A 123,725-nucleotide genomic window follows, 5' to 3' on the forward strand; every position below is an offset into this window, starting at 1 on the left:
TGTTCTACATCCTGGCGACAAACTCATGTCGAGCATCCACGGATCTAAAAAATAACTATAAATAAAATCTCATCTGCTCTTGAATTAAATTCTTAACATTATATAGAACGACCAGCAAAGTCTATATCGGTGTTTTTCATTTTAACGTATAACAACATGCAACAAAGAGATTTGTGTTACTAATATACGGTACGAAATATTTTAGGTTAAAAATACTTACCTTTGTACAGCTATTTATGTCAATTAGAAACCGTATGTTGTTCGAATTACGCGCGTCTATTTCGAGGCGGAGTCATTTCAGCTTCTATCGTACACACTTATCAGATTTACCAATCATAAGGAAGTAAGATGATAAAGGTTAATTACAATGATATGTTCTTATACGATGCTACATTTGAGTAACAGATATTTGACATAGAAATGTACATTTGAGTTCGTCTTCCATGTTACGTCAATTGCGTGGTGTTGATGGGAGGAAAATGGTAGGTGTAACTCTGCTAGTGCAGCAGGTCTGCATGTTTGTTGCTATTTGACAACAGTTCGCTTGTGATCTTAGCGTACAGTAGATTTATAGTGCACAACAGTTTCTGCACATCGAACGTTCGTGGTGCATTTCATTTGATGTTTAGTATTATTTATGTCATCTAGGTTATGTTCCCGAGTTTGGCGATAGAGAAAATTGTTTTACTATTCCTTCACACAGAACAGCTAGTTTTCCCGTTTTACCGATTTAAATAGAGTTTTAGTATTGCCTCGTAGGCCGAGACGGTCGCTCTAGTGTTATGTGTGTCACCGGTACTGGACGTCTCTTCTTTCAAGGTTGTAAACGAAAAAAAAGAAACAAATGCATATCATTTATCACGTGCTGTTATACAATTTAGTACATTATTTTTGGTAGTGTTATTGATGATTTTGTCACCTTTCAGAAACCAGAACACAAAGTTAAAACCAGATATGTTCAAGGTGCGTACAAAGGACACTGGAAATCATATTCATGCTTTGAACCGTACATTAAGTTGTAGAACAAGTAACTTGAATGACATTTGAATATCTTGCAGAACCAAAATTGTCAACAAAGTAATTATTGTAGTAGCTGGAAAATATTTAAAATCACTCCAGTAGGCTTTTTAATGTTACTGTCAACAACTTCTCTTCCCCTCCCTCTCGTATATAAGGCGTCCTCATATGAATGTTTAGAATAATAAAAACTGTAGTATCAGCAGAATTGACGTTTCATAATGTGTGCCAAAACAAAATGATATGGAATATGTCATTGACTATTTCTGCAGTTCACTGTTGATATAGCTGCAATGATTAATTGTGGATAATTAAGATTTCAAAGCAGCAGTTGATTCTCAATATTCAGTGATGTTGAGATGTTATCAAGTGCTTTTTGTCACAGGAATAAATAAGGATAAGTTTTTAATGGAAAGTTTTAGGAGTCCATGTGGGAATAAACCCTATTTTGTGTAAATAAATCTATTACCATCAGACCTACATAGACCTTGGGCAATACAACAGTTCATCACGACCCAAACTATGTATTATCTATCAGACATCAATAACTTTTACAACATTTACAAGTAAATGCAGAAGTATTACATACTCATATAAAAAATTTCAAGAGCAGGTGAATGAAGGGGTGTTCTCAGGATACAAAAGATTTCTGTTTTTTTTTTTTTCCCCCCACACATAGGTGATGTCTGGTTAAGAGCTTGTTGGCTACTCAATTACCATCCTCCCATTGGCTACCTCCAACTGCAAACTATGATGCAGCTGTTCTTTAGGACAAATACAGACTTCAAGAAGATAGCAGGAGCGAGAAGAAACAGGTTTTGGATTGCCTAACTGGTCAGCAGGAAAAGTTCATCTCCAGCACTAATTATGTTGAGTATCAATGAACAAAATAGAAGAGCATTGTACCATACACTTTAGATAGGCCTAGGCATTTGCCGAGTGGAGTTGTGAGGGATGCAAAAGACGTGCTGTGGTTAGACAGCTGTCTTAGGAAACTGCTACAAAAGCAAAGAGACCTTCACTGAAAACTCAAACATAGCCAGAGTCTCACAGACAAACAAAACCAGAATTAATATAAGGATGGCCATGTGTGAAGAGTTCACCAAATTTGAAAGTAAAATTCTCTGTGACAGAAAACCCTAAGAATTTTGTTTATTTGTTAAATGACTAAATGGATTGAATCCATCTATTCAGGCCTCTGTGACCATGATGGAATTGAAATGCAAGACAATACAAAAAAGGTTGAAATACTAAACATTTTTTCAGCACTGTTTCACAGAGGAAGATCATGCTATAGCGACTCCTTTAAACAAATGACAAAATGGCTGCTATCAAAATAAGTGACAACTGCTTAGAAAATCAACTGAAATAGCTCAACAGGAAAGGCCACTGGACCTGATGGGATACCAGTATGATTCTGCATAAGATATGCAAAATAATTTGTCTCAGAGGAGTGAAGTGTTCCTGATGATTAGAAAAAAAAGCACAGGTCATTTCCGTTTTCAAGAAGGTTCGCAGATGTACAAAATTGTAGGTCTGTATCACGTGACATTGGTCAGTGTTAGAATTTTGGAACATGTTTTGTGTTTGCGTATTATGGCATTTCTGGAGGCCAAAGGAACCACAATGGGTTCCAAAATCAACAATCGCATGAACTTCAGCTTGCTCTGTTCAATCTTAATACCCAGTAATCAGTAGATACAGGTTCCCAATTAGATTTCATGTACCTTGATTTATCGAATGCCTTCAATACACTTGCACATGGTGCCTAATGAACAAAATACAAGGTTATGGGAATATCTGCCCAGTTGTGTGACTGGATTGAACAGTTTCTAGCAACCATTACCCAGCATGTCATTCTGAATGGAGATATGTCTTCAGAAGTAAAGGTAGCTTTGGGTATGCTCCAGGGGCGTCATAGTGGACCATTCCTTTTCACAACATGCATGAGATCTAGTAGATAATGTCAGAAGTTCCATGAAGCTTTCCGCAGATGAGGCTGTTACATACAGAGTAGACACAGTGCTAGAAAATTGTTTTAAAATGCAGGAAGATCTGCAGGGAGTGACAGTTGACCCCCAACGTAAAGCAAATGTAATGTATTGCATATATGTAGGCAGAAAGATGCAATTTTATTTATGATTACAAAATTAAAGAACAATCACTAGAAGCAGTTACTTCCATAAAATATGTAGGAGTAGATGCCTACAGATTTGGTGTGGAACGATTACATAAAAATAATCACAAATTAATTGTAAGAATCCTCATGGAGTATAGCCCGTCAACAGGGGAAGTAGCTTACAAAACATTCGCTCTACAAATACTTGAATATTGCTTGTCAGTATTTTATCCGATAGAACTGATAGAGGGAAATTCAAAGAAGAACAGCACATTTTGTTACAGGTTCTTTTAGTAAATACAAAAGCATCATAGAGCTGAATCAACTAACACCAGTCCCAGAAGCTGCAAGAGAGGCATTCTGCATCACAGTGTGGTTTATTGTTAAAAGTTCTAAGCATGTATGTTCGTAGAAGAGTCAAAAGCTATATTCCTTCCTCCTATGCATATCTTATGAAAAGGCTATGAAGGTAAAATTAGAGGGATTCGACCTCACACACAGGCTTACTGGCAATCATTCTTCCGCAAATTGTCAGAGACTGCAACAGGAAATGGAGGAAGTGCTGTGGTACACAAAGTACCCTTTGCCACACACTGCGAGGTAGCTTGTGGATCGTAGATAAAGATACACAGATTGTGAATACCACACAGTAAACTTTTACCTATCTTGTACTCCACCCTTGCTCCCTCATTGGAACTACTGCTGCCCCTGCCCCTCCCTCCTCCCCCCCCCCCCCCTCCTTCCCTCCTCCCCTCCTCCCAACATCCTTCCTGACGACCTTCAAGTGTGCCTCTGCGTTCAGCTTTGTGGCATACCCAGCTTTTTGTGGATAACATGTCTAAACTGCATACAGATTCAGCATGAAATCCTGGCAGCATATGGTCCAAATACAATGTCATGTCCAGTTATAGTGTAATTATACCAACAGTTTGACCAAGGATACACAGATAAGGCTAATGCTAACTGAGAAGGAATGAGGATATTGCCCCATACAATTTCCATATTTTCAGCAAGCTGAAGGAACATCTGGGATGAATGATTTTGCAGTGATGAGGACATTCACACAGCAGCTCACGAATGTCTTCGTGACCAAGGAGTGGATTTCTAGTGTCGAAGAATTGAGTGATTGGTAGAACATTCCAACTGATGTTTAAAGAAACTTGGTGACTTGAAAAACGGTGTATGGCTTTGAAGTGTAGTGCAGAATTCAGTAAAATTTACTTGGCATAGTGTAATAATCTGTAACTCACTTTTTGAAGTCACCTCATAGAAATATGTTGTTTATATATCAATGTTCCGCGTGTTGTGATGCATTGCCCCCATCTGTTATCTCCTTGTTGCAGCCAACCAGCCCAGTGCAGCTTTCTCCTGTGGAGGAGCAGGAGAAGCTGCTGGATGAGGCCCTTGGTGTGGTCAAGGTGCAGGCCTTCCAGATGAAGCGCTGCCTAGATAAGAACAAGCTCATGGATGGGCTAAAGCATGCATCCACTATGCTCGGTGAACTGAGAACGTCGTTGCTGTCACCTAAGAGCTATTATGAACTTTGTATCCTTTACTTATATTATATATCTATACTGTAGTGTGTGTTCAGTATTGTAATGCCAGAATATCAATTACTATGTGAACTTCACTCTAGCCTTCTCTTATTATGTAGAAAAATCAGAGAAGCCAAGTTTATTGTGTGTGGATGTTACAAGAGTTTTTCCTTGGGCAAATAACCTGTGTGCCTCCCTTGGGCCAATATTAATTTCTACACACATTACAAACTTTAGCTTAGCTCTACACTCCCAAGCATGCCTCGCCTGTTTGCTGCCCTCACCCGTCTCTTAAGCCTTGAATGTATACAAAGGTTGCCCAAAAGAAACTGAACTTATTTTTTTGTTATTAACTTATTTATTCACATTTGGAGCATAAACCATCAATCCCTTCAAAGTACTCTCCACTTCCAATAATACATGTGTCTAATCTTTTATTCCATGTTTTAAAATATTGTTTACATTCATCTTTTGTGATGCTTGTCAGGGTCTCCATCGTTCCTTTCTTCACCTCAGCAACATCGTCAAATAACTTTACTTCCATGTCTCTCTTTGTTCAAGGACACAAAGAAAAAACTGCAAGGTCTGGTGAGTATGGGTGGGGGGAGGAACAGGGGTCATACCATTTTTGGTCAAGAATGTCATGTAGATATGGCTGTGTGAGCAGGGGCATTGTGATGGAAAAACCAGTCGCCCAACTGCCACAAATAAAGGTGCTTCCGCTGCACACTGTTGCACAGTCTTTTCAAAACTTCCATGTAGAGAGAGCCTGGTTTACTGTATGATCCTGCGGAACAAACTCTGAATGGATGACTCCTCAGATTGAAAAAATAAATCAGTATTGCTTAATGTTAGGTTTCACCTGACACTCTTTCTAGGGGTGAGGTGAACTTCTTCCACCGACTTTATTGTTGCTTTGATTCAGGATTGTAAGTATAGCAGCAAGTTTCATGACCTGTTATAATTTTTGAAAAAATGTTTGGATGATTTCAGGCCTCTTCTTTCAAAGCATAGCATGCTTTCATGCAACTCTGTTTTTGTTCAGCAGTCACAGCTTGAATTAAACAGCCGTCCTTTTTGTTCCTGAATATTCTTTTGCAATTCGCTGCACTAAACTCAGTCATTCCCAACAGCTCCACAATTTCTTCAGTGGTCCATTGTCAACCTCTGTTGATGATTGCATGAATGTTTTCAACATTTTCATGTGTTTGGGCAGGGCAAGGACGACCATAATGAGGTTTGTCATCAGTTAACATTTCACTATTTTTTAAATGGGAAAACCACTCAGACACTTGAGTTTTTCCCATAGCATCGTCATTGTATGCCACTTTTAACGTTTCAAGAGTTTCTGTTCCATTTTTTTCCAAAGCAGAAAACAGAATTTCACCACCTGATGCTGTTTACCAAAATCAGCTATTGCAAAAATGACAATTGCACAAAAAACTTGCCGCTATAAACTCTGCCAAAACTAGTCCTGACCTACTTGCGTACAGACTCTTGAATGTTCACTCTGCAAAATGTGGTATTACAGAAGCTCTTCCCACCATAGAATTAGTTCAGTTTCTTCTGGGTACCCCCACATAATGTGCTGATGTTGGATATTTCTCTGTTTAAATAGTTCGGCTTTCCTGATGTTATCATGTTTTAGTTATTTATAAAGGAAAGAACATAAAATAAGCATCTTGGCCTATGCTGCAAATAAGTCTGCTACAGAAACTTTTAACTTGTATTTGCACATGTTGGCTTTGCCAACTCATAACCAGTTTGTTACTTTCCAATTTAACCACCAAGTGAGACACCACAGTGGTAAGACAGTGGACTCCAATCTGGGAGAGGTTCAAATCTCTGCCTGGACACCCAGATTTATGTTTTTCTTTGTTTCTCGAAATGACTAATGCTGTAATGGTGGCACTGAAAGGACTCGACCAATTTCCTTCTCCTCCTACACCAATCCAACCTTTGCTTCATACTAGTGGTCTTATCATATAAACTCATTTTCACAGTTGATGTGCAGTATATAGCTCATAAAATGCGCTAATTTGTCTAGTTATGCAATAAAAACTTTTCTGAATTTATCTTCTGTTTTTTTATAACAAAAATTCCATTAACTAATGGAGCTAACGTGTCCTGGTTACACCGTAGATCAATCTGTTACCACAGCCTGTAGTTCATAGTCACATTACATGCCTTCACACATGTTCACAACCAAAGGGATATGCTCCAAGCTAATGTAGATTTTGGGCCATGCTACAGATTAGTCTGTTACCAGGGAGGGGAAACTGCCAGCATGCTCTGACAGGAGAATTCCATTTCAGGTTCATGTGGGTCTGTTAGGTGTTGAGCCCTGCCCTAGCAAGCGCTTTTGACTTGTTACAGCTGTTTATGCAGGTAGTTCATTTGTACACACCTTGACAACGAATGTGTAGATATGTCAATCACAGATGAATTACGTCACCTAGAGCTCTACCTCCTGGATGAGTTTCAAAAGGGTCGAAAAGTTGCAGATCTCTATGAACTGGTGCAGTATGCAGGCAATATTGTTCCTAGGTTGTAAGTATCTATTTGTAATACTTTTTTCAACTACCTCTAACAATTGTTTTTAATGGTGGGCGAAAAAAAGAGCTGGTAATGGTGAAATTTGTTTTCCTCAAATCAGTAGTAGTTTTAAAAGTTGGACATAACGACCACAGACATGTTTCATGTGATTAAGATTAAGTTTGTTTTTCTGTAGCAGTAGTGAAATGTTTACACTGGAGACGAGGGAGGAGAGGAACAGGTTGAAAATTAGGTTTTGCAGTTTAAATTTTGATAATCTAATCGTTAAACAGTTTCCTATTGCAACATTTCATGACTTTCCAATTTGTTGTCTGAATGAGGATTTTTGTTATGGACATGGCATTCTTTTGTCCCTTTTTTGTTTGCTGTATACGGGAAACAAGTGTTGCTATAATTCTTCAAGAATATTTAGATACATAGTGAACTTACATTTATAAATAGCATGGAGTAATACCAAAGCAATATGTTTAATGTCAGACATAATCATTATACTTTATATTTGCTGATTAAATGAACCTGTGTCACTGTTTGCTGCTAATAAAGACATTGAGTATGTACGCGCTGTGACAACGAGTCTGACAAGTTGTCTACCAAGTTACCACTTACTTTGTTGCACTAACTTTGTAAAATTTCTTATTCCACCATCACTAATACTGAATTTTCATTATGCTTCCAGCTCCCCTATTATTGACTAAATCTTGCAATGGACTTAAATATGTTAATAACTTGTGACTTTCCTCCTGGCATGCCTGTAACTTAAAGCTGATTTGATTTGATCAGGAGATCTAAAACAGCTTAGGTCTAACCCACCACTGCCCGCACCGAAACTAGGTTTATTGTGTGGTATCGCTCCCTGTATATCTAGTGAAGCCAACCAGTGCCCTTAAATAGTGCAAGGAGACCCTCTAGCAGTTTTTGTTAGACACAGTTTCTTCAGGTCTAGTTGTCCCGAAGATTCTGTATCTTTTACTCTCCAATGCCATGCATTCAAAGATTAGGTGTGATGCAGTTTCTTCACCCTCATCACAGATCCTACATTTAGAGTCCTCTTCCATTATACCCAAGTGAGTAGGTGTTTTTTGAAGTTCCCATGGCCGGTCATCAGTCCAGTCATGAGTTTGATCTCTTTCCTGTTCAATCCCAGGATTACAGAGCTTCTTTTAAAACGTGGCTTGGGCATCATTACCTTACCATGTTTTTGTTTATGGACCTTGGTCCAATATGCTACGTGCTGTTTCCTAAGCCAGTTCCGTAGTTCTAATTTGATCATAGCCTTGGTGATTGTCAAGACAGGTTCCGGTCCAATAAATGGAGTTGTTGCCCCCATACTGGCCAATCTATTGGCTTAATCATTGCCACAGATCCCTGAGTGGCCAGGGACCCACACTAGGTACACCCTATTGCTTCTCCCTAGCTCCACCAGAGCCCTGTGGCAATCTGCAACAATCTTAGAGCTTGTTGCAGGAGCTGCCAATGATTTCAGGGCTGCCTGGCTGTCTGAATAGATGTAGATGCTATGATCATTGTAGCACCTACTCCTACTCCTCCACACATGCCCTGATTGCAGTAATTTCAGCTTGGAATACAGAGGCCAGTTTCCCTAGAGAGATGCTGCTCTCCAGTCTTGGCTGAACCCCGTAAAACCCTGCCCCAACCCCTTGATCTGTTTTCAACACATCGGTGAACCAAACGATGTCCCCTGTACAGTGTCGAACTGTTTTCTCCCACTGCTCCCTACTTCCAATTATTATATTGTAAGGCTTGTCAAAGCAGTTAAGAGCTATTATATAATCAGCGGGCATTTCCCCACCCATACCTATATTTACCTCACTCACTATGTTAGTGTGTGATTCTGGATATCCAAATGAGACCCAGTTTTGGCCAGTTTTAAGTCTGTATGCCCCAGCTGCTGCCTCCATCTTAACCCAAAGGTGAAGTGGAGGCATGTCCAGCATGGCTTCCATTCCAGAGGTTGGTGTGCTGCTAATTCCGCCTTTTATGGCTAAGCAGGCCAATCTCTGCACCTTAGCAAGCTCTTTAGCAGCAACCTGCTGTTCTAGCTTCTTCCACCACACTACGGCCTCATAGGATATCTTAGCTCTAACCACTGTGGTGTATATCCAGTGCATACCCCTGGGGCTTAAGCCCCAGTTTTTGCCACAAGCCCTCCTAGTACCCACTAAAGTGCTTTTTGCCTTGGAGCAGATACTCTTAATATGAGGGGTCCAAGTTAGCTTCTCATCCAAGGTTACCCCTAGATATTTCAGAGTTTCATCGAAGAGCTTTAGATTCCAACTTGCACGCTGAATACGTCTCTTCGTAAATGGCACCACGACAGTCTTCTTACGATTAACTCTCAGATCCTGTTTAATGCACCATTTTTGCACAATGTCCAACCCTCCTTGTGCCATATTCCTAACTGTGTCAGTGAATTTGCCAAGTATTACCATGACAAGGTCATCTGCGTATCCTTGGCAGAAGCACTGTCTGGAATTTAGTTCCTCAGTGAATTCGTTCACCACTAGATTCCACAATAGAGGGGACAAAACTCCTCCTTGTGGGCAGCCTCTAGTGGTCTTAATACCATCTTTTCATTCAACATGGTAGCCTCTACCTTCCTTCCACTAAGCATGGCTCTGGTCCACCTCCATATAGTGGTCCCCAGATCATGCACCTCTGCTGCCCTTACCATGGAATCGAAGGTCGTGTTGCGAAAGACCTCCCCTCTATCTCCAGGAAGATGCAGAGGGCTATTTCTTGGAAGTGAAGTGCTTTTTCCACCTTCCCGACGAGTTGGTGGAGAGCTGTTTCACATGATTTACCTGGTTGGTATGCATGTTGGTTCAGGTGTAGAGGGACCCTACATAGCCTCCTCTCCCCAACATATACATTAACCAGTTTTTCCAGTGATTTGAGAATGGAGGAGGACAGACTGATTGGTCTCATATCCTTGGCCTTGATATGATCAATTCTCCCTGGCTTTGGAATGAAGACAACCTTCACTGCCCTCCAAACATTGGGAATGATTCCTACTGCTAAGCTAAATAGCCTGCATAGGATTCTTACAAACTTTCCTCCTGCCTGTTGCAGGAGAGCTGGAATGTTCCCACTGCCCACTGGATTTTGTTGAAGTTCACACACTCCTTGGCCGATTCCCAGTCCTCTCTTCGAATGTGTGAGAACTGTTGTCTCTCTGGGGTCACATACTGGTCTGTGTTAGCCGGCAGAGCATATTGAGGAAAGTGAGTTTTGAGGAGCAATTCCAGTGTCTCATGTGCTGTCTCTCCATCCTCCTTCCTCAACGTACCTCCTGGGTTAGTTGGTACTCTAGTGAGAATCTTGTGAAGTCTGGCTTGTGCAGCCGTGCCTTCCACTTCCTCACAGAATGCCTTCCAGGATCCCTCCTTTGCTTGTCTTATTGCAAGGTTGTACCTGACAATGGCCTCACGATATTTAGCCCATTGTACTTTGCGTCTCGCAATATTAAACAGTCTCTGTACCTGTTTTCTTTGCGTTTCCAATTTGTTATTCCACCAAGGAACATTCCTATTTGTGCACTTCCTGGTGATTGTGCAGTTATCCTGATATGAGGCCACTGTGGCAGAGGTAACAGCCTCATTACTTCCTTAAATTCTATTGGCTTCCTTATCGTGGTTTTAATTTCCGATAAGCCTAAGTCAAGGTCTCTCCTGTATGTCTCCCAGTCTGTTTTCCTGGGATTTCTATAAGTCATGGTCTGTCTGATTCCCATTTCAACCTTGAATTTAATGTACATGTGGTCCGATGAGGATGGCTCCAACACCACATGCCATTGTTTGGCATAGCTACCCATCGTCATGGAACCAAATGTTATGTCACTTACTTCTTCCCTTCTGCTATTCCTAAATGTAGATTCATTGCCTCTATTCAGGACCTCTAACTTAATAGCTTTCCATCGGTTCAGTCCCCGATGTTTGGGTATCTGAGGTCTCAATGTGCCCCTCAGTTTCTTTTTCCGTAATCGTGTCCATGTCGGTCCCACGAGATTTGGGGATCTAGAAGGTCCACACCACGAGTACCCCACGCGGAGTAAGCCTAATTACTCAGGGAGGTCACACGGTATCCCTGAGGCTCCGTTTGCGACACATCTTCCTATGTGCCACGCACCCCTCGGCACGGGTCGCATAACACCTTGGGTTGGGTCAGGGAATAGGGTAGGACTAGGAGTGGATAGGGAAGAAGGGATGTTGTGGGACACTCTTCGTCTGATCCATCGGCTGAGGCCTTTCCGGCAGTAGGTCCTCTACTTTCGGCATAGACCTCAGCATCCCGCGGATATGCAAGCCTCTCCACCCGCATGGACAGTGCTTCGTCAAGGTGGTGTCTCCCAGAGAGGAACTCAAAGCTAATGGTGTGCTTAGGGTGACAGTTCTTCTGTAAAGGCCTCTTCCTAGTAGCTAGTTTTTCAATCAGTATAGAAATGTTACTTCTGGCCTCTCATTTGCACTGCTGTTCCTAAGCCTATCCAGAGCTTCCCCAGTTATGACAGAAGAGCTCATTCAAGAAAAGTCTTTGATAACTTCTCTTACACACACCCAGTCATAATTTTATATAACTTTGTGAGCAGCACATTTGGACATTCATGTAATTTATTCTGGTAGATCTGTTTTAGAGAGAGTCTTAAATAGGAAGTTATGAGATTTTGTGACAGGAAATAACAATGAGATATAGATGGCTAAGTGGAAGAATCTGAGTTACTTGCATTTTCAAATGTCTTAATAAGAGATAGTATTGTGTTAATTGACATTTAAAAAGAAAAGAGGTCACATTTACAGCCCAGCTTTAGGAATGTGTCAACAATTGTGACTATATCTGATGTATTTTTTGCAGTAGAGAGTATTAATAAAAGCTGCTATCATTTGGAATCTTTTTTATGATTTTATTATTGTGTACTATAATAATTACACCGTTAAGGAACTAGGGAAAAATCTTGCTGTTGGTTTCAGTCGTATGTAATCAAAATGGAGCAGAAAGGTCTGTTTCATTATAGTGTGACAGGCAGCGAGTTTATATTGATTTCAGCCCTGTAAATTTCTATTCTTTATTCACATTTTTCATTTACACAGGGTTTGTCTTAAAGTAATATATCACTCCCCCCCCCCCCCCCCCCCCTCCAGATGTGTTAAACAACTTCAAATTCTTTGAAGTGTGGTGTGATTCTTCTGCAGCAAAATATTTTTGCCAGCATGATTTCCATGTGTTGTAAGCTTTCTGGAACTCCTCAACTGGGGTGTGCTCAGAGTAGCTTACACGTTATATACCAACTTGAGAGGCTTTCTTTTGATATTCCTTTTCAGCCAACAAAAAAAAAGTCTGTCGGGGACAGGTTGGGTCTGTAGGGCTGCTGTAGCATGATTGTCACATTAATCCTGGTCAAGTAGGCTTTGCTTGAGTCTTCTTTAAGCATTCCAAACTTTCCTGCAGTGCCTTGTTGAGCTTCTCGTTAAGCTTTATTGCATGATTATTAAGTCATCTCCTATCATCATGAGCTGCACTAAAAATGTTTTATTTGCCAAAACCAGTTTTTGGATTTATAACCCATCATCAGTTGCATATTATGCACTTGTCTAGCAGTCTACACAAACTGTGTACAATGTTATAGGGCATATTTCAGATCCTGTTGAATTAACTGACAAGCATGTCACTGGTATAGAAGTGCATAATATGCCACTGACGATGCGTTATAAACCTGAAAACTAGTTTTTATATAAAACATTTCTAGTGCAGTTCATGTGGTGTGTAGAAGATATATTGTAATAAATATCTGAAAGCTGTGGAGCACCAAGAATTCAAGATTTTTATCGCCTAGAAGAGCTCTGAAGTTTTCTACATCGTGAGTTGATGTGACCACTCCATGGAGGCTGACAGAAGAAGCATGGAGGCAATTAAGTGACCTACTGCTGGAAAGCTAAGGGTCGCCCCAACCCCCATCTCACGCTCCCCAACCAGTCTGACTGCTCTGTAGCATATAGTGGAATCACAAAAAGAAAAAAAAAAGAAAAACATTGCTTTCTGGACACACCCTGAATATGGTTTCACATCTCTTTTTGCGAATACATGTGTGGCAAGTGTGGGGCCCCGAGTCATTGCAGTATTTTACCTCTTCCTGTGTGACAGTATTATTCTCTGATTATTTTTTTCCCCTTCAACTTAACCTCCACAGGATGCTCTGTTCGATGTCGACTCGGCCCTACCTCCAGTGCTTGCTTTCAGCTAGCTTTGCCATTTTGTTGAATCCTGTACCCCTTTCAGTTAATTTACAAATGGCTCCTCCATTACAAGGTTTGACCTCTTAGTAGTGTGGGCCACATGTGGGAGGTCACCCATGTCCAGGACGGTAACCAGTGGTCTGCATTTTTGGTGATCCACACTGTGGTAGTCTCATGATTACCAGGAAACACACCATCGGTGCCTGAGCTGATATGTCACTGTGAATTTGCAGGAGTGTGTGTTGTATGTTGTTTGGGACCTGGGACAATGACCTCCTTGTCAGGTGACCATTGCCTGGGTGGGGTGGCAATCTAGGGGGAAGGTTCGTGATCAAATTGGGTGGCACCATGGCAAATGAATCCCAGTAGAAAGTATTGAGCTAAACCCTGTTAGTGATCATATGGGCCCAGCAATATCATCAGATCAGTCAACTTACTTTAACATGGAAGAATATAAGCCCAGTACATCTCCTTAATTAGCTACAAATAGAGAGAAAAACAACTGTCAGCTCCACGTGGGAAAAATATATTAAAAACACAGATTCCATGACTTACCAAACGGGAAAGCGCTGGTAGATAGACACAATAAAAAACACATACACAAAATTTCGAGCTTTCATAACTCCCGGTTGCTTCGTCAGGGAAGAGGGAAGGAGAGGGAAAGACGAAAGGATGTGGGTTTTAAGGGAGAGGGTAAGGAGTCATTCCAATCCCGGGAGCGGAAAGTCTTACCTTAGGGGGAAAAAAGGACAGGTATACACTCGCACACACAAACGTATCCATCCACACATATACAGACACAAGTATATATATGTGTGGATGGATATGTGTGTGTGTGCGCGCGAGTGTATACGTTTTCCTAAGTCACAGACCGGGCGCTAATGATCGTAACAGTTTTGCACCCTAAAACCATAACAAAAAGAAACTCTGCCTCCCTCTTAAGGAATAGATTTCATACTGTGAGATCATAGAGTTGATCTCCCTGCTACACCCCCACTCCCTTTTACTGGGTGACTGTAATGCCACTAACAATTCATGGTGCAACTCTAAACTTGACCTTTAAATACTGAGTAATTTCTTCCCCACTCATTTCAGTTCGGAACTTCGATAATTTTTTAGCCATTGACCTCAAGGTCTGCAGCCCTAGTGTTTAAACTTTTTATATACCATTTTCCTCAAGAGGCCCATGAGACCAGTGCTGTGATGGACACAGGCAATCATGTTGGTTATTAAACACCACAGGATGACTCTTGAATAGTATGAGGCCACAGATGTTTTTCTGGAGGGCTCCAAAACTATGGAAATCAGACAGGGGCCGATTGGGAGTGTATGGAAGATGTGTAAGGACCTCCCACTGAAACTTCAGCAGTGTAGTCAAAACAACCTTGACGACATGTGGCCTGCCCTAATATTGTTTAGAGTGCACTGCAGAAGCTGAAAAGCTCTTACACATCCTCCATACAGTCTCAATCTCTCCCCATGCGACCGAGCGAGGTGCCGCAGTGGTTAGCACACTGGACTCGCATTCGGGAGGACGACGGTTCAATCCCGTCTCCAGCCATCCTGATTTAGGTTTTCCGTGATTTCCCTAAATCGTTTCAGGCAAATGCCGGGATGGTTCCTTTGAAAGGGCACGGCCGATTTCCTTCCCAATCCTTCCCTAACCCGAGCTTGCGCTCCGTCTCTAATGACCTCGTTGTCGACGGGACGTTAAACACTAACCACCACCACCATCTCCCCATGCGATTTCCAAATTTTTAGAGGCCTGAAAAGGTGAGCACCTGCATACAGTCTGGATTCTGTGGGCAACTACAAACATTTTTCCATGCAGACACTGATCATCTTGTCTCACAATTGGATAAACGTATTAACAGTTTTGGCAATTACTCTTGAAACAATAAATAGTTTACTTACTCTTTTTGTCTGTCTCATTTTCATTTGACTGTGTCGTAGATTATACAACATAGGTTTTTAGCAGCAATAGCATTGACATCAGTGTAGATATTTATCTGTCAAAGAAAGAATAGTTATAGTGATTGTATTATTTATTTACTGTAGTGTATAAAAGTTGTAACTGGCTTGCAGGTATAATATTATTGCCAGTGATGAAACCCTGAAATGGAAATACTGTTTCAGGTATCTGCTGATTACTGTAGGTCTTGTTTACATAAAGACTGGCACATGCCGCAAGCGTGATTTATTGCGTGATTTGGTGGAGATGTGCCGCGGGGTGCAGCATCCCCTACGTGGTCTCTTCCTTCGCAACTATCTTTTGCAGTGTACACGTAATGTGCTGCCCGATGTTGCAGACGTAGATGATGAAGCTGAGGGAACGGTAAGAGTGAGAACACACACACACACACACACACACACACACACACACACACACACACACACACACACACACACTCTTTCTCCTGACAGTTAAAGACTTATGTAAATAAATGTTTGTTTTCTGTGACTCTGTTGCTAATTAGCTCATTCTGAAGACAAGTAAATTTCTACTTCCTATTTATATGAACTGTGTAATATTTAGTGACATGAAATTGTGATGCATTTATAGGTGCGAGATTCAATTGATTTTGTATTAATGAACTTTGCTGAGATGAATAAACTGTGGGTGCGTATGCAACATCAAGGACATTCAAGGGATAGAGAGAGGCGAGAAAAGGAACGTGAGGAGTTAAGAATTTTGGTTGGGACAAACCTTGTGCGTCTTTCACAACTGGAGACAGTCAACCTTGATAAGTACCGCAAGGTAAGGCATCACTGTGAGAACATCTTATTAACAAAATTTATAAGAACTAGTTTATAATGCACAAAGTCCCAGAAAATATTTATAAATTATCAGGGTTGCCATAAAGTTTTACTCATCTGAAATCAGTCAATATGAAATGTGGTAATGCTTTAATCCTTTCCTACACATTCACCCTTAATTTCAATACATTTTTCCGAATGGTGGATGGCTTGGTGGAGACCTTGTTTATAGAAGTTTTGGTTTGGCCTGTTCAGGAAATGTTCCACCTAAAAAACCACCTGTCATGATTTTGAAAATGCCTGCCACTCAGTGGTTTCTTTATCTGACAAAAGAGGAAGTAGTCAAAAATTAAAAAAAACCTGAACCACTGAAACATGTCACTTCATAGTCACTACATATGCACCGTGGGTTGGCAGTATGGTTGACAAACAGATGAGAAACGTGAGGCACTGTGTCTTCTGAACCAATTACAGCCCAGCTACAGAATCTGGTTCTGGCATCAACACTACCATGTTGCCAGCTTCTGTGTAAACATTGTGCGTTAGTGTGCAACTGCCTGCTTCTATATAGTCGTGTTATGTTACCACTTCAACTACTGTTTGTTTATTACCATTTGTGGCATTAGTCATGCTTGGGAATTTCTATGAAGGATGCAGGAGTTTTACGAGCAAGAAAAAGAATATTTATTTTCAGGGCCGTGTATCAGTTGCTGCTGATAAAGGTTTAGAGCATACCTCAAAAACTCTAGGACTCAATCAAAGAACTAAAAAGTGTGAGCAGTCGCTTAAAATAATTAGCTGGACAGAAACTTTTGCTCAAAAAAGCTTGTGTTAGTGCGGCTTGTAGTATTTCCGTACATAAAATTGTTGGGAAGGGTATACATGCAGTTAGATGAAACCTGCGCCCAAGCTGGAGAAGCAGTTGATAAGTGCTGGATAGGTGATTCTCTGAATAGCAGTGGTCATCAGCTAATGCGAAGAGGAGCCACATAAGTTGTGGCCCATGCAGGTTCTTCAAATGGTTTTATGCGTGAAGCCCTTTTAGACTTTCGATCGAGAAAAACCTGTAACTACCAGGAAGATATGGACCATCCACTATTTCTCCAGTGTTTCTTAATGTTACAGCAATGGTTGTAATAGATAATGCACTTTATCATTCTGTGATATTAGACAAAACTCCAACAACTTGTGACAACAAGGAAACTATGCTGCCGTGGTTGCAGGCGAGAGACATTGCTGCCGACATGAACATGACAAAGCTGCTGTTATTTTCACTTGTAAAACAAAATAAGCCTGTGATATGTGTATATGAAATTGCAAGGAAAGGAGGTCATATTGTAATTCGTCTACCACCTTATCACTCCCATTTCAACCCAATTGAATTGGAGTGATGTTAAGACTTAAATTAGAAATAATAACAAGTCTATTACCATAACGGAAGTAGAAAGGCTATTACATCAGGTTTTGCTTCCGTAGGCACCACCTCATGGGCAAAAATGTAGACTTTGTTAGTAAACTTATTAGAAAAGCACAGACCATAGGTAGAATTCTGAATTAGAATGAACAGTTAATGATTTCTCTTGATGAATAACCACAATGGTAGTGTTGGTGCTGTTTCCAATGATAACTTTTGTTTATTTATTTACAACGTGCTCCATTACAGTATTTGTAAAACTAGGGGTGTGGGGGGAGGGGGGGGGGGGTGTACTACTGTTTTGTGTTCGATGATGATGTGAGGGAAGGGAGAGGGCGGAACCCTGTGCCTGCACATTGCCTCCTACCCCTCGCAAATAGCACAAGGGGGTCCACCATGCTGCACATCTCCATCCGACTGACAGATCACTATCAGCAGTGTCAGATGCTCTCACTTTGAGGCACACTGTGGAGAGGTTTGGTATTTAAACCAGGAAATTGGCAGGAAGTCTTTTGATCAGGAACTTCAGGCCACTGCCTCTCCTCCCCTTGCCAGCCAAATACTGGCAGTGAAAAATTCAGTTGGTGGTGGAAGAGAACCGGATGAGCCATTGACTTGGTAAACTGGTGAGTGTAAATGTATACAGAATTAAGTCTGTCTCTCTCTGCAACCAAGAATGCTGTACATCTTTTTCTTTATTTCATTCTACAATTGTGAATAGAGTAGTCTTTCGTATGCTTAGGTTTACATTGCTATACAACATTTCATGTGCAGCTATTATGGTTACAATTTGGAACGATGTCTCAGACATTGTTATTAACTTTGGGTGTTGTTTATTTCCTAGTTTTGTGTACTGTCAAATGCTTTCTCTGTAGTCGTTCTCTCCATTGTTGGAAAAATATTCTTTGTTGTCATTGTGTATACATACATTATGAAAATGAGGCTGATTATGAAAATGACAATTGTATACATACATTATTATGTGATGGCTTATATATATGTTGATTGTAACCTACATTTACAAAACATGCTTCAGAGCTGTCAGCCATGGGCATGTGCGGTGGCAGCTATTGCAATTTCGCGATCACAGTATAATCCACTACATGCGAGCTGTCAAATGATATATTTCAGCGGAACAGGTATAGGTGCCATGTCAAGAAAATAAAGGGTTGAGGCAAAAGCTTAGAGCCCAAATATGCAGCATATGTGACTGCCCTGCGCAGAATGAGGGGTGGGGTATTATCTTGGAGCAAAAACGCCCCTTGGACAGCTGCCTGTGACAAATCATCTTAACATCCTACGGAACCATGACAGTCCCAGGAAACGTTCAGCAACACCTTACCCAATTATGGTTGGGTCTTTGCCTCACATGCTTCTGCTGTTGGCTCTCTGCAGAGTCGTATTGACACCCCCAACATGTGCTTTAGTAATTAGGTAACTGCTGCCTAAGTTTGGCAGGTGTTTTGAGCAGGTCCGGACAGGTTTAGAACCAAGGGGGTAACGATCTTTGTTGTGTTCAAAATATTGTGCAAAATACTAATCTATGACTGATTTTCACTTTTCCCACTATCGCTTTAATGCAATAAGCCAATCTTGAAGTACCAGGACCATCATTGTGATTACTGGTTCATCATCATTCAGATTTAATTGACCATAATGGAAGCATCTGCATCACATAACCACTGTGTCATATGGTGAAGCATGATTTCTGTGCACTTCAGCCAACTCAGCGTGGACTTACTCTTTCATATGCAAAAAATGAATTATTGATTTATGTATTGATGCGCTGTATCATTTCGTTTTTGCCCCTCTAATGACGCCTGTGGTGTGGTGATTTTAATGTGTACCAAGGCTACAGACATGTACCTGTTAACAAACAAAAAATTAATAAAACAACTTTCATTTCTTAAGATAGTGGTTAAAAGTTTGCCTACCCTTCGTAATGTTTGCAAGGATTTGAGATTGTGTGCAAGATTGTTATGTCTCTAGTTTTGTGATATTTCAGGTAAGTGAATATTGCCTTTGCCTGAGCTTCTTCAGAGTGCAGTTATTGGTTTGTGTTTGTACATTTCAGCACACATTTCGTTACTTGGAGAACCTGTGAATTCTATCATGTGTACCAGCATTTCTTTGCTGAAAATTGGTGTTTTTTCCCCTGTGATTATCTGTACAGTTTGTTTATTCCTATAAAGGATTGCTGTGAGTAGTTACAGTGAAACTGTTGGTATGTTTACACAGCTTAGTTTCTCTTACTTATTTAGTACAAAACTACTATAAAATATTACCTCAAGTGAGTAACGGGGAAAATTAGGCTCTCGTGCATTGTGGGGTACAGCACAAACTTGTAGCTAGTGGTTTCATCAGAATGACTGTAACAGGTTGGCTAATGAGCGCCTTGTGGAGACATCTCCAATAGTTGAAACGTATTTAATAGTCATCACTGGTTTAGAAGCAAGAATACAGACTCTGTGCCTTTCAGGCATAAAGGAAGGTGATACAGTTGGATGCTGTGGGGAAAGTTTGGAAAGGAGTGCAAATGCAAATGTGAAAAGGTCCACTCGCAAGAGAATACATGGCGATACCTCTATGTGGAACATTAACAGTTTGTTTAGCAAGTTGCGAGAGTCCATTGGAGTAGAGCCTCCAAGAATTGAAACAGTAAGAATGCAGCAGATTTTAACATTATTAGGGAACATTATTCAAATCCAGATTTATTCCAGGAAACAAGTGGTGTGGAACAGGGCAGAGCATTGTCGCCTCTCCTCTTCATTGTGTTCTTAGATGATATAATGAATAAGGTTTCAGAAAAAAAAGAAAAAAAAAAACTGGAGAAAACAAGACTAAAGCAGTGTTTTGTGGATGATTTGATCTGAGAAAACTAGTGGTGGTGGTGGTGGTGGTGGTGGTGGTGGTGGTGGTTGTTGTTGTTGTTGTTGTTGTTGTTGTTGTTAAGTTTCAGGAACAGTTGGATACTTGGGAAGATACTGAGAGACAGTATGGAATGAAATTTAATATAAACAAAGTTAAGATCCTGATTACAGTGCGAAAGAAAGATAAACCAACTAGCAGAATAAGGATTGGAGATAAACAAACGTGTGATACAGGTCTATGGAAGAAATGAGAGAGAAATCAGTGAACATGGCAGACAGGCAGAAGCATTTCTGCAAAGTTTCAGGAGTCTGGTTTGGAACAAAAACATCCCACTAAAAAAGAAAGGAAGTAATACATAAAAGTTGCTACGACCCAACACTTGACCTACACATCTGAAAGATGATTAGTGAAGAGAGAGATCTAAGCAGATTGCAGGAATATGAAATGAGATTCCTTCGAAGTTGGAAAGGAGTAACAAGAAGAGAGAGGATGAGGAATGAAAGGGTAAGAGAAACCGTGAAAGAGGAACCTCTGCAGAGCAGGATAGAAACACCAAGGCCAAGATGGTATGGGCACTTATAGAGAATGGAAAACAAGAGGATTCCGAAGAAGATATATGAAATGGAGATGAAGCAAATGGCCAAGAGGAGGACCAAGGTTATAGATGACTGAAAGGTTTGGAGACTCTCATCAGTAATGTTCACTTAGTGCACTTATTCAGGCAGCATGTTCAGTCCCAAATTGACACAGCTGTAATGCAAGTTAGTATGGGGAATACAATGTTCTGAAGACTGTTGACAAACTGTATATTTTGTTGGTCACTGTTAGCTTAAACCCACACCAGCTTGTACTAAATTTCCTGTATACTTAAATACAAAGGGAATGGGTTGGTAGATTAAGCTTAAAGTTATATTGTAATGAATGAATCAGTTCATGATAAATTCTAAAAGGATTAGACTTCATCCTAGATAAAGTTACTTGATAGATATCCCTGCTTGAAGGAGATTCTCTTAATAGCAGAAACTAGTTCAATAAATAGGGAATGTACAATGGAAGACCAAATGAGCTTACGTCAAAATGTGAGGGGGAAAGGGTGGGGGTTGGGAGAGGAGGATAGTAGTTCAGTTACTTCTACACTGAAGCACCAAAGAAACTGGTATAGGCATGCATATTCAAATGCAGAGATATGTAAACAGGAAGACCATGGCACAGCGATCGGCAACACCTTTATAACACAAGTGTCTGGCGCAAATGTCAGATCGGTTACCGCTGCTACAGTGGCAGGTTATCAAGATTTAAGTAAGTTGGCATACCAATATAAAAAGTTAAGCAATGATTGCAGCAGAGGTGGTATAGGATGTGACACCCTCCATCCAACAGTTTCTGGCCTCCCTGTCCTCTGTCCTGTCACCTCCCACAATTTGCTGCCTCCCCTCGCCCTCATTGAGTGCTGCTCACTGCCAGTGCACCCATGCTCTGCCAGGCAGCTCCGATTCCTCTCCCTTCACCTGTTCCCTGCTATCCCTCCCACTTCTCTGCCCCACTCCAGATTATCACTCCTATTTTATGCATATCAGATGCATTCTGGCCGAGGCGGCTGGAGATAGTGGTCATGTTTGTAAGAGATGTGCTTGCTTGTGTGTGTGTGTGTGTGTGTGTGTGTGTGTGTGTGTGTTTTTCTTTTCTGAAGAAGGCTTTGGGCCGATAGTTTATTTGTAACAGTTTTATCATTGTGCCTGTCTGCAACTCAGCATATCATCTTTATGGCGAGTAGCAGTCTGTCTTTTCATAATATTGTTGATATTCCACTGTAACCTAGACATCAAGCTTCACTGCAAATCAGTATATATATGTTTTTTTTTCCTCCCCCTAATCAACAAAGAAATTCGAAAATCGGTAACCAACCTTAAAATTTATAATAACCAGATCAGTAAAAGTTATTCTGGCACTCTCCATATCAAAAACAAATGTAATAAATTTGCACCTTCTGCTGAAAGAAATAATTAGATTCAGCAATTCTCATTGGTTATTGTATCCAATCATCCAATTGACGACGACCAACATTAACAAATAACCAACATCAGCATGTGACATGAGAGCTGCAAACACTAAGTGCACAGTAGTCAAAATCCCTGTAGTTAACACGACAGTATCATAAGAGTGGAAAGCATTTTATCCATTCCACAATATCAAAAGCCTTCTGCAAATATACAAATACTTTTTTTTTAATTATCAACTATTATTAATTGTCATGCTAAAATTAACTAGATTGCCCCTAGTTCTAAAAGCAAAGGCGGCGGCGGGGATGGTGGTGGTGGTAATAGCATTAGCAGTAAACATAATTTTTCTTCTTCTTTGTGCAAAATACCCTGTACCTATCACTCTGCAGTAAAATACTACATTTGTATAAATTCTTGACTTCACTCTTCCTTTTTAAATGAAGGTATCATTGTTATGTTTATTACTCATACCTTTTTAAACTTATATCACTGTATATAAATAACACTTCCATGTAGAAATGCTTGATATTTGTGTTTTCCTGTTTCAGCTTGTGCTACCAGGAATTCTCGAGCAAGTTGTTAGTTGTAGGGATGCAATTGCTCAGGAATACCTGATGGAATGCATCATACAGGTAAGATTGAACACTTAAATCTACAGGACCAGATGGGAAAGTTAATTTTGGTAATTGTGAAGATCTCTACTGTTCGTAATAGTATATTAATGCTTCTGATAAAAATTTAATAACCAATTGTAACTTTCAACATGTTAATATAATAGGGGGAAACATTCCACGTGGGAAAAATATATCTAAAAACAAAGATGATGTGACTTACCAAAGAAAAGCGCTGGCAGGTTGATAGACACACAAACATACACACAAAATTCAATCTTTCGCAACCAACGGTTGCTTCATCAGGAAAGAGGGAAGGAGAGGGAAATACGAAAGGATGTGGGTTTTAAGGGAGAGGGTAAGGAGTCATTCCAATCCCAGGAGCGGAAAGACTTACCTTAGGGGGGAAAAAAGGACAGGTATACACTCGCGCGCGCACACATATCCATCCACACATACACAGACACAACCAGACATTTGTTAAGGCAAAGTGTTTCAGCCTGAACTCTTTGCCTTTACAAATGTCTGGTTGTGTCTGTGTATGTGCGGTTGGATATGGGTGTGTGTGTGTGCGCGAGTGTATACCTGTCCTTTTTTCCCCCTAAGGTAAGTCTTTCCGCTCCTGGGATTGGAATGACTCCTTCCCTCTCCCTTAAAACCCACATCCTTTCGTCTTTCCCTCTCCTTCCCTCTTTCCTGATGAAGCAACCGTTGGTTGTGAAAGCTTGAATTTTGTGTATATGTTTGTGTTTGTTTGTGTGTCTATCAACCTGCCAGTGCTTTCGTTTGGTAAGTCACATCATCTTTGTTTTTAGATATATTTTGACATGTTAAAGTGTATGTCAGTACAGTCACCAATTTATTATGCTTTGGGTAACAATAATAGTTTTTTTAGAGCTTTACTATGGAACATAACACTTCTGTGTAAGTTACCATTGCTGTGGTGAATCCAATAGCTGTAACTAAGCTTTAAAATCTCTGCCATATAGGGCTTCCACAATAGCTCCTTGGTGATCATCCTGTGACATTAAAATCTTTAGTTGTAAATAATGCCTTGTATAGAGAGAATTAACTGTGTACAGAAGAGATAATGCAGATGTCTGCTCTGCTTTTGGAACATTAAATCTCCATATTACCTTGACCTTTGAGATTAGATAGCCAGAGAAGAACTGGAGTGTAGATTAAGGTTTTTGTTGGTAGTGATTCATAATTTATTATGAACACTTGTATATATGCAGACACCAAATATTGGAATGCTTTATGTATAATTGTTGACCTCATTTATTAGTGGATGTCTTTCCCCACTGTGGTGCTCGCCCTTTGCCAGTATTATCTTTCTCATGGTGTTAACAAATAGTTTTGCATAAAATACTATATTTAAGACTGAGAATAGTTAGTTGTTTCAGCCACATATCATTTACATATGTTATTCTTAATACAAAGGGAGAGAGACTTAAAAAGTTAATTCGAACATGCTGTGGTCTTCAGTCCAAAGTCTAGTTTGATGCAACTCTCTACATGCTATCTATCCTGTGCAAACCTCTTCACATTTGCACAACTGCTGTAGCCTACCTCTTTTTGAACTTTCTTGGTGTATTCAGGCCTTGGTCTCCCTCTACAATATTTAATCTGGACACTTCCCACCATTACCAAATTGGCTATTTCTTGATCCCTCAAGATGTGTTCCATCAACTTATCCCTTTTTTTGTCAAGCTGTGCCGCAGATTTCTTTCTTCCCCAATTTGATTCCATACTATCTCATTTGTTATTCATTCTACCCATTTAATCATCATTCTTCATATTTCACAAGCTTCTATTCTCTTGTCTGAACTGCCTCTTGTCTACATTTCACTTCCATAGAAGGCTGCATTCCAGACAGGTGCTTTCTAGCACTTAAATTTGTATCCAGTGTTAACAAATTTCTCTTCTTTAGAAACACTTTTCTTGTCATTGCCAACCTACATTGCACCATATATTGTGTCTACTTCAGCCACCATCAGTTTTTTACTGACCAAATATCAAAACTCATCTACTAGTTTTAGTGTCTCATTTCCTAATGTCTCTCAGCTTCATCCGATTTAATTCAGCTATATTCCACTGCCCTTGTTTTGTATGTTTTGGTCTCTTATTGCTCATTTAATTCATTGTCATAACTCAAAAACAGTCATTTTTAAGAAAGAGCATTTGAAAGTTTATCAAGGGCTGTCATTTCAAGACATATATATGCAAGTACCAAGTTTGACTATTTGACAATATAAACTATTGCTGTAATAATGAGTATTGAATTTATGAAGTAGCCCACATGCACACTTTTGTCATTGTTGTTACAAAAATTTTGCTTAATGTACAACCCAAATCGAAATGTGGCATTCTTGTCACAAATTAATGTTGGTGATAGTTGTCACCAATGTCCATGTCTCCTTACGCAAACAAAATAAAATAAGGGAAAGGCCACGATGAAATGTTACGCAGTGAAATAGTACCATCAAGTGCAACAAAACATAAGCATCAGCTGTATACCGTTGTTGTTGTTGTGGTCTTCAGTCCAGAGACTGGTTTGATGCAGCTCTCCATGCTACTCTATCCTGTGCAAGCTTCTTCATCTCCCAGTACCTACTGCAACCTACATCCTTCTGAACCTGTTTAGTGTGTTCATCTCTTGGTCTCCCTCTACGATTTTTACCCTCCACGCTGCCCTCCAATACTAAATTGGGTGATTCCTTGATGCCTCAGAATGTGCCCTACCAACCGATCCCTTCTTCTAGTCAAGTTGTGCCACGTATTTTTCTTCTCTCCTGTTGTATTCAATACCTCCTCATTAGTTATGTGATCTACCCATCTTATCTTCAGCATTCTTCTGTAACACCACATTTCAAAAGCTTCTCTTCTCTTCTTGTCCAAACTATTTATCGTCCATGTTTCACTTCCATACATGGCTACACTCCATACAAATACTTTCAGAAATGACCATCATCAGTAATTTGAAGATGATTTCATTGCTTGTTAACATATCACTTTTTTTATGAAGACATCTAAAAGTGTGTGTAAGTCTTTGAGATAAATTTCTTTGCCAATAAATCCTGAAGGCATTCTTTCTTCATAGAAACTAAGTCTTTCTTTTCACAACACAGTTACTGCTTGTAAATATTTGCTGTAAGAATTCTTAAAAAAAAACACAAAGTGAACAATTTGTGGTAACTCTGATAACTTTCACATCTGTCACTTTCAAATATTTCAGCTTAAGAGAACTGACCACAGAAGCAACGTGTTTCACATCATAAAAAATTCTTGTTACATAATTTGTACACATAAAAGATTTGCCCTGTTTCTTAGCAGCTCAAATAGCAGCTATAAACCATTCAGTGGTGTGGTATAGATGGTCCAGCTCTCAATTGGCGCTTCACTTGTCTCAGTCAAAGAGCAAGATGAGCCTCCTTCATTCTGCGTGTCAACTTTTATAAGATCTTTGTGGGTTATGGATTTTATTCCAAGAAAAAGAACTGCATAACAATACAGCTTTCTATCATTCACTCCACAATGACTATTGGGCTCATACCGAACACAGCAGTCATATGCATTGTCTTGAGCTCACAAATAAAATGCAGAAACGTCTCCCTTTGGCAACTATGCAGCAGTCTGGATGTCATATACTGCCCCTGTACCACGGAAGTTTTCTTTATCATTTTTCTATTTTGCTGTGGACAAACTATTCTCATCCAAACATCCATCATAGTTCACTTTCAGCAGTTTCTTTCCTTGATAATCAGACTTCTCGTAGGCAATGTGCACGTTACACATAGAGCCTACGTAGACACAAAAAGAGACAAATTATAATCTTACATAAAAGTATGTGATGAAACACTGCATAACATCAATATGGCTCCATTTTTGCTTCTCAGATTGCAATATAATCTCAGTGAATATCAGCAAGTAACCTACTTCCATCTATAAAATGCCTTGAAGTATTAACTCAGGTGTATTGGCTTTTAATTTTAGGAATAGCTTCAAAATGCTACAGTTTACTTGTGTACATACCTGGATACAGTGTTTTCTGTTTGCCATGTTTTCCTCTGATCCAGCTTAAAAAGTCTCCACAACATTATTATGTTCCTCCAAAACTGTTTGGGACTGACTGACCATTGATATCTTAAGTGTCTAAAGAAAAACACACACACATTTTACAAACACAAACATGGTCAATATTCAGGGAAAAATAAAATGCCATACTAAGTTTTTGTGAAGTTCCGTTGCCTACAAAATGAGTATAGCAAAATCTAGGAACAATATGCTCCATTGAACTGGCAATGAATTGCCTCTGGAGTTCTTTATCACCTAATGACCAGTATGCCAAAGACAGTTGCAGTTTGCACTCATTACTGCACTTTGATGAGTACTGAAGCTTGCAATTTTCTTTACATCCTGCTTTAATGTCCCTCTGGGGTCACACCTTTACTTTGTGCGAGTGTTTTGTATGCCTGTCCAACATTTCTTCCTTTTTTTCAAAAGGCTTCTCTTACAAAGATTTCCAGCCACATCAGTAGCAATGTCAGAACCATCATCACTATTATTTCCACACTCATCTTTGGGAGAATACATTTTGTCACAAAGCAAGTTGTTGCAATCTTCAGAATACAAAAAACTAGAAGATGAAGTTCTGTTGTTTCTCTTAATTTAATATCAGTAAGGGCTAGCTGAATCAGCACTCTATCATGAGATGATGATGTTTTACAGAGATCGAAAAATAAATAATCTTGACCTATCCCAGCACTGGATGCAACCAATTGTAGCAACAATGTCGTAATTAAAAATAATCCAATGACATTTAACAAGACTTCTTTGTCACTAAAGCAGCATAATAGTAGTAAGTATTAAATTTATACCTAAAATTATTTCTCTAATTTGTAGGAATAATGTCAAAAGTTGAAATAGTACAAATAAAATATGTTTCCTGGGGGCAAGAATGTCATATTTTGTATAATAAGGGCAGACTTACAGTCCATATTGCACTGTGTCTAAATAATGTGTTATGCATGCAAAATTCTATGACATAACATACTTACCTACCTCATAACAATGGTGTCATGGCTCGAAATAGGTCACTCTTTATTAACCACACTAGCACATATTCCACACAGTGCCAAGGCCAAAAACTCAAGTGGTATGCAAAGAAAGGAAGGGTAAAAACCACACAGCTGTCCTCTGTGGCTACATTCTTGAATTACGGGTTATGACATTCTACCAGTTAAAAGTGCATGGAAGGCCTATTACACTGGTATTTATAACTCAAAACAGGCTGTTTTTGAATTACGATGTTGTATTTAATGAACATTATATCTTCCTTGTAAGACAGTCTCCATTCCATTCAGCTGCTATTCAGTCCTTTGCTCTCTCTTTGACAGAATGACAATGTCATTGGGAAAAAGCTTTTATTTCTTCTCCCTTAACCTTAATCAAATTTTTCTATGGTTTCCTTTACTACTTGCTCAACATATGGGTTGAATAACACTGGCCCCCTTCTCAGCCACTGCTTCCATTTCCTGTTCAGCTCTCATAACTGCTGTCTGGTTTCTGTACGAACTGTAAGTAACCTGTTGTTCCCTATATATTACCCCTGGTGCCTTTAAAATTCCAAAGAGTGTACTCCAATCAAAATTCTCAAAACTTTCTCTATGTTTATACTATAGGTTTGTCTTTTTGTAACTTGTCTTCTAGGTGCAGCCATATTACTACAGATAAGTTTAGCTGACAAAGTATTTAAATGTTGTGCACATTTATTTATATATATTTTTTGTGTATACACATTTATAAGCACATTAACCAATTTATAAATGCGCGCGCACACACACACACACACACACACACACACACACACACACACACACACGTACGTACGTACGTACGTTTGACTGACGTCAATACCATAACACTTATACCTTTTTAACATGTTTCCATGTTACCCCGTCACCTGGTATCAAAATCTGAGTCAGCATCCTTGTGCAAGCACTAATTCATCGCTTTGTATTTATTAGGTGTTTCCAGACGAGTTTCACCTTCAAACTCTGCACCCGTTCCTCAAATCTTGTGCAGAACTCCAGCCAGGTGTTAATGTAAAGAATATTATAATATCACTGATTGACAGATTATCAACGTTCTCACAACGTGCGAGTGAAGGAGAGGCTGCATTGCCCAATGATGTGCAGCTATTTGATGTGTTCTCTGATCAGGTTGCAACTATCATACAGGTCAGTATTGTGTATTGAAACATACTTAAATGTCACAAAGAGATTATTTTAGTTTGCTGTTTTAAATCATATCTGCAATAAGAAGTAGCCTACAACTGAAAATTTTAGAGGTATTTTGTGTAAATGATAATTTGTCAAAAAAAAAAAAATAGAATTAGCTGCTAATTACAGTATATTCCCTTTAGGTCAATGTGTTTCCCTTATCTTGCTATGTACTAGGTGCTAATGTTAAGCTGCATGGGTGAGCTGGAAATTTCTCTGTCTAGCACAGAGAAGGTGTTGACCTGAATGGAATTTTGTTTCCATTGTGTTAGTACATGTTTTGCAATAACGTAAGTCAAGTCTCAACTTGATCGGCAGAATTGTTCCATTCATACAACTTAATAAAATAGTTGTATTCTGTGTGTTTCGTTTAAAAGGATGAACTAAAATACTGTAATGCATCATCGTAGAATTTTTTGTTTTGGACACTTGATTGCCAATGTAAATTCATTCACAAGCTGTGTAAACAGCCCACTCCTTGTATTTAATCACTTCCAAAATGTACATTTGAATTCAACATGGATATTTCTTTATTTTTTTTTCTTTTCTTTTTTTTTATTTTTTTTCTTTTTTTTCTTTTTTTTTTCCTTCTTCTTCTTCTTCTTCTTCTTCTTCTTCTTCTTCTTCTTCTTCTTCTTCTTAAAAATGATCTGTGTGAAGGATGTCCCTGAACTGTCACAATAAATAAAAACATTGAGAAATGCACAATATGGCATTGGGCAGCTGGTGATAAGAGGTGTTTGAAATAGGTGACACTCTAGGATATCAGGAGCAGCACTGCACATTTACATGTGTAATTAGTTGTGTGGTAACCTCATACAAAATGAGTCCCAAAATTGTTAAATACACCAAAAAGTTTATGGCCATCATTTCCTGGGGTGCAAAAAGTTTGTTGCATTGATTACCTTGCAAAGAATTAAACAGTTAGTGGCAGATACTACAAAAAAGTCTAGACAAATGATATGAATACACACATTTAAAGGGGACTAAGTTACAAAAGAAAGGGGAAAAATTCATATTTTATCAAGACAATAAAATGCACTTCAACAATGGATATACTGACTGTTTGAAATTGGAACATCAACATTATTCATCAGATTTTGCGCCTTTTACTTTCTACCTTTTTCTACGTGTAAAGAAATTTATAGATGGACAAATATTGAATTCAGTGAAAAGACTATAGCAGTCAGAGATGCATATTTTGCAGACTTTTCAGAATCACTCCAGGAATAGAATGTACTAACTCGAAAATGGACGAATACCTAAACCTTAAAGAGAGCTACATTATGCACATTCAGGTATGGCAGACTGTCATATGTTCCTCTCTTATGTCTTTGTTGTCCTCTGGAAGCCTGGTCTTCACAAAAGTTCAACCATTTTGACGTATATATCTGGAGGTATGTGATATATGGTGGTAGCTGAAATGTATTCATAAAATGGAGGAGGGGAGCAAGACTTCATTCTGCATCAGAAATTATCCACAAACATGTGAGACATCACAGTCCTTTTTCTTCTTATTTTTTGTTTTAACTTTCAGGTAGTAGTGTGTTTGTCGAACTGCAGTGTTTTTGTAGAACCCTTGTACATATCTTTCTTATTTACTGTTAGTGTTACATACATTTCATAAAATATTTTTCATGTATTGTCTATTGACCTTTCAAATATAATGAAGCTAATGAGCTGAAATACGTTTCTTGTCGTTGGGTATTTCACCACAGTTGCACTTTCAGGAGTCTATGTCCACATTATTACACACACAGTCAGTACAGTGCACATCTACATCCATTCTCTGGCAGAGAGCCCTTCCTGTTGTACCAGTTATTAAAGCAGCTTCCCATTCCATACATGTATGAAGCGTAGGAAGAAAGATTGTTTAAATGTATGTGTCGACGTTGTAATGAGTATAACCTTTAGAAGTGTTATAGTTCATAATCAACAGCAAACCTTGGTTTTTAAAATCATGGGTCAAAAAGCAAAACGGTAGATTTTTCCAAACTGGTTTTTATGACTGGGTTCAATGATGGCACAAATGTGTACACTATGATTTGTACTAATTCTGCTTTTATAGGTTCATTATTTAACTTTTTATGACACAGAAGGCATTACTTCTTGATCCATCACTCTTATATGTAGTATGAAGCAATATATTGGTTGCCTCTTCCAGGAATGTACATTCTTCAGATTTAAGCAGTGATACACAGTGTGTTACACAATGTCTCTCTTGTAATGTCTGCCATTTAAATTGGACGAACATTTACATTATGCTTTCATCACTATTAGAAAGGAAGAGCTATTTAAAAACTTACACCACAACACACACAGGCCTTCTCTGTGCAACTTGTCGATCATTCCTCTGCTACCTTTTCCCCCAACATTTCAGCCTATGACTGCATTTATTACTGTTAGCAGTTGGTAAGTATTACAGTAAGGTATTTTTTGGTAAAATGTTACTGGTCTGTAATCTTGTCATTGAAGTGTGCAACACTCAACACATTTTGAAACATTACAGTTTTACATAGCCTTAACCTTTTTATGTAAGTGTTTTAATCTGAAATTGATATACTCATGTTTTACATTAGGGACTGAAAACCAATAAAGACAAGATTGCATATGAAATCATGTTTATTTAGTCAATTTAGTCATCTTCAGACCATAAAACAGTCATTATTAGTGTTCATGCCCATTACAGATTCACACCATGTTAAAATGTTTCTTACAATGTTAACAATGGTACATGACAGTTAAAAATAGCTTTTCATGATTTGTGGCCAGTACAATTGAACAGTGGTCATATAACAATGGCATTATGCCATTTAAACTTAGTAACCGACACAAAGAAATATTGGTTGTGTCAGTTACCAAGTTTTAACGCCATACTATCTTTGTTTTATGACAGTTGTTCAGCTACACAGGCTTGAAATGATGAAAACTGTTTTTAACTAAGTTGTGTATAAATGTGTATAAACTTCCTCCAGTATTTACTGAAAGACCTCTGACTCATCCCCAATGATTGCATTGTCCAGGAAATTGGGATCATCTTCACAGAGCTGCACGGGTTCTTCACACACCTCCATTTGGTATTGCTTTGCATCAGTCAAAACTCTGGGCACAAATTTTGCGCAAAACTTCCACATGGCCAAGTCATCTGATACAATCTCATGAACAACCATTTTCGGCAAGTCAAAATAATTTCAACATCAAACGAACACTCATTCACTCTGAAGTCAGTAACCGTTGCATGGGAGTCAAATGATGTTGACGGGTGCCCTGGACAGAAATTGTCAACGACCTCATGCTGGCCGCCTCTAAACATCTGGGCAACCTGTAGCTATTTTTGATCCTCCTGCAAAACTTGTCTCATAGTGTTGCTTTAAAGCTTTCGTGATCTTAAGTTCAACATGTAGAAGTTCTCGGAAGAAGCCATCCTAACCCTCCAAGAGCACAGAGGCAATTTAGTGGCTTACTGCTGGAAAGTTAAGGGTCCTCCTTACCCTCCTGAACCAGCCCAAGCACTCTACGGCGTATAATAGTGTCCCAAAAAAATCAGACACATTGCTTTCTGGGCACACCCTGTGTTTGAATTTTTTACTAGTTATGTTGAAAGGGGATGTGGTAAAAGTATGTTTGAGCTTATAGTAGCTAATAACAGTGAATTTTTACATGAAGCAGGAGGGGAAAAGTCTCATTTGGCTGTAGATCATGGAAGCATGCAGCAGGCTTCTAGTAAAAATACTGTGTGTAGGTTGGTACCAAAGAGAGCAGGAAGAAGAGAGTGTTGTTGATAGGTAGTAGCCATGACAAGGATGTAGGCCAGATGGAACAGGGTACCAGGTCACAAGTATTGTGAAGCTATGTGCTATCTTAGCCAGGTAACAGAGGACATAAGGAAACTGCTTAAATGCTTTGACAAAGAGGATCAGCTTATAATAGTAGGTGGAGCAGGGAAAATAATGAAGAATGCACGGAAAAGTAAGGTTAGCTTATTTCATCACCATAAAAGAGGATTGAGTAATAAGGTATAAGAGTTTCTTATCTGTTTGGGAAATTTAGAGAGTTATGAAACAATGACCTCCTATGCCTATTGACTGCCACATAAGCACAGAGTTGAGAAGTTAAATAAAATGTTTACATTTCAGGATCATACGTAGAATTAATATGGGAAGGGAGGAGTTTTTACTTACACAAAGACAGAACACAAGCTCAAAAACATTGAAACAGGTAGATCTTGTAGTTTCAGCACAGACAAGTGTATGCTTTTGTATTAATTACTGTAAAATATTTCACTTTTGTTACTAAGTATTTTTTCAGCTGTTGAAGATGCATAACGATTTCTTACTAACCTATCAGTCAAACTGCAGCATGCAATTAATGGTCTGTGGTGATTTCAATATAAGTTTTTTATGGTATTCAGATAGGAGAAACTATCTAGAAACCTTATTTGGATAACATTTAATCTCATTAATTAGGTTTGCAATGCAGGTGGATGAAGGTAATAGGATCCTAATTGATAATGTTTCCAGGGATGAAGCCCAGAGTAGGAAAATAACTGTATACTGTTTAACAATACTATCTCTGATCATGATGCAAAGTTAGTTAGGTTAAATAAGCTACTGCATTATGGGTATTGACACTCCTCAGTGGAAATCTACTATAATAAATGATTTTAAGAATAGTTTACAAGAGATGACCTGGGATGAAATTTATAATGAACCAAAGGATGACATAAAATTTGATCTGTTCAATGATAAATTCATATCATTGTTTAAAATTGGCTTTCTGCATAAGCTAATCAGAAGGGGCATTAAAAAGCCATGTACAAAACCATGGATCACTTGAGGGTTTAAAGTATCTTGTGAAAGGAAAAGGGAAATCTGTCTGTTGACAAGAATGAGTAGAGACCTTGCAGTAGCTTCACACTACAAAAACTACTAAAAAGCAATAAAAAAAGTTATTTAAAAAAGAAGGAACATGCACATTATATCAGAAATCCCTGACTCCAAGAACAAACTTTGTCTAGAAGGAATGCAGTAAAATGAGACAGAATGGAAGATCACAGTACAGAATTTCGTCACTATTTATTTAGATGGATGGACTAAAAATAATTACACACAGGTAGCAGATATGTTTAATAAGCATTTATTAAACGTAGTAGAAAATGTGGGGACAAACTGTTAAAGAGAAAAATCAAAGCAATATGTTGAACAGCATACCTCATAAAATTCAGTCATATGAATGTGTCACAAATTCCTCCTCCTGAAAATAATATACACACACTCTCAAAAATAAAAGCTCATCTTGTATTGATAATATTACAAACACAGTACTAAAGATTTGTTCCCATATAACAAGTCCTGTCTTAAATGTAATATCTAATGCTATGCCAGAGAGATGGAAGTATGCCACTGTTAAAGCCCTCTACAAGAAAGGTGATAGGGGAGATGTCAAAAACTACCAACCTATTTCACTACTGACAATATTTTCCAAAATTTTTGAGAGGGCTATGTATTCTAGAATAGAATCCTACCTGGGCAACAATGATTTCCTCAGTAAATCAAAATTTGGATTTCAGAAGCGTTGCCCAACTGAAAATGCCATTTGCGCATTGATTCCTCAATATCTATGAGCACTAAATAACAAAATAGGAATGGTTGGTATTTTCTGTGACCTATGTAAGACATCTCACTCCCTGAATCACAATATTCTTGTAGATAAACTAATGTGTTACGCCATTTATGGTATAGGCAACCAAAGGATAATGCCAGACATAACTAAAAGAATGCAATAAGTTGAACTTAATAATTCAACAATGTAATGTATAGCTGGGGAGATTCTTGTGACAGGAGAGAAATCACTTACTGAGCTCCAGAAGGCTAAGTCTTAAGTCCCGTATTGTGTCCCATATATGTAAGTGACCTTTCGTCCAATACACAAATGCAGAATTAGTTAATCATTCCAAACATACATAAATCAACAGAAGAAATGGTAAACAATGTTGTTAAGAGTATCTGGTTTCTGCGAATGGTCTCTCGCTCTGTTTTAAAAACACACATGTTCTCTCTGAACATCTAGAGGCACTACACCAAACTAACTACCTACTTAGGATTTGTCATTAATTACTATGAAAATAAATAGCTAGAAGTGATTTAGGAAAATCTTAATCTGGATTGCCAAGCAGAGCAAACTCCATCCTCCCGAATATGAGCTCATGACATGACAACTGCGCTGCCTCATTTGATTGGTCCCTGTTGCCCAATGTTGTTTGATTTACACACAGTTTGTTCCAGATAACTGTAATATTAAACATATTTTTGCTATTTATCACTGCACATAATAACAACACACGATGATGCCTCCTGTGCCACGAACATGCTGCTCTGCACCTAGAACTAACTCCAGTGTGCTTGTAAAATTAACTCCAAGTCCACAAACATGCAACTGTGCCCCTTGCATGTCTCTTTGTCCTCCCCTCTGTCATCCTGAGAACTTAAGTCAGCATCCCCATGCAAAAAATTAGATGTTTAACTTGGGAAGATTTACAAGACATTCTATCGTGCACTATAGTTCTTCGCACATGATTTTCTTATTTGCTCACCTCAAATAATTGTCATTGAAAAGTTATTTTCCTAGAAAAATGGAGGTTTTGACAAAAAAGCTTCTTGTTCAGAGCAGTTTGTGATTGACATAAGACGTTTGTATGATTCTTGTTGTTTGTAAGTTTTATATGTGTGTCCTAAGTGTTCAGATAGTCCTGAAGCATATATTGTATTTACAGTGCCGCCAGGACATGCCAGCAGCTGACATAATATCCTTGCAAGTATCACTTGTGAACCTGGCTCACAAGTGCTACCCTGACAGGGTGGACTATGTAGACAAGGTGCTGCTCACTACTGTACAAATATTCCAGAGGCTTGGTATTGATAGGTGAGTAATGGTGCAAAGGCAGCATATGGTGTCATGTAGGTTTCGTATTCCATTGTTTAATAAGATGCTTAATTGTGAAGTAAAGAGTGATAACAAATTATTTAATACTTTCATATCATTATATCTCAGTCAAGACTAATAGTAAAAATATCAGCTTAATACACAACAAAGATTCAAATTTTGAAATTATTAGACTGGTTTGCACCAAAAGACAGTCTCAATTGTAATGCAACCGATGTGCAGCCAGTGATTCTGTTTGTACAAGGCACACCTAAATAGTTATGTTTGGATGTTTTTGCTAGCTGTTCTGATTTGCTTCCTCAGCCTTGACAAAGGCACTGGATGTGGTAGCTATTCTGATTTGTTTCCTGAGCCCTGACAAAGTTAATGGATGTTGAGGGATGCAAATTCTGTCTTCATAAAAATTCAACGTAAAGTTACCACACACTAAGAGATCTCACAAATGGAAAGGCGTTGTGGTGGTGCTGGTTGCAATTAAAGTATGACCATTCTATCATTCGGATTTAGTGAAGCATTATCTTTTCGGAGAATGAACTGAACTGCTGTCCCTTCTCCCTTGGCCCCCTGCGGGTGCGAGCTTAGGATAGGCTCGAGGTATTCTTGCTTGCCGCAAGAGGTGACTAAAAGGAGTCTCCCATTTTTTGGCCTAATCAGTTATGGCCTCCCTTTTAAGGTTTGATCTACACACCTTTCAAAGTTATCCGAAGTGCGGGTCATTTGTGGAAGGATGCCTTACTTGGGGCACCATATATCCAGTGTGCAATTAGACCTTCTGCACCTGATATTGTCCTGGATTTGCAATTCTGTCTTCAATCCAGTTATCCGGGCAAGGGTGCCTTACAGCATACATAATCTACTTTCATCGTCCGCTGATCTTTCACCCCCATGACAATATTGGATGTCTCGGCACTTAATATCCAGCTGCAGCCAGTCCGTCGTTGTGGGGCCATCATGTACCCATTAGGTGGTAGCCCCCTGGCAACACAATTATTACATTGCTGATGCCTGAGCTGCATACTCCCCATGTATGCCTAGGAGTAGATACTAATCTTCTTGGGGCACCAGAACTCCCAGCAATGGCTATCACGCCAGATGGCCTTTGCTGTGGCTGAGTGGCTCCTGTGGGGAGAGCCCCTGATTGGAATGGGTGGTATCAGGACAGATGACCCACAATGAAGTGGATTAAGTTATCTTTTACTGGGGACCAAATGTGTCTAAAAAAGGGAAAGTCGAATTTAATACTGAGAAATGACCTCAAACCGTTCCCCTCCCTAGCCACGCCATGGGAGCAACGTAGAACTATGGAAGAGAGCGAGCCTTATTTGCCAAGGTATTCAGTCTGCAGCAGAAAGGATGAGGACTCCTTTCCAGCTACAAAGCCACTCTTTTTGTCAAACACCTGGAGGATGAGTTTGGGGAAGTGGCTGCGCTGTTGAAAAAGAGAAATGAGGCAGTCCTCGTTCAGACAGCATTTCCAGCCCACTACTGGGCATTGCTCGCCTGTGACCAGCTGGATGGTATTCCTGTGTCTGTCACCCCCATAAAAGCTTTTAACATGATCCAGGGGATTATTTTCCATTGCAACCTTCTCTTGCAGTCTGACAACAAGCACTGTGCCAATTTAGAACGGCAGGGTGTTTACTTCATCTGGCACGTCTATAGAGACCTGAAGACAATAGGGTTGCTACATGCGCCTTCATCTTGGCCTTTCACACTGAAAAGGCCAAGGTGCTGCTATACCGATGTGAAGTAAAAGCGTACGCTCCTCTTCCTGTATGGTGCTTCAAGGGCTGGAAATTCAGGCACGTCTTCCTACTGCAATTCCAGCACCACATGTAGAGACTGCGGACGTCCACTACATCCAAATACTCCATGTGCACCTCCTCCCACTTGTGTCAACTGTGGAGAGCACCACCCCCCTGCTCACTAGACTACACAGTACTCCATAAGGAGCGGAAAATTATGGAGAAAAAGACCCTGGACCGGCTGACTTACCAAGAGACTAAACGTAAATTTGAATGGTTGCACACCATTCGCTTGACATCTATGTATGCTGCAACTACGCTGACTTCACCCTCACTTGCGGTGGTAGTTCTTACATATCTGTCTTGCACAGTGGGCCCTCTGGGCTGCCCAAATACAACCGTCCCCTTGGTTGTTGGAGGCACCTCTTCTTCCATTGTCCCCAAAGCACCAGCTTCGGGAACAATAACCCCCGAAGTGCCAGAGAGGCCACAGCCTCCACCAGCTACTCTCACATGGAAGAGGTACCAAGGTCTCCACTAATGCCAAAGAGGACACTCGCCAGTAGCTGAAGGAGCCATGAGCTGCTGGACGAAAGGCGTCTTCCTCTGTACCTGAAGCTACTTCGGAGAAACCCTCCCAGCAAGCTTCTAACAAGAAGTGAGAGAGCAAGCAGATGAAATAGTAGTCTGCTAAGAAACAGGACCCTCCGGTGGCCCCAACACCACCACTCCATACCAGTTCTGCGTCTGAGGATGAGGTGGAGATTTTACGATCGCCTGAGAACCTGGATCTCGCTGATGCCTCATCCACAATGGAAATGGATACAAATACTCAGCCGATGGCAGCAGGTGATGCTAAGGCATAAACTGTTTCCTTTGTCACTTGATGCTCTCCCCAGCTACAGAAAGTGTCATCCTCCAGTGGAACTGCAGCAGTTTTTTCTCCCACCTGGCTGAATTAACTACAACTCTTAAGCGTTACACCTGCATTGTCCTTCAGAAAACCTGGTTTCCCGCAATGTGGACCCCACCCTTCGTGGCTATTGGGAGTAGTCTGTCTAGAAAACCTGTGTGCCCCTTCAAACACCTTTAGAAGATGTGGCTGTCAGGGTGAGGATGACGCAGGAAATAACCATCTGTAACATCTACCGCCCTCCAGATGGTGAAGTGCCCTCCCATGTATTAGCTACAGTAATTTCCCAACTCCCCCCCACCTTCGCTACATCTTTGTGATTTTAACACCCATAGCCCTTTGTGGGGGTGGGGAACCAAGGTTACTGGCCATGATAAAGGTGTCGAGCACCTACTAACTCAGCTCGACCTTTGCCTCCTAAGTGTAGGTGCTCTCACACATTTCAGTGTTGCACATGGCACATACTCAGCCATTGATCTCTTGGTTTGCAGACCTGGTATTCTCCCATCTATCCACTGGAGATCTCACGATGACTTGTGTGGTAGTGACCACTTTCAACTCTTCCTGTCCGTATCCCAGTGTCACTCATCTGGATGCTTGCCCAGATGGGCTTTTCCCAAGGCTGAGTGGGGCGCTTTCACCTCCACTACCACCATCCACCATTGAATCTCCTTTGCATGGCAACATCGATGAAGCGATCCACACCATCACTACCACAATTGTTGCCACAGCTGAATTGGCAATACCTTGTTTCTCAGGTTGCCCCCCTCCACCTGCGGGAGTCGGTGCCTTGGTGGCCGCCGGAAATCACTGCGGCCATTAGAGACTGTAGGCAGGCCCTGCAATGTCATAAGGGCCACCCGTCGGTGGAGAACCTCATTGCCTACAAACAAGTCTGCACCTAGGTTGGCCTACTCATCAAACAGTGGAAGCAGGAGTGTTGGGAACGATACATCTCCACCATTGGCACACGAACCTCTCCTTCCCAGGTTTGGACCAAGCTCCAATGCCTTTACGGCTATCAGACCCCTGCAGTTGTACCTGGAATTTTCATACCTGGAGCTGTATCAGCCAATCCAGACGTAATCGCAAAGTGTTTTGCTGAACATAAAGCTTCCATCTCTGTGTCTGAGAATCGCTGCTCCACCTTTTGTCTCCTCAAACAGCGGGTGGAACTAAAACACCTCTCTTACGCTACACACCACCCTGGGCCATATAATGCTCCCTTCAGTGAGTGGTAATTTCTCAGTGCCCTTGTTGATTGTCTAGACTCATGCCCTGGCCCAGACCACAACCATTACCAAGTGATTAAACATCTGTCAGCAGATTACCAACACCACCTCCTTGCCATCTTCAGCCACATCTGGAGTGATGGTGAATTCCCATCGCAATGGCGGGAATGTATTGCAGTGCTAAAGCCTGGTAAGGACACACTAGATGTGGTTAGCTATCGTCCTATCAGCCTCATCAACATTTTGTGCAAGCTGCTTGAACGAATGGCGAGCCAGCAGTTGTGTTGGCTCCTTGAGTCTCAGAGCCTCCTGGCTCCATCCCAGTGCAGTTTTCGACAAGGGTTCTCCACCACCGACAACTTGGTCCACCTGGAGTCTGCCAATGCAGGCCATCTGCTATATTTTTTCGGTATCTTTCAGTACTTTTTCCTTTCTGTTAGCTGCTGTCATTTTGTCTTTCAGTGTGATTTGAAGTTAGTTTTATGCCTTTAACTTTCCATGACTTCTTTTGGGACTGGTTTTTAACTTGAGACCTATTTTAATGAGGAAAAACAGACTGATGACTCCATAGTTTGGTCCCTTTACTCCCCAAACCAACCAACCAACCAACCAACCCTTCTCCTCTGTCATGTGTCATGCTATGAGGCCAACGTTTCTTTTTATTGTCATAGTTCTCTCGGCAAAAATGAATCTCGCTCCGCAAACAGAAACGGCAGAAACCTTTACCTGACAGTGCATGATTTCTCAGAGACATATATTTGAGCATTGAGTATGTTGCCTCCCCATATGTAGATGTAAAATGGCTCTGCATGACTAATATAATTTGTTATGGCAAACTGCACTGTATTAAAAAATGGCCATAAAATTTCAAATAATGTTTCCTTCTTTATTGGATCATTAGTTGTATGCTTGTGCACGAATTGCCATGTGTAGCGTCCCCAATAAATGGTTGCATATAATTTTCCTGGATGTTGAGATTGGTGAATGAATGCAACAGTTGACGAGTCATGGAATTGCCATAAAAAAACTTTCCTGTCTCTTGTTGATACTGCCTGCAGTTATGTTTGTTCCCAGGTCATAAATTATGTTGATGAGCAAATTTTTTGTATCGCTGCCAAACTGATGTAGCAGGAGTGGCATAAAGTTCAAACTGCCATCTTAATGACCATCAGATGCACTTTCTCTTTGCATTTAATCAGCGCACATGAACTGTGATCAGTTAGTAATATCATAAAGTTCAACAATAACAGTAATGTAAATGTTTGCTGTCAGGTGACAGCAATTACTTGTATGAAAATGTAATGAGATGGTATTTGACAAAGTATGTATGTTCAGTGTAGTGTAGAATACAGTGTTATGAAATACATCAGTTTGCAGTCATCGTATCTTCTGTTCAATATAAGTGTTTCATCCTTTTTCACAAGATTCTAGCAGCAAGTTTCTTGAGATTCCTCTTTGAAATGTAGCTAACAGACTTGCCAATAAGAGACAAGTCATCCAGAATTAATTTTCTGTTTGACTTACCTTCTCCATACTCACTTGTCATTTTTCTGTAATCTCATTGCTGTTGTGGATGACTTAGTATGAACTAATGCTTCTGAACACCATTGCTGTTCACCTTCTGCCTCTGTCTCTTGTGGACAGAGTAAACTTTTCTTTGAGCGAACAAGTGTTAGTTTCTGTCATAAATGTAAGTGGGTCAGTCACTGTAACTAAATAAAGAACAAGATTAAATAAATTTTTTTTTGTTTTTAGTTGAACTATGATTTTCAACCTTTTAACAGTATCACTGCCACTGGCTTTGGAAGATGAAACTTCTTGCTGCCGCTATTTGCAGTGTGCCCTTATATTTGCAAAACATTTAAGGCCAGAATAATCCAAGGATGGATCAAATTTCCATTTCATAGGAATGCGAATTAAGCAATACACTGCAGATCCTGACAGATGTGACGTCATACAGTACAGACGGATTGGTACCATCTTCGGAAATGGCACTATCGCCTCCCTGTGACTACTGAAGTTCACCAACTGCCATCTCAACCGATCCCTTTCCTACCCACCTTAGTGCCTACAGAGTGCCCTGCTGACAAAGGGACCATGCAGACTGGCGCTCTTCGATTTTCTTCATACTTATAAAATCTGAATATCAACATTTGGAGATAAATATCCTAAAGCAGCAGAATGAACTTCTCAGACTTAAAAAAACTGCCTTTGAATATTTGGAGAACTTGGAGTGCTTTGAAGTCTACAACATTTTTAACATTTTAACAGACCTGCCAGTAGCTTATTGTGTGGCAAATTAGTCTCATAATCATGAAGTCACTCGTTCAGTTCTCAGTAGGATTAGCAGAATGACGTTGCACCCACTCTTGCCTGGATGCATGCAATGATTCAGTTCAGTAGGGTGTTGTAAAGCTGTTGTAACCTCTTCTGAGACAAGTTGGCCCACAGCTGTTGCAACTGATTGTTGGTATTCTGGATATTGTTGGTATTCTGGATACTGGCACTCGATACTGCATCCAAGCTGGACCCACACATGTTGTATCATGGACAGAGGTTGGGATCTTGCTGGCCACTGGAGTACCTCATTATCTTGCAGACAGTTCATAGTCAATGTGCCATTTTTGGATAGTGACAACACAGACCTACCTTTTGATGGTGAGTATTGAATACTCGTTTCAGACACACATGCTCGATCTCTTAACCTTCCCTACCCTTACCTGTTACGCATTTGTTCATGCACTGTGCTGCTATATTAAACTCTGATTCCACTTTAATACGACACCACTCCAGGAGAGAATGGTACACCATCAAAGAAAGATCAAAATAATCTGGTAGAATCATAATACAATATTGAGGTCCTGCATCCTACAATTTGGTTGGCGTACATGCATTACAATAATTAAGCAAATTTACATGTGCACTTACCAGAATCCATTGAGCTTCCATACTGCGAAGATAGTGCACTTACCGGAATCCATTGAGCTTCCATACTGCGAAGATACTTCTGCCTCCAGCGGAATAGTTACCCGTGCATAAAATATCCATGCAGCAGTATCTGCCATTTCATTTCTGCTCTCTGCCATGCAGGACTTCACACAAGGATGGTTTTACGGCTTTTGTAATGGCGTAGCGCGTCAGGTAATCAGTGCAAACAATAATCCAGCTATTACCAGTAGCAGACGGAAATCGTCCGAGGAGGTCAATCCCAACACGCTGGAAAGGCGTTTTGGCTGGTGGAATTGGTATGATCAGCCGGGTGGTTTCTGAGGAACTACCTTTCTCCTCTGGCACGCTCAACAGTGCGACACAAAGTGACGGACACTCCTAAATGAACCTGGCCAGAAAAATTTCTAGCAAATCCTATCATATGTCTTAATAAATCCTAAATGTCCGGCCTCTGTTGTGTCATGGAATTTCTGTAAAACATCTAAGCGCATGTGTTTAGGAATCACTGGTAGCCACTTCTTTCCAAATGGATCAAAGTTTTTCTTGCAAAGTAATACATTGACTACCTTAAATTGTCTTTTCACATTCTCTGACCGATTTAAGAAGCATAATTTGAGTTATCTTGGCGTCCTCCTCCTGCTCAGCAGAGAGATCCTGGAGTGCAGCGAGACAGTCACTATCTTCATCAAAGTCTTGCACAAGGTTTCTCGAGAGACAGTCGGCATCTTGGTGTTTTCTTTCACTTTTGTACGCTATGGTAATGTCATACTCTTGAAGATGTAGTGCCCCCCTGCCAAGTTGTCCTGTTGGATCCTTAAGACTTGTCAACCAACAAAGTGAATGATGGTCTGTAACAACAGTGAATGACCTTCCATTGAGATACTGTCGAAATTTGCACATGGCCCAGATCACAGCAAGACATTCTCTTTCTGTAGTTGAGTAATTTCTCTTGGCTTTTGTAAGTGTCCTAGAAGCACAGGCTATAAACTTCTCTTTTCCATCTGAAATTTGCACCAGAACAGCACCGACCCCATACCCACTGGCATCTGTGTGTAGTTCTGTAGGTGCTCTCTCATTATACAGACCAAGTACAGGGTCAATCGTCAGAGCTTTTCGCAGCACATCGAAAGAATCTTGTTGAGAATCACCCCAGATAAATTTAGCATCAGCTTTTAACAACTCTTGGAGTCGTCTGGCTTTGATACAAAAGTCTTTGATAAAACAACGGTAATAAGAACATAATCCAAGGAAGCTTCTCACATCTCTAATACTTGTAGGAATAGGAAATTCCGTAATAAATCTCACCTTTTCTGGGTCTGGCCGCACACCTTCATTTGACACAAGGTGTCCAAGTATTTTTGATTTCTTTTACTCCAAAGAGACACTTTCTTGGATTAAGTTTCAGTCCGCCTTGTTGGAGACACTTAAGAACGGCCCTCAGTCTTTTTGTGTGTTCATCAAATGTCTCTGAGAACACTATAATGTCATCTAAATAATGAAAACACATTGTCCATTTCAGGTGACTTAGAAGATTATCCATCATCCGTTCAAAAGTTGCTAGTGCATTACACAGACCAAACAGCATTACCTTAAACTCATACAGGCCCTCAGGGGTGATGAATGCAGTTTTCTCAATCAGCCTCATCTACTTCAATCTGCGAGTATCCGGGTACATGTCCATGGTTGAGAAAAACTTAGCCCGCTTCAGACAATCTAGTGTATCATCAATTCGTGGAAGAGGGTAAACGTCCTTTTTAGTTATCTTATTAAGCTTCCTGTAATCAACACAAAAGTGCCAATGGCCATCCTCCTTCCTGACGAGAACCACTGGTCATGACCATGGGTTCTGTGAAGGCTGAATGATGTCATTCTTCATCATTTTCTCTACCTCGTCGCGAATTATTCAACATTCCATTGTTGACACACTGTATGCTCTCTGACTTATCGTTTGATGGTCTCCAATGCTAATCCAGTGCTTCATAGTCGATTCGTCTAATTTGCTCTTCACCTGTGAATTGAAGCCTTCAGAGAACTCTTGAAGAATGGCAAGTAGCTTCTTCTGTTGTTCCTTAGGGAGATCTGGTGATAGTCGAGCTATAAGATATTGTCTCGTAGTGGTAGCGCTCATTTCACGCACAGACTCGGCATGGGAGGTTTCTATGATGCTCAGCTGTTCTGTAATTAACGGCTCAGAATTCCTACGCACATGCATCTGCGGTTTTCAGCGACAGTTAACTATCCACAATTCAATGAATCCGTTCTTAAACGAGACAACAGAGGCTGGGATGACCAAGTTATCCTACAGTGGTATGCTTCTCTTACATTCCCACCGAGCGAGGTGGCGCAGTGGTTACACACTGGACTCGCATTCGGAAGGACGACGGTTCAATCCCGCGTCCGGCCATCCTGATTTAGGTTTTCCGTGATTTCCCTAAATCGCTCCAGGCAAATGCCGGGATGGTTCCTCTGAAAGGGCACGGCCGACTTCCTTCCCCATCCTTCCCTACTCCGATGAGACCGATGACCACGCTGTCTGGTCTCCTTCCCCAAACCAACCAACCAATCTTACATTCCACTAAAAGATCCGTGGGTTGATGCATGGCATGGTACATGACAGGTACCTTTCTAGTGTTGACTGTGGAAATGATCACTTCATCCAGCACACACAGTCTCCACACACACGGATGCACGTCTTCCTGTCCACAGTATCTCATCTCGTCTAGGAGAATCTTCGAGCGACCACAGTCTATAATTGCCTGAGAAGCTTTCAAACAGTCTCATCCGAGAATGACATCATGACCACACTCTTGTAAGACGATGAATTCTAAGGGCTGTGTATGGCCACTTATACCCACACGAATGGTACATCTTCCTGTAGGTTTTACATATTTCCCATTAGCCACCTTCAGCAGAGATGTTTCGTTGTCGACGAATACGGTTTTCTGCAACTGGCGACGGTACTTCTCCGAAATGACCGAATATGATGCTCCAGAGTCCACAAGAGCTTGGCCTGGTCAGCCTTCCATGAGAATACCGACGTAGTTTCCTATCATTTTTGTAGTGATCGACGGGGGAGGAGTTTTCTCTTTGGTGGTCTCACCTCCAAGGAAGGTTGCACCCTTTAGTTTCCCAGGCTGCGGCGGCTAGATGATCAGATGGAGCTTCTAAACGGTGATGGAGACCTTGATCAGCGTGTTGATGACCTCTCTCACTATCTGACGAATAACACTTGTGAAATCAGTTACTTCCTCCATCACAGACATTGATACGACATTTGGAATCCGTTCAAACTTCCTGCATGTAATTCTTTTTTGATGTATTGTCTTGATATACTGGCACAATTTTATGAAGTTGTCTGCTGTTAAAACCTCCTTCAGGATTAGGGCTTGATACATGTCCTCAGCAGCACCCTTCATGAGATGTGCAGCCATCTTCCTCCTCCATTCTAGGATCCACATTTTACACAGCTCCAAGACATCTTGAATGTAGGATGCTATCATTTCTCCTGGACGCTGTGCCTTGCACTTTAATCTATCTTCAGCCTTGCACTTCTGTTGTTGTGTGTCTCCGAAATACTTTTCAGTTTTGCCTGGAATACTTCCCAGCTTGTGAACTTCTCCTCATTGTTCTCATACCATTGCTTGGCAGTGCCCTCTAAGTAGAAAAATATGTTAGCCAAACTCAGTGTCATCCCATTTGTTAAATTTGGCTACACTCTCATATACCTTCAGCCACTTTCTTGGCCATCGTCACCAGAGAACCCAGAAGGATGTCTGATGTGGTGGCACACAGTTGCTGTCATCATAATGTCCTCCTCTTCTTCTTCTTCTTCTTCTTCTCAACCTTCTCCTTCTCCTGTCTCTGATAGATTGCGATCTGTTGAATATGGCTCGAACTTGGGTTTCTCGCCACATAAACGACGGCTCTGTCGTGGCCTGATGGGAGCCACTGTGTCATCGATAATGTGCGCTATGACAAGTTCCAATACCCAGTATCTCCAACAGAATGTGATGTCATGTAGAAGGTGTAATTTGATGAACGACAAACACTAACTTCCCTTTACGAAAGTTTATTCAGCACTCACACATAAGAGCACAGAGCAAACTGCCTCCGGCCAGAACACGTACAGTATATATATGGCTGCAGAACATTCCAGTACAATGATGCTTGACATTTGCGGATACTTCTAGAATGTACTTGAACTGAATATAGAAATTAAAATTGTACAGTCCAGGTGAGTATTGAACTCACAACCCTCCATGCAACAGTTTAGTATCATAACCACTACATCACGGTGCTACTCAGCTGCTTCTGCGACAATATATAGGAATAGTGTCTCCTTAATTGTAGCTTATAGCGATAGATTTTTCTGAAAAAGAAAGCCATTACATCGCACATTGTACATCAGGGTTGCTCAAGGTGTCAGCTCACAAGCCGTGCCCTGGAACGAGTGCCATAGCGCAGAGCCGTGCTGCATGTTTCCCCCATTGCAACAATGCGCTGTCTGAGCAGGAGATTGGTAAACTGTGAACTTATCACATTTAAATGGCAGTGCAGTCGCACAGCTTATGACTTGGTTTTGTATTTCACATTTCACAACAACACAGATTACACACAAAACAAATTTTAAGTATTATTTAATTATTTTAGGCGCACTGGAGACAATATATTTTTAACTGGTACAAACTGTCGGCATATGGATTGATTTAGAGTTTCAGATTTTCGCACTCAAGTTGCCCTGTAATCGTGACATACTTTCATAATCGAAAAATGGTATTACACACAGATATGTCAATCTAAATATTGTAGTACTTTTGCAATGTTAGTATGGAGACTTAAAAACTCTACCTGAGGAAAGCAATGTGGACATCCTAGACAGTTTTAGCGTAAGAGGATTTGTCATTAAAACAGAAATTAGCCCTACCTTGCAGGTCAGTCAGTTACATGTGCTCATCCACAGGAGTGTTTCCACGTGAAATCGAAAGCTGTCTTGAAAACAGCTCAAAAATAAATGTAAGACAGAGAGTGTCCTCAAAATGATTAGGAAACTATCAGTGTAATTCTTTCAGTGCCACAATGAATTCTTCCAACCTCGAATTTTATTTAACAGAAGTGAGCTTATGGAACTGGACTGTGTTTATCAAAACATGTTCCTTCTATAACTTTTGTCTACTGTGGGGAATGTGCAGTCAAATTCCTTGAAATGCACCATCTGCAAGCCACTCCAGATGTTCTAATTTTCATTCTTGCACTCCTTTTCTCCAGACATGCCCATCTGACTTAACCAACGTACTTTGTTGTAACATATAGTCTTCATACACTTTGTTCGGTTCCATCAAAAAATGTTGAAACTCGCAGTGGAATTATGAAAACGACTTCAGGAATTTGTTCATACAACCAATACCTTAACACGCTGCATATCTGCAAATTTAGTACAAAATGCTTCTTGATATACTAAATAGTGAATCCTGTCAGTTGCACTTCATAAATTTTTGCTTTTTAACTGTCAACCAAATCTTTAAATTTTTTTCTGTATGGTATTGTCATATCATTCCATAGCGAATCTGCAGTACGTGACGCTTACATGATTGTATAATGTATATTGAGAATTCGCATCAATACCATTCCATAGCAAATCTGCAGTACCTGTCGCTTACGTGATTGTTTATATTGAGAATTCTCATCCCTCTTGTCTGTTGTTCCCATTCATTTTTAAAGGCTTCTGACAATTAATTGCTAGACTGCCAGGTGATAGATTGCTAGACTGCCTCTTTTTGTGCAAACATCCACTGGCCCTACAAGCATACTTCATACCACAAACAAATAGCAAAGGGAAAACTTTACTGACATCGTGAATCTGCCGGCCTGAAGATAGCTGCTCTGATGGAAAAAAGGTCACGCCAGAGTACTAAATTACATGTCATGCTATACCTAGCAACGCTGAGACAGATAGCATTGGCCAGCCCTGTTATACAAGAGGCTGAAAATATATAATAAAATTATTTCCATATAGCAGAGATTCTGAGTCGCAGATAGGTGCAACAAAAAGATGTCAAACAAAGCTTTTGACCAAACAGGCAAATGGAGCTCTCACAATGCCCACTGTGTGTGTGTGTGTGTGTGTGTGTGTGTGTGTGTGTTTTTATTAATTCTGCTGGAGAAGGCTTATTTGGCTGAAAGCTTTGTTTGATAGTCTTTTCGTTGTGCCTGTCTGTGACTCGGCATCTTCGCTATATGGTGAGTAGCAACTATCCTTTTCGTAAAATTGTCATTATTCCATTTTCCATTGTTCAAGAAAAGAATTTTGTTTGAAAAAGACTCACTGTATTCCTCTTAGGCACTTGACCTAATCTACCCCGTCAGTCCAGAAGCTTTTGAGATTTCATTAATAAAATATGGATAAAAGTTAAGGTCGTAGTCTCACTGCTTAAGGTGTTGTGTATAAGTCTCGCCAACTTTAGCACAGTGCACAGAACATTCATACAACTGTGTTTAACTGTCAGAAAATACTTTCTTTGGGATGTTATTTAACTCGCATGTCACATAAGCTTGGCTGTCATTGATCTTTCATGTGACTCTGCAGTTTTGTCATTTTGTAGCAGTCTGTGTGGATAACATCGAGTCTTGTTATCCATGATGGTTTTTCCAGGAAAGAACAGTTTACATTCTGCATTTCAGTCACCTCACAGTATGCGTGATTGCATTGATTTTGTTCGGGAGTCAAAAACACTTTTTTCTTCTTCAAACCATTCTGGTTTAGAGATGGTTGCTCCATTGTGATTTGTGACTCAACAACACTGACACACTATGGTCACATGTCCACTACTTAACCCTGACTGACTGAATGCACCATGCAGATTATTGATTTGTGGCATATACATGCATGTAACAGACAGCTACTGCTCCTCTCTCTCTCTCTCTCTCTCTCTCTCTCTCTCTCTCTCTCACTGGAAAGTATGGTGAAAAATGTGGCAGTGTAACAGCTAATTAAATGTTATGAGTTATGTGTTCCTATGTGCCACACACAAATCAGCCGCATATGAGCTGTTGCTGTGTTCTCCCTCCCTCCCCCCGCCACACACACACACACACACACACACACACACACACACACACACACACAAAAAAAAGTCATTGCTACAATTATAGAATCAAGTTTCAATCAGTTATTATAATTTTCTCAATTTTGTGTAGATGTACTTAACTGATAGCATTCTTTGAACCTTTATTTCCCCCTCTTATCAATTGTGTTCTGAATACATGTAAGAAATTTCTCAAAGTTGCCAAATATGTGACTGTAGACAGTTGTGCTCTGGACTTTTTGTTGTTATTCTGGACAGAGGAAAGTTAACTATTAGTCAGTATTGAACTAAATTTATAAGGTAGGCATTTTGAAAGTAATATTTCACTATTTCTTTGGTGTGGGACCTCTGATGACCTTAAGGATTTCAGTATCAGAGAAGTATATATTTCGAAAGAGAGTAAGGAATGTTATCTATAAACTACTACACAAGGACAGATTTTCTAAGACAAGTTGAAAGCATAAATAGATCTCCTGTTCTCTTTACTACTTTTTGTCTTCAGGCTGACATATATATATATGCATAGTGTGTGGTCAAAGAAAGTGCTGCTGCTCTATAAGGAAATTTCAATACAGGTCTTCACCAATTAATATTCGAGGGCTCTTCAATAAAGAATGATCATAATTATTTTTGACAATGTACCTTTGCTCATCCTCATAATTTTGATGGTCCTTCTCAAAGTAGTCTCCCATGAATGCAATGCACTTGTCCCACTGTTTCTGCCAGTCTTCTAATACATGCTGGAAACCATCTTTTGAGAGGTCCTTCAAAATCACCTCCGCAGTCTTCACCACTGCTTCTGATGATTGATAATCCCTCCCACGAAGGCATTTCTTCGTCTTAGGGAATAGAAAACAGTCATATGGGGCTAAATCTGGACTATAGGGAGGGAAGGGCTGCACTTTACGTTTATTTTTGCAACATATTCAACAACAACATTGGCAATATGCGGCCACACATTATTGCAATACAGCATCCAGCCTGTGTCACATAAATGTGGTCTTTTGCGCCTGATATGGACTTGCAATGTTTTCAGGACATCCCTGTAGTATTGTCCAGTTACTGATATACATTGTGTGTGTGTGTGTGTGTGTGTGTGTGTGTGTGTGTGTGTGTGTGTGCAGGTATAAATGCTGATAAACCATTCCATGAATGTCAAAGAATGAGATGACCGTAAATTTCCTAGCAGAAACAACTACTTTTGCTTTTTTGGGGGTTGGTGATGGAGATTTCCACACTGGCCTTTGCTGTTTGCTCTCAGGATCTAAATGATGTAAGCAGCGAGCACATTTGAAAGAAACTCCGGATCTTCCTCTAACATCAACTTTATAACTATATGCAGACCTGCACGCGAATGTCTTTTTGTTCGGAAATCAACTGTCTTAGAACCCATCGCACACAAACACGTGTTGTGTAATTTTTCTGTCAGCAACATGTGGGTGGCACCCAGTGAAATGTATCTTAAGGTAATTCGTCGATCCTCTCTCGCAATGACAGCAGCAGTGCTGTTGATGTTTTCTTCTGTAAGAGCAGTAAGTGGAGCACCCACCTTACTTTGAAATTGATTGTCTCCCGTCTTTAAACATTTTAAACCACCTTCAGCTTTGCTGTGGGGAAGAACACTCTCCATAGGCCTCTTGTAACATTGTATAGGCCTCATCTGAAGATATGTTGACAGGAAAGCAGAATTTCAAAGCCACCTATTGTTCCTCACATGTTACCTACATTACAGCGACAGATAATACTGAACATGACTGACCCTGCCTGCCTCTCACAGGTGGGACCAGGACTCCCAACAACGAAACTACTATGGCATGTTTGTTGCACAGAATATATTACAATTAAATTTTAGTGCGAGAAATTATGACCATAAAAAAATTATGATCATTCTTTATTGAACAGCCCTCATATTATTTCAGCCCTCATGTTATTTGGCATTTGAGTGACACTGAATTGCTTAATAAACATGAACCATTTAATTTTTGGCAAAGATGCCAGTTGAGGTACTTGTATTTAAAATAGGGTTAGATTTGGAATTAAGAATTAATGTTGGAATACTGTGCATAGTAGTTGTATAATAGTTCAATATTTATCCATTTATCATGTTGCCAGGATTGAATACAACACACCTCTTGCTCGTGAACTGACAAGACTGATGAAGATTCCAGTGGACCATTACAGTAACTTGCTAACAGTATTGCAACTGGAGAACTACCCATCTGTACTGGAACACTTTGACTATCATGGCCGTAAATCGCTTGCAGCCTATATTGTCAGCAATGCTCTGGAAAATGAGACATATGTCTCCAATCAGGAACAGGTCTGCAAGTATTACAAGTCTTAACAACACGTTAAGTAGTTCGTAGAAGTAATACTGTAAATCGTTTTATTAATTTTTGTCAACAGTGTACAAGAAATTATCCATACTAAAACTGATAGTCATATGTAAGAAAGGTACCTGGTAAGCAAAACAGTAATCGAGCTAAAAAAAATTCCATTTGTTTTTGTTAGAGTATGACACCATAATTCATAATGATCTTTAATAATTGTGCACACATCAAAAAAAAAGTTTTGCATCACCTCAGTTCTGAGAATTCTGGAACCTGTACAGAAAATTGGAATAGATATCAACATAAACATCATTTCCACCCTTTTTATTGCTCATGAAAACCACATATTGCATGTTGTACCACCATACAGCAAGACCTTCAGAGGTGGTGGTCCAGATTGCTGTACACACCCTTACCTCTAATACCCAGTAGCATGTCCTCTTGCATTGATGGATGTTCGTCGTGACATACTATCCACAAGTTCATCAAGGCACTGTTGGTCCAGATTGTCCCACTCCTCAATGGCGATTCGGCATAGATCCCTCCGAGTGGTTGGTGAGTCACGTCGTCCATAAACAGCCCTCTTAATCTAACCCGGGTATGTTCGATAGGGTTCATGTCTGGAAAACGTGCTGGCCACTCTAGTCGAGCGATGTCATTATCCTGAAGGAAGTCATCCACAAGATATGCACGATGGGGGCGCAAATTGTTGTCCATGAAGACTAATATCTCGCCAATATGGTTGCACTATCGGTCGGAGGATGGCATTCATGTATCGTACAGCCATTATGACACCTTCCATGACCACCAGCGACGTATGTCGGCCCTACATAATGGCACCCCAAAACAGCAGGGAACCTCCATCCTACTGCTGGACATTGTGCCTCAGGCGTTCAGCCCGATCGGGTTGCCTCCAAACACTTCTCCGACGATTGTCTGGTTGAAAACATATGCGACGCTCATCGCTGAAGAGAACGTGATGCCAATCCTGAACAGTCCATGCGCCATGTTGATGGGCCCATCTGTACCGCGCTGCATGGCGTCGTGGTTGAAAAGATGGACCTCGCCATGGACACCGGGAGTGAAGTTTGCGCATCACGCAGCCTATTGCACACAGTTTGAATCAACACGTCATCCTGTGGCTGCACAAAAAGCATTATTCAACATGGTGGCATTGCTGTCAGGGTTCCTCTGAGCCATAATCCGTAGGTAGCGATCATCGACTGCAGTAGTAGCTCTTGGGTGGCCTGAGCGAGGCATGTCATCGACATTTGCTCTCTCTCTCTCTCTCTCTCTCTCTCTCTCTCTCTCTCTCTCTCTCTCTCTCTCTCTCTGTATCTCCTCCCTGTCCGAACATCGCTTTGGTTCACTCAGAGACACCTGGAAACTTCCCTTGTTAAGAGCCCTTCCTGGCACAAAGTAACAATGCGGACATGATTGAACCTCAGTATTGACCATCTAGGCATGGTTGAACTACAGATAACCCAAGCCGTGTACCTCCTTCTTTGTGGAATGACTGCAACTGATTAGCTGTCGGACCCCCCTCCGTCTAATAAACGCTGCTCATGCATGGTTGTTTACATCTTTGGGTGGGTGACATCTCTGAACAGTCAAAGGGACTGTGTCTGTGATACAATATCCACAGTCAACGTCTAACTTCAGGAGTTCTGGGAACCAGGGTGATGCAAAAGTTTTTTTGATGGGTGTATTAACGGTTTGTATTTTTCAGTAAGTGGTAGTTATGTAGTGTTTTACTGTAGTTACCTCTTGCAGGTAATAAATAATTCAGTATAATAATACAGAAAGTATTTGAGAATGTGAGAAGATAAATGAAAATTTGGGAAGAGAAACAATTGAGAACAATAGTAGTGTGGAGGAAAGAAAATAGGAAACTATGTAGCCTTTACATCACATTTCATCATTTAAGCTGATGGATAACTCACCAACAACAGAGAGAAAACTATACATGAATTCAAATATATCTTTAAACGTTTGTATAGTTTAAGAGATGAACCGGAAGCATTGATAGTTAATACTGAAATTTCATATGTAATGACATATGATGCATCTAATATACAAGGTAGAAAAGATACCTACAGATGACTGCATTTCTGTAGAACAGAAGGACAATAACAAAAAAGGAACATGCAAAATTGTTTACAGAATGTCTGAGAAGAAGATAACTCTCCAGTCCTGGGCAATGCTGTATTTGTTCTCCTGTACAAGACAGATAAGACAGAAAACAATACAGATCTATCAGCCTCTTCCCCATTATGTTCAAGATATTCACTGAAGTTACCATCTTCATAGATAAAACAATGGATTGCAGTTAAGCGAAGCAAAATGTTGGGTATAGCGCAGTAGACAACCGGCTAGAAGAATAAATTGCTGCTTTTTGTGGTATTCACCAGTTATTGGAAAACTTCGAAAAGTTTAGAGGGAAAATGCTAACAGCCTATGGAGCCCAGTCAATGAAGACCAAAAAAGGTCGAATAGGAGAAATAAATTGTGTAGTTCTAAAATTCTGTATTGTGGCAGGAGGGAGGGGGGGGGGGGGGAGAGAGAGAGAGAGAGAGAGAGAGAGAGAGAGAGAGAGAGAGAGAGAGAGAGAGAGAGAGAGAGTGTGCAATGAACAACATACTGAAAGTACTTACTGATGCAGGGGCAGGTGTTTGAATAACTTTTATGTTTTTCATTAATAACTTAACAGCCACAGCACCTAGTGAGAACATATACCAGAACAAAGTTAAACTACACTAAATTTCCTACAAGAAAGATCCTATTCATTTTTTTCTCTTGCACTAATGGTTTGTGCAAGGGATTAAAAAATGCAGAGTATTAAAAATGGCACTTAACAGTATGATATTAATGTGTTTTGATAAATGAAGTGGGTTACATCCACATCTACATGGATACTCTGCAAATCGCTCTTAAGTGTCTGGCAGTGTGTTCATCAAAACACTTTCACAATAATTCTCTATTATTCCAATCCTGAACAAAGCAGACACCTGTGTCCTTCTGTGCGAGCTCTGATTTCCCTCATTTTATTATGATGATTGTTTCTCCCTATGTATGCTGGCGCCGACAAAATATTTTTGAATTCAGAGGAGAAAGTTGGTGATAGAAATTTCATGAGAAGGTTCTGGCTCAACAAAATACCTTAGTTTTACAACTGTCCATAGCAAATCCTGTATCATGTCCCCTGTTTCACGATAATATAAAATGTGCTGCTCTTCTCTGAACTTTCTCGATATACTCCATTAATCCTATCGGGCAAGTGACCCAGACTGCTCAACAGTACTCAAAACAAGAGGGCCGAGTGTAGTGTGTATGGTCTCTTTAGTAGATATGCATCCTCTAACTGTTCTGCCAATAAAACGCAGTCTTTGGTTTGTTTTCTCCACAACATTTTCTATGTCTTCTTTCCAATTTAAGTTGTTCGTAATTCTAATTCCTTGGCATTGAGTTCAATTTACAGCCTTTAGATTTGAGTGATTTATTGTGTAACCAAACTTAAAAGGATTCCTTTTAGCACTCATGTGGATGATCACACAATTTTCATTATTTAGGGTCAATTGCCAATTTCCACATCGTGCAGATATCTTTTCTTAATTGTTTTGTGATTTGTTTTGATCTTCTGATGACTTTATTACGCAATAAACAAGAGGGCATATAACACTACCTTGGGGAAAGCCAGGAATCACTTCTGTTCCACTTGATTACTTTATCAATTACTACAAACAGTGACCTCGCTGACAGAAAATCACAAATCTAGTCACATAACTGAGACGATATTCCATAAGAAAGCAGTTTCACTACAAGCCACTTGTGTGGTGCAGTGTCAAAAGCCTTCTGGAAATATAGAAATATGGAATCAGTTTGAAATACCTTGCCAATAGCTCTCAACACTTCATGTGTGTAAAGAGCTACTTTTGTTTCACAAGAACGATGACTCTAAATCCACGTTGACTGTATGTCTATGTCAGTAGACCGTTCTCTTCAAGGTAATTCATAATGCTTGAACACAATATATGTTCCAAAATCCTGCTGCACATCAATGTTAATGATGTGGGCCTCTAATTTAGTGGATTATTCGTACCTTTCTTGAATACTGGGGTGACCTGTGCAACTTTCCAGCCTTTGGGTATGGATCTTTCGTCGAGTCAGTGGTTGTATATGATTATTATCAGTGGTTGTGTATGATTATTAAGTAATTGCATCAGCATATTCTGAAAGGAACATAACTGGTTATTAAGTGATTTAAATTGATTCACTACTCTGAGGGTATCTACTTCTAAGTTACTGATGTTTGCAGCTGTTCTTGATTTGAATTCTGGAATATTTACTTCATTGTCTTCGGTGAAGGAATTTCAGAAGGCTGTGTTTAGTAACTCTGCTTTGGCTGCACAGTTGTCAGTAGTATTTCCATTGCTATTGCACAGAGAAGGCATTGATTGTGTGTTGCCACAAGCGTACTGTATATAGGACCAGAGTCTCTTTGGATTTTCTGGCAGTATTTGAGACCGTTTCATTGTGGAAACTGTTATAAGCATCTCGTAATGACGCCCGCACTAAATTTAAAGCTTCTGTAAAAGATCACCAGTGTTGGAGATTTTGCATTCATTTAAATTTGGCATGCTTTTTTTGTTTCTGCAACAGTGTTCCGACTCATTTTGTGTACCAAGGGCTATCAGCTCCGACGTTTGTTAATTTATTTGGTGTAAATCTCTCAGTTTCTGTCGATACTATTTCTTTAAATGTGTGTGCGACATCTAGTTGGAGATCCATTTAGAGGGATAATTGTATACTGAGGATGTATGAGGGTGGAGGGGAGGGAGTGGGGTTGGAGGCTGGAAGTGTGAAGTAAGGCAGGTCACCAGATTGTGGTCATGCTCGTATCTCCTTTGTGGTTCTGTAAACTGAAGACAGAGCTGCCGAATCCGCAATCACCCTCCTCCTCCCCCCCCCCCCCCACCCCCCTCCAAATTAACAGCAAGCAGGCACAGGGTATTTCACAAACTTATACCAACACTACCACAGTACTCCATCCGTCGTCAGGCCACAAGTTGCCCTTCGGGACCATCTGACCACCATATCATCCTCAGCTGAGGATACGGATACAAGGGCCGTGTGGGTAGCACACTGCTCTCCCCAGCCGTTATGATGGTTTTCTTTGATCGGAGCCACTACTATTCGGTCAAGTAGCTCCTCAATTGGCATCAGGAGGCTGAGTGCACCTCGAAAAATGGCAACAGCGCATGGTGGCCCAGATGGTCACCCATCCAAGTGTCAGCCACACCCAACAGCACTTAACTTCGGTAATCTGACGTGAACCGGTGTATCCAATGCGGCAAAGCCATTGCCAACACTACCACAGTGCTCCTTGTAAATTAAAGGCAGTATAGTGTCCAGAACAAGCCCAGGGATTGTTTATTTTCCACAAAATGCATTATCACTACATGGGATACAGATATGAGCTACTAATGACACTAAAGCAAGAAAAGTAAATGGATCAGTGGAAAGCACTAGTTGGAATAAGAAGAAAGGGGAAGGATAGATTGCTACTCACCATATAGATGAGATGTTGAGTCACAGACAGGTACAATGAAAAAGACTGCCAAAATTTTGAGCTATTGGACGAAGTACTTCCGAAATAGAGAAAACGCACACAGAGCCATTATCTCCGGAGGCTGCAGCCCAACTAAAATCTGCGCACTGCACTACATTGGTAAAGGGGAATGATAGTTGTGGTATTCTTCTCAGAAAGATGACTTTCCCGCCACCAGAACTGCTTGTTCCTCAGTTTATAGACTGTACCTTCCTAGCCAGTTCCCTTACTCGAGTGGACAAAATGACTTCTCTGTGCTTTTGTTTACATAGTAGAATTATTTTCAGTTGATTGAGTAAGTTGAGCAATTATTGAGTGAGTCTTTACATAAAATATGTTCCTATAAAGAATTACTGAGAAGTGTTAATTTGTAAATGTGATGATGTTCGTGACCTATGTTATGTTAGTGGGGACAGTATTGCATTGTTAAACATGGCAATTTGCTGCTGGCGTACTGTAAAGCTGTTTACACCATGTTGTAGTCACTTAGTGGTGACTTTATGAATGGCAGGAAGGTTACTGCATTTCTCTCACCATTAATTGTGTTAATGGTAGACTGCATAAATATCTTCCATTAAGGAATTGCTTATATGTGTAGTATGTGCTACATTGAGTGGAGCCACGTCCCATACATCAACAGCATATCTTACAAACTGGGCATTAATACATCTTGAGGAATGGGTCTGATCAGTTTTGAAGCTTGAACAGTAATCTGCTGTAGTGCATTAGCTGTCAGATGTGTAAACATCTGACATTCCATAACACCTAGGTGACTTACTATTGTGGAAATTTCAGGCTGGAATATATTGCTGTATATTGTTGACCTACTGCTGTTGCAGATTGAGCCAATTTAAGCTTGTGAAACTCTCTAGATGATGGGAGAACTGAGGCTGGATTGCTGCGGAAGCTAGATTGCTGTTCAGCTTCATGATAAATATCACTTAATCCCAAACCAGTTTTTTTATCCAAACTTCGTGTGAATGAAGACAATGTCAGCATGTAGCTTAGAAGATATGGGTGAAAGGGGACAATGGGAATAATGAGGGCATAGGATACAGACATCAGCTTCTTGTCACTTTTCTTTTTTCTCAGAAATGCTGGTCCATGAACATAGAGTGTATCAATATTATGAAAAGGATAGTTGCTACTCACCATAGTTGCAGATAGGCACAACAAAGAGACTGTCAGAAGATGAGCTTTCGGCCAATAAGGTCTTCGTTAGAGACAGAACACACACACACACACACACACACAGCTGTGACCTCAACAGCCAAAGACTGTGGTCTATGTGTATGCATTGCATTCGAGTGAGTGTGTATGTATGTTCTGTCTCCAATGAAGGCCTTTTTGGCAGAAAGATAATTTTCTGACCATCTTTTTGTTGTGCCTATGGTAAGTAGCAGCTAACCTTTTCATAATATTGTTATATCCATCCTGGATTTTCCATTGTTGAAGATAGGGAGTTTATGAAATACCATTTCCTCAGCCACACTACAGAATTTGACAGAAGATGGAAAACCTAAATGTCATACTCTTATCAACTCTGTATCTTCCAAGATTATTGTGGCAGCTGTTTTTATGTCTGTCCCTTCTTCTTGTTTGCCTGTGCACTTTGAAGAATACCACACATAGCAAACAAATTTTTTTACATGGAAGATGAAAGCAAACTTAATAGACAGAAAATAACTCCACCATATAAACACAAGCACAGTAAACTTACTTTGTCTACTCATGTAAGAGAAACTGGTCAGGAAATGCAGGTGAGGTATAGTGTGCCTGTAAACTGAAAAACAAGCAATGCTGGTGTTATGAGAAGTCATCTTTTCTGGAAGAAAGTTAAAACTACTGAACAGGATAACTAAGAATCAATTTCCTCCTCCAACCTGGAGCATTGTGCAGAGATTTATGCAGATTCTGTCCATATGCATTTCTTGCATTAGTAACCCAGTTCTTTTTCTATGCAATGTAAATATATTATTGCAGAAAATGTCTGCGCACTGCATCGCCACTGATTTATGAAGTACGCTGTGGAAGTGTTGGTATAACTTTGTGAAACAACTTTTTAGTTTCTTGTTGTGAGGTGGGGGCAGTGGGGGGAGGGTAGAATTATTGGGGACTGGGCTGCTCACTCTTGAGTTTACAGACCCACAGAGGATGGATCTGCTGACCTGCCTTCACTTACGTTTCCAGTTAGTATATAAACTAGTCAAGAACAGGATTTGGATATATACTTGCACTACAAAAATTATGGGAATTTAGGATGGAAGAAATATTTCAGCAAGAACAAACACTATTTATGTGGCATTGTACTTCATAGAGCAACACGTAAGATACAGTGAAGTACAGGTTGTGCATACCACAGAACACATTGACTTGACAGCAGTGACACAGGTTACAGACCAGGCTGAGCAGTCATTTGCAATTGCTTAAATAATACTGTTTCTTCAGCGGTTCACCAGAATGTGCCAGGGGGCCAACCCATGTAGCCTCTGTAAGCGGGCTTGTGAACCGTATAGAAGCCCAATCTCTAAAGTCACATGCATCGCAAATGAAGATACATCACTCCTCCTCCTCCTCCTATGGGGTGGGAAAACCACATGTATTCATAAGGACACTAGGCACAGAAAAACTTGAAGTAGGCATCCACTACAATGAGCCAATACTGATTTAGGAAGGGCCCAGCAAGACATTTAGATGCTCCCACAGGCACTGCGGCATCAGACGGGGAAAAAAAGACACCAGCGGAGCCATCTGTTGCTGAACACAGTGACTGCAAGTGGCGATAAGCCGCATTATGTCCCCATTTATGGCAGGCCAATACATATGCCAACAGGCCAAAAGTTTGGTGCAAGAGGTCCCCCAATGACCAAAATGCAGAAGCTGCAATATGTTATGGCGTAAGGAAGTGGGAATTGCAACCTGGGGAACAGCGCTCTCCATAGCAAACAAAAATAAAAAAAATAAAAATAAAAATACACACACACACACACTCACTCACACACACACACACACACACACACACACACACACACACACACACATCAAACTCAGAAAGGCAGTGCTGGAGGGAGAAATAATTATACATGTCATCCAAGGCACGGCCCGGGGTTTTTTCTGGCCAACCATGCTGCACAAAAGAGAGACCTGACTAAGTACAGAATCCATGTCAAGATCCTAGCATCACACGAGTGACAGGAAAACCATCAACCATGTTGTGGTTCTCAGTATCTAAATAGAAACAAAGCAACTCATCCTGATCAAATGGTGTGTCCAGTTCAACTGGAAGGTGAGATAAGGCGTCGGCCAGTAATGGATCTGATGATGATAACGGGAGAGGAAGAGAGCCCACTGCTGCAGACAATGTGCTCCCTTGTCCTGCAAGGAAGTAGAAGGGTTAGAAAGAGCAACCAACGGCTTGTGGTGTGTGTTTAAATGGAACGTAGAATCATACAAGATGATGTGAACTTTCTTGAGGGTGAACACAGTCGATAAAGCGTTCTTTCCAATCTGAGAATTCAGCTGTTGAACAGGATTTAAAGCTCTTAGAAGTGTAAGCAATGTGTCATTCAGACCCACCTGCAATTAGTGCAGCAACCCCATGCCAAGACCATGCTGAGAGGCATTTGTAGCTAGCACAAGATGCTGAGCCGGGTGAAAAGTGACCAGACCCGGAACAGATTGAAGATTAGATTTAATCAAAGTGAACGCTTGGCCACAAGCTGACGACCAGGAAAAAGCATTTTTATACAAAAGCACGTGCAGGGGGCCAAGCAACAGCGGATGTGTCCAGTAAAACTCTTGGTAGTATGTAACTTAAAGTAGAAATGCCTGCAGTTCCTTAACCGAGGTCGGCCACAGCACAGCCTCAATTTCATCAACTAGGTGATGCAACGGCTTGATCATTGTGCAAGAAACCTCGAAAACAAGGTACTCCATTGACAGCTGAAAAAATTGAGATTTGGCAGGAATCCACTAGATCTGCAGACTGCAAAACAGAAAAAGAACTATTGGAGATTTCTAAGGTGGTCTTTGGCGGAAGAATATGAAACAATATCATCGAAGTAATTGATGCAGCCAGGCACAGAGGCTGTAAGCTGTTCTAAAAAAATGCTGAAAAATTGTGAACGCATTGATGATGCCAAAAAGCAAGCACTGATATTGGTATAGGATGAAAGGTTTATTGACAATGAGAAGGTACCTAGTGGCCTCATACAAGGGGAACTGGAGGTACGCTTCTTACAAATCAGTCTTGAAAAGTAGTGGCCAGCTGATAATTTTGTGAGCAATCCGTCAGGACGGGGCAAGGGGTATTGCACAGACTGTGCATTAATTGTGAAACTTAAGTCGCCACAGAGGTGGAGGTTCCCTGTCGCCTGCTTAGCGATGAACAGTGGTGTAGCTAATTTACTGGGAGAAACAGGCCAAATGACATTGAGTGACATCAAATAGTGTAATTCGGCTATGACAAAATTGCATGACGTGACAGCTGCCTGCCACACCAAAAAAAACTAAAAACTTAATGGTAATGTGGGCCTGAAAAACGATAGCACAACTGCATCCAGGGGAAAATAGAGAAGAAAACTCATAGCGTAGGGACTCCAGTTGCTGATATGGAACTTGATCTGACACTAAATTTACCTCTTCAACAATGGAGAACTGAAAGCGTTAAATGCATCTAACATGAACATGTCTGTAGTATGGGTAGAATCCACAACAAGGAAGGTGAGAGGGCGAACAACAGATTTTTAAGAGACAGGAGTGGAGAACTGACCTAGGATCAGAATTGCTGTTTATTGTAGCTAACCAATTTCCATGGAACCTGTGTGAGGCAAGGGGAGCCCAAGTCCACATATGTTTGTGCGTTTGCTAAAGTCACTGCGGTGTGTGTTTACTAAATCTCATGTGTCCTGTTGCATTTTTAGAGGTTTATTAAACACACAGAAGTGAATAAACAATTTGTTTTGGGAAACAGTTGTTGGCATACAGTTTAGCTCCATTGGCACTACTGTGTCTGGCAGCTTTGAAAAGGAGTTACACACTGACACAATGTGGCCTCTCTGTTCTGTCGACACAATGGGGCCTCTCTGTTCTGTCGACACAATGGGGCCTCTCTGTTCTGTCGACACAATGGGGCCTCTCTGTTCTGTCGACACAATGGGGCCTCTCTGTTCTGTCGACACAATGGGGCCTCTCTTTCGACACTTAGGATATGCAGCATGCTTATGTTGGACGAAGCAGTATGGGCAAGATGGAAGGGGGGCCACGCGGCTGCTCTTGCGACGGCTCTGTTGCTGCTGTTGCCATAACCGACTCTGCCCCATGCGATACTGAGTCGAGGTTTTATTGCTGCAGTGGTTTTCCTGTCATCCTGAACCCTTGCAGCGTGCCTAATAGGGGTTGACTGAGCAACTTCCAATATCTCCCCCCACGCAGCGATCTGATCACCTGCAGACTGTGACACTTAATCACGGACCTTGTGATCAGAGTAGGATTCGTGACGGATATTAGTGACAAATTTACAGCGATGGCTCAACCCGTGAAATTCTGCAGTGCAGGGTTTGAAAGATTGGTTTGGGCTTCTGACAATGGTAAAATTCTACTTGCATTGAGTGATATGCATTCTGTCACAGTAATAGGTTGAGAGAAGCTTGCACATTTCATCAAATAATAAGCTGGCCAGTTCTTGCAAGGGTACTTGGTGGCCCAACAACTTATAATGCACAGTGAAAGCCAGGAAAAAAAGGAAGGAAGAAAGCCCTACATAGGTTTAGTGTCTTGTAGGCGTCCCAGTCTTCTGATTCATCATATGCAAGTGCTCTAACAGGAAAGTAACCTGCCATGAATACGCAGATGCTACTTGAGTGAGAGCAGTGGCTAGAGCCTGTAGTTGTTCCACGAAAGCTTGCTGCTGGGCAACAGTATATTGGAGTATTTCTTCCATCGAGATGTTTGTCAGGTGACTTAGCACTGACACTAACTGGCGGAGAAAAATGTATACCTCCTTGTCGCCAAGTTTGCTATAGCAAGAACAAAGACTTATCTACGGTGCATAGTGCTTTATAGAGCAACATGTAAGATACAATAAAGGACAGGGTGTGCGTAGCACCAAATACATTGACCGGACAGCAGTAATGTAGGTTACAGAATAGGCAGAGTACTCGTTTGCGATATGCTTAAATAATTCTGTTTTTTTGGCAGCTCACTAGAGTATACCAGGTGGCCAGGCGGCCTCTATTAGTGAGCCTGTGAACTGTACAGAAGGGCATCCTCTTTATCGCGCGCATTGTGAGTGAAGGTACATCAATGTGAAAATTCCTATTAAATGTAAATGTGCCAATCTTCGTGATTAATAAGATGAGCTAAAAATGGTACAGCTGTGTTCAGAGTGAATATCTGATTGGTTTGAAACATAGGAGCTGAGCTCAACAAGAAAGTGCATTATCACTAATGTTTATGCTAGTTACAGACCAAATCATTAAATCCAATAACAAAAGTTATGGCAAACGTAATATCCTGGTACATGCAAATGATCTCATATGGAGAATATCTGAAGTACGATTACAAGAGTGACTGATTTCTTGAAAATAACCAGTTCTGAGAGTTTGGGCTTAAATTAATAAAAACTAAGAGAGTAGAAATGGTAGTCAGAAGAGAAGGAACAACTTCAAATACATTTTAGATGGAACTAGTTGGAATTGGCTCCCATCTCCAAATATCTGGAGAGTGTTTTATCCATGAACATTATAGAAGGACAGGAAATACACAACAGGACACTAAAGGCATTGCAGTTCCACATCCAAGTGAGAAAGCTACTGTGGAATAGCAAAATACTAGCTAAATTAATCATATTCACAATTACTTTGTACCAATTTTGACCTGCGGATTTGGAAACGTGTACCCTCCTGTTGGTAAATTTGCAAGACGACTAAGATAGACAGGTTGCAAAATGAAATAAACAGAAATGAATCTGACATCAAAATGCCAATTACTAATATTATAGAAAGCCAACAGCCTTGCCGCAGTGGTAACTCTGGTTCCCTCAGATCACCAAAGTTAAGCGCTGTCAGGCTGGGCTAGCACTTGGGGTGACCACCTGGTCTGCCAAGCGCTGTTGGCATGCGGGGTGCACACAGCCCTTGTGAGGCAAACTGAGTAGCTACTTGATTGAGAAGTAGTGGTTCTGGTCTCGGAAACTGACATACGGCCGGGCGAGCGGTGTACTGACCACATGCCCCGCCATATCCACATCCAGTGATGCCTGTGGGCTGAGGGTGACACGGCAGCCAGTTGGTACCTTTGGGCTTTCATGGCCAGTGCAGGAGGGGTTTAGTTTAGATATTACAGAAAAGTGCTATGGTATGGTCACTGGTAAAAATGAAGAATGCAGTGATGCAACTTTAATGCAGAAGCACTGGGTAAAAGATCAAGAGGAAAGGCAAGGAAATGTTAGGTAGACACATCAGAATGAAAAAGTGGGAATGTGTTGTGGGCCAAAAATTATGTAGCCAGAACAAGAAATAGCTGCAGCTTGTGCACCACACTGAGGCAACTGGAGTTGGGGAAGTGATGAGGATAATGAAGGTGATTTTTCCACTTTTAATAAACTTCATGAAGTCATTTTTAATACTTGGTTGATTTCCAGGTGGATGCTGTATTAGCAATGATTTCGCCACTGGTCCAAGATCAGCCAGACCAGCCTGCAGCTGAAGATGACCCAGAGGACTTTGCAGAAGAACAAGGACTTCTTGGAAGGTGTGTAGAATGTCCCTGTGTCATATAATTTAAAACCAAAATTTGTGTTTGTGAATGAATCTTAATTACAGAGAACACAAATTTTGGATTAATGTTATTCAATGATGATGAATTTTGAGACTTAATTTTTTCCACATATTACAGAGCAAGGAGGTGCTAAGCAGCCAAGCTCAGAAATAGTTTTCAACCAAGCAATTCTTATCTGTAAAATGATTGGTTTTACTATATGTCACATCAAAAGGCATTTCATGGAAAGCATTGATTTGTTTACCATTACAAACAAAATGATTTTGCAAGCAGAATTTTATGTGCCCATTTGATAGGGTGGTCCACATTATTGTGGTTCGATATTAATTTTGTGTGTGTTAAAAGGGACAATAAAAAACGAATCGCACTGGCTGCTACCGCCAAGCATCCAGCACTACTGAGTCACTGCTGGATTGCTGTTTATTCTTCATATTTTACTGTCACAGTTAATACATATTGATAAAACAAATGTCGAACTAGACTAATTTGGGAGCGCTCTATCGAATGGTCACATAAAATTTCAATTTAAAAATAATTTTGTTTGTAATAGGTAATCAAACCAAAGCCTTGTTGTCACCGGGTGTCACATAAATGATGTGATGAGCACTAATTGTTTGAGCTGACTCCCACTACACAATGCAAAAACTAAATTGCAAATATCTGCCAAAACACCATAGAAAATACACCTGGTGACTTACAGGAGAGAGACCTTGTGTGTGTGTGTGTGTGTGTGTGTGTGTGTGTGTGTGTGTGTGTGTGTCTCGCCACTGAAGTATGGCTGTGTCACAGTGTGAAGGAGGGAATTTATCACCATTTAGTGCTGTTCCCCATAAGCCATGTGGCTTGGCTGCTGGGGATTCGTAGAGGGGGATGAGCAGAATGTATCAAAACTGGGCTAACTTCTGATGTGACACACACTTTAGTGTTGTGACATTATACTCTTTGGCTAATTGCAGATGATTGGGTGATATTAAAGTAAACCCATGATTTCGTTCCAGCTATAATACCATGTTCCATGTCTGTCACTTTCATTCTGATCTTTTCTCATAACTCACTAGCCACCTTGCAAGCTGCAGATCACTACCCATAAGGCAACCATATTTATTTCTGATTTTGAACTGTTATCTGATGTTATAGCTCCTGATTCATATGAGGATTCATATGGGCTGTTACAATCGGTGTAATCATATATAAATACTAATGCCCTGTAGTTACCTTCCAATTCCGTGTTGAAAATCCTACTACTGAAATTTCCACAAAGAGTAACGTGTAAGGAAACCTCTGCAAAGATTGCAGTCATTTTATTTTAAGGTTAATTAAGGCATTTGTTTATTACTAACAAAGCATGAAGTTGTGATCTAATAGGTATATTTAGAGAGAGAGAAGTTATGTATTAATTGTGAATTGATTCAAAAATGTTCCAATGTATGTGTTGTGTTTGGCAGATTTATACACCACCTGCGTTCTGACACTCCTGATCAGCAGTACCTCATCCTAAGCACTGCACGGAAACACTTTGGAGCAGGTGGAAACAGAAGGATCAAGTACACTCTGCCACCAATAGTGTTTCAGGCTTACCAGCTCGCTTTTAAGTACAGGGCCATCAAGGACCAGGTGGGTTCTGACAGCAAAACTCTCATTTTAAAGAGAAATGTGAATGTGGTTATCAACAGGCTAAACTGATAGACTCCAAATATAATTAAACTATTACTTATCTTCCAAGTCCAAAAATAGCAAACTAAATAGCACCACCCCAGTGCTTCTCAACTTAGCTTTGCACCGTCATTTTCCAGGGCTAAATCTCCAGTTCTGCATCTGTCATTCACTTGAGGCAGGCAAGGAGATGAACCATCGAGTGTTCTTTGCCACATTTGCAACCATTATCAGGTTCATGACACTCCTGTCCCTTAGCCAATTTAAGGCTTTCCACATACAATAGGACACCTTTTGGTCTGCAACTAAATATTTGAGTTCGTGGGTGCTTGTTGATTCTCTTTGCTTTGATCTTAAGATCGTAAGATGAACAAACATCTCTGTTCTGCTGCAGTGTTGAGAGTTAATAGTATGCTTAATGAGTCATGTGGTAAGATCTCTGTCAGTCCTAGTGAGTTGCTGAACTCCAAAGCTTGTGCTATTGCCATAAACACTATTTCTGATGGAGGAAGTTCGACTTGTACTTGGAGATCAGGGAATAAAGGAGCTACACCACATACTGTTAGTCAGTTATATTCGATCTGGTAGTGAATATTTTTAATCTTTTCTGGCCATTGCATTTTCATAGTAGTTGTGATTATATTGTCAATGTTTGTAGTGTTTCACGTTTAACAACTACAATGGATGTTGCACAATAGGAGCAGCTGCGGATAATGATTTTTAAGTAGGGGTTTGTCCTGTGAATTGAGCCTCTGCCGTTAAAATGTGGTTTCTTCAGCAGTATGCTTTATATTTCGGTAGAGATAACTTGTTTGAAGAAGCTCCTACAAGTTCGTTTAATGTATCCCCATGAAACTAGCAGAAAGACATCGTCTTTACAGTTTCACCTTTTCTTGTGGGACAGAATACTAGAAACAAAGTGTATGCTACAATAGTTGTCTTTGTAGGAACAATAAGCAACACTATTTGTTATATACATCATATGGTAAGAAAAAGTGGTCTGCTTTAAAAGTGTCACTAAGGGAAAATGCACCTAATAACTATATAAAATTTGAAGTGTGTATCAATTCTAATAACTATATAAAATTTGATGTATGTATCAATTCTAAACTAGTATTATTAAATATTGGTTATTGCTGATAGACACACACAAAAGTACACACGCTATTCTAGCTTTTGTCTTCCTCACTCCTCTCTAAGGAAGAGTGTCATAGCTTAAAAATCTAGAATAGTGCTGTAACTTTTATTTTTAAAGATATCTATCAGTAGTAGCCAGCAACTATGTCTGTTTTTAACTGTCTTGAGGAATCTTGTTTTTGACACTTAATATTTTTAAATTCAGGCATTTGCTGAGAAATTGTCCTGTGCACTGTTGTGGCTACAAGAACACACAGATAATAACAAACACTTTATTACTTCAAGTATATTAGTACAGAAAAAGAAAAAAATTGCCATGGAGTGGCTGCCCTATTAGTCCTAGTCACATCGGCTGAAGTACACATAAGACTGTGTGCAGAGTTGGCAGGCCCAACTCTATAAGTCACCAGCTCGGTGCTAGTGTCTTGCCACATCTGTGACACACCATACAGCTGCGCGCCTGGAGATAACGGGTGTGGAATCGTACGTGGGTCACTACACCCATCCCCCTTTGGGGGCGGAGCATTGCTGATAACCCAGGTCAGGATTGGACAGCCACAATGTATGGATGGTGCCCGCATCTGCAGAGGCCTCGGAGGCAAAAGGGGAGAGCAATTCCCGGCCATCAGGCAGCCTGGATAAGCTGCCCGCATTGGCAATGGTGCCCATTTGGGGCGAAAATGGATGTCATAGTGGTATTTGGAGAGGAACAGTGCCCACTGCTCCAACCTGTGAGCCACCTTATCAGGGACTCGAGCTGATGGATTGATTAACAAAACTAACATCTTGTGGCCCATAATGACTTGGAATTTGGTGCCACAGAATAATATGTGAAAATCAGTGACTGCATACAAAATGGCCAGAGCTTCTATCTCGCCCTGAGAGTAATGTACCTGTTGTTGACTGAGAGTTTTGGATGCGAACACCAGTGGCTGCTCAGAGCCATCGGCATTCCAATGGGCAAGGACAACCCCCAGTCGGTGCTGTACGGAATCCTTCGCCAAAATAATGGTTTGCTAGGATCAGAAGTAGCTAGATTCAGTGCCGACCTGAGGCGGTCCTTCAACATAGAAAAGGCCTGGTTGCACGCTGGAGGTCATACAGAGGAAGCATGCTTGAGGAGAAGAAGGTAGAGAGGGCACACAATGATGGATGCCCCAGAAATGAACCAGTGCTAATAGGCAATTCCAAGAAACGACGATGGATTAGTCAGGTCCATAAAGACTTCTGTAGATTGTAACCCAGAGTCATGGCCCAGTGACCTTACAATCACTGCGAAGTTGCAGTTTACCCAAGGGTTTCATCATAACAACAAGGGGGTGTGGCCCATTCACTAGAGGAAATAGGAACTACAACCCTGAGAGATGTCAGCCAGTCCAACTCTGCCTTGACTTGGACGTGAATAGCTATCAGAATCTGCCAAGCATGAAAAAATCTAGGACAAGCGGACTGCTTTTTTAAAGTCTGTGGTGCACCCTAGGCCTTCCACAAAATATCCTGAAATTCAAAGCACAGAAATTCCAATGATTGATAGGGAACGTCAGCAGATACCAACTGTATGGAGTCCGTGACTGAAAAGCCAAAGGTCTGAAAGGTATTATAAACAACAATAAAGGTAAAGGCCAAGTTACCAATCTATAGGTAACATTTTTTGAGCTGTGAACTGACCAAGTAGGGGATTTGCTGCTTACCATATCCAAAAAGGCAGCCATTTACCGGCGACAGCACAGGAGAGCCAAGGTCTGAATATGCTTGGGCATTAAGCAGGGGAACTGTCATGCTGGTGTTCACCTGCAGACACAGTTGTGAGAGAATCAAAACCTCAAGATAAAAAGCTTGATGAGAACCGGTCGTGACAATGACATTTTCTGGATATCCATGTTGTCTGATACTGCGTTCTGTGCTGTTGATTGGCAGACTACTGCAATGTGGCCTTTTTTCCTGCATGACAGACAGCCCAACACTGGTGACTCTGATCTATCTTGTTGGGAGTAAAATGATGCACATGACGACAACAGGGAGCAGTGGCTGGAATGCTGTTTACATGCTGTGTGGAAGCTGCTGGATCGGCTGGCTTGCACCACCACTACATAGTCTCCCCGGACACATTGGATGCAGCCAGGCCATCATGCGCTGCCACACCATGCTTCCGACTTCCGACCAGCAGCGTGAGAGGACCTCATACAACTGGATAATGGGCAACACCTCGTCAAGGGAAATGTTTTCTAATTGGAGGGCCTATTGCCAGACTTACTTATCCAGAGCAGAGTGTTTCATACCATCTCATATCACGTTGACTGCATACAGGTATTTTGACTCGGACATGACAAAATGGCACTTGTGACTAAGGCCATGGAGAGTTGCCCAGGCACGATAAGACTGATGGGGCCATTTTTTGCATTGGTAAAATTTAACCTAGTACCCACAATGTGTGTGCAGTGGCAATCATATGAAGACAACAACAAGCATAAATTTTCAAACGACGACGACTAAACTTCCTGTAACAGCCGCAACACCTGATGCAAGGCAGCAAAAATCCAGGACAAGAACAGTGCACGACATACATCCACGTTTGTCAATGTGAAAGGAGTGTAAATATTGTCATGGGCGGTGTTCGTATGCTTCCCAATCTTCTGCCACCTCACCTAACGGTGTGAACACTGGAGGAAAGGTAGCTGCTGACGAAGGGGAAGAGAGCAATGTCAGCACAACCTGTTACAGGACCATATGAAGTTCTATCTGTTTTTGCACCAGTGTTCGGTCCAGAGCTTTCATTGTCACCACAAGAAAAATCTCACAACCAAATGAAAAAAGCAAAGGCACAATGTAACTTGTGCAAAATGATCCTACCCACTGTCAATGTGTTCTGGCTACAAGAATACAGATAATAAAGAACACAGGACATTATTACGTCAGGTATGTTAGTACAATAAAAATACTTGCCACAGAGTTGCAGCCCTACTAGTCCAGGCCACATTGGCTAAAGTACACATCAGATGGGGAGTCTGGCTCTTTAAGCAGTTCCGTCAGCCGGTAGAGTGCACTACAGAGCAGCTGCATGCGCATCCAAGAGTGAGGGCCTCTGCCAGTACTGGCGTCTTGCGATTAGTATGGCATGCCGTACAGCTGTTCTTCTCGATCGTGGGTGTGGAATCTTACCCATGTCACCACATCAGATTGATTAAGTTTTTTATTATTAAGATGTAAGGTATCTCAAACTGGTTTTCATCATTTTACTTCTAGACTAGCCAAATGAAGTATGTAAGTATTCATTTTGTATCACATATTCTGCTCCCCTCGCTGTTGTGTAACCTGAACGGGGGTAATTTTCTAACACTAAAATGCATTTCTGATATCATATTCCTATAGTATTTCTATCATTCAATACAAAAATTATGCTCACTGACTTAAAAGAGAAATTAAACAGAATACATATCACATGTGTAATATGTACTGTTTTCCTCTTATTGTATTACTGATGATGTGATTAGATAAGTATTTCAACTTAGTGGACAACACATTTCATTTGCAGGATGACATGTGGGAGAAGAAATGTCAAAAAATCTTCCAGTTCTGCCATCAGACTATCAGTGCTCTTATGAAAGCTGATTTGGCTGAGTTGCCACTAAGACTTTTCCTACAGGGAGCTTTGGCCGTTGGTCGTGTGGGTTTTGATAATCATGAAACAGTTGCATATGAATTTATGTCTCAGGTAACCAGCTGCATAGTAATACAGTGACATATACATTTTATTGTGTGTGTAACCTCCATTACTCAGTGTGAATCCAGTTGTTAACTTCAGCATCATCATAAAGAACAGACACAAATGTACTGTACATGTATTCAAAATGATCAGATGCTTCATTCATAACTTGTCAAGAAATATATCAAAGAAATATTCCTGTTTGGGGTTGTCCATTGGTTAATTCCATACAACCTTCATCTGTAGATATATTAAAACATGTTTTCATATGGTGCACCTCTGCTGACAGTGTTTAAATGCTTTGAACAAAGTACGGTGGTAATGCGCACACACACACACACACACACACACACACACACACACACACACACACTCTCTCTCTCTCTCTCTGACTTTCACTTATACTCTCTCTCTCTCTCATAGGCATTCTCACTGTATGAGGATGAAATCTCGGACAGCAAAGCCCAGTTGGCAGCTATAACACTGATTGTAGCAACTGTGGAGCAGACTTCCTGTTTTAGTGAAGAGAGCCATGAACCGTTACGGACACAGTGTGCACTTGCAGCTTCTAAACTGCTGAAGAAGCCAGACCAGTGTCGTGGTGTTGCCACGTGTGCGCATCTCTTTTGGTCTGGAAAGAGCCTCGCAACTGGTGGCAAGGAGGTAAGTACATGCCTTGCTTTGATGGCTTTGTTCCTTAAACACTAAGTGTAAACCACTATGAAACAGAATTGTTGTCACTGAAAATGGTACAGGCATTATAATTCTCCTATTAAGATTAACGAGGAATTTCTGTATTGGAAAAATTGTTTCTACTGAGGGACATAAAATTCAGAACTGTGTATAACTAGTTTTGCTATCACAATATACACAATATCACATGATTCCAGAATAGTTAAGACCCTTTGCTCAAGTTGTGTGATCAGCTGCACACTATTATGGACAAGAACTCATTAAAAATGCAATCTAAGTGATTGGCATACTGCCTACATTTAATGTCAGATGCCAAATTACAGTTCTTTTGTGTTCTTGATAAAGCAGGCCATGATAAATCACTGGTAATGGTATTATTGATTCATCTATTGTTTATATTTTTTCTCTCCACATAGACATTGTGTCAAGTCACAGGCAGGCAAAATGAAAAAGACTGCTAAAATATCAAGCCACCATTTTAGGGTCACTATCTCCAGTGCCTGGAGGCAATGGCCATATGTCTGTGAGTTGTGAATGTGTGTGAGGGTGTGTTTTTCCCTATTTGGGGTGAGGGCAGCACATAACCCAGAAGCCATAAAAAGTGCAGTAGCTTGAAAGACAGAATATCACTGCATGTGAAGGTGAACATTAGCCAATCGTGTGAAAGTATTGGTTGGATAAGGATCAAAAGACCGCAATGAACCAAGACCAAAGTACCAAAAGATATGACTCTCCCACAAAAGATTGTACCTGATGCATGCATTGATGGCTCTTCAGTTATGCTGTCCCAGTATTTAAGAGTTTGTGCTAAAATCCGGATGTGTTTGTATTACATCATCTGATGTCTTTGACAAAAAGTGTGTTGTGACTGCCAACTGTGTAGGATACATTGGTATAGTGTGCCACTGGTGTTCTCGGCAACAGTCTTTGACCTAGCACACAAGGATTTCTAGTACACAAGGATTTTATGATGACTGTATATGTTCATCAGACTGTCACACAGTGTGACATGGTTCATCAAAGTGAAGCAGTCTGTATGTGCCACTGTAATACATGTTTACTTTACAGCCACGACCTAAGTTTTTCTGTGATTCTTCACTTTCACTCTGTGTTAGTTGATCAAACAGTCCACTGTTGTCAGGTGCATTGTTGAACTGGTCTCATGGGGATGCACAGCCAACTTGGAAAACTCTTCCCACTCCATATGAGGGTATAAGTTGATGGGGTGTGATGACTGTGGCCACTTGGATGTAGGCTGCCTGGCTGCCATTTTGTGTTTGCTGAGTGTCTTCATAATAAGGCCCAGTGTTGGTTCCCAAGACTTTCTGTGACCATAGCCACATTCCAGGTCAGTAAGATTGTACCTGATGCATGCATTGATGGCTCTTCAGTTATGCTGTCCCAGTATTTAAGAGTTTGTGCTAAAATCCGGATGTGTTTGTATTACATCATCTGATGTCTTTGACAAAAAGTGTGTTGTGACTGCCAACTGTGTAGGATACATTGGTATAGTGTGCCACTGGTGTTCTCGGCAACAGTCTTTGATGTTGTGCACTGTTTGCCCAGTATATGTCTTCCCACATTGGCATGGAATCTGCTATACATAGCCTTCCATAAACAGACGTCATCTTTCATACTCCCCAGAAATACCAGTGTTTTATTAGGTGGGCAAAGGACAATTTTTACTTTGTGCATTTTTAGTTGGTTTCAAATTTTCCTGATAGTGTGCTGGTGTACAGTGTAAAGACTGTGGTCGCCTCCTCCTCCATAATGTAGTCCATTTCCACAGGTTTTACTATAGTGGTAGGGTACAGAATGTGCCTCATCTGCTGTTACTTGTAAATGTTTTTCCAGAAGACCATTCTGAGGTATTCCAGTTCCTGGGGGAGACAGTGTGTAATTGAGATGGTGCACACATTGTGTACTGCACAGGGTGTTGGCAGTCTTCTGCATGTAGGTACAGGTCGGTGCGTATTTGCTTGCAGTATAAACTGTGGTTCACAGTGCCATTTGCTCTTCTCTTTACCTTGAGGTCCAGGAATGGTGGTCATACCTCTGCCTAGTGCCCATACTGAACCTGATACTGGTATGCAGGGAGTCCCACTCTCACCTGTGGTTGCCATAATTTTTAATTATGCATTTACTGTATTTATGTACCTTCACTCCAGCACAGTAGATGTTCATTTAATGTATATTGGACAATAAAACACTAGACTATTGCACTAATTAATAAATAACATGGCACTAATTAACAAATAACACGGCATTTCTACAGGGTTATTACAAATGATTGAAGCGATTTCACAGCTCTACAATAACTTTATTATTTGAGATATTTTCACAATGCTTTGCACACACATACAAAAACTCAAAAAGTTTTTTTAGGCATTCTCAAATGTTCGATATGTGCCCCTTTAGTGATTCGGCAGACATCAAGCTGATAATCAAGTTCCTCCCACACGCAGCGCAGCATGTCCCCATCAATGAGTTCGAAAGCATCGTTGATGCGAGCTTGCAGTTCTGGCACGTTTCTTGGTAGAGGTGGTTTAAACACTGAATCTTTCACATAACCCCACAGAAAGAAATCACATGGGGTTAAGTCGGGAGAGCGTGGAGGCCATGACATGAATTGCTGATCATGATCTCTACCACGACCAATCCATCGGTTTTCCAATCTCCTGTTTAAGAAATGCCGAACATCATGATGGAAGTGCAGTGGAGCACCATCCTGTTGAAAGATGAAGTCGGCGCTGTCGGTCTCCAGTTGTGGCATGAGCCAATTTTCCAGCATGTCCAGATACACGTGTTCTGTAACGTTTTTTTCGCAGAAGAAAAAGCGGCCGTAAACTTCAAACCGTGAGATTGCACAAAACACGTTAACTTTTGGTGAATTGCGAATTTGCTGCACAAATGCATGAGGATTCTCTACCGCCCAGATTCGCACATTGTGTCTGTTCACTTCACCATTAAGAAAAAATGTTGCTTCATCACTGAAAACAAGTTTCACACTGAACGCATCCTCTTCCATGAGCTGTTGCAACCGCGCCGAAAATTCAAAGCGTTTGACTTTGTCATCGGGTGTCAGGGCTTGTAGCAATTGTAAACGGTAAGGCTTCTGCTTTAGCCTTTTCTGTAAGATTTTCCAAACCGTCGGCTGTGGTACGTTTAGCTCCCTGCTTGCTTTATTCGTCGACTTCCGCGGGCTACGCGTGAAACTTGCCCGCACGCGTTCAACCATTTCTTCGCTCACTGCAGGCCGACCCGTTGATTTCCCCTTACAGAGGCATCCAGAAGCTTTAAACTGTGCATACCATCGCCAAATGGAGTTAGCAGTTGGTGGATCTTTGTTGAACTTCATCCTGAAGTGTCGTTGCAATGTTATGACTGACTGATGTGAGTGCATTTCAAGCACGACATACGCTTTCTCAGCTCCTGTCGCCATTTTGTCTCACTGCACTCTCGAGCGCTCTGGCACCAGAAACCTGAAGTGCGGCTTCAGCCGAACAAAACTTTGAGTTTTTCTACGTATCTGTAGTGTGTCGTGACCATATGTCAATGAATGGAGCTACAGTGAATTTATGAAATAGCTTCAATCATTTGTAATAGCCCTGTATATTTTTACTTGAACTTTAAATCCATTTCTTACTGTATGTACATACATATTATTCCCATGTTTATTTGCATTACATTTCACTCTTTTTTGCCACGTATCAAGTAGGGAAACTTGTTTTAATTTCCTGTTCAAAATTGTTTGTTCTACGCAATTTTTTGCACCATACAATAGTTCCAATAAGTTGGGAGAATTTGTGTTTGCTGCAAATTGCATAACATTGTTTATGCATGCAATGGCTTCTTCAGGCATATTATTTTTCTATGGATATCATTTTGCTCCTCTTCTTCTTCCTTTGTTTCATCATCATCATCCTCTGCGTTGCAAATTTCTATTAAATCTGTTGCTGAAGCTAATGTGAAGTGAGTTGACAGAGTCACCACTTCACATGTAATCATCTGCACTACATGAAATGTTTCACATTTTCATTAATTCAGCAATTGCTGCTGCATTTTCTTGAACTTTGATGGCCACAGAAGCGTCTTGTTCGTGACCCCCAAACCCCGCTTTGTTGAAGCACTTGGCGACAGTTTGGGGTTTTATTTCGTTTACTGCCAAGCCAATCCAATTTACTGCATCCAGGACAGAAACTGACTGTGCAAGAGTAAATGCACTTTCACCTTCTTCAACACCAAGAATAAGAGAACACAACAGTAATCGTCTATAATGACACATGTAAATAACCCTCTGGTTGAACCTGAAGGGAACCAAATGAATTTCACATTTGATAATGTTACTATTGGGTGGTATACGTTTTTGAAACAATGCTGTTTTACCATCTTTACAGTCACCAGTGGCTTCTCCATTTCATGTAACATTTTTCCGCTGGGGCAATTTTACCTCAAACTGCTAGCGATTTTGAAGGTAGCCCATTATAAAACAGTCCCCTTTATTGGCATTGAACACACCTTTCAGATCATAACTAACAATTAAGTTACACTTGCCAATTTGAGCACAGTTTAACTGTACAAGGGCCACTCAATAAGTCATGCAACTCCCCCCCCCCCCCCCCCCCCCCCCCAGCTAGTTCCAGTTGAAAAACATAGAATTTGCTATGGGACATTGTGGAACAGTACACAGCCCCTACAGTTTCACGAAGTTCACAATACGTGGCAATGCTATACGTAGCCTTCTGATGGAAATGCGTTCTAATCAGAGAGCTGTCATTGAGTTCATTTTGATAGAAAACTAGACCATTGCATATATTCGTAGGTGCTTGCAAAATGTCTTCAGAGACCTGGCAGTGAACAAAAGCACAGTGAATCATTGGGTGAGGTGCCTCTCATCATCGCAACAAGGTCGTGCAAAACTGTAAAATCTCCTGTGAATGGTGGGGAGCTTATTGATGCAGCAAGACATTAGCTCTGACGTCAATGAGTAGAATGGTATCATGTGAACATACCGGCCCTCCCAGTAAGGTGGCATGAGGCGGTCACATTGAACAAAGATTATGCTGTAAAATAGGGTTTTGTATCCAAAAGAATGGGGAATAACAATGTATATTGGAATACCGAGTAAAACCAAACTGCTTTCAGAAAAGAAATTTGTTGCTCATAGAAACCTATAATGGGACAGTCAAGTGAAATGCAACAGTTTGAAAAAAATAAAGTTAGTAAACTGTTTGTTATTTCAAAAGTAATTGCCATAACTGTTAACACATTTATTCCTCTGTGAGATGAAATGGCCAGTTGAAAAAGTTTACGGCTGCCTGCAGAACTGTGATTGTACCCAGCCATGCACCTCTTTGTCCAAAGAAAATTGATGGCAGTGAATATCATAACTCAGGGCTCCAGAAAATATGGAAATTGGATGGGGAGAGAAGAGATCAGGACTGTGTGGATTGGGTTTTGTGTAAGGGCTTCCCAGTGAAACTTCTGCAGTGTAATTCAAACAACAGGCACACCAGGTCCAGCAAAGTTATGATGACCTTTTCCTGTGAATGCAAGAGTGCGCTCTGCACATTGACTGTGTAGAACAAAATGCCACAATTAACGCACAGAGGTACATGGACACTTTGCAAAAAAAAAAAAAAAAAAAAAAAAAAAAAAAAAAAAAAAATAATGCATGCCATCAAGTACAAAAGGCCCAGGAATGTTGAGGGATGGCACCATTCTGTTGCAGGATAATACCCACCTAAAAGTTGCCAAGCTTACAGTGCAGAAGTTTTGCTCAGAAACCTTAACATATCCTCCATACAGTCAAGATCTCTCCACATGTGATTTCCACATTTTTAGAGCCCTGAAGAAAGGCATTCGTAGGCACTGATTTCTGGGTACAATCAGGGTTCTCTACGAAACCACAAACATTGTAGTGACAGTTGTCTCTGATAATGGGATAAATGTATTAATATTTAAGGTGATAACTTTTGAAATAATAAGCAATTTACTTACTTTTTACCCAACTATCTATTTTCATCTGACTTATCCCCATATACTTGCTTTTTCATTTCTCATCATGGATCTAATGGCAGCAAATACAACTGATGTCTTTGAGTATGTCCATATTGAAACTGTTACCAGTGACCATGACACGGTTATGGCAACAATGATTACCAGAGTACAAAGGACAACCCAAACAAACAGTAAACTAGATAAAAAATCGGTAGTGTCGTATCTTAATTAGAAACTTGAAACTTTCAGCACAGGTCAGGAGGCTATAGAGGAACTCTGGCTCAAGTTTAGAAGAATAGTTGACCATGCATTCAGTAGATGCATACCCAGTAGAACAGTTCATAATGGAAGGGAACCTTCATGCTATACAGTTACTGTAAAGAAGCTGCTAAAGAAACAGAGATTACTGCATAATAGATCTAAAACAAAACGTTAGGGCTATAGATAGAGATATGCTGAATGAAACATGTTTGGCTGTCAAGAGAGCAATACGTGATGCCTTCAATGACTGCCGTAGCAGAATATTGTCAAGTGATCCTTCGCAGAACCCAAAGAAATTCTGGTCGTATGTAAAGGCTGTCAGTAGCACCAAAGTTAGTGTTCAGCCCCTAAAGAATGAGACAGGAACTAAAATTTTGGATAGTGTGTCATCGTCTGATATAGAAGTAAGTTAGAGTGTGCCCCAGGGAAGTGTGTTGGGACCCTTGCTTTTCATGTTGTATATTAATGACCTTGCAGACAATATTAATAGTAACTCACACGTTTTGGAGATGAGTTATCTGTAATGAAGTACTGTCTGACAGAAGCTGCATAAATTTTCAGTCAGATCTTAATAAGTTTTCAAAGTGGAGCAAAGATTGGCAACTTGCTTTAAATGTTGAGAAATGAAAAATTGTTCACAAATCAAAACAAACTGTAGTATCATATGACTACAATATCAGTGAGTTACAGTTGGAATTGGCCAACTCGTACAAATACCTGGGTGTAATACTTCATAGGGATATGCAATGGAATGATCATGTAGGCTTAGTGGTAGACTTCGATTTACTGTTAGAATAGTGTGTAAGTGCAGTCATTCTACAGTGGATATTGCTTTCAAATCGCTTGTGTGACCCATTCTACAATATTGCTCAGATGTGTAGACCTGCAGAAAAACGGACAAGTGGGAGATGTTGAACATATACTGAGAAAGGCGACACAAATGATCACAGGTTGATATGACCTGTGGGAGAGAGTCACAGTAATCAGGCTCTTGAAGGTAATGTAAACTATCCCGAGAAAGTCTACTAACAAAGTTTCAAGAACTGACTGTAAATGATTACTCTACATTCACTCACATAGAGATCATGAGGACAAGATTAGAATAATTACAGCATGCGCACAGGCATTAAAACAATAATTCTTCCCATGCTCCGTGTGTGAATGGAATGGCGGCTGTGCAGGTTGTGGTGGTTTGCAGAGTATGGATGTGGATGTAGAAGATCAATGCCAGGAACACCAGCAGCACACTCAGCTGATGTATCCCAACAAGTTGGCAGTCACAGAGCACTGTTTGTCCAAGATTCGTGCAGCAGAAAACACACACACACACACACACACACACACACACACAAACACACACCAGGATTTGAACATAAACTTTGAAATACTAGGCAGCATGATTATAGAGACCATTGCAGTATGCACCACAGACAATCTTGTCAACTGAGAATGCAGGTAAAGTCTCAGCAAGGCTTGGCAACCAGCACTTGGTCTGATTAAGAAAACACTCAGCAGACATAAGGAACTGGCAGCCACAGTGGATGAGGTGCCGACATGAGCTGGCAGCCACGGCAGGTGGGATGCCCACTTGCATGCTGCCGCAGCCACAATGCCCTGTCAGTGCGTGCTCATGGGCAAACAGTGCGATCCACAAGGGGATAGTACAATAGTCAGTCTTCTGCCCCCACGGGGTCATTTCGTCAGAACACCTGACAATGGCCACATGTCTGATCACTGAAATAGTGTACCTACTGGACACTGTTAACTGGCAGTACACACATGAACTGTTAAATCTAGTTTAATGATGTAGAATTTAAGTACATACATAACTTGATTGGCATGCATGTATCAAAATCACTTACCAACCCCAACAAATGTGACCAACAAAACATACCTACTTGACTTCATCGCATGTTTAAAGTTCTAGCAATTCCCACTGCAGCGCGGCACGTTTCCTTTTACCGCCCTGCCAATGTCCAGCAATGTTCATTTGTCTAGCTAAAAGCTGTAGTAGAAAATACTAGACCACTACTGTCTACTGCAGGTCGCAACATACATAGAATTGTCCGGTAAATGGGATGTGGCCAGCTACTGAAATAAAAGTTTTAACTTGGCAATGTAAATCAGGTGTATTTTTACAATAAAGATCACAGTTAATACTGCCAAGTCTGTACTAAGTGTCTACACAATGTAAAGCTTCCATGCACACCACAATCACACACGTAGCCAGTTTATGGTATTTACACCCGTTACCGAAGTTGATAGAGTTCACTAGATCATTTAGTTATGAAAATGCTCACTCAAATGTTGTGCACTCTGCTCTACACGTAATACCTGTTCCAGTCTTAGATCGCACAACACGCCATGTGGTTTTAACTAACAGTCAAAAGCAATAATTTTGATATTCCGTCAGAAATTCCACATGACTTTCACTATACCGTTCACTTAAATACACTTCGTACTACTTCGCGAACTCGTAATTAGCATTTTTCCACGATATACAGTACTTTCGTCGGAGCTGCTTTCAATGAGATGTTACTAGTTTGAACCCTCAGCCCCAACTTTTCCTATATCACACCAAAGGCTTTGTTCCCAGCATAGATTGGCGCGAGCCTGCATTTTTCTGATTGGCTTATATCACAAACAGCAATCAGGTTGTAGTATTATACCGCGCTAACCTGTGCTTTACTTCAATGACCAATCATAGTAAAACATTTCTTTCTATGGCAATTGCTAAATAAATAAATTTAGCAAAGTATCAAATATAAAATTACTCCTTCCGAAATTACCGATTAATTTGTGTTCTACTCACGATTTATTAGTACCATAAACTGACTGCACATTTAATTATAGTAAATCCCCTGTATAGTTTAGCTGGTACTTCATGAACAAACAAAACAATTTTCATTTACTTCTGTTCTTCTTCACTCATACAACACACACACAAACTGCTAATTACTACACATATAAAACAATTATAATTATGCAAATACATTAAATATTAGTCAGACATAACTTTACAACATTGTTTTGACTACGGCTGCTATCACTGTCCGTCAACTAATGACCTCTGCCGCCTACTAATACAACTACGTGCAGCTCTGTAACTCAGGTCCATGTCAGCTGGTGACATCTGTCAATGACTCATACCTATAACGGTATCGTCCTAACAAGTGACAGGAGCGAAGCGAAGGCGCTACGCCTCACCACCTATGAATTAGTGCATGGACTAGGTTCAACTTCCCTCCTCCTTAATATTTCTATTTATCCATTGTTGTATATCAAACCATGAGTCTGTCTCAAATCTCATAAACAGAGTAAGTGAATTTGTAGAAATCAGTATTCGTGCCTATATAAGCTGCACTCAACAATTTCTGTATTATTATGGCCCCTGCAATTTAAATATTTCCAACAATCAGTTTTCTATAGTTATTCTTCTGCATTCCACGTCTTTGGAAGGACTCTCTCATTAAACTGATTGATTCAATGCACACGTTTGTAATTGTCACCAGTATTTTCTTTTTTTCCCCTTCTTGTCATTTCTCACATTTGTATCTCCATTTTCTTAATCAGTGCCATCCTTGTATGTAGTTTTACGACTGTCTGGTATAAAGACAACAAAATTCACAGGTGGAACTGTTTCTAATTTTTCTTCAGAAATTCTCATTACAAACCACCACCTGTTTCTATACACACATTTTTTTCCCTGGATATTCACAAAAATACTCCCTTACTTCGTTATTTTGCCACCATTTCACTAATTAAGAGTTCCTGGTTTGAGAATTTCACTTGTCTTCTGTAACTAACTAACTGACGGTTCGGTTACGTATCACAATGTCCCTGCTTTCGTCAAACCAGCTAGCAGCCTCAAAAACTTCAGATTCACCTCTAATTTAGATTATTTTGACATGTCACCCCCACTATACCTGCCCTGTCAGTAGGGATGAAATGTCATTGGAACTATCAAAATGCAACCAATGACCTTGAAGGTTATAGATGTGACATTGAAGGTTATAGACGTGACATTAATATCACTCATTTTCAGTTATTTTTCCATGTCACCACTTTGCCACCCCCACGTCGTTTGGTGTTAGGCATATCATAAACTGAATGTTTCTCTACATATTGACATGTGTACAAAATTCAGTTGAAAGTGCCCCATGCATGTCACAATTTATGCTTTAAATGTCAGCTGGCCCATCCCACCCTCATCCAATACCACTACCTAACTGTGTAGACAATTTTTTGTCATCAGGATCAATATGCAAATTTTATGGATGCAACACTAATACTTACAGTTTCTCAAATGAGATTTTCACTCTGCAGCGGAGTGTGCGCTGATATGAAACTTCCTGGCAGATTAAAACTGTGTGCCCGACCGAGACTCGAACTCGGGACCTTTGCGTTTCGCAGCAAGTTTCACCACAGTTTCTGTTTGTTTTTATATTATACTCTATCCACACCATCACAAATGTCATGAGAATGATTGCTAAACAGCCCAGTGACATGAGAAGTTGTGGATTTATTACTAATATCAGTTATTTTGAAATTTCATCCACTATCCTTCCCTACCCACATCTCCTATGAGTCCTACCCTCCCTCCTACAACAACAACAACAACAACAACAACAACAACCCCATAATTTGTTTCTGAACGGTTTTGCATTTCACCTGCTTCACATGCACCACTGCATCCCACCCCTAAGAGCACTGAGACATCTTACCATAACAATTTATTTTCCATTTCATAAGTGAAAGTTTAATTTTAGTTGTTTCAGACACCCCAGAATTTTGCCTACATATTACTACATTCCCACTCCCCCCCCCCCCCTCCATCTTCACAAATAGGTGTGTATTACCTACATGGTAACTGTCTCCTGGTATTAAGTTGCATGTTTACCAACTTCAGTTGAAACTGTTTCAAATGTTACAGAGGTAATGTTAGAATGCTAGCTGCACGCGCACACACACACACACACACACACACACACACACACACACACACACACACACATTGGGATAATGTCTGAACTTCAAGGGGGCCATGTAACATGTAATTGATGGACTGCCTCTCCCCATCGAGAGCAAACCTCCAGTTTCCCCGAAGCTGCTTGTCCTATTTCTTGATTGCCATATAAATGTGAACATTGCCAGTTGGTTGCAACCAGTACTTGTGCCAAGGATTGTGTCCGTGTAATAGATGTTACCTCTGCAAGAGAAAGCACACAGAACACCTGCTGCTGCTGTGGAGTTTACATGACTACTGACGCCCTTATGTGAAGCAAAGTAGTTACATGTGCAGCCAGTATCAACTGCTGCAAGCAAACACAGAAAACAAACAAACTGCCAATGAATCTCAATTACATTTGAAGTTATTACATTTTATATTATTGTATGTTTAATGTAGGCACCCTATATAATCTATTTGGAACCATTAGTGCCTTCCTTATGGAGGGGAAAAAGTAAAGGCAGTTCACTCAGACCCTAGAATGAGACACACCTACCCACTGTGAGGACAAAGGAAGGCAAAGATCTTTATATTAAGATAAACAAACTAGCCAAACAATTCTATCCCATAATTTTGTAATTTTTTCAAGTGAATCTGATTGTGTGTGTGTGTGTGTGTGTGTGTGTGTGTGTGTGTGTGTGTGTGTCAACACTTTGTTCATGATGGCAATGTAATTTCATACATGTCATAAAAAATGTTGCCCTAAGAACAAAGATGGAGAACTAGCTGCTGCTGTTTGAAAATAATTGGGAAAGGAATTTGGATTGTGCTTGCCACAGAAAAAATCTAGATATTTTCTTATAATTTTCCTGTAATTCAGCTAAAATAACTCTTTACTTTCAGATTCATGATGAAAGGCGTGTTTTGGAATGCCTGAAGAAAGGTGTTCGGATCAGCAGTCAGTGCATGGATCCATTGGTTCAGATGCAGCTCTTTGTTGAATTGCTCAATCATTACATATACTTCTATGAGAAGGGATGTGAACAGGTACCAACATAAAAATTCTCAAATAATATTTTGACATATAATCTTGTACTGCCAGATTAGAATTTTTATTTTTAAGCATTATACCTTTGTGGCCCTCCTTGTGCATACGTTCAGCAAGGAAAAACAGTGAAACCATTGGGGGAAGGGGGGTTAGGACATACAGAGAAGTAATACCGGTACCAAGCAAGTTTCTATCATAAACTGACTTGTCACAAATGAATATCACACACATATGTCAAAGACAGCAATCTGTACCGTACTAAGTAAGTACAGGGTTGCAGCAGTTATGTCACAAATCTCAACCAGTTTTCTTTCAATAAGACACTTATGAAAAGGTCTTGAAAGCTATCGGAACAATCTACAAAGAGTGTTGGTGAAAGTAACAGGTTCAGTGAGACTACCAACGTGGTGCATTGTTTTTCAAGTTGCTGTAACAAAGTTAAACAACAGGTTTGAGCTGAGCATTGGAACATTTCTGTGTTACTGATTACAGGCAAACTTAATGATCCCATTAGCCATAGCAATTTGCTCATTTATTGTGTCAGTTGAGTTTTATTTTACAGTTGTCTCAGAAAGAATGTGTGTTGCAAATGTAATTTTATAGTACAGTGGAATCTTAATGCACATTTTTGAAGGGATGCCAGATATTGAATGTCATAAGTGACAGAACATACTTCTGAAAAATATCTAATTTGTAATGATTTGATTTTTTCGACTGTGAGAATGCAGAATTAAAGGTCCCATAATTGAGGATATGAGCTAACTCAAAAAATTATAATTCAGAATACACCTTTCTGAAATATGTTCAGAAAATCACACCCAGAAATTCTCATAATTACACATTAGTATGCAAGGAACAAAAATCTGAAAGCACTGGCTAAATCCATGTTGGACACACAAATGTCTGCCATCAACCAACTGAAATGCAGGGAAGTCATGTAACATGAGAGCGTAGCCTCTAGAGTCCAGAATACAAACCTGGAATGTGATGTTTATATTTATTCATGAAGTGGGGACGAGTTTACGCCAATGTTACTAGATACGTATAACTAAGTTATGGTGAGTAACATATCCACACAGTTTTTTTTCTTCGACAAGTGAAGTGACTGAATATAATTTAAGCATTAGTATAACAAATCTAATAAAGGACCCTGCTTAGGCTCTACCATGAACAATACAAATGAGCAGCTTCAAAAGGGCACATTCTTCAAGCAGCTAAACACTCATTCCTAATTCTGGGAAGAGGTTAATGTAATATTTTCCCAGCACAAGGGACTAGTGCCGGTTGGCTGAAGAATGTTACCGTTTCAAAATACAGTATTCATTTTTATCAGCACTTGCAGCTCTTAGGTAAGGATCTTTTTGAGAATGGTTTTACTAAAATTTTAAAGCTACTATCAGTCACTATACCAGTCACAGAAAAAACTTTTAAGAATAGACACATAACTGCCATACCCTTATTATACATATTTTGAAACAACAATTTAAACATGTTCCAACTTCATTAATAAAGTTAAATATCATGTTACCAGGCAGGTTTGCACTCTGTAGGCTAGAGGCGAGTTTCTTGTGTCATTTGACTAGTGCATTCCAGTTGGTGGCAGAAATATACAAATCTGACATATTGGATTCAGCAAGTCACCATATTTTCTAAATTTATGCTTCTTTATTCTAATGTGTTCATTTAGCATCATAGTTACATTAGTAAATCTCTACTGGTGTTTGAATAGGGGTTGCCATTTAAAGCAAACTATCGGTATATTGTACATCTTACAGTACATATTCCTGTCGTCACAAAGGTTTGAAGAACATATCAATAGTTGACTGTATCTTTTGTCCTAATTTTAATATTGTAGTTAATTTTGTAGTTAATATAGTCATCACTTCTGTTGACTTCAGAACTTGGCATGTAATGCCTAATTAAGTCCATTGCTTCAGTAGCTTTCGATAGTGTAGAAACTGGCAATGTTTCTGGTTCTTCCACATATTCACTTTCTTGTTGTTTCTCTGCCATCTGTTTCTGCAAGACTTAATCAGTTATCATGGACTGACAGGTGGCCACACCTTTGTCACAAACATATGCATCAAAACTAAGATAATCAGTGTTTGTTTTGTTGTTGCCCCATTATTTGCTGTCACTGTTCAGCAGCAATTCCTTCATTTTCTGGCGTGATGTCTTCTGTAAGTACCAAATGAAAGCCAGCCTTTTTGAAACAACTTGAGATTGTGCTCTATTGTACAGAATCCCATGTCTTACAAAATGCATAGTGTCCAAGATCATTACCTTTCTCATTGTAATATGAAGACAGGCCAAATTCCTGTGTACATAAATCTTCTTGTATTTTTGTTTGTCATTTTATACTGCCTTGGTCGAGTGTCTGAAGGTGACTCGTACAGTTAGGAGGAAAAAACTCTACATTTATATTACACAGGTACAACATATCTTGGGGATGCACTGCACACTAATCAGTAAAAAGAATGATTTCCTTATTTCCAACACCCAGCCTTGCATGCATGAATAGTTCGAATGTAGTTGTCTTTAATATGAAAGCATGGGTAAATGTATAGTTACACTGAAATGTCCACACAGTTTTACACATTGTGCACTCTTCACCTTTCCAATTAGTGGCACCAGCTTTTATGCTCCACTTTCATTACAACATGATAAGACTGTTTCTCTTTACTAAATTTTCCCCTGTGACATTTCTCGCCTCTGAACTCTATTTATTTATTTTTGTCAGGCAGAAAGTGACAAAAAAAACCATTTCATCTGAATTAAAAACATCGCTGGGACTGTACGTTTCAATGATTGATGTGGAAGATTAGTTTTCCATGACTGAACAGTGTATTTACACTTCAAGCCTCACACAAAACACATTTAAAAGGTATGAAACTTCCTGGCAGATTAAAACTGTGTGCCCGACCGAGACTCGAACTCGGGACATTTCGCGGGCAAGTGCTCTACCAACTGAGCTACCGAAGCACGACTCACGCCCGGTACTCACAGCTTTACTTCTGCCAGTATCTCGTCTCCTACCTTCCAAACTTCACAGAAGCTCTCCTGCGAACCTTGCAGAACTAGCACTCCTGAAAGAAAGGATATAGCGGAGACATGGCTTAGCCACAGCCTGGGGGATGTTTCCAGAATGAGATTTTCACTCTGCAGCGGAGTGTGCGCTGATATGAAACTTCCTGGCAGATTAAAACCGGGCAAGTGCTCTACCAACTGAGCTACCGAAGCACGACTCACGCCCGGTACTCACAGCTTTACTTCTGCCAGTATCTCGTCTCCTACCTTCCAAACTTTACAGAAGCTCTCCTGCGAACCTTGCAGAACTAGCACTCCTGAAAGAAAGGATATAGCGGAGACATGGCTTAGCCACAGCTTGGGGGATGTTTCCAGAATGAGATTTACACTCTGCAGCGGAGTGTGCGCTGATATGAAACTTCCTGGCAGATTAAAACTGTGTGCCCGAACGAGACTCGAACTCGGGCACACAGTTTTAATCTGCCAGGAAGTTTCATATCAGCGCACACTCCGCTGCAGAGTGAAAATCTCATTCTGGAAACATTTAAAAGGTAAATTGTGTCAGTTCTTCAAACTCTCGATCCAACCATTGGATGCTTTGAAATCTGTGAGTCCCAGATTTTGTGCCAGATATATTGCTGTAGCATTAACCTCAGTACCATCAGTCGAAATACTCTCAAGGCATGAGCTTGTTTTATCCACTTCAGTAGCACATTTTCCAGTTCTGGAAACTGCCATCGTACGCTCGTGTTTGTTAGCCATTTCCTCCTTCCAAACATATTGCGTCAATCATTTTTTGTTTGCTCAGTAGAAGTCTCGTGCAATATCAACATGCTTCACATGAAGAGAATTTTTTGTCACTTCCTAAATAATGTTGCACTTTCCTTCAGTTAACTATCTCACTGTCTTTCTGTCCACAATGTCGGTACAGAAAGGAATCACAGGCTGATAGTCAAATGCTAAATATGAACAAAGAACACCAGTGACTGAGTTACATGTTAATAAATAGTTTCTTGTTTGGCCTCTACAACTTGCCCCTGCCTCCAGCCGGTACTTGTTGGTAGTAGTGGAAGTCATTCTATTGTCATCCTATACAAACTACTTCCTTACGCCACTACTAGTACTACTACACCAAACACCAAAACTGTAGGACACACAAAGTTGCCGGCACTGAATGTGCTCTCTCTCCCCACACATTTCTTCACCCCTCAGCTGCAAATGTCCACTTCCAAACACTCTGCGGAAAAAGTTGCAACAGCCAAACAGGACCGATACCACCAAATTTTAATGTGCTAAGTGGGGAGAGAGAATGTATAAACAAGATATTTTGATGTGTGTTTAATTCAATTGGGACTGGGACTTCCAAAAATGAAAGTACTATGAGGAAGGGATGTGCTAACAAGACTCCACTGTATAATCATAAGTAAACCCCCACCCAAAAAAAGGGAAAAAGTCTGAAATTTTTTTGTGGGGTCTAGAATACTTTTACTTCCATTGGCCAGGGGTGAAGGAATGAGAGTTTATCGGGACCTCTCTATTGCAATACAGCTGAACCAAATCATTAATAAATTATTTTACTATGCACAACGCTTATGAGTTCTATGCAGAAAATAACTGAACATTTTGAAATGCTTGCCAATAGAGATACTTAGTGATATGCGGTTGGCAACACTACCTTGCACATTACCTCTTTTATAACAATGTGTTATTACCTCATTTAGTTTTCCTGAGATCATTATTTGAGTGCATCATTTTGTGTGTTCGTGGAGTTGTTTCAAATGTGTGATTTTCCGGAGCAATGGTGCAACATAAAATTTTGCATCGAACTGGGGAAAACTACTACAGAAATATTACATCTTCTGAAATAAGCTTGTGGAGATGGTGATCTATGTTGCATGCAATTGTGCAAATGAGTTTCAAGATCTAAAAGTAGTTATCAGCCAATTAAAGATGATCCTCGAGCAGAAAGGCCACATCCGCTACAACTGATGACTTTGACATTCAGAAAAGGTGAAATAGTGAACCGTGTGTAATGTCAAGGCATTTTGCTGTGATTACATGGAAAAACCTGCAAAAAGAGAATTCGTGGTTCTTGCACCACAGCAATGCAGCTTTACCCTCAGCTTGTTCAGTTTCTCAGTATTGCGTCAAAATCAGATGGCTGTCCTCCTGGCTTCACTTCCCATACCTTGGTCCTTGGCCTCACTTCCCATACCTTGGTCCTTGGCCTCACTTCCCATACCTTGGTCCTTGGCCTCACTTCCCATACCTTGGTCCTTGGCCTCACTTCCCATACCTTGGTCCTTGGCCTCACTTACCATACCTAGGTCTTTGGCCTCACTTCCCATACCCAGGTCCTTGCCCTCACTTCCCATACCCAGGTCCTTGCCCTCACTTCCCATACCCAGGTCCTTGGCCTCACTTCCCATACCCAGGTCCTTGGCCTCACTTCCCATACCCAGGTCCTTGGCCTCACTTCCCATACCTAGGTCCTTGGCCTCACTTCCCATACCTAGGTCCTTGTCATTTCTTCTTATTTCTGAAATTAAAATCAGTACTGAAAGGCCACTGTTTTCAGCGTATTGAGGATGTCAAAGCAAATTCATCGCAGATCTCTCAGGCCATCTCGAATAAAGCTGTCAAGGACTGCTTCATGAAATGGCAACATCACTAGGTTAAGTGTATAAACAGGTGATGGGAGGACTTTGAAGAGAAGGACCGATAATCTGTAAAATTAATAACATCATCTGGAAAATAGTTCCATTATTTTCTGAATAGAGCTCGTATGAGGGATTTGGTTTGCTTTTTGTTAACTATGAGGGTGAGGATTGGTGAAAACATAATTTATCAAAGTGACTCTTTGTTTCAGGTTACTGTGACAATGCTGAATCAACTAATTGCAAAGATCAGTGAGGAACTGCCAAATCTAGAAGCTAGTGAAGAAACTGACCAGATAACAAAACACCTCAGCAATACATTAGATCATCTTCGCATGCGACTAGAATCTCCTGAATCTGATGGTCCCTCTTACGAGGGACTAGCTATCTAGTTCATTTTGGATGGCATATTGATTGTCTGAACATGCTGTTATAGGTCTCCATTGGTAATTGATTTGACTTGGTGGATAACGTGTATACAAATATTTGCTTTGGAGATGTTATCATTGATGGTGCAATGTTGGAGTGATACAATCTACAACAGAGATTTGTTTCTGCTGTCTCATAATAAACTTCCTAGCAACTGTCAAGTACAAAATTCCATGGCCTGATCAGTGACACACAACTGTGTATTGTTTTGGTAATATTAGAATATGTCTGTCTGTGAAACTTTGAAACTGATGGTGTTGTGTTTATGGAATGATGCTTAACTTTTGTTGATGTGGGAAGGTATTTTTACAGTTGTCGATAATTATTGTTAAAGTTGAACTTCCTCATCATGAAGGATTAAACAACAGCGAAACCTGCATAAAAAATCTTGTAAGTCTTTTTCTGATTGCACAATTGGTGATAAGAGTAACTGAGCTTAATCACAGTGATTAGCAATGCTCTGACTGACAATGTGATGTGATTTCAAATTTCTGCTAAAATTCATGCAAAATATCTTTAACATTGTGATCCTTTATCTCGTTAATGTATGTCAGAAATCTAGTCAGGGGTCTAGAGAACACTCTAGTTCCTGTTTAACAAGCAAAAGCTCTAATTACAATTGGTGCAGAAGTTTTCCACACTGCAGTCCTCAAAAATATGTATGGACAAAGTCTATGTGGATAAGAAAGAAATCTGTTGTGAAGCCAAGGAATCTCAAAACATAAGATAAATAAAAACCAATCAACATGCACGGGTGTGTGTAGTGGGGGAGGGGGGCTGCACATGTGTGGGTCTGGCAGCTTCATGCATGGGTTTCAACACTGTTATCATACTCATTTATTTCTTAGCAGTGGCATTAGTATTATTATTGTGATTCAATTAATACAGTTTGGACAGTCATTTTATTTTGTGTAATGTCATACTAATTATATCAACATTTTCACATTATATGTTCTTCAAAGTGTATTGACAACAATCCTTATCCATATCACTTGACCTTAGCTGATAATTCATGTGACTGAGTGGGATATTAACAATTAAATTTTTCCCTTGTGAAAATACATTAAAACTTCTTACCAAATTTTCCTGGGGTTGTCAAAGCCTCTTCTTCGCATGAGCAGAAATTACCTGTGCAATCAGGTGATAGTGAAGTCACTGCCTACATTTGTGGCACGCTATATGAAAAATTATCAATTAATGAAGTCTATATATGGTGCAGAACTAACGATTTCTTCATTTAGGTGACTTATTATGAAAGAATTTAAATGGGATTTGAGTTTTAGAGCAGATTGTAGGATTTTTAAATTTTGACACACACACACACACACACACACACACACACACACACACACACACACACACTTAATTCTTATCTATTAAGTCACTGTAAATGTAAGGTTTCGTGATGTGTCCTGCAAAATGCTCTGTTGATCATATTGTTTCCCTTTTGATTATGTTCATATGTCAAAAAGCACATCATCTTGCCATTGGAAACTTAATTGTGTGCATGTGAATGATTCTTGCCAAACTTTAAATCTAACGTAAAGCTGATGTCAGCAGTAAACGCATATTTGTTAATCAAAACAGTATCAGAGAATACTGCTTCCAATGGCAGTTTATATGCCTTAGACAATTGTATACTCACGTCTCTCTCTCTCTATCTCCATCTCTCTCTCTCTCTCTCTCTCTCTCTCTCTCTCTCTCTCTCTCTCTCTCCTCCCCCCCCCCCCCCCCCCCCCCCACCTCTGAAGTTACATCATTTGCATTTGCTTATCCCAAGGATCTAATTGGGACATAAATTTCCTACGAAATGTGCAGCTTTTTTTCCCCAATTTTCCCCATATTTTAAATAAGTTTCACTTAGTCTTATTTCCATGTGAAATAATCAGCTCAAAATTATGGTGCATCTCTCATTAGTGCCTCTTCAGTCTTGCCTTTTCTTTTGTTATCTCAATTTCATTGTATTCTGAACACACACAAACATTTCTTGAAACTATCCGCACATTCCACATGCTTGTCGCTCATGCCTATTAATTATTGCAGTATGCAACCTTCAAAAAATGTTAAAAGAAACCAAAAGGCTATATCTCAGTAGTCTTGGAGCTTATGAAAATCATCAACTTACAATGAATAGGATTTGACTCACAGTATCAGGTGCTAATATTCTAAGAACATTTTCATTTAGGGCAATGCAGATATTAAAACAGACACACAATTATATGAAAGAGCTGAATTGTATTTTCTACCTATATATGAAAGTGGGTCAGTGGTAAACTATTTACCATGAAAATATTTGTTACTGTTTTAATTTTCAGAATAATGGAAATGATTCATACAGATCATGGTTGAAAAAAATTTGTATTGTTATATTCATTATTTAATATATATATTATAGTGCCTGTTTTGGAAATTCCTATTGTGCAAACCATCATTTTGTTTTTACTAGTCTTTGTTTCCCATTGTGTGTGATATATTGTACAAATATAAATCATGTTGTGTACATATTTATTACATCTGTTGTTGCAGATTTCATGTGAATATTACATAGTTCCATTCAATTGAATTTTGTCTGAACTGTAAATAGACTTCAGGGTGAGTCGTAGATTTACCTTATTTCCAGTTAACTAGTTTAGGCATTAAATATGTAATTTTTTTACAAAATGAGTAAAATAAAATTTGTAATGAAGAGATTCTAATTGTACTATTTTTTAATAAAGTTGTTTCTGTAGTATGCCGTGCTCTGAATCCATTCCTCAACACACACAATAATTTGTGTGGCTACCTGTTATTTTTTTTAATGCTTCACTTGTTTAGTTTAATGAAAGTTAAACTTGGACCTGAATAACTGAAAGGCTAACATTTGCTTAAGACTGAGATTACAATTAGCTTGAAAATTCCATGTGGTGGATTCTTCTGTTTTATATATATCGTTACTGAAGATTTCCAAAGTTGATAATCTTTTTTACACGTTGCTGCAAGGAAACAGGAAATGTTGAAGCAGCATTATTTGCATGAATGAGGACAGGTAAAACATTCTTTATTGCCCGAAGTGAATGTATACAGTACTTCTGTAGGCTCACACCCTGTTTATAAGAGTCCTGATCTCTGAGCAGATGTTGTTGCAGTGCCATCCTCACATTCAAAAAATTAAGGACCAATGACACCATGACACAATTCAGCACAGCATACTGTCCCCTTGGCACTATGTAATGGACACTTGTGAAGATCTAAAGGCTTTTCCAGTGCCCAGTAATGGAAATTCTGTTTGTTAAAGTATTCATTAAGGTGGAAGTGAACTTTTCTGACATCCATACGATGCTGAGAAAATTGGCATCCTCGTTGGTTTTAGCCTCACCCATTCACTAAACTCCCTACACAGCATCTCGTGGATTTAATTGCTGCACAACCTGTAACTCATATGAGTGGAACTTTAATTCGTACAGTATTCTTTGCACAATTTGTCACTCAAACTCTAGCCCAGATACGTATAGTCAAATGAATCTGTAAGGCTTCTTCACGATGGAAATGCGAACTGCTGCAATGGTCACTTGGGTACGTACAAGCACCATCAGGAGGCATATTTTTCAAGGCTGGATCAGTTTCTTCAAAATTGCTCATCCCCATTCTAAATCCATGAGCAGGTGGGACATGTCCATTATCTCTAGCTTGTAATGCTGTCCCTTTGTGCGGCACTCACACTATCACCCTGCTTGTAAAATGCTCTCATAGCAGTAGCACATTCCACACCACTGCAGTACTGTACGATTAGTAAAAGACACTGTGTTCAGAACTATTGTGTATTGGTTCTGAATTGCTGGCACTAGTGTTAACAACACTAACGTCCAAAATTTCCCAGTTCCTTGTGCCACCCTTTACTGATTTTACTTAGAGTATTGGGCTATTTCTGTATCACAGCTATCTTATGTATTGTATTCTAAAGAAGCAGTCCCCCATCTCAATAGCTGTAGCCTTCTTGTTAACTTTTCTATGTCAAATTTTTGCAATATAAGCACAAATAATTTACTTCAGTTCCCAACAGCCTCTTCAAATTGTTAATGTATAATAATTTCACATTCCTGACATTTCTCATTCATGGTGGGTATATGTAACAGTGTGGTACAGCAGTGTGTAGAATTTATTTATCCATTCAGTTGTTCCTAGGAATTTAATAGTGCTTCTGAAACAAAATAAATAAAGAAAATATGTTCCTGCACAGACCACCAGACTTCCTTTCTCAGTAATTTATTAACTACATAGTTATTATAAACTACCATATATTACACTGAAGACTAAAAAAAATTCAATACTCTCTAATGTTACAATAAAATAGCACTAAGATATTTATCATGTATTTTCATTTTAAAATATAACTTACATGTAAGTGGTCAGCACAATGCCACATTTACACACATTTGATAATAAGTCTTTAAATGACGTAGGTACATTCATGTTAACACAAACTCCAAATATTCATTCTTTTTATTCTTTAGATATGGAGTATCTGCAAAACTAGTTCTACAGACTGAATTAAAAATTACCTGTAATTATAATCATAAACTGTGTAAGTACAAATAGTAAAATTATGTTCAGTTATATATTCTATCAGGTATGTGCTCTTAAGGAAAAAGAGAGAATATATTGCAGTTTCAATTAAGCAATTGCCATGTACAACTAATATTTAATTAATATTTGCATAACTACACAGACAGTTGTCAAAGAATAAATAGTTATTTGCTTATAATAACAATAAATGCCTGTTTACAAGTAACACTGTTAAATCAAATAGCAGGTAGATATTATTGTAGAGGGAAAGTTAGTGTGCCATCAAGTTCCACACTTCACAGGTTGGTGAATTTTTCATACACTGTATGATCAAAAAATCCAAACATCTGGTTTAAAATGACTTATAAGTTCATGGCGCCCTCAATCGGTAACAGTGGAATTCAATTTGGTGTTGGCCCATCCTTAAGCTGTCGGCACACAGGCCGTGCTGTTTAACATCAATGTTGAGCGTGCTGAGTTCAACGCTCGGAAATGACTCAACTTGTGCATACGGTGCATTGGCCCCTACGGTATGTGGGCCCCAACGTGGTATACATGATCACGACGCACTCCAGCAGCAGTTGCGGGATGTTTCTAGTTCGTAAATCACACTGTTTACGAGAAGGGCGCACATAATATTCCCACATTAGCTCTATTAAAACGCATATCTCCTCCATCGCCCACGAGAAAGATAGTACCATCTCCAATCAATAAGGACAAAGGCTTATAAAAGTTCCACTGCAAACAGTGCGATACAAATTCACAATACTTCTTCGCATAAGATAAACATTATTTCATCATTCCCACATTTTAGTAAAACCCTAAGGTCAACCTGACCTGATCACTGTTCTTACCCAGTAGCAGAATCTTTGCAACATGTGAATTACGAAGCATAAAAGAAAAAGGAGCAAAATACGAGGGCTATCTACAAGGTACATTACGTTTTGGAATTAAAAATAAATAAAGTATTGGAAATTTTTTTTATTATATACAGATGAAAGCCACACTTCAATACTACTTTTCTACATAGTTGCCATTTAAATTCAGGCACTTATCGTAGCGATGGATGAGCTTGGAAATTCCTTCGTCGTAAATTCGGCTGCCTGCGCCTTCAACCGCGTGGTTACCTCTTCTTGAAGCTGTGCGTCGTCATCAAAACACTGCATAGCCAACCACTTCTTCATTGCTGGGAAGAAGTGGAAGTCGCTCGGTGCCAGGTCAGGACTGTACGGCAGATGAGGAAACAACTCCCACTTAAAAGATTCGAGAACTTCACGAGAGGCATTTGCCAAGTGGGCCCGGGCGTTGTCGTGAATCAGCAAGATCTTTGAGCCCAACTTTCCCCTGCGCTTGTTTTGTATTGCTCTTCTGAGGTTGTGCAGAGTTTGGCAATATCTTTGAGAGTTTATTCTAGTGCCTTTTCCAGGAAATCCACAAAAATCGTATTTCTACCGGGTTACTGGTTAACCACATGGTTGAAGACGCAGGCGGCCGAATTTTATGACGAAGGACTTTCCAAGCTCGTCTATCGATACGATAAGTGCCTTAATTTAAATGGCAACTATGTATCTTTATACAAGTAGCACAAACTGTCCTATAGATTAAGCCAGTCAAACAGTCACCCTTCAAGAAAAGGTCAACTATTTACATAACATCAAATATTATAGTATATACTTACATTAAACTAATAATAAATTATCAGAATCTAATAAAAATGCAATGTTTCAAAATAATTTCGAAGTATCGAGTCCCGAACCACTGCCCAAAGTTGATCCTGCATGGGGATCAGAGACGCTACTCACTCCGTTAAACCAACACCAAGGGTTTACTCCTCAATCATAGCATGTTAGGTCTTGCTGAAAACTTTAATCGTAGATATGTTACTAATTGAAATTTAACTATAAAAATTGTACCACGAACAATGCGTTTTCGGTGGATCTTCAGTGTGTCACTGCCTTCAAATAGCATACTCTCATAATACACAAGTTACAATAATTATTTTGCCACGAATATGATGATTCTCATTATTTTATTGGAACGAATCACACAGTTAACAACGGGTTTTCCAGTGATTCTCAATTTGCTGGTGCCCAGAAACGGCATTATATGTACAGGCTTGAAATGAATGCCAATATGGTGCCTCACAACTCCGTACTGAAGGAAGACGGCATGCATGTGACGTAGGTGGCATTGTGGCCACTCATTGGTCAACGCTCAGACGCACGCTCAGAATATCTGATATGCTAGATATTGCTCTGCATGTTCGGAAAGACTCCCAAATGTGCTATTCCACACTATGACGTCAGAAACTCAGCGTTCGGTTGCACGGTCCGTGTGCCGACGGCTTTAGCCTTGAGAGCTTCAACTCTCACAGGCTTACGATCAATCAAGTGCTGGAAGGTTTCTTGGGGAATGGCAGCCCATTCTTCACGGAGTGCTGCACTGAGGAGAGGTATCGCTGTCGGTCAGTGAGGCTGGGCACGAAGTCGGCATTCCAAAACATCCCACTGGTGTTCTGTAGGATTCAGGTTAGGACTCTGTGCGGGCCAGTCAATTACAGGGATGTTATTGTTGTGTAACCACTCTGCCACAGACTGCACATTATGAATAGGTGCTTGATTGTGTTGAAATATGCAGTCGCCATCCCCGAATTGCTCTTCAACAGTGAGAAGCAACAAGGTGCTTAAAATACCAATGTAGGCCTGTGCTGTGACAGTGCCATGCAAAACAAGGGATGCAAGCCCCCTCCATGAAAAACATGACAACACCATATCACCATCGCCTCTGAATTTTACTTTTGGCACTACACACGCTGGCAGATGATGATCATCGTGCATTCGCCACACCCACACCCTGCCATCAAATTGCCACACTGTGTACCTGATTCATCGCTCCACACAACGTTTTCCCACTGTTCAATCATCCAATGTTTATGCTCCTTACACCAAGCAAGGCATTGTTTGGCATTAGCTAGCGTGATGTGTGGCTTATGAGCAGCCGCTCGACCCTGAAATCCATATTTTCTCACCTCCCACTTAAATGTAATAGTACTTGCAGTGGATCCTGATGTCGTCTGGAATTCTTCTGTGATGGCCTGGACAGATGTCTGCCTGTTACTCATTACGACCCTCTTCAACTGTTGGCGGTCTCTGTCAGTCAACAGACGAGGTCAGCCTGTACGTTTTTGTGCTGTACATGTCCTTTCACGTTTCCACTTCACTATCACATCGGAAACAGTGCACCTAGGGGGTGTTTAGGAGTGTGGAAATCTCACGTACAGACATATGACACAAGTGACACCCAATCACCTGACCACATTCGAAGTCTGTGAGTTCCATGGAGTGCCCCATTCTGCTCTTCCACAATGTCTAATGACTACTGAGGTCACTGATATGGAGTACTTGGCAGTAGGTGGCAGCACAATGCACCTAATGTGAAAAACAGAAGTTTTTGGGGGTGTCCGGATATTTTTGATCACATAATGTATGTTATGACTACAGAAGACCAGGGAACATTCAAGCATGTAGGACTGGAAATATATAGTGTAAGTTTCATTGATCAGTTAGAATATCTAAGGTCCCTGGACTAGATAACATTCCCTCAGAATCCTTCATTCCCTGAGATCCTCGGGAAAGACACCCTTGATAGAGCTATTCCATGTGGTATGCAAGATATGAGATGGATAAAATATTTTTAGACTTCAAGAATAATACAGAATTTACAAAGGAGGCAAGTGCTGATAGTAGTGAATATTATCAAGCTATCAAATTAAACGATTCATGATTTACAGATACTGGCACAAACTATTTAAAGACGAATGCAAAAAAACTAGCAGAAGCCGACCTCGGTGAAGATAAATTTGGATGCTGCAGAAACTACGGTGCAAAATTTAACCCATGATCTTAACACAGAAAGTAAGTTAAAGAAATTTTATAGCATTTGGAGATTTAGAGAAAGCTTTTGCTAATATTGACTGGAATACACTCTTTGAAATTCTGAACGTAGGAAGGATAAAATACAGGGAGAAAAAGATTATTTACAGCCTGTATAGAAACTAGACTGCAGTCGTGCAAGTCAAAGGACATGAGAAGAAAGCAGTGACTGAGAGGCCAGTGAGACACGGTTTCAGCCTATTGAAACTACACACTGAACAAGCAGTAAAGAAAACCAAGAAGCAATTTGGAGAGTGGATTTAAGTTCAGGAAGAAGAAACAGAAAGAACAAAAAAATAGTTTGTGTGCTAATTTTGTCAGAGACAACAAAGCACTTGGAACAGTGATTGAACGGAATGGATCGTGGCTTGATAAGAGATTGTAAGATGAACATCAACAAAAATTAAAACAAGGGCAGTGGAATGTAGTCGAATAAATCCAGGTTACACTGATTAGATTTGAAAATGAGACACTGTTAGTTATGAGGCTTGCTATTTGGGTAGAAAAATAGAGTGCATATAAAATGCAGACTGACTGTAGCAAGAAAAGCATTTCTCAAAGAGAAACAGAACACCTAACATAAACCACGGTTATAGTTGGTGGGGACTTTAACCTTCCCTCGATATGTTGGAAAAAAGACTTGTTCAAAACCGGTGGTAGGCAAAAAACATCTTCAGAGATTGTCCTAAACGCTTTCTCCGAAAATTATTTTGAGCAGTTAGTCCACGAACCCACACGAATTGTAAATGGTTGCGAAAACACACTTGACCTCTTAGCCACAAACAATCCAGAGCTAATAGAAAGCATCATGACTGATACAGGGATTAGTGATCACAAGGTCATTGTAGCTAGGCTCAATACCGTTTCTTCCAAATTCACCAGAAACAAACGCAAAATAATTTTATTTAAAAAAGTGGATAAAGTGTCACTAGAAGCCTTCCTAAGAGACAATCTCCATTCCTTCCGAACTGACTATGCAAATGTAGGCGAGATGTGGCTCAAATTCAAAGATATAGCAGCAACAGCAATTCAGAGATTCATACCTCATAAATTGGTAAGAGATGGAACTGATCCCCTGTGGTACACAAAACAGGTCCGAACGCTGTTGCAGAGGCAACGGAAAAAGCATGCAAAGTTCAGAACAACACAAAATCCCGAAGATTGGATAAAATTTACAGACTGACGAAATTTGGCATGGACTTCAATGCGAGATGCCTTTAATAGGTTCCACAATGAAACATTGTCTCGAAATTTGATAGAAAATCCAAAGAAATTCGGGTTGTATGTAAAGTACACAAGCGGCAAGATGCAGTCAATACCTTCGCTGCGCAGTGCCGATGGTACTGTTACTGACGACTGTGCCACTAAAGCAGAGTCATTGAACGCAGTTTTCCGAAATTCCTTCACCAGGGAAGATGAATGGAATATTCCATAATTTGAAACACGAACAGCTCCTAGCATGAGTTTCTTAGAAGTAGATACTTTAGAGGTTGCGAAGCAACTCAAATTGCTTGATGCGGGCAAGTCTTCAGGTCCAGATTGTATACCGATTAGGTTCCTTTCAGATTACACTGATACAATAGCTCCCTACTTAGCAATCATATACAACCGCTCGCTCACCGATAGATCTGTACCTACAGATTGGATAATTGCACAGTTCGCACCAGTGTTTAAGAAGGGTAGTAGGAGTAATCCATCGAACTACAGACCTATATCATTGACGTCGGTTTGCAGCAGGGTTTTGGAACATATACTGTATTCAAACATTATGAATCACCTCGAAGGGAACGATCTATTGATACGCAATCAGCATGGTTTCAGAAAACATCGTTCTTGTGCAACGCTGCTAGCTCTTTATTCGCACAAAGTAATGGCCGCTATCGACAGGGGATCTCAAGTTGATTCCGTATTTCTAGATTTCTGGAAAGCTTTTGACACCGTTCCTCACAAGCGACTTCTAATCAAGCTGCGGGCCTATGGGGTATCATCTCAGTTGTGCAACTGGATTCGTAATTTCCTGTCAGGAAGGTCGCAGTTCGTAGTAATAGACGGCAAATCATCGAGTAAAACTGAAGTGATATCAGGTGTTCCCCAGGGAAGTGTCCTGGGACCTCTGCTATTCCTGATCTATATAAATGACCTGGGTGACAATCTGAGCAGTTCTCTTAGGTTGTTCGCAGATGATGCTGTAATTTACCATCTAGTAAGGTCATCCGAAGACCAGTATCAGTTGCAAAGCGATTTAGAAAAGATTGCTGTATGGTGTGGCAGGTGGAGTTGACGCTAAATAACGAAAAGTGTGAGGTGATCCACATGAGCTCCAAAAGATATCCGTTGGAATTCAATTACTCGATAAAGAGTACAATTCTCAAGTCTGTCGATTCAACTAAGTACCTGGGTGTACAAATTACGAACAACTTCAGTTGGAAAGACCACATAGATAATATTGTGGGGAAGGTGAGCCAAAGGTTGCGTTTCATTGGTAGGACACTTAGAAGATGCAACAAGTCCACTAAAGAGACAGCTTACACTACACTCGTTCGTCCTCTGTTAGAATATTGCTGCGCGGTGTGGGGTCCTTACCAGGTGGGATTGACGGAGGACATTGAAAGGGTGCAAAAAAGGGCAGCTTGTTTTGTATTATCACGTAATAGGGGAGAGAGTGTGGCAGATATGATACGCTAGTTGGGATGGAAGTCATTAAAGCAAAGATGTTTTTGGTCGCGGCGAGATTTAGTTACAAAATTTCAGTCACCAACTTTCTCTTCCGAATGCGAAAATATTTTGTTGAGCCCAACCTAAATAGGTAGGAATGATCATCAAAATAAAATAAGAGAAATCAGAGCTCAAACAGAAAGGTTTAGGTGTTTGTTTTTCCCGGGCACTGTTCGGGAGTGGGATGGTAGGGAGATAGTATGATTGTGGTTTGATGAACCCTCTGCCAAGCACTTAAATGTGAATTGCAGAGTAATCATGTAGATGTAGATGTAAAAAGTCTCTTCTGAAGTACCTGTCTGTAGTGTAGCCTTGAACAGAAGTGAAACGTGTATGATAAGCAGTTCAGTCTAGAAGAAAAGCTTTTCAAATTTGGTGCTACAGAAAATGATTGAGGATAAGATGGGTAGATTGGTTAACCAATGAGAAGGTAGTGAATGGAGTCGTGTTATACCATAGATGTCTTTTTTTTACCCTGACTAAGAGACACATCCTGAGGAATTAAAGAGTAGCCAGTTTGGTAATGGAGGCAAGTGTGGCAGGCAGGTGGTGGAGGTATTATGGAGGGAGACCAAGGGAAGAATACAGTAAGCAGATTCAAATGGTTGTAGGTTGTAGTAGCTATGAAGAGGCTTGCACAGGATAGATTAGTCAGGAAAGCTGCATCAAAGCAGTCTTTGGACTGAAGATCAACACCATTACAACACAGCTGTAGTAGTAGTAGTAGCAGTTGTTGTTGTTGTTGTTGTTGTTGTTGTTTAGTCCATCTTTGGATTTTCTACACTAAAATTCCTGATAGTTGTGAATCGTAGTGCAACGACAGATGACAACTAGTTCCAACCACTTCCTTATATCTTGGGAGTGACGCAAATATTAAATGATTTATATGACCATGGTGATGAAATATGAACTGTGATGAAACATGGGGACCAACTAGGTTTGTCATAAAAAATGGTATAACAGAATCACAACCACTGGCAGTCATTGTTCAGAACTAACTTGGAAGAGAGATATTGTAGATGGAAATTCACTCTTTCTTCAAAAATATTCAGTTGAGAGTAAGATTATCAGAAGCAGTCTCAAAGTATAGTTACCATCCAAAATACTGTATGCCAAGACAAGTGTGTTTTGTTCTAGCAAATCCAGTTGACAGGCTGCTATCAAGAAATGAAACAGTATTATTATCAATACCATAAAATACTTCAGCTTTGTTAATACCATTCCATTAATAATAAATTATACAACAATGCAGAATAATGCAACCAAAGTACTGTCTATGGCTTATTGTTTTGTAGGAATAGGTTGCATCCTCAGCTTTCAGTTCTATTAATAAATTAACTGCACCAAGATTCCTAGAAGTGCACAAATAAAGTATAGTGTAGTTGCAGGCTACTATAAATTATTGAAGTCAAGGCAAATGGTTTGAAATAAAACTGAAAGTCTAGTACTAACAACAAAGTCTTCCACCGAGTGTGCTTAAACAAACTGCTAAAATCTGCAGGCAAACCTGTCCAGCCTCTCGCATGCCGTCCAGCCATGCATAGCTGTGACTCCTGCATGTTCACTGCTACAAAAGCGCACTTGAACTAGTACTCTTCTTCCATGATAAGGCAAGGCCTCACATAAGTCTGGGCATGCAAGAGGGGCTCATAAAACGTCTTTCGATTGTTCTTCCTCTTCCACCCTGTGCTCCTTATCTCGCGCATTCCAACTTCCATTGTTTGACCGAATGAAGGATGTGCTCTGGGAGAAGCAGTAGATGGATGATGGAACGTTATCGATGCAGCAACACATTGGCTTTGATGTCGACCAGTACAGTGGTGCCACACAGGCATACAGGCCCTCCCAGTAAGATGGCAAAAGGCCATCGCATTAAACGGAGATTATTTTGAAAAAATGGGGTTTTGTAGCCAGAAGAGTGGGGAATAATGTGGTGTATTGGAATCCTGACTAAAATCAACCTGCTTTCAGGAAAATAAATGTGTTGCATTACTTACTGATCATCCCTCATAAATCTGTGTTCAACAAATGAAGAATAAATACGAGTCCCAACTGTTCGTTGCACCTCAAAAAAATGTACATGTCTCATTTGTGACAAATATTGTTAACTCAGATCCTGAGTGAACTAGCAGCTGCAAATAAATCCAAATCTCAACTGTGACTAACTCGTGGCAAACAGTTAACATTCGACTAGCACCTTCAGCTGGAAATATTAAAATTTATCAGAAATTCACTTGAGAAATTGGTAAAGCTCACAAAACTAATAAATAAATTTAGAGTCCAAACTGTGATGCCACTGTGAAATTTTCACAAAACAGTGGGCACGCATGCAAATGATTGCAACTTTCAACTGAAACGTGAGGCCGATTCAATGCCCAATGTAACGCACTGCCTACCTCATAGACACCTTACTCCAGAAATCAGCTGAATGGAAAGCCATGCGATATTTGCTGACAATGACCCCATTGATCTTGCCTAGAATTGGTTGAGACTTGCAGTGAACTTTCACAGAAATCATCATCACATATTGGATGAGTTCAAGAGAGGGTCACCATCACTATGTTGAGACAGGCTTAAGTGGCAAAGTATCGATCACTTGTACATGACATGTCAAGAAAGATTCAAGAATCTAATTTATCTATTTAATAATCCATCTTCAGGCTTTTGATGTTGTCATGGATAATTAAAAAATAATTTTTACAGTGATGAGTGACATGTTAGATAAATGTGGTTACACATTGTATAGTAATACTACATACTATTTACTAAAAGTACATTTTCCTAATCTTACTTGTGACAAAAGTCCCTGTTGATCTTTTTCAGTGTTTGCAAATTAAATTTGGGTTTCAAAACATTGCTGTTTCTATTTGGGTAAATAGAAAAAAGAAATATGCTGTATTTTATAGAAGCCAGAATTTCGAAATCCAAATTCATACACCAATGGATAACAAATACTTAAATAAAGAACCCTATAAAAGAATGGAATGGGGAAGACAAGAGATCTTTATAAGAAAATTAGAGAAATTAAAGGAAAATTCCAGGCAAAAATTGGAATGATAAAAGATAGAAACGGGAAAGATCTGAGTGAAGCAGAGGATGTTAAGGAAAGATGGGCAGAATATGTAGAAGACCTATACAAGAAAGAACTGCATAATGACAGGGCTCCTACTGCTGATGTTAATGTTAATTTAGAACTAGAGCCAGATATTTTGGAGAGCGGAATCCAGTGGGCCCTTGAAAATATGGCTGATAACAAAACTAGTGAACATGATGAAATACCAGCAGAATTGTATAAAGTCACTGGAAAGGATGCAGTGAAAGTGCTGCACTCAATATGTCAAAAAATATGGATCACACAGCAGTGGCCAGAAGACTGGAAAAGATCAGTATTCATCCCCTTTCCAAAGAAGAGAAGTTCTAAAGAACGCTCAGATTACCGAACAATCACACTTATCTCACATGCTAGCAAAGTCCTGTTGAAAATCTTACAAAATAGACTTCGCCAATATCTAGATCGAGAGCTTACCAGAAGAACAAGCTGGATTTAAGAAAGGAAGAGGAACTAGAGGTCAAATTGCTAACATTTGGTGGATTATGGAAAAAGCAAGAGAATTCCAGAGAGATGTGTACCTCTGCTTTATTGACTATGCCAAAGCCTTTGACTGCGTCGATCACAACAAATTATGGAACGTACTGAAAAACGTGGGTGTACTAGATCACCTCATTCATCTGATACGGAGTTTATTCCTTGACCAAGAAGCCACGGTGAGAACTATGTATGGAACAACGAAATGGAAAAGATTCAGAAAGGAGTCTGGCAAGGCTGCATACTGTCACCGTACTTATTCAATCTGTATGCAGAACCTGTTATGAGGAATGCGAGGCTAGATGAAGGAGAAACAGGAATTAACATAGCTGGAATAAATGTAAACAACCTCAGGTACGCGGATGATACGATCCTGTTGGCAGAAAGTGAAGAAGAATTGAGAACACACTTGCTGAAGGTGAAAGACAAAAGTGAAAAGGCCGGTCTTAGGCTGAATGTGAAGAAAATGAAAATTATGGCAACTACACCAACCAATTCGTGGGATATAGCAGGAGAAACCATGGAGGTAGTGACCACATTCAGTTATCTCGGTTCCCAGATATCTGCTGATGGCGACTGCAGCCATGGAATCCGGAGACGCCTGTTGCTCGGTAGACAGGCGATGACAAACCTTGACAAGGTTATAAGGTCCAGAGATATAACACTAGCAACAAAGATCCGTACTGTGAGGGCTCTGGTCTTTCCAGTCATGATGTATGGATGTGAGACCTGGACCATTAGAAAGGCTGAATAGCGAAGAATTGACTCCTTCAAATTGTGGTGTTGGAGGAAACTTCTTAAGGGTTCCATGGACTGCAAAGAGAACCTACAGATCAATATTGGAGCAAATGAAATCAGATTTCTACCTGGAAGGTCTAATGTTAAAACAAAAGCTGACCTACTTTGGACAAACAATGCGAAGGCATGCCTCGCTGGAAAAAGCATTAATGCTGGGGAAGATTGAAGGAACTAGAAGAAGAGGACTTCAGAGGATGAGACGGATCGATGGCATCACAGAAGCAATGTGTTCCAACCTGGAAGGTCTACGGGAGAAAGTGCAAGACAGGAAAAAGTGGCGCGATTTGGTTCATGGGGTCACAAAGAGTCAGAACCAATTACACGAATAGAGAGATAGAGAGAGAGAGAGAGAGAGAGAGAGAGAGAGAGAGAGAGAGAGAGAGATAGATACAAGAACACACAAATAATGTACTGACTTAAGGTATAATTAAATTTATCAGTTATTTACTAATTTGGATTATCTTTTGAACAGATTTAAAATATTTCGGCATTCGTAACTACACTGTGTTTCCTTAAGTCGAGCTGAAGGTATCTTTAATGCTTGACACTTTGACTATTATATTTTTCTTTGGCATGCAGAAGGCAATAGTATGTAAAGTAAGATGCACTCCAAAAAAGCACTCTATCTTCAGGCCACATCCTCAGCCAAGGATGCAGATAGGAGGGGCGAGTAGTCAGCATACCACTCTCCCAGTGGTTATGATGGTTTTCTTTGACCAGAGGTGTTACTGTTCAGCCGAGTAGCTCCTCAATTGGCATCACGAGGCTGAGTGCACCCCGAAAAATGGCAACAGTGCATGGTGGCCCGGATGTTCACCCATCCAAGTGCCGGCCATGCCCGACAGTGCTTAACTTCGGTGGTCTGGCGGGAATCAGTGTGTCCACTGTGGCAAAACAGTTGCCAAAGTGAGATGGGACTGTTATATACACCTAACTGTTTAAAATAAGACCGACAAGATATTTTAATTTTGGAAATTCCAGACACACCTCATGGCCTTCTCCTGCCAAACAAAACCCCACAAAAGAGTGCCATAAGTTAGATAGCAGTCAAAGAAAGCTTAAACCCAAACAACTGTTTTTCAGAAACACGAGCATATTTTACCCAACAGAAGAAAAGTAACGGCTTTTTAAAAATGTATTCTGTAAGACTGTTCCAAGTTAATTTCGAATCCACATAGTACAAAGAAGTTAAACAGATATGCACTCAATGTCAACATTGGACAAACTGAAAGTAAAGTTCACTTAACATGAAATACAACAGGAATAAAACCAATAATATCGCACTACACTTATCAGCCAGAACATTATGACCACCTACCTAATGGCCAGTATGTCCACCTTTCGTATGGATACAGCAGCAAAGTGTCGTGGCATGGAAGCAATGAGGCCTTGGTAGATTGCTGGAGGGAGTTGGCACCATATCTGCACATAATTCCCATAAATTCCCTGGAGGGGGCATCAAGCTCTGAAGCCACATTTGATCATACCCCACACGTGTTCGATCGGGTTCAGATCTGGCAAGCTGGAGGGCCTCCAGATCAATTGGAACTCAGCACTGTATTCATTGAACCACTCCATCACACTTCTGGCCTTGTGACACGGTGGATTACCTTACTGAAAAACGCCACTGTTGTTGGGAAACATGATCGTCATGAGGTGGTGTATTTGGTCTGCAACCAGCGTACGATACTGCTTGGCCATCATGATGCCTTGCACGGGCTCCACTCAACCCACGGATACCCACCTGAAGCGAAGAGCATTGTTACAGGAACAATAACACACAATACATATTTACAAAAAACTTGATACGCTAGTGTCCTTCCCCCAAATATTACATGAAATGGTCCTCAAGAATAAAGGACTTAAGTCAGAAATCTGAAACATATTTTAATTAAAAAATAGATATCTAATTTGTCACAGGTATGTGTATGCATATTAACCGAAGTGCAAGAGATGATTCTTACGTTATTGTAGACAAATATCATCAAGAAATAAAGAGTTCACAGTTCAAACAATGGAATTTCCAAGTTGGAATATCAACAGTTATGGAAAGGACAGATTGCTACTGGCAATAAAGCTGACGTATTGAGTTTCAGTCACTACAAAAAGATTGTTATACATTAAGCTTTCAACTGAAGACTTCATCGGAAAAAAAAACACGGAAGCAACCATACCTCATAAACACGAGTGCTTTCTCTGGCTGCTCAGGCCAAACTGAAACTGAAATGTCACCCCTCCTCAACTCACATCCCCTCACCCTCAATATCCACTGCTCTCTGCCAATGCACCTGCTGATGTTTACCCCTCCTCTGCTTCTCACATTTCTGTTCCCTTTTTTTTTACCCTTCCCTCCCTCCTCTGCAGCCTCCCAACACTGCGCCAGGTAGCCTTGTTAGCCTTGTCTGCACACACTGCCAGGCAGCAGTGTTTCCTCTTCCCTACCCCATCCTTGCTGCCCCTCCCCCTTCCCTGCTCCCCTACAGATTGTTGCTCCCACTCGAAACGTTTCAATTGCAGAGTGGTCTGAGCAGCCAGAGACAGCAGTAAGGTGTGCATGATATGTACTTCTTTGTGTGAATTCGTGTGGGTTTTTCTTTTCTGATGAAGACTTAGGCCAAAAGTTAAAGGTTTAACAGGCTTTTCATTGTGTCTGCAACACAACATCTCATCTTTACGGTAAGTAGTAATCTATTCAGCTTACAATTTAATACTTACTTTCATAGATTGCATTACTGCACTGGAAGTCAGATTTTATGTAATATACATGTTATATGATATTTTATTAATATACATTAATTGTTTCAACTGAGATATTTGTCAGTGGAGTTTGGAGTAGAAGTAACTGTCCACCAACAAATACTTTATGCCCCTCTTAAATGATACTGTACTTTGTTCCATGGTCCAGTCACATTAATGTGACCTCTGTCTTTGTGCAGTAACCACTCAAGATGGCAGTACTGGTAGTGGAGGGTGCGGATACTTGGAGAACAGTACAGCCATTGTTGTAATGCAGAAATGGATTGATTTACCTGACATTCAAAAGGGCATGATCACTGGCTTTCAGGCCAAGGGTGGAAGCACATCCAAAATAGCTGACTTTGTTAACTGTTTGTGCGCCACCAGGGTTAAAGTGCAGCAAGTATGGCAAAATGGTGGTATCTGAAACCAGCACCAAGGCAGCTGCGGAAACATAAACCATAGATGACAGGGGTGAATTATGACTGTGGAGATATGTGAATAGATATGTTGAGCAAATGACCACCCACACGAACCAGGGGATACCATCAGTGTCTCCTCAATAAGCATTCAGTTAATGCTGTGTATATGGTCCTCCACAGCAGGCACCTTTTTCAAGCCAACATACTGATTGCTGTTGCCTAGTTACAAAGGCTGGAATTCGCATGCTAATACTGAAACTGGACATCTGCTGAATGGAGACAGGTGACGATGAATCAATTTTTATGCTCCTTCGGCCAGATGGTCATTAGAGTGTACGGCCCTGCAATAATCATCATAAGGGTCCAGGCTAGACAAGGGAGCATTATGGTCTGGGAAATGTTTTTATGGCATTTCCTGGGTAAATTTGTGATTCTGGAAGACACAATGGATTAACGTAAGTATGTGTCTATCCTTGGGGGCCATAACCACTCTATATGCAGTTTGTTTTTCTCTTGGTACAATGGCGTCCATCAGAAAAACAATACAACATGTCACACAACAAGCAGAGTATGTGCATGGTCCGATGAGCACCAGGATGAGTGTACCATGCTCCCCTGGGCACTCAACTTCCCAGATATAAACTCAATCAGAAATCTGTAGGACCACCTCAATGGGCAGTCTGCACCATGAATCTGCAACAGGGAAACCTAGCACAGTTCGCCACAGTGCTGGAGTTGGCACAGCTCTACATGCCTGTCAGTGCTCCCAGGGGGCTCGCCACTCTTTGGTGGGTTCAAGCTTGGCTACCACGGGGGTCCTGCCTTGCAGCATCTTTCCCCTTCCATGCTGCATGCCTATCCTCTTGCTATTCTTTTTCTCCTCCCTTGGGGAACATGTCTGGGATGCTTTAGGAAATGTGTTCTGCATATTCAGTCACCAATATCAGAACAGTCTCTCCATTGTCTTTCATTCCTTCTTTCTTTTTTTTTCATTACCCTTCTTCTATCCTTCCTCTGCTTCTACATTTGAAGTTCCTCTTTTTCTTCTTCCTCCCTGTGTGCTCCTGAAGGCCAGCCCGCATGTCTGGCAAGTAACAGGTGACTGGGTAATGCATAATTCCAAGACCAGGTTGACACATTGGGTTTGCACGTACCCCCTGGCAAAAGCCAGGCCCAGGGAGGGGTGATTGCCTGAGCTACTACCTTCCCACATTGCCGATAGGCCCCTCTGTTGGGTGTTCGTAAGGTGTGAACAATCACCTATGGTGGAGTGCCCCCTTCTGAGGGGGTCTCCACTTGGAAGGAGAGTGCCATTGGAGACGTTGGCAATCATGGGGGATTTTTTCACAATGAGCCAATCATCTTTTTCACCGTCAACGTCTGCCAAATGTAAATGGAATGAGGCTAATGATTCAAAGAGCCTCCCAGCTGTGCCATGGTTCCCCATGGTTTCACATACTGAAGATGGTCAGTCCTTTCCTGTGGTAAATCCGTTTACTATTCAGAAAAAAGTTGATGCAATTGCTGGGCCTGTGAAATCCTGCTCTCGTTTAGAAAATGGCTGCTTCCGGAGACTACTACTGATTCTCAAGCACAACAATTGCTTGAACGTTCACTCCTCCATGGCTATCCTGTTGATGCAAAGGCCTCCTGACTCTGTAGCAGCAAGTCTTTGAAGGTTGCCACTCGGCAGCCCCCAAGGTGACACCCCTTCATTTTTTCCTCCTCCAATGGAATGTTTGCACCTTCGATCCAACAAAGTGCTGCTATTAGAATCGCAGTGTCTACTTGTACTCTGCCTCCAAGAAACAAAATTGCATCCTCACGACAACTTTGAGCTCTCACATTTCTTCCCAGTCTGCTTTGGCCTTCCCCCCCAAGGATGGCACTCCGTCCCATGAGGGAGTCATGCTGCTCGTCCAGGATAATGTTAACAGTCAACCCATCTCTCTGACTACCTGGCTCCAAGCTGTTGCAGTCCAAATTTTTGTTACTCACTTGACCTTTTCCCTTTGTACCATTCACATCCCTCTGTCATTCGGGATCACAAGGGCAGAATTCTTCCAGCTTATTGGGCAACTCCCTCACCCCTTTCTGCTGCTTGGTGACTTCAATGCACACCATCCCCTTTGGGGTTCGCCCAGAACCTGTCAGAGAGGTGCCCTCTTGGATGACCTTCTCAGTCACCTTAACATCATCTGCCTTACATGGGAGCACCCACATTCCTTTCAGACTCCACTTCCACCTATTCCCACTTGGACCTCTCCTTCTGCACTGCCCAGATTGCCCATTATATCGAGTGGTCCATTCTCTTCGACACTTACTCACGCAACCATTTCCCACGTGCCATCCGATTGCTGGCTCCTACCCCACCTACATGCACACCCAAATAGCAGCTTTCTAAGGCCGACTGGAGGCCTTACTCCTCCCTAGCGACCTTTGATGAACAACATTTCTCTAGTTACGATGACCACTTGGAATATCCTTACAGCCGCAAAACTTTCCATTCCTCGCATTTCTTCTTTACTGTGCCATGTCCCGGTCCCTTGGTGGACTGAGGCATGCTGCGATGACATTCGCGAGTGGAGACATGCTCTCCACATTTTTAACTGTCATCCTATGATGGCAAACTGCATTCATTATAAACAACTGCATGTACAGTGTCGTCACATTCTTCAAGATAGCAAAAAAGCTAGCTGGATTCCATTTATTAGTTCTTTTAACAGTTCTGCTACCTCTTCCGTCGCGTGGGCCACCCTCCGATGGCTCTCTAGGACCAAGGGCCTTTCCCCAATTTCCAGCCTGACAGCAGCAGATGATGTCATAGTGGACCCTATTGCTATCTGCAACACGTTGGGCCGCCATTTTTTGGGGATTTCAAGCTCCTCCCATTATCACCCTGCCTTCCTCCATCAGAAATGAGTGGAGGAAGATTCGGTGATTCCCTTCTGTTCCCAGAATAGTGAGTGCTATGATGCTGCCTTTACTATGAGAGAGCTACATCATGCTCTCACTTCATCCCAATCTTCTGCCCCAGGGCCAGACGATGTTCACATTTAGATGTTGCAGCACCTTTTCCTGCAGGTGAGCACTTTCTCCTTCATACGTAGAATGAGACACTGGCGTGAAGTCCTGTCATACCCATACCTAAGCCTGGCAAGGACAAACACCTTCCCTCTAGCTACCGACCAGTTTCTCTCACTAGCTGTGTTTGCAAGGTGGTGGAACGTATGATTCATGCCCAGCTGGTATGGTGGCTCGAATCTCGCTATTTACTAACAATTGCACAGTGTGGATTTTGAGCATGCCATTCTGCAATTGACCATCTTGTCACTTTGTCTACCCATGTCATGAATGGATTTCTGTCGAAATCTCAGATTGTCGCCATGTTTTTCAATTTCGAGAAAGCGTACGACACGTGCTGAGGAGTGGTATCGTCTGTACTGTCTACACATGGGTTTTCCATGGCCGTATGCCCTGTTTCTTTCAGGAATTTTTAAAAGACAGAATTTTCAAGGTAAGTGTGGGTTCTGCCTTGTCCGACATGTGTATCCAGGAAACTGTTGTGCCTCAGGATTCCATCCTGAACATCATCCTCTTTGCTACTGCCATTAACCCTATAATGGCCTGTCTCCCACCAGACATCTCCAGCTCCATTTTCATTGACGATTTTGGCATCTATTGCAGTCCCCCACAAACCTCTCTCATTGAGCGGCATCTTTGGTGATGTCTCTATCGCCTTTACTCATGGAGCATCGACAATGGCTTTCATTTCTCCGCTGACAAAATTGTTTGTATAAATTTTTGGCAGTGCAATTGGTTTCTTCCAACATCTTGGGCTTGTTGCTTTTCCGTTTGTTGAAACCACAAAATTCCTGGGGCTCATGCTCAATAGGAAACTTTCTTGGTCCTCCCATGTCTTACCTGGCAGCCCACTGTATGTTGTTGTTGTTGTGGTCTGCAGTCCTGAGACTGGTTTGATGCAGCTCTCCATGCTACTCTATCCTGTGCAAGCTTCTTCATCTCCCAGTACCTACTGCAACCTACATCCTTCTGAATCTTCTTAGTGTATTCATCTCTTGGTCTCCCGCTATGATTTTTACCCTCCACGCTGCCCTCCAATACTAAATTGATGATCCCTTTATGCCTCAGAACACGTCCTACCAACCGATCCCTTCTTCTGGTCAAGTTGTGCCACAAACTTCTCTTCTCCCCAATCCTATTCAATACTTCCTCATTAGTTATGTGATCTACCCATCTAATCTTCAGCATTCTTCTGTAGCACCACATTTCGAAAGCTTCTATTCTCTTCTTGTCCAAACTATTTATTGTCGATGTTTCACTTCCATACGTGGCTACACTCCATACAAATACTTTCAGAAGTGACTTCCTGACACTTAAATCTATACTCGATGTTAACAAATTTCTCTTCTTCAGAAACGATTTCCTTGCCATTGCCATTCTACATTTTATATCCTCTCTACTTCGACCATCATCATTTATTTTGCTCCCCAAATTGCAAAACTCCTTTACTACTTTAAGTGTCTCATTTCCTAATCTAATTCCCTCAGCATCACCCGACTTAATTCAACTCCATTCCATTATCCTCATTTTGCTTTTGTTGATGTTCATCTTATATCCTCCTTTCAAGACACTGTCCATTCCATTAAACTGCTCTTCCAAGTCCTTTGCTGTCTCTGACAGAATTACAATGTCATCGGCGAACCTCAAAGTTTTTATTTCTTCTCCATGGATTTTAATACCTACTCCGAATTTTTCTTTTGTTTCCTTTTCTGCTTGCTCAATATACAGATTGAACAACATCGGGGAGAGGCTACAACCCTGTCTTACTCCCTTCCCAACCACTGCTTCCCTTTCATGTCCCTCGACTCTTATAACAGCCATCTGGTTTCTGTACAAATTGTAAATAGCCTTTCGCTCCCTGTATTTTACCCCTGCCACCTTTAGAATTTGAAAGAGAGTATTCCAGTCAACATTGTCAAAAGCTTTCTCTAAGCCCACAAATGCTAGAAACGTAGGTTTGCCTTTCCTTAATCTTTCTTCTAAGATAAGTCGTAAGGTCAGTATTGCCTCACATGTTCCAATATTTCTACGGAATCCAAACTGATCTTCCCCGAGGTTGGCTTCTACTAGTTTTTCCATTCGTCTGTAAAGAATTCGTGTTAGTATTTTGCAGCTGTGGCTTATTAAACTGATTGTTCGGTAATTTTCACATCTGTCAACACCTGCTTTCTTTGGGATTGGAATTATTACATTCTGTATGTGGTCCATCAATATCCTATGTGTCATCAGTAGTACTTCCTGGGGAGCAGATCAAACCATCATCCTCCATTTGTACCGGTCCCTTGTCTGCTCAAAACTCGACTATGGGTATTTCGTTTGTGCATCTACTCGTCCGTCCCTCTTACACGATCTCAATACTACCCACCATCATGCCATCTGTTTAGCCACTGGCACCTTTTACACTAGCCCAGTTGAGAGCCTGTATGCAGAAGCTGGCGAACTAGCGCTGTCCCACCACCGTGACTTTCTCTTCAGCAGATATGCATGCCTTTTTGTGTGACTTAGGTGGCCATCCATCCTATGCCTCCTTCTTTGATATCTCCTTTGATAGCTACTACGTTGCGCGTCCCTCTTCTCTGTTACCTTCTGGAGTTCACTTTCGGCTCTTGTTCCAGCAGCTTAACTTTATACTATCTGCCACTTTCCCGATGGGTGTGAACCCTTCACCAACTTGGCTTCATGCGGCGGCCCGTGTTCACCTTGTCCTTCATTCGCTCCCTAAGGACACTATTCCTGCCTCACTCTAATGTCTTCAGTTTCACGACCTTCACACAGAACTTAGCGATAGTGCCTTTGTGTAAACTGATGGCTCTCGGACTGACCCTGGTGTCAGGTGTGCCTTCACCATTGGCATCGACATCTTTTGTTATCAGCTTCAAGAACACTGCTCAGTGTTTACAGCATGGCTCTTCGCCCTGCATCAGGCCACACAGTACATCTGGTCACACAGGCTTTTCAATTGCCTCACGTACTCTGACTCTCTCTGTGTCCTTCAAAGCTTATGTGTGCTGTACACTGTCCATCCCCTAGTCCAACGTGTCCAGGAAATCTGTCACTTGCTCACTCTTGATGGAGTCACCGTTGTGTTTATGTGGGTTTTTGGTCACATCAGTCTGATAGGAAGCAAGGCCGCTGATGCTGCTGCCAAGGCTGCAGTCCTTGTGCCTCAGGCTGCTAGTTCTTACATTCCTTCCAATGATCTCCGCATTGCCGCTCGTCAGCAGGTGGTGTCACTATGGCATCACTACTGGTGCTCCCTTCATATGAATAAGCTCTGGGTTATTAATCCTCTCCCAGCAGCTTTGACGACCTACTCTCAGCCCACTTTCCATGAGAAGATCACTTTAAATAGGTCGCATATCAGGCTCTGTCTTTTTAGCTATCACCCTATGTCAAGTGGTGCTCCCCCACCTCTTTGTGCTCATTGCCTTCAACCTTTGATGGTCCGCCATTTCCTGACGGAATGCCCTTTTATGAACCACTTACGTTCTCATTTGTGTTTGCCGTCTGACTTATCGACCTTTTTAGCAAATGACGCGCGGGCTGTCGACCGTGTTCTACTTTTCATCCATCTTAGCAATATGGCGAAGGACATTTAATCTTTAGTTCCGGATTTCCATTTCTCTATGGCATATTTTATACATCTTTCTTCGTGTCCCCATTTTTATCTCTCTTCTCTTCCGTCCATTGGTATTAACATGTAGTCATTTTCAACTCTTCTCTTTGTCTTCATATCCCGCAGTTCTGACATGGGCACGTATGACCCTAGTTATCTTTGTGCCCTAAAACAAAACAAATGCCTGTCAGTACCTTCCAAAACCTCACTGATTCTCTTCCTGCACATACATGCTGCAAAAGATGGTTATACAGGCTTCTGATGGGTGGTCACATTAATGTGACCGGATCATGTAAAAGCTAAACTTATAATAGCTGCAGGCAAGTTATAGAAAATTTGTGTTCCTGGGTAATGGGTATCTTTGTATATCAAAGTTAATCAGTTTAAATACAAGACTATTCTTATTTGTAGTAGACTATTACCTGTTGCAAATTTAATTAAGGAATAAATATACTGACAAGCAGCAGCTAGTAGTCCCATTTCTTTGTACAGGCCTTTGCAGTATGCATTACCCAACCACGAGATTACTGCATTCAGCATCCCCTGACCATGCAGTGACTTTAAAATAAACAAGTATAGTGATGACTAAAGATAATGCATCTCATTGTGAATGATTTCAAGACAGTTTTGCATATACTGTCACATGGTTCATTGTGTCCTCATGAAATATCACAATAACAAGTCACAATAGCCAACCTAAGTGCCCTCACTCCCAGATGCAGTATTGTGGTCACCTAATAGTTAAATTAACACCACAAATAATTCGTGTTCATTGTTGTTGTTGTTCTTGTTATCATCTTCTTTCTTTAGTCCAAAGACTGATTTAATGCAGTTCTCCACCTAGTATATCCTGTGCGAGCCTCTTCATTTCTGTTGCTACCTACAACATTAGAATCTTCTTACCGTATCCTTCCCTTGGTCTCCCTCCGCAATTTTTACCTCCCACACTTACTTTCATTACCAAACTGACGATTCCTTGATGCCTCAGGATGTGTCCTATCAACTGTTCCCTTCTTTTAGTCAAGTTGTGCCATAAATTTATTTTTTCGTCAGTTATATTCAGTATCTCCTCATTAGTTACTCAATGTACTCACGTAATCTTCAGCAGTTTTCTGAACACATTTCAAAAGCTCCTATTCTCTACGAATTGCACATCATACACTTTTCATTTCTATACAAGGTGACACTCCAGACAAATACCTTCACAAAAGACCATATAGTACTTACATTTACATTAGATGTTAACAAATTTCTCATTTTCAGAAATGCTTTTATTGCTATAGCCAGTCTGCATTTTATATTCTCTACTTCAGTTATAATCAGTTATTTTGCTGCTCATCTTGCTGCTCATCTTATAATGTAATTCCCTCAGTGTCACCTCATTTAATTCAAATATATTCCACTACCCTTGTTTTACTTTTGTTGGTGATCATCTCATATTCAAAATCCTTTGCTGTTCCTGACAGCATAACAAAGACATGAGCAAACTGCGAAGTTTTTATTTACTATTCCTGTACTTTAATTGCCTTTCCAAATTTGTCCTTTTTTTCTTTAACTGCTTGCGCAATGTATAGATTAAATAACATTGAGAACATGTTACAACCCTGTCTCATTCACTTCTCAACCACTGCATCTGTTTCACATCTTTCAACTCTTATAAGTGCAGTCTGATTACCACACAAGTTGTGAAAAACCTTTCACTCTCTATTTTATCTCTGGAATGTTCAGAGAGTGTATTCCAGTCAGCACTGCCAAAAGCTTTCACTACATATACAAGTGCAATAAGTAGATTTCTTTAACTTATGTTCTAAGATAAATCATAGGTTCAGTAAGGCTTCACGTGTTCCTGCATTTCTTTCGCGATGTCGAATTCTACCAATTTTTTCATTCTTCTGTACATAATTTGTGCCAATATTTTTCAATTATTACTTATTACACTAATGAATCAGTTGTATTCACACTGACTTATTTGGTGTTGGAGTTATTGCATTCTTCTTCAAATCTGAGGGTATTTAACCTGTCTCACACATCTGGTGCATCTGGTAGAATAATTTTGCTAGCTATCCCAAAGATTTCAATAACTCAAGAGAGGATGTGATCTACTCCAAGGGCCTTATTTCGACTTAGTTCTTTCAATGCCTTCTATAACACTGCCTTCAAGTTCTTTCCTTGTATACACCTTCCATGTATTCCCTCAACATTTCAGCTCTCCCTTCTGTGCTCAGTACTTACTGACTTGCTGTCTGAACTTTTGGGACACATGTAACTGTCAGTCTTTCCTACAAAGGTTTGTTTGATTTGCATTTGACAGTGTAAAAACATGGCTCCGGCTAAGTGAATTGACACACGTATCACTGGTGTAGTACCTGCAGATGAGCAGAACTGATTGTCTTTTAAAAAATGAGGGTGAGACTATTTGCCAAACTCTGTTTATAATTTCTTCTGTTTCTGTATGTATGCTTCAATTGATTACAATACTAGTGACATCTGCAAAAACAAGTACCTCTGTTTATTGTGTATTAGACAGAAAATCATTCACATACACAAATCAAAAAGAAGTTTTGCATGACCTTGGTTCCGAGAGTTCCAGAACCTGTACAGAAAATTGGAATAGAGATCAACATGAACATCATTTCCGCCCTTTTTATTGCTCATGAAAACCACACACTGCATGTTGTACTACCATACAGTGAGACGTTCACAGTGGTGGTCCAGATTGATGAACACAACGGTACCTTCAATACCCAGTAGCAAATCCTCTTGCATTGATGTATTGTATTCATCATGGCATACTACCCAAAAGTTCATCAAGGCACTACTCCTCAACAGCGATTCAGCATAGATCCCTCAGAGTGGTTGGGGGTTACATTGTCCATAAACAGCCATCTTCAACCTACCCCAGCCATGTTCTATAGGTTCCATGTCTGGAGAACATGCTGGCCACTCTAGCCAACCAATGTCGTTATCCTGAACGAAGTCATTCACAAGATGCACACGACGGGGGCATGAATTGTCATCCATGAAGACAAATGCCTCGCCAATATGCTGGTGATATTGCTACACTAACGGTTGGAGGATGGCATTCACGTATCATACAGCCATTACAGCGCCTTCCATGACCACCAGTGGTGTATGTCGGCTCCATATAATGCCACCCCAAAACAGCAAGGAACCTCCACCTTGCTGCACTCACTGGACAGTATGTCTAAGCCATTAAGCCTAACCGGGCTGCCTCCGAAAATGTCTCCGATGATTATCTGGTTGAAGGCATATGGGACGCTCATCGGTGCAGAGAATGTGATGCCAATCCTGAGTGGTCCATTCGGCATGTTGTTGGATCCATCTGTACCACGCTGCATGGTATCGTCACTGCAAAGATGGACCTCGCCGTGGACATCGGAAATGAAGTTGCACATCATGCACCCTATTGTGCACAGTTTGAGTCGTAACACGACATCCTGTGACTGCACAAAAAGCGTTATTCAACATGGAGGCGTTGCTGTCAGGGTTCCTCCAAGCCATAATTCGAAGGTAGCGGTCATACAGTGCAGTAGTAGCCCTTGGGCGGCCTGAGCGAGGCATGTTTCAACAGTTCCTGTCTCTCTGTATCTCCTCCATGTCCAAACAACATCACTTTGGTTCACTCCGAGACGCCTGGACACTTCTCTTGTTGAGAGCCCTTCCTGGCACAAAGTAACAATGCAGACACAATCGAATCACGGTATTGACTGTCTAGGTATGGTTGAACTACAGACAAAATGAGCCATGTACCTCCTTCCTGGTGGAATGACTGGAATTGATTGGCTGCTGGACTCCCTCCATCAAAAAGGTGCTGCTCATGCATGGTTGTTTACATCTTTGGGCAGGTTTAGTGACATCTCTGAACAGTTAAAAGGACAGTGTCTGTGATACAATATCAATAGTCAATGTCTATCTTCAGGAGTTCTAGGAACCAGGGTGATGCAAAACTTTTTTTGGTGTGTGTATATGCGCAACGAAGTAGACCTAAGAATGAGCCTTGGGGAACCCCATTCGTGATTTCTTTCCAGACTATACTGATTGAATTACTAAGTACAACCTTCTGAATTCTTTTGGTTAGATGAGATTATCCACTGGTTGCCTATACCATAAATTCCATTAAACTTCAATTTACCTGGGAGAATACTGTGATTCACACAGTCAAATGTCTGACGTGGCTTGCAGAAAATACCAACTGGTGCTATTTTGTTATTTAATGCTTTTATAATCTTGTTAGTGAACATGCAAATGGCATTCTCAGTAGAGCTAAACTTCTCGAACCCAAACTGTGATTTGCTGAGATGACTCCCGTGGGTGTGGAACAAGTCAGACAGTATCACATAAAAAACAAACATCTGAATATAATACTCACTAACCTGACCATTTTTCAAGAGATTGTCAAAACAGATGAATTCATTACAATAAACTGGACCTAATAATATTTACAGAATTAATGCTCTATCAGAATGAAACAGTTATAAATTTGTAATACACAAAATACCTAATATCGACTGTTGTGACCAACTACTGGTCTAACGGTCCCTGTTAAGATATTCATGTATAAAGTAGAAGGGGTTACATATCAAAAAGTCTTTCCAACACTGTTTAAACTATACTTTATCTGAAACCAAGTTTTTTTATGGTTGATGGCAGTTTATTGAAAATGTGTGTTCCCGAGTATTGGACCTCTTTCTGGACCAAGGTAAGTGATTTTAGGTTTTACATAGACTGTTCTTATTCCTAGTGTTGATACTATGTATTGAGCTATTGGTTGGAAACAGAGATCTATTACTTGCAACAAATTGCATTAAGAAATAAATGTACTGAGAAGTAGTGCTTATAATATAAAGTTCTTTGAACGGGTTTCTGCAAGATTTTCTTGAATTGACACCACAAGTGAGTCTTATTACATACCACCTCTATTATCATAACCACTAGACTACTTAGATTTTAAGAATTTTGCGATGGATGCTACTTCTTTGAGAGATGTGGGTGTCATTTCCATTTTACTGAAGTTATTTGTAAATACAGCAACTGAAATGAGCAATACAAATGTTGGCTTGGTTCCTGCTTTTATGCAGTATGATCAGCCCCAATTGAACAGCTCTGTCAGGAGAGTCAATATGGAGCTAGATCAGCTGCTTTGGTCAGCTACTTTGTCAGACATAGGTTTGATTCCTGTTGGTAGGTAGGTGGTACTTCACAAGACATGGCCTGCTTTTCAGTAGGGTAGGAAAGGGAAGGGTGAACTGGGTGGGATGATAGCAAAATCTTAAAGTGGGGGTGGGGGGGGGGGGGGCACTGAAACTCAAGGGAATATTTCTTTTTTAGGCTAAGATCAGTTGTCTAATCATCCAACATTGATTGAAATTAAGCTTAATGAGAAGCTCAGACAGGCAGGTACAAGAGATGTTATCACAAGATTCTCATAACAGTACAGTAAAAAATAATGATAGTATATTTCATCAGAATATCAGGGGATTAAAAAACAAAGTAGATGAGCTTCTTGTTTGTTTATAAGATTTAGAAACTGAGGGTGGAATAGATGTACTATGCCTGTCTGAACATCATATAGTCCCAGGCTTTCAGCACAGGAAAGTAGACACACTATGGAGAGAGGAGGGGTTGCCATATATGTTAAAATCTGTCATAGTGTGAAAAAATTGGAAACTAAAAAATTTTGTATACAGCAACATTTAGAAGCATGTGCATGTGAGCTTAAACTAAATAATGGCACTTTTATAATTGTAGCCCTGTACAGGTCCCCATTGGGAAATTTTCAACTATTTTTGAAAAACTTGGATTCTTTCTCGTGCTATCTGTCAGACAGAGGGAAGCAAATTATTGTTTGTTGGGATTTCAATGTAGAAAGAATACAATAGAAAGCTTGACCTCGAAGTATTACTTGGTTCTTTCAATTTGACATCGGTTATTGTTTTTCCCACTCAGGTGGTACAGGAAAGCAGCACACTGATAGATAATGTTTTTATAGACCGAGATAAATTTAATTAAACGAAAACTTTTCCTGTTAAGAATGGTCTGTCTAATCATGATGCACAGCTACAGTATGTGACATAGCCCCATACAGTAATTCAAACAGTGCTCCAAAATAGTGTGTTCCATTAATGCTGTAACAATTGAAAATTTTAGGGGAAGCTTGTAACAGTTAGATCAGGATGAGATGTACAGGAATCTGATGCTAATTTAAAACTTAACCTATTTCATGATACCTTTGTGAGTATATTTGAAAACAGTTTTCTTGAGAAAACAGTGAAATACAATTGTAAGAAACCATGTAGAAAGCCATGGCTTACTAAAGGGATAAAAATATCTTGTAAACAGAAAAGGGAAATGTATCTTATAGCTAGGAGGATTAATGATCCCGAAACAGTGAAACGTTATAGAAACTACTGCACTGTATTAACAAAAATTATTAAAAAGCCCAGAAGTATGTGCATTATGTCTGAGATTAGCACATCTGATAATAAAATTAAAACAATTTGAATATTGTTAAAAGGGAAACAGGGCAACCGAGAGAACAGGAAGACTGTATTTCTATCAAATTCAATGAGAATCAAACAATGGAAAATCCAGGATGGAATGTAACAATACAAGAGAAGGAAAGTTGCTACTATATGGTGAGCTATATGGCGAGTAGCAACTTCCCTTCTCTTGCATTGTTAATTTCAATGAGAAGTTTGTTAACAAGAAGTCAGAAGTAGAAAACA

At 40.5% G+C, this 123,725-nt stretch overlaps 1 protein-coding gene across 3 annotated transcripts; it reads left to right on the forward strand.

Moving 5' to 3' along the window:
• Positions 1-348: 348 nt before the first annotated feature.
• LOC124802535 (vacuolar protein sorting-associated protein 35) lies at positions 349-93,234 on the forward strand. 3 transcript variants are annotated; one of them, XM_047263391.1, is made up of 16 exons: positions 507-819; positions 927-963; positions 4,480-4,681; positions 7,098-7,221; positions 15,612-15,810; positions 16,039-16,233; positions 23,066-23,149; positions 29,158-29,370; positions 36,185-36,333; positions 52,388-52,595; positions 65,856-65,965; positions 67,438-67,606; positions 72,315-72,494; positions 72,909-73,148; positions 85,291-85,434; positions 91,332-93,234. In XM_047263391.1, exons 2-16 carry the CDS (start codon positions 955-957, stop codon positions 91,509-91,511), a joined length of 2,406 nt encoding a protein of 801 aa, XP_047119347.1. In that variant the 5' UTR covers positions 507-819; positions 927-954; the 3' UTR covers positions 91,512-93,234. The 3 variants fall into 3 exon arrangements, with proteins under 3 accessions (XP_047119346.1, XP_047119347.1, XP_047119345.1); XM_047263390.1 differs by lacking the exons at positions 507-819; positions 927-963 and adding an exon at positions 349-482; XM_047263389.1 differs by lacking the exon at positions 507-819 and having other exon boundaries at positions 859-963.
• Positions 93,235-123,725: the final 30,491 nt, after the last annotated feature.

This window comes from Schistocerca piceifrons, chromosome 6, assembly GCF_021461385.2.
Source record: "Schistocerca piceifrons isolate TAMUIC-IGC-003096 chromosome 6, iqSchPice1.1, whole genome shotgun sequence".
NCBI lineage: Eukaryota > Metazoa > Arthropoda > Insecta > Orthoptera > Acrididae > Schistocerca > Schistocerca piceifrons.

Excerpts from the sequence above, each read along its gene's own strand:
- LOC124802535 (XM_047263389.1), top strand. The coding sequence starts at position 907 with ATGATTTTGTCACCTTTCAGAAACCAGAACACAAAGTTAAAACCAGAT. Across the intron at positions 964-4,479 it reads TAAAACCAGATATGTTCAAG|CCAACCAGCCCAGTGCAGCT; the intron begins GTGCGTACAAAG and ends TCCTTGTTGCAG. Across the intron at positions 67,607-72,314 it reads ACAGGGCCATCAAGGACCAG|GATGACATGTGGGAGAAGAA; the intron begins GTGGGTTCTGAC and ends TTTCATTTGCAG.